Below are 121,896 nucleotides of genomic sequence, written 5' to 3'. Positions count from 1 at the left end.
GCATGTGGTGGGGGGGTTGGAGATTCATGATCCTTGAGGTCCCTTCCAACCCAGGCCATTCTGTGATTCTGTGATCCAGCAGTGGTGTAAAAGGAGGTGACCCGACGGGACAGCTGGCAGCAAAATGCTGCTCTCCAGCTTCACTGCTGGGCAGGTGTGAAGGCGCCCAGAGGAGCCACGGGGAGATAAAAAGATCAGGTGCTGAAGATCTTGATTTGGCATTTCTAATTGCTCTCCTGCCTGCAGTAGGAAAGAACGCTGAATATTCTCCGTTAAAAATGGTACATCCACTCCTAAAGCAAATTCGTGCTGCTGAAGAAGAAACAGGAGGGTAGAGCTGTGTCACTGCCTGGGATTATTGTGCACCGTGAGCCCGAGGGCGGCCCACTGCTGCTCACGGGGGTCAGGAGGAGGCAGCTCCCCGCGCTCTGCAGGGCGTCCTGCACGCCCCGTGTGCTGAATGGCAACGGCGCCCACCTCGCAGGCTGAGCTCTGCCAACATCTAACATTTTCAATACCTAAGTTTAATTAGAATAGTAAATACACTGCTATCTTGTATTATCAGGAGGAAACCTTTGCAGACGTGAATCTGGATTGCTGCCTGAGTGCGATCCTGCCCCACGAGGGGTGTCTCCCTATGAGGGCAGACACAGGAACCGTGTCCATCATTCTGCCTTATCTGCTCCGCTCCGCAGCGCACTTTGACATCAGGTCCGGCTCCTGAGAGCTGTGCGGGAGCCCGAGGGCAGCAGGGAATTGTCCTGGGAACCCCGACAGCACCGTGTGCTGCGCTGCTCCCGAGGGACGGGGCTCCTCTTTTTAACTTCTTATTATTAAGCGACATCACTGGGACAAAATTAACGGGTCTGGGGGCGCTGAAACGCTTCCACGGACACGAGAACAACGAGCCCCGGCGGCGCTGCTGCCCCCTAGCGCCGGCAGCCCGCAGCGCCGCCCCGCCGCCCGGAAGTCAGTGAACAGCAGCCCCGGAAGTAGCGGGCTCTGCCGCCTCGCAGCCGCTCTCTGTGCTGCAGCGCCGCCTTGCGGCGCGGCGGAGCTCTGTGCAGGAGCGTTGGGGGCGGCCCCGTTTCAGATCGGTGATTTCCAGCCGCAGCCCTGCGCCGTGTGTCGGCAGGCTGGGCGGGAGGGAGCGCTGCGGAGCGGCACGGCAGCGGCTTGCGGCTCCGTCAGGGCTGATCCTGATGGACTCTGCTTTTGGGAGTGACCGCTGATTTGAAAAAAATAAAAGCCCAACAACGAAACAGCTGTGCTCATACTGAAATTCGGTGTCGAAATTATGGACTAAAGTAAGACAAACAAATAAGTCATTTACATAAAGACCGTGGACTATTCCATTTCTTCTCTGGGTTATTATCACAAATAGGTTGAGTGAGTCAGACCGACAGCCACGCAGTTACGAAGGAAGTCATACGTGTAATTATATAATAAATCAGCTTTTAGGAATCTCCTGCCTTACCTGTCGGAGCTCCCTGGCTTCGCGTTCCTCCCGGTGCTCCCAGCGATGGGCAGCGCTGCTCCCTGCAGCCCGTGCTGCTGGGGCTCCAGGAACAGCAGGCGGCTCCTGTCATCCACCAGCAGGTCCGGATTTACACACCTGGCTCCAGTTCCCATGTGGCGAAGTACTGGTGGGACTCCCCTGGGGTTCTTCCTCCTCATCTGTTGCTATCGAAGATTCCCTCTCCTGGCTCCGAGCCCGGCCTCGGGCGCACGCTCTGCGTATCCGTGCCTGCGCTCCTCGTGCCACCTCCCACATCGGGATCAGGGATGGTGTGATTTCAGGTTCGCTCTTTCTCAAGTTGAACGTTTTAATGGACAGCGTTGGGCCTGTTAGCATCATTCAGGAATAGCAAGCTCCACATTAGCATGCCAGTTTTGTCATCGTGCTGCGCAGCATGGCCTACTGACAGCTCAGAGCCAAGTACAGTTTCATTACCTGAAGGGTTCAAACAGAGCTTCGCGTTTTTCCCCTAATCCTGGCCTGGTGGGGCAGTCAGCAAATTGGGCAGACCCCGTGCTGTGATGAAATGCCTGGAACACAACGCACTCTCGTAGTTCACGTTTATCCTTTCAGGAGTTATTCACCTGGAGCTCTCTCTATAAATTTCTTTCAAGACAGATTTGTAAATAACTATGAATCACAAATATAAATGACTGACATATAAAACGCGACATAGTCACTTCCACAGAGAAGCAATTCTCTACCTGCTTAGCAGGGAACTAAAATATATTCAGTGTATCTGAATTAGTATACTGCTCCTTAGGTAAAGCTGAGTTATCTCAAGCAGCAGAGCGAGGACCTCCGCTGAAAGTTATTCCAAGCAGCAGAGACAGGCTTGGGAGAAGCCCATAACTGTTAGCAGAGGCAGGGCTTTTTGGCTTTCTTCTTTGTCAGCTTAGTGCCAGCTTTTGAAAATGCATGGACAGAGGTTTCAGCGGTGCAGACCCCGCCTGTGCAGAAGTTCCCACACAGCCTGGTTCATCTTCAGTCTGAAAGGATCATAGGGTTCGCTCCTCCATCTCCAGCAGCAAAATACAAGATATATTTGGCTTTCTTGACGTTGCAATGTCTCTTTCTCTGTCTTGGCAACCAATGCCATCTTCCACTTAGTAACAGTAGAAGCAATTCCAGCTTCATCAGTAGGCTGAAACAAGAAAAATATATTAAAACATGGATCAAGGAAAAGAAAATCCATTCATAAATAACACACACAAAAATTCTGTAAGGTTCATATTTGCATATATCTGTTCGAATTGTACAACAAGTAAAAAAGCATTTGTGTCATATCCCATTGACTTCCGTGAGTAACAGAGACCGTTCCTTCCAAAGCTGCTCATGGCCAACGTGGCAATCTCTGCCACCTCTCCAGGCACAAATGGGTTGGCCTTTTTTCTCCTGTTTTCATGAGATAATGGGTAATCCCAGCAACACCTCGGGCACACGTTAATTTAAGGTGTGGGCAGCTCTAGAGAGTGCACAGACACAGCCAGGGCAGGTTGTGCAGCACTGGTGGGCTCTGTGCCACGTGGGAAGAGGAGGGGACCCAAGCAAGCCGAGTGCTTACCTTCTGCATTTGGCCTGGAGGGCTATGACCAAAGAATGAAAGCTAGAGAGAAAAATAAAAACAAAAATAAAAACTGAAAAGGGGAGGGAAAAGAGGAAAAAATGGAAGAGAAGAAAGAGAGTGAGATTTTACAGTGTGTTTAGCTGAGAATAAGCCACGGTTACAGACAGTGCAACAAATCTTTGTGTTGGGAAGCAATACCGACTGTGGGGTGACCCCCAGAGCCAGCTCTGCTCAGCTCAGGCAGTTACCTGCATCCCTTGGGGCATGGGGAAATACGGCCCAGCTGCAGCCTGGGCATGCAGGCAGGGAGAGCAGCAGCTGAGATCTTCTGATACTCCAGAAGTATGCACTGCTAAGGTTGGAGCTTGATTTTGGGCAAGAGTTCAGCTCAACAACTATTGTGCCTGCGGTAAGGGGAGACTTAGGCTGGGTATAAGAAAGAAGTGGGCAGTGAGGCACTGCGTGGGCTGCCCAGAGGGGGGGTGGTCCCTGCAGACAGCCCAGGGCAGGGGATGGGCTCTGAGCACTGATGGAGCTGTGGGTGTCCCTGTGCTTTGCAGGGGGGCTGGACTAGATGGTCCTTACAGGTCCTTTCCAGCTCAAATGATTCTAAAATTCTATGATTCTACAGTTCTGTGATTCTGCAAGTTCCCTCTTGGCAATTGCTCAAGGAATAGATGTTTCACACGAGGGTCACGTTAGGGCAGAACTTGAGTTATGGTCTGGCCAAAATTGAAGCTGTAGGAGGAGAAGTGGTGCTGGGACGTGGGAGCTGCTTCTGTGTGAGATTCAGGTGGGAGCTTTGGGCACAGGGAGAGAACTGCGAGAAGGTAATTTATGCACAGCGTCACTTCTTGTAAGATTATTTTCTTAGCAAAGATGGAATGAGGATACAGACATGCACACACCATGTATCAGCTCCTTCATCTGCATTCCCTTACCTTTTCCTCTAACTCTTTTATTTGTCTTTTTTGGCCTTCAATTCTTTCTTCTAGCTCTTTAATTCTCTGTTCAATTTGAAATTTAAGAAAAATATATTAACCAACCGAACACAAAGGTACCCAGAAGATGTATTATTTTCAGGGATGTGACTTGCATATATCTCTTCTAAAAAACAAATGCGTGCTTTAAGCCATAGACGAGTCCTCTGTCAGTGCAGCACCGCGCACGGCAAACCCACGAAAGCCAGGCTGCCATTTCAAGGGATGCTCTGTGCAAACCAAACCCGGCTCCAACACCAGGCACCCCGGTGCGGCCCTGCAGGGGTGGCATGGATCTCACCGTGCCCCTGCTCTGAGTGCTGCCTGCCCTCTGCAGCACATACCTGCTGGGCGTGCTGGACGAGCTCCATGCGCTCGCGCAGGATTTGGGCGTCCCTCTCCCGCAGCTCGCTCATCACCTGGCGCTTCCACTGCTCTACCGCGCTCTTCAGTTTCTCTTTCTCCTCTTCTGAAAGAAGTTCGGAAATTTTGGCTCCAGCTTCTTGCTGCAGGGCATCATAGAGCATGGCTTCTAATTCCAGAATTTGCTAATCAAAAATAATATATACGGCTGTCAGCTCAACATGGTCATGGGTGGTGGGAGGGTTTAGCGGGGAACTGGTCATCCTTCCTCTGTACGACAGGGGGAGGGCTGGGGGCAGCATCCTGCACAGGGCAGCACAGAGCTCAGCCACAGGCAGGGCGCTGGGAGCCCCGTGCTGCAGGGCTGTGGGCTGAGTGGCTGCTGGGAGGGCCCCGGTCCCCCCGTGTGCCACCCAAACACGGGGGGCTCAGCTCCTGCTTTCACGGAGTTGGCGGACGGTTGCGGAAAGGGAAAAGACGAAGTAGTGTGGTTGGAACCTCTGGGCTGATTGAAAATGTCGGAGATGTCTGCTGTGATAATTCAGCTGAATTCAAAACGAGCAATTTGCTCCATCTGAGGTGGCTGTTGCTGCTTTTTTATTATGACTTAGCAGAGTCGGGACGGAGTAACACTCGTATTTACAAGAAAACAAGGAATTGCACTTTGGAGCTGCAGACATGGGTGAGAGCAGCAGTAGCTGCTGTGCCTCTGCAAGGAGGTGGGATATACAAGAAGGTTCTCCTTCCACTTGTAGCAATAACCCCAGCAAGCGGGCTGACCATAGCTGCCCTAACAAAACCCCACTGCTGGGAACACGTTGGGCCCCACACCTTGATTAAACACCTTTATACCTCTCTGCTTAAATTGAGTTGCAAATGAAATGGGAAGAACTGAGAAATTCAGTGTCTTCGGGGCAGCTGTATCTGTGTGACAAAGCATTTCTTGGAACAAAATCCTCAGCAGCAATCAAGGGAGTGAAAGCTGTGCAAAAAGCGTGGCGGTTCCAGCTGGTAATCGGCTTGGCTGTGGCTGCAGGGGAGATTAGCAGCAGCTCGTCTTGGGGAGCACAAAGGGAACATGGATGTGAGACAAGTTACACAAATCAGAATGGCTTTTACCGTTGGAATTTCAGGGAAGAACAAAGCTTCCTGGCTGCTTTCAGCCCGCATTTGTGCGTGTGCAGAAACCCACTGCGCTGCCTGAGAATGTGGGGAAGTGCAGATAATCCTCAGCCAGTTCTGCACGGACGAAGGCTCACTTCATTGTGCTCCTTCCTTCTGCTCGAGTGGCAGACAAAGAGCGCCAAGCTGAGCGTTTTGCCAAACTAGGCTTAAGTCATCCACACAGCACTGAAAAGTGTACTGAAAGCTCTCCCAAGTGGTTTGACATCTGAGTAGATAATGGGCTCCCAAAAAAGAGGTGTAAAAACCCATTGCTTCTCAGGAAGCATAACTGTCCTCAGGATTTAAGGGAAACCCAAAGAATAGGCTAAATCTATAGGTCAAGGTGTGCATTTATGCCTATATTATGACTACAGAAGTACTTTAACTGGAGGAAGTAGAACGGCTGCAGGCTGAGGAGGTGGTTGAAATGGCATAGGATCCATTACTGCGTGCAATGAACCTCACCTAACAGCAGTTTCGTTTCAAGTGTGCAGAATCCCATAATATCTCCAGGTATTTTGGTGGCAGAGACCATAATCTAAGATCTAAGAGAAAGTCTAGGCAAAAATCTCTCTTTCATAAAGAAAAGCACTGTCATTAACTACAGCCTCTGCTAAATTTAAATCTGTGTTTAATAACTTTACATTTAGGTCCTAATCCTGCAGGGACCACGCACACCCCAGGACCACCATCCCCAAGGAGCTCACTATGAGATCAGGGCACAGAGGATTTGCTTAGCATTCCAGCCATGCAGTCCTTGGGTCACTCCATGAGCAGCAGTGGCAGAAGCAGAGAGCATTTCTGGAGACAGCACAGCACACACCTTACAGGGGGGAAATGGGTCCCTCTGGCACTGCCCGGTCCTCACCTTGTGTGCCTGGTCCAAGGACTGCTTCCTGAAGTCCAGCTCCTCATCCAGGTAGCCCTTCTGCTTGCTGAACAGCTCCTGGTGCACAGGGAGGTGCAGTCAGTGCTGTGCCTGCCCTCCCTGCCTTCCTGCAGTTCCCCCCCTCCCCGTTCCCATACCTTTTCATTCTCCAGATCCAGCATCTTCTGCTGCAGTGCGGACTCAGTCACCTCAATCTGCTGGAGCCACTGTGCACACAAAGAGAGCAGGGCTGGGGGCTGCTGGGGCACACAGCCACAGGCAGCAGTCAGCCCTCACTGGAAATTCAGAGTTTGCTTTGCAAACATGCAGTTAGCTTCACTGATTGACAGGGGAAGGATGGAACCTACTGTGACACCTTCACTTTTATAAGAATTGGTGATGGAAAAAAACATTAGTTCCAAGTTTGCCATTTGCCCTCCAACATTTCCCTAATTGAATAGCTTTTTAAACCAAACAGTTTGTGCACATGGCTCGAATTTTCTCTCTATTCTGACAAGAGCCCATTCAGGTATAGTGCCCTATAGGGAATCATGGCCTTTGGTGAACACCCTCCGGTTCATCCCCAGCACCTCCAGCAGCTGCTCTGAGCACCAGGGCTCATCGTGGGGCTCCGCAGCCGTTACCTTTTCAGCCAATGTGAGAACTGTCCTTGCTTGTATGACAACCACTTGCTCCTCGTTGGTCAGGTTCTGCACAAGATCAGAGCAGAATTACAACAAGTCCCGGCGCCTGGCATGTAACCCAGCACTGGGCCACTGCTGTGTGAGATAAATACGAAATTAAATCATTCGAGCAACAATAAACTAAGGCAAATAAAAACAGCATTGTAACGCAGCGTTGCTGTAGGAACAGCTGTAATTAACTCCTAATGCTGAATGGTGATCACACAGGTGGGGAGTTCTTCTAAAACTCTGGCATTAAGAAAGAAGATGCAGACACCAAATCTTGTTTTTGTCCAGCAGGGAATAAAAGCAGCTGCACCACACAGAACTGAGCCTTGTGGGACGTGCTGTTAGAGGAGAGGTGCAGTCCTTGGCCTTTCCTTGCATGCACAACAGGTGTGACTGCGGGCACAAGGCTGGAGCAGCAGGGTGGGAGGTGAGCCCTGGGTGTAGGACTGACCTGCCATCACCACTTCCAGTCCTGCATGGCCTGACATGAGCAAGGGCTCATCTTTCTGCCTTTCCCAGGGCCAGCCTCACTCACTGGTGCTTGGGTTTATGCACATGCTTTTATTCTCCACACCCCAAGGATTTTAGGATTTGTCACGCTTCTGCCAATACAAGCATCCTTAACTGCAGCAGCAGTAAATATTGCTAATTACTTCAGTATCTTCTGATTGCTCTGCTATCTCCTGGCTTCAGGGCTGTCTGGAGGGGCAGATGGAGGGTCTGAGCAGTGAGGTGCTGTTCTGACTGCTCCATGTGCCCCACGCACAGGGACACCCACCTGCAGCTGCAGTGCCTCTGCTACACAGGTGTGTGGGTGCAGGTAAGATGTGTATGTGCGCAATCACTCCTACTTGATACAAGTGAAACACTTTCAAACTTCTTACTATTTGTTTCTTCTTCTCCTACTGCTGTTGTAACTTGTTGCGTAACATCCTGCTTCCATTTAAACGTTTTTGGCATTGGACAAAACTAAAACACACAGCAGTTAAAACGGAAATGTAAAGCAAATGCAGAGAACAAACCATGTGTGAGCAGCAGCGAGAAAAAAAAAAACAGAAGCACGAAAATCCAAAATTTCCAAGTATTTTCTAAACCATTCATTGGCAATTTAGAAGCAATACTGTGGTATCGAGGTCCTGTGCAGCATTTGCAAGAAGGCACTCAACAAAAACCTTGACAAGCTGGAGAGCACGTAGCGTGCAGCTCAGTGCCTGCTCTGCAGACAGCTTTGGCCATTGCAACCCAAGCAGCTTTGCTACAATAAACGTGAGGACAACGCATACCAAAGCATGCACAATATATTAAAGGAACATACACTTACGGCGTTATCCCCTAAAATGTCCAATTTTTTCATCAGCTCTGCCACTACTATGTCCTAACAAGAGAGGAATGGAAAAAGCAGGAGTCAGAACAGAGTGTCGGATTTGATTTAGAGAAAGGAGAGCCAGACGTGGGGATCCTTACTGTGACACCTTCTGCCTCGCAGTAAACCTGGAGAGGGCTTTTCCCCTCCGTGAAGGGAACGTGGTGGAAGTTGATAGCAGGCGATCTTCTTTCTCTCTCCTGAAAGAAGGATTTTCTGATTACTGCACTGCTGTTGTTGCTACACGCACCAGGATTGCCTCCAGCAGCTGGCAGAGCAGCCCTGCTATGGGCATGGCGGCGGTGCTGGAAGTAACTTGGGGTACTTTTCCTCTCGTCAGCACCTTCACTGAGCGCTGTGTCTTACAACAAGGCAGTCGGGACGGGCCCAGCTGTGGTGCCCCAGCCCCAGTGACATGCAGTGCGGGGCAGCAGCACAGCCCTGAGGCAGGAGCTCACCTCCAGCTCCAGGATCCTGAACTCCAGGAGCTCGTTCTGGTCTTTGACATCCTGCACATCGTGCTTCAGGCGAGCCTCCTCTGCTTCCATTTGTTTGATCTGTACAGAAAGCAATACGCCTTGGTACCATTTTCTGCATTCCGTAAGCAATAGATGTTATTTGAATAATACCAGTAGAAGTGCTGGGCACCTTTTCCACAAGCTCTTGGTTCCTTCTGTACAGTGCTTGCTTCTCCTCAATCCACTTCATGTCCTGGGAAACACAAATGGTTGATTGCATGGGTGAAAACCGGCGGTGTTTGGCACAAGCACAGCAGCACATCGTTCATTAAGTCACACATACAGAGAGGAATGATCACAGAATCACAGAATCACAGAATGATGTTGCATAGGAAATTGCAACTCTGTTGTTTGCCTGTGATGCAGCAGAGCAACTCTTCCATCTTATTTGAGAAAGTCTGGAGCGTACAAATGGAATTTAAAAACTCTAATGACTAAAAAGAACTCAGGTTAAAAAATGTTTGCCTTCAGAGGGCTATGTCTCACCACCCAGTTGCTGTTAAATTTTGGTCACGTGGATGCAAGTCATATTGGTGGACATGGGGCAGGCAGCCAGCAGCCTGCACTGGGCACTGCCTCCCACCCCCAGCTCTGACAGCTTCCCCATCTTATCCCTCCTTCAACATAGCAAACTCTTACTGAGATACAAGGAAAGCTGGCAATGGAAGCTTACTGTAATGCATGCAAACCAAGCGTTTCGTTAGAGAACGGCCATCCTTCCCTCGCACTCCCCCTGCCCACCCTGCACTGCACTGCCCCTGGGATGGGGCAGGGGCTGAGGGCATTACCTGCCCCTGCTCCGCCAGGGCCTTTTCCAGGTCCTCTATCTGAGCCTGGGATCGGTGTATCTCTGCTTGGAGCTGCTCACGTGTCTGTAGGAGAGGAGGGAAAAACACCACAGAAATAAATAAGTAAATACGACTTTCCCTAAAAGCCGAAAGCTAACACAGATACGGAAAATGCTTAAAACATCAAATCCTTTTCACAAATAATTTTAACAGCTCTATGGCAGGGTAAATTCGGGGCTAAGCACGCAGCATTGGTCACTCACTGTAAAACGAAGCCTACAAGACGGCACGACAATTTTAAGATTTTAGATGAACATTCTTGTGTTAGGTACAAGAATGGGACACGACACATGGCGTCTTACAGCCGACCACAGGAGGTGCAGCTGGCAGCCCTCTGTGCTCCACAACGACGGGGGTGACACCAGCAGGCAATGCATGCATTCGTCTCGCCATGAAAACCAGTGCAAGGAGTGATGTGGGACTCAGCAGAGAGCACACTGTGTGAGCAGGGACACACTGACAGCACGCACTGCTCCCTGTGCACTCAGTGCCCTTCCTTCTGCTCCTACTGCACAGTATGCCATTCTCACCCACGCTTATAGCTTCCTTCTTAAATATCCAACGCCTCCCTGCATTTTTGCTGGAGAGTACATGGAACTGTCAGTAGCTGTTTTATTCATCAAATGCTATGTTGTTAGAACATTTTCTTTTCTCAAACCATTTGTCTGCTCTTTACCCTGTCATTTGCAAATGAAAATGATCCTTTTTTGATCGCTATGCCCGCATCGTTCTCTTAGGCTTCAGACTGCCAGCTGAGAGCACCCTTACTGGCTGTGTTCTCCCTTGCACTCTGTGCCCCAGCAGCTACACGACACACTGTGTCCTTGTAGCACAGAGCAGATTCCTCTTGACCAGAACGTCTTACATCTGATAAGACATCAGGTAAGGAAATGCCACTGGAGGCGATGAAGCTGCGTGGCCATGTGAGCCAGGCAGACAGGCAGAGCTGCACAGGGCACTTGGAAACCTCATTAAGAAGATGAATTTTGGGGCTATAATCCATATTATGAAGAATCAAATAATTAGAATCCAGAGGAACTGAATAACAGGCGTTATGCATTTAAGGTCAACCATAGTGGACTTTTATAGAAACAGAGCTTAATTTTAAGGATTTCCCATTAAAAATCTGGCTGAATTTCTCTTAATCTGATCACGAGGTGAAAACAGCAGAAGGAATTCACCTCGGCAAGCAGCGCAGGCTGCAGTGGGCTGGGCAGGAGGGAGGGAGTGGGGTGGGGATGGGGACGGGACCCCCCCATGGGACCCCAATCCCACAGCCCAGCCAGGTGCCAGAGGGCAGCTGACAGCTGCAGTGTGAAGAGGTACAACAGCACGGTGCACACAACAACAGCCCTTTAGTGCATGTAATATAAGCCATTTAGACCTTAACTTCTCGCTCTGCATCCAATGTTCCTCCGACCTGTTCCTGCAATAGGGCGTAAGCGCGCTGCAGAGCCTGGTACTCCATCGTCAGCTGCCGGAACCGCAGTTCTGTCTCTTCTTTGGCCATGCCCTGAAATTGTTCAAAACAAGAGGTAATAAGTTAAAATAATAACAGTAATAATAACAGATGAGTGGATAATTGCTTTCTCTGGAAGCACTTCTCTAGAAGTGCTGAAGTCACTACTATTAGAATGCAATTTGGGAAGTGCAGCACTGAAGACCTTGTTTGTGTGTCCTCACACTATTGCTCTTCTGTCCAGTAATCACCTCCTGCATACACCTTACTAAGATAAAATATACAATTATATAAAAGAAACAGAGAGAATTTCCCCCTCCTTGAGAAGATGAAGACTTCTATCTGAGTCATACACTAGCGACTGGATGACCCTATATTACTTTACTAGCAAAGCCATCACACTTGAAGGTGAAACCAAGCTTTCTTGCACCACGAATAGGTTTCCAGTCTGCAGATTGACTCACACCTAACATCTCAATTATTAAAACAGGAATCTGGAGATACCAGCTGCAGAAATGGTGACATCAACAGGAAGAGCACCTTTCGTCTTCTTTCCCCTCCTTACCACATCCAGCACTGCGTGCTTCCATGTCAGGCTGACCACAATATTTCACTCTACATGAGATGAAATGACACTGTGGGTGCATGCAGAAACTCAGAGCTATCTGCATGGGGGGGAAATGGCAATAGAAGAGTGAAAAACAAATAGGTTCCAAAAAATAGATTCAGCCTCCTGCAGTGCAGCTCGCACTTGGCAACCACTTGTGTATCTTTTAGGGTAGAAATATCATTGTTTAAGTTCCCTTTCAGAACCAAGAGATCTCATTACAACCTATGAAACAAAGTGACAGAAGAGAAACTGCAGCAATCACAGCCTGCAATGGCTGCTGTCACTGTTAGCAAGGGGTGTTTATTACAAGGCTCTTGTTAAGCTGAGGAACAGGGCTGGCATACACCAGGGAGTGCATCTGTAGGGAAGAGGTGCAGAATGCTGGAAACAATCCTTTCCCTTCATTAGACACACTCAGAGTCCCAGAAAGGCCATATCCTCAGAGCATTGCAGGGAGCCAGCTCTTCCCCAGCACTGTGCTGGCTGCAGAACCCAGGGCAGCAGGGTCATACTGCTCATGGCTGCACACATGCCAAGCTCCAGATGACAGAGGAGAAGCAGGGTGCAGGTTGAGTGTAGGAGAACCACGGGAGCAGGCCTTCCTCAGGGCACCTGGGACCTCCTCTCTCCAGACCCACTCTGGACCCAGTGTTCTTAGGATAACAGTATTTCCAGTTAGACTAAAAGCTGTGAAGTTACCGAAAACCTGAGACCCAGAAACATTACCCATCACACCCAATGTGACATCAGCACCAGTCTGTAATGCTGTGGTCAGAGCCGACCAGAAGTGGACAGACCAAGGGTTCCACTGCACAGTAACAGCAGGTTCAATGCCCAAAACACACCACGCAGCTCCGTGAATACCTCTTCCAGGTCATCATCAGGGGTGCACGGGGTCTGGTCCGTCCGATCCGTTTGATATGAGATAGAGGAACCATCAGACTCCAAGGAGGCTTCTTCATCGTAGCCGAAAAACGTCTCCACCACCGGCTTCTGGCCAGAGAGAGGTGTCAGCGTGTCCTCGTGCCGTGCCCCGCACTCAGCTGCTGGGCCTGGCTTGGGAGGGCTGTAGGAACGCTCTCCTACCATGCAGCTGGTGGGGTTTGTGCTCACACCCCCTTGGACACCACCCCCAGCCCTGCCCCCAAGCCGTGCCATGGGGGCAGCCTGCTTTGGCCCTGCACTCACACCCCGTTCCTCCCCCAGCCCTCACAGCCGCTCTGCCCACCGTGCCCATCACAAACCAACTTGTTTTTTTTTTTTTTTTTTGCTTTTTTCTTTTACCTTAGGAATTCTTGTCATTTTTTTTCTTTGCTTCCTATACCTTAACAGCTTATCACGTTCCTGGAACAGCAGATACAGAGCAGTTAATTAAGTTAACCACTGCAGTTTTCATAGTCACGAGGCAACCTAAGATAGCAGTGCTGGACTGGTTTTAATTTTGCTCCAATGTCTTCTGAGTTTACAGTAAATAACTGTCAAATGCTCTTTGTGGTCATGAAAATCCAAATAGCAAAACAAACGCAGGACAGCACAGGCACCGCTCTGCACCCTGCTCCATGCAGTGAGGCTCTGTGCTGGGACAAAAACAGAGCCCAGCCCTCTGACTGCTCTGTGCCACGCATGCATGTCATCGCCCAGATTGCACAGAATTCTGAGGCTGTTTGCAACAAGCACATCCAAAACCAACAACATTAACAGCAAGCCCAAGCCAAACCCGCTTGCATTCCCCAAGGATGTGCAGCTCTCAGAGACTCTGATGAAGGGGCTGAGCCTGTTCTGCTGCCAGCCAATTTTTCTCTTTGCTGGTAATTATGACTCTCTTCATAGAGTGCTATTAATTTTTTATTGTGCTGATTACTTTATTATTGTTATTCTGGATGGCACATCCAGGCAAACTCTGGAGCTGAAGAACCAGTGAATTCCTACAAGGATGCTCTCCCACTGCCTCACCTCAGCCCTTTGCTGGAGGGTGTGCTTATGCTGGGACACTCCTGCATTATCCGCAGTGACAGAGAAAAATCAAACACTTGTTTTTTGCTTGGCAACATAAGCTTGCTGCACACTTAGCAATGGAAAGCAAAATAAAGTACAGATGTTTGGTACATATCGGTGGCTAAACTTAATGAAATCTCCAGCACCAAGAGCAAAGGGATGAGCTGTGCAGGGCCCTGTAGGGGAGCTGCTGTGGGTACGATGAGGCAAGGCTGGGATATCCTTCCAAAAACACCCCAGTGATGTGGCAGAGCTGTCCCACAGATGGGCACCACGTGCTGTGCCACTGGGACGAGCCGGCCCTGCTGCCATCTGTGGTGTCCTTGGGACAGGGGAAAGCTTTCCTCCCCCAGCAGAGCTCTGCTCCACACTGGCATTGCATTGTTATCCAAAGAACAACTGCTGGTAGGGCCTTCAGTGGCAACGGCACTGGAACAGACACTGAGTTACTTTGCTGTCCAGAAAGGGAGGAAAGTGACAATAAGTGTCTCTTGTGTGCTTTTCATGACCTGCATTTAAAATATGTAAAAAGGTGAGGGTAAAGTTAGCCTCTCACGTACCATGACACTCTTCACATAGCCGGCAGTTTCCAGGGTCTAACAATAAAAAGAATGAAATAACTTCAGTAAAAGTGTATAAAAGAAACAACCCACAAATAAAACAAACACACTTTTCTCGAGGAGTGGTCTGGTCACAGTATGTGAAACACTTTCATCTGCTCTTTTCAAAGAGTGAGCACAAGTTAGCAAAGAAGAGAAAACCAGAGCACAGTGCTGCAGAATGTGTCCCTTGTTCATGCAGCAGCTGCCCCCAGGCCCGGTGCTGCTCTGGCTGAAGGAGTCTGGGCAGTTTGCTTTGCTGGTGCAGGATCTGGCTGCTGGCGTGTATGTGCTGGGAGCACTGCAGTGGTCGTGCTGTGCGAGCACTACATGGGATGAAGGATTCTGTCCAGATGCTGTCCCACATATAACCTAGATTCAGGTCAGTGACTGCTGATCACAGACACCAGCTGTGCTCTCTCTGCTGCTGTGCCCTCCCTTGGGCTTCCCCTCCTCTGTGTGTCCTCAGATGGCCTCCTGTCAGTGGGGCACTGTTCCACCTTACCTTAGAGAGCTCATCAATGATATTCTGCTGTTCGATAATTTGTAGTCTCAGCAGATCCACTTCTCTTTCTTCCTGGCTGTGGTCGAGGTCGTTTAAGGAGCTCGGTCTCCGCATTGCTCCTGCTCTTTGCCTCTGAAAAAAACCCATGTGGCAAAAGAGGAAACGATCCAGAGGCTTTGCTGAAGAGCTGCATTCAGCCTTTCCCGTTCCCAGCTATTAATGCACTCATCTAGCAGCTGTGCTCACAGCTGCCCCTTGGTTCTGTGGTTCTGCCCACATCCCAGGCCATTCTCCTGCTGGACAAGGCACTCAGGGGGCTGTGGCCACCAGCTCTGCCTGCTGTGCTGTGCACTCGTGTCCACCTGCAGCAGCCCGGGTTGCCGTGCTCTGGGATGATGAGGGGCTGAGGTTGGCCCCGTGGTGATGGCATCTATGAGTGTCACCACCAACAGCTGTTGCTCGTGGCTGCCAGCAGTGCTGGAGGTAATGCTGGAGGGGAAGGGAGGGCACAGCAGGTGCGGGCTCCCTTGGGTGATGGGGTGACTGTGGTACAAAAGGCAAAGCTGAAGTGAACTGCTTTGTGTTTGTGCTGTAACAGCGCTCTGTGACCGAGCAGCCATCTAATCGACATCCACAATGCTCACACAGTTCCTTTTCTTCACAACTATTGTTCTGTCAGGCCAAAATAAAGCACGCTATGCAAAAGAAAACAAGTTGAAGCCACAAACCACTCAGGACATCACAGCAAACAGCAAAAAGGAGAAGGAGTTCCCAACCACCTCACAAGCTGTGGTGCTGCTGCCGCGTTGCCCTGTGGGCACGGGTTGCCTGTTCTGGGATGGCTCTCATTCCCAAACTTACCATTGCTATGTTTTCCTGCGTTACAAATTTTAATTTATTTTCCATTCGACGTAAGGCATGTGACAGCTCTTCATTCTTCCTGCTGAGGCGTTTGTTTTTGTCCAGGATGGGCTTGTACTGACTTTCAGCTTCTCTGAGGCGTTTTAACTGAAAAATTAAGAGAGAATTGGCACCTCAGGAACAATTATGTTTTATCAAATAAATTAATCATTTTCTTTCTCTACCATAGTAGCAGTACTTTCTCTTAATACGTAGCAGAATATATCAGGAAATTCTTGGTATAGCTCACTGGGGAGTGGGTTGTTCCTCACTTGTGAGGTTTGCAACAAATATAGCATGTAGGGAATGTATTTATTGAAAATAATTATAATCACAGAATCACTGAGTGGTTTGGGTAGGAAGGGACCTCATGAATCTCCAACCCCCTGCCACAGGCAGGGCCACCAACCTGCACATTTCATAACAGCCCAGGCTGCCCAGGGCCCCATCCAACCTGGCCTTGAACACCTCCAGGGATGGACGGGGCATCCACAGCCTCTCTGGGCAGCTGCTCCAGCACCTCACCACTCTCATAGTAAAGAACTTCCCCCTGACATCCAACCTCAATCTGCCCTCCCTCAACTCCAAACCATTTCCCCTTGTCCTGTTGTTATCTGCCCTTTCCAGGAGTTGTTTCCCCTCCTGTTTGTAGGCTCCCTTTAGGTACTGCAGGCTGCACTGAGGTCACCCCACACCTCCTCTTCTCCAGGCTGAACAAGCCCAGCTCCCTCAGCCTGTCTTTGTAGGGGAGCTGACGACTCTTGCCAGTCCCTTCTTAAAACAGACACCGTTTTATAAGCAAAAATCAGTGTGATCAGTGCTGTAGCAGCACAGTGCCCATCCCAGCGGCTCACCAGCTCGTTCCTCTCCTCCGACAGCAGCGCATTGCGGTCCTCCAGCTTCCTGATGATGGCGCTCAGCTCGGCGATTTTCAGTTGGAAGCGCCGGGCATCCTTTTCATCCAACTGCTGTTCCTAAAACAAAGATCAACTGCAAATAACTGCTCCTAAGTGCACAGGGAATAGCAGTGTTATGCAAAGCTCAGCCTCCTTTTTATCCCAAATCCAAATATTTCAAAGCTATCAGATGGAAGAGTGTAAGGTACGCCTTAGTGGAGCTGACCACTGAGAGCTGCAAGATGGGACCGATGGAAAGGCAAGAGTGAAAATGTAACAAAGTATGCAAATGCAAAGTATGTATATGCAAATACAAGGTGGCAAATGCTAAACTTGGAAATAGAAAAGAAAACATAAAAAAACAAGGCAGTGTTTCCAATGTATGCCACTGTTGAACTGAGTGTTTCAGACACGTCACCCACTCCGAGGACTTTGTTATAAGATGGTATCAGAAGTACTGACATACAAATGGGGAAAATCCATGCAATTATACCATTGCATAAGCTCTCTTCCATAAAGCTGTGGCCCTTATTGGGTAGAGTCACTCGTAAAGCAAATGGGGCAGCAGTTTAACTGAGTGAAAATGCTTAAATCAATTCATAAATGAAGAGAAATACAGGTAGGTGCTCTCATTCAGAATCAGAGAAAAGTTACATCTATTTACAGGTGTGACGTGCTATTTTTTCCTCCTCTGTACTTATTCTGATGTTTGGCAGAAGTTGAGCACAAATCAAAAGAAGCAAATTAGTGCTCTCAGTCCCGGTGGCACTTTCAGGAGGTCTATGATTCCTCATTCAACAGGTGCAGGAGAGGCTTGGGATAAAGAACAAAATAGATTGCTTTGCTCATGTGTGACTATTTACACTTCTACTGAGAAAATTAAGGCTGTTGCAAAGGAAATCTTGATGAGAATCAGCAATGGAGAAAATTGGCAAATGTGAGACATACAAGGTTAGTTAACTGAAGCTTTCTGCTGTTAGCAAATTAAGGCAAAAGCAGAAAGGTGCTGTTGTTACAATTAAAAAAAAACAACAAACAACATCGTGAAAAGATGACTAAGATTTAATGTTTTGGATATTGTGTTGTAGAAAAGAGATAGGAAAGAAGAGGTTAACAGGCTTCTAATTGACCTTCTGGCCTACTGAAAGCAATTGCAGCACGAGGATGGAGGAGCAGGGAGTGCGGCACGCGGGCTTCCAGCGCTTGTGCACCGGGCACCTTCACCCGCCTCCCTCTGTAAAGCAGCCTTGCACATCTGCTTGCACAGTACATTGTCAGCAGTTCCAACAGCTAGCACACACACATTACTTGGTTAGAAAAGCATTTGCATCATTTGTTGGCAAGAATTGTGTCAGACGGTCAAATTAAGGCAGGTGGTAGAAGAATGGTACGGTAAGGAAAGGAAAGAAGAGAGAGAGGAAAATTTTCACCCTGGTATCAAAAACAAACAAAGGAAACCAGAAAACAAAACGACAAACAAGCAAAAGCTCTCCCATAATTTGGTTCGGTTTGAAATGTTCAACATCCAGCTAATGAACGAGAGCGAGAAATTAACGCCTCTCCGTTTCCCCTGAGTCACTATGGGAAAGCTGTTGCTCACAGGGCACTCATCAAGATCCTGTCATTTGGTGTCATTTGGTCATTCTGCTCGTTCGTTTGTTTAGGTGAAACCACGTGAAAGTGCTTACGGGGCTTCCCGAATGATCTGAAGCGTCTCCTGCACCACTTGCATAAGGAAGTTCCCGCTTGGGGCTGCCCAGGTGCCGGTCAGACTCTTTGATCTGGGACAGTTGTTCATCTAAAGCCTCCTTTTGGAGCTGCAGTCTCTGGGCATGCCCGGCTTGAACCCCTAACTCTCTTTCCAGCACGTAGACTGCTCTGTCTTTAAACTTAATCTCCTCCATCTATAAGGAGAACAGAACACAATCACACACACATGCAGCAGCTTGGCCGTACGAAGCGCCCTACAGCCCAACCATTGCCACAGAGCCAACCCCTGGACATGAAGACAAACCCTCCTCTTGCAAACACAACAGCAAGGAAAAATGGACAACGAACAAACCCAGCATTGCTTCAGTAACTCATGAGCATTGTGCATGCACGTGTGGCCGACCGACAGCTTCTAGAGACCACCCCAACTTTTCAGTTTTTCTTTAAAGCAGTTAGGAGACAACCCGCAGTTTCAGTACCACTTCAGAACACCCCCCTTCACTTCAGTGAACAACAAAAGTAAAAGGGATAAAAAAAATAATAACTTTGAGAGAAAGAAGTTAAAAGTTGAACACTGTCAATGCTCGAAAGGTTTTTCTTCCCAAAAGTTTCCCTGTTGAGTGATTTCCTTGATGATCTCCGCAGCAGGGCAGCTCTGGGCTCCTCGGGGCAGTGCAGACAGGATGGGGCCAGGGCTGCCAAGGGCAAGCAGTTGTGCACTGGGCATTTGCCTGCAGATGTGTGCAGTGCTGCAGCACGACCTCAGGCCCTTCACAGCTGCATTGTGCTCATACACACAATGTGTGAACGTGAAGCATTAAGTGCACGCACACACCTCTGGGTGGCCAGCTGTGCTTACAGGGAGTGGATCTGGGAAGCTCGAGATTGCTAAAGCACACCCACTGAAGCGCCTGTGCTCTCCAGGCACAACACGTGCATCCTGGGCAAGTGAGGCTTTAAGCAGTTCTGAAGCTGGACACATTTCGTTTAAAGGGACGCTTTTAAAACATGGCCTGCTCAAATAAGAATGCTTTGCCATGCGAGGACTGGATTTGACACGTTTATCTCTTTGTGATAGCTTTGTCTGTGACCTGGAAAACAGTGTGAAAACTTGGGGAAGAATGGCACAGCACATGGACACGTCTCTCCAAGGATGTTGTCCCTGCCTCCTGGGAACAAGTGCAGGTTCTCTTTGTAAAATGCTGAAAACAGGAGCTGCTCAGCTGCACATTAGTATGGGTGCTCTCAGGAATTCCATTAAGGCAATGATCTGCTGACTGTGACTCAGACATGTCTGTAGAGGCCCTTCTGCTAAATATCTAAATAGTTAGAATCATAGGCTGGTTTGAATTGGAAGGGACCCTAAAGATCATCCAGTTCCGACCCCCTGCTGCAGGCAGGGACACCTCCCATAGCCCGGGTTGCTCACAGCCCCATCCAGCCTGGCCTTGAATGCTTCCAGGGAGGAGGCATCTGCAGCTTCATTGAGCAAAGAGATCGATAGAAATCAATATGGATCCATAAAGGAAAAGATAATGCACCATCAAATGATTATTTGCTTAAAATAGGTAGAATGTTGGTGGTTATCTCTATTTTTGTGAAAGCAGAGTCGTGGTACTACACAAACAGCACTTTAAAAGGAATGAAGATACAGCAGAAAATGCAAAGGATTTGTAACACAGTGCCTCAGCAGTGGTCTACGTTTTAGAAAAAAACCTAAAAGTACATGTGGTGAACAGCTGAGGAAGCATCAGTGGTCACATTTCCTTTCTTAGGATGAAATTCACATTCGTGAAGCACATAAAACAATTTGATGCTGCCATCTCACTATTAAAGTGAAATGGTGTGGAAGCAGTACCAAAGGAAGGAAGCATTTCACTACAGTTGTTATCCAGCACATTTCTTCCTTGCATCACAGACATCAAGAGGAGGGGAAGATGAGGTCCTGGCAGCAGTGCCAGCCATGAGCACAGCTGAGACCAGTTATGCAAACCTAATTGCAAGCAGAACACAACGTGTTGTCCTCTCCTTGTGCTCTCCAGTGCAGTTCCTAGCACGGTTTTCACACTCAGCTGGTCTTAAGCCTTGTGGCTCTTTTAAAATGCATTATTTCCACAATGATTTTAAAACCTACATGTAAAACCTACATTTCCCTGCTTGGGAAATTTCTACTTGTGATGTTCTTGGGGCTTTGCAAATTCTGCAGACACCTGCATTTGAGGCAAGTGAAAGAAAGGCAGCCCTCCATGGGCAGCAGCTGAGACGTCAGTGAGAGCAGCCCTTTGCAGCAGAGCCATTCCCTAACAACCTCCCTGCCTGCATCGTGTCCCAGACAGCAGCCAGGGTGTGCAAGGGGACAGCCAGCAGGTAGGGAATGTGAGGGGACAACACTGGCCAGAGAAGGACTCTGTCTGCAGGCTGACTGAACTCCAGCCAAATGTTTGTGACGTGCCCAGGGAAAGCAGCATGCCCAGCAACGCCCCTGCATGGACACTGGACACGGACACTGGAACAGGCTGCCCAAAGAGGCTGTGGATGCCCCATCCCTGCAGGCATTCAAGGCCAGGCTGGATGTGGCTCTGGGCAGCCTGGGCTGCTGGTTGGTGACCTGCACACAGCAGGGGGTTGAAACTGGATGAGCACTGTGCTCCTTTGCAACCCAGGCCATTCTATGATTCTATGGATGGTGATGGGCTGGGTCAGATCCAGCCCTGCAAAGCATTCCTGAGTGGGGTGGCATCAGATGGAGGCCATATGAATGCATCTGAATTCATGTATCTGCTGCTTTACATTGTTTTGAAATGTACAAATTAAAAATTGAAGTTTACTGAAACCAGAAGGGACGTTGCCATATGGACTTGTTACTGTCTGCAATATGACTCTTGTCTCTTATGTTAACATCTTGGAAGCATCTGAGCCAGGAGAACTTGGTTTTCAGCAATAGTTTGAGGGTTTTGAGAAGTGCTTCCCTTTCATAAAGAACAGAGTTTTCCACGGAGCACCACAGCAGCTTGGAACATCATGGCCCTCCCCCGTGAGGTGCCAGCGGCTCCATTGAAACCAACTGTGGCCAAGTCAGTGGAACAGAGAGAGCTTGATGTCATTCAGGAAGCACTTAGGGCCTGGTAAAGCGATGGCATCGTGTAATTTAATTAGTACGGTTAGATAATCTGATTCATTGAAGCAGGAATAAAAAAAGTTTGGTTTCCAAAGGCAATTTAGAAAACATGACATTCAGTCGCTCTATTCTTGATAACTAAGGACATATTTATTTTATAACTTCTACATTAGAGGCCATTAGCGTGGATTTTATTGTAATGCCTTAAGTTTATTTAGGATGTACATTAGCCATCCTTTCACTGTGATGTATTAAATCAATGCATCCAGCAGTGTATGTTTAGAGAAGAATTACTTACACTGCAGGATATTTGAACAGCACTGACAGATCAGTTGGTTGTAAATTGTTTTAACATCCTCGTCTTAAAAGAAAATAACATATGAGGGGAAGAAGCAATGTGAATTGTGAGAGAGCGGGTGGCAGAGTACAGGGAGAGCAGTGCTGCAGGGCGTTCCATGGAGAGACCACACTGTACTGCCTTCACATGGGGCCATTTTATTCCTGGTGCTGGTCTAGTTGGCTTTGATTTAGCTTTCTTAATACTCAAGTGAGAATGGGTTAGAAGAGACATTTATGAGTTTATCCTGAGACACTGCATACCTTTAAAAACATGGCAGACCCCAAAAGATGGTAGCATCAAATAAATACTGAAAGAAAACCCAAAATACACCACACTGGAGTATGGGTGTTAAATGTGTTCCTGTGTTCTTGGGAATGGTAGCAAGGTTAGGAGAGTCCTGCAGATGAGCTGTGCTGCACTCAGAGGCTGTGGGGGAATGGCAAGGCAAGCAGCCAGCTGCCAGTGCAGGAGGAGCTGTTCCAAACTCCAGAAAGTGCAGGTGGCTACCAGGTTTTGCTTGCAAAGACTTCCCTTCCATGGGGAATTCTCCTGTTTTTCTTTAAGTGGCACATTCTAACATCCCCAACTAGCTTCCAAGTCCATTCGATTTATATTCTGAAGCTGTTGGTGTGTAGATTTTGAGATCCAATCTGTTGTAGCTGAAACTCAAATGGTCTGATGAGCTGATTGAAACACACAGATGCAGCAAGGCTCAGATGGGTCCACGGAGAGGGACTGTCACTGTCTGCCCTGGGGGAAAGCCACTGAGGGGGGAAGCAGAGGGGAGAATTCCTCCTGAGCACCCTGCAGAGTGGTGGGGTCATCACCTCCAGGCTGCAGGGCTCAGGACTCTAGGATGGGAGAAAACAGCATGTTGGGATTGCATACAGCTTGTTATGGAATGTTTACAGGAACCAGCAATGGGGAGGGATGGAAGTTGGTCAGTGAGGAGCAAAGGGTGGGGAAAGAGAGGGGGGAAAAGGATGAAAGGCTGCAGGAGGCCAAAAGCATGGCTATTTTGTGGGATTCCCTTCACACAGCTGGCAACAAAAGGCCTGTTCCTCACATCTGAAACACGGCTTGTACCAATAAACACTGACAGAGGTAAAAAGGAAGCTCCATACAAAATCATCCCAAAGCAGGTTTAAAAAAAGACATTTGGACATCACTATTAGCAATCAGAAAATGGGTCTGGAGTAAGCTCCAAAAGTTTGGTTGCCCATCCTCATGCATCTAAGCAGCCCAGCACTCTCATTGAACCGCTATCAATAACAAAAGCGTTAGTAAAAGCACTGGTACAGACAGCAACACATACCAGCCTGCGGATTTCCCTCTCACACTCCCTCTTAATCCTGGTGATTTCCTCTTGGTGCAGGTGATACACGCTCCTTATCTCAGCGGCTTTAATTTTGTCAGCTTGGATGACCATAGTCAGAGCCTCCTCCACTTGTTTCTTAGCCCCCTTAAGTTCCGAAATTTCCTGCTGCATTTTAATTTTCTCTACCTCGAAGCCCCTCTTGGCCTCCTCCTTGGCCTCTGTGAGCAGCACGGTTTTCACCTTGTCGGGAGCCCCGTCGCGCACAGCAGTCAGCAGGGCCTGGAGTCTCTGGATTTCGTTATCTTTAATTTTTATTACTCTGAGCAGTTCGGCCTCGTGCTGTCTCAGAAGTGCTTCCCGAACAGCTTGGAGCTCCTTCATTTTCTCTTCGTGAAGTTTGACTTTGAGCTCTGTGACCACCACTGTGCTTTTGTGCTGCTCGTGCTCTTTGATTTGCTTCACCTCCTGATTCTTCTCTCTCTCCAACTTGCTGACCTGCGTGGAAAACCAAACAAGAGCAGCATTTTTACGAACAAAATGATTACCAGAAATTCTGACATAATCTAGGACAGATATGGATCACATTATTGTATATCAGACCTAATGTTTTACATCTGTGCCTGGGAGAGCTGGTGCTACTGATGCAGGAGTACAAATGTCCTTTATCTCAGGTGCTTTAGGAACCCTCTTCAGAAGAGCTTTTGGGTACCAAAGGGATCAGCAGGCACTGCCTTGGCTGCTCTGGCATCAGATCCATCCCTTAGCAGACCTCACTGCTCCCCCTGCCTTCATGCTGTATGCTTCAAAAAGAGAAATTTCCTCTCTTGAGGCATTTCATTTGAACAAAATGCACAATACAAAACCCTTTTCCTCAAGGAGAAGGCCTTTATGATTTGTGGGAAAGGTTCTTTGTGCTTCCCACCTGCAGTGCTGCTGGACTCCAGGTCTGGGGCTCTGATGGGGCCCTCGAGAGCTGCCCCCCAGTGCAGCCAGGGGTCTCAGGGCTGTATGTGATTCCAGGCACACCAGTAACACCAGGATCACATTTGTCACAGCCCTAACAGGATCCGTCCCCTCCCACGGAAGCACCAAATGTTCACCATGTAGCTACCAGAGCCAGTGTAGCTCCACATAACCAAAACTGGCGGTGGCAATGGATAAAACTCTTCAAATGCAACTGGTCCTCTGTGTGCTGTGGCTATGAACCAGTGCACTTCAGTGAGGCACTAAGTCAGAGATCCTTTCCTTTAATTCTGACCACAATAGCAGTGAATGCAGCTGTGTGCGTGGGGGGTTACACTTGCACACGCACCGGGAGAGCTGGTACTGCTGGCAGCAGCCACCAGTGGTGTCCTGGGGTACCAGTGTGCCACAGGTCCTAAGGGACAATATCCACCTCAGTGGGAGCAGGTTTGGCTCAGTGGCAGGCGTTGCAGTGCAGTGTATTCCAGCATGTATCTGCTGTAGCACTTGTGGCGTTTGCATACGTCACCACCTCCTTGAGCAGGTTTGCTCAGGGGCAGGGAGCGCAATTCCATTCGCTCTCTTTTCTGCTCCACGTTGTTTATCAGATCAGTCTGTGCATATATTCAAATGCCAAGATTAGGAAATGAATATTCGGTACTTTATAATTATTTACTTACTGGGAAAAAAAAGGTCAGGTCAATTCTTTTTAGCGAAGCTGCGTTTGTCTTCCTATGGTGACACAATAAGGCTTCCTTGCTAAGAATATGTCTAAGTCTGTCTCCCAAATGAGAGCACTCTATAGAACTAAACACTGCGGCTGCAAAGGAAAAACTGCAACGTTACAGAGAACTGGAAGAAAGTAATTTGTGAATAGGGGAAAAGGAATCCTGGCAGCTCGATAGAAAAGACTTTGTCAAGAAGTCAGCCTCAGTGGTAATATCTGTATATTTTAATAATCCCTTGCGGTCTCAGAGACTTCAATTTGCCTGATTTAGTGCCTGAGAAGCATTAAGTGTAATAAATTTCTGCAAGAAACACAAAACCCAAGTGAACTAAGCATTAATATCCAAACACCACATGAGGCAAATGCTCAGAAACTGGACTAACATGTCTGTGATACAAGCTATGGACAGAATTATGTTTCATATACACCTAAGAATTAGCCAGCACCTTCCAGAGAAGTCTGAGCCCTTTACTTTCTGGCTGTGTCTCTGAAGAAGCCCTCCTGCCACATCCCATGGGGCTGCTCAGGCACAGACCTGAATGCAGCTGTCTGCACATGCAGGGAGGTACAGAAAACCTGGCGACAGGTGCTGCGAAGCCCCAAACAGCAGAATTTCATCAGGTGCTTTTTCAGAGATGAATTCTGCATTGCAAATAACAAAACGCACCCGGCCACAGAAGGGTCAAATGATATTTCAGTTCAGAACTGCAGCAGGATCTCAATAGAAGCTACGATGAGAAGCCTTGTATCAAAAAGGGGATGGCAGTGGGATGGAAAGCAGCGTCCTTGTTCTTAAAGCTGCAGACCCTGCTTCACCACGGAATTATTGGTTGCCGCCCTATTGAAATGTATGTGCGTGTGCTGCCTTGGCCAACTTCCTTAAAAATTAGAATCGTAGCCCCCAGCGTCAGATCACGGGGCCGATTGATGCAGGGCACAGCGCTGCACTCGCGGGCACTGCGTGTCTCTAGCGGGGCTGCGTCCCGGCGGCCACGCAGGGCTGATGGCTGCCGCGGGGCCGCGGCTCCGGCTTGGGAGCGGGGCGCCTTGTGCTGCAGCACGGGGGAACCGCTTCCGAGCTGGATGGGAACGGGCCAGCTCGCTTCACACAGGCTCGATCCCCGCTGGCCACGTGTTTCCCAAGGCACGGCAACGGGCTGCGCGCGAGGCAGAGGGCCGAGAGGGATGGGAAGGAAGCGCACCTTGCTCTTCTCCTGCTGGAGCTCGATCTGGATGTCGGTGAGCTTGGCCCGCAGCTCCTCGTTGGCGGCCTGCAGGGCGGCCAAGGCGTCGGGCCTGGCGCGGCTGCTGCCCCTCCTCGACATGGTGCGGCCCCGCGTCCCCCTGCGGTGCTGCTCCTCCGGCGCTACATCTTCTCAGCCGCCTGCAGGGAGGGAAGCAGACGTGTGAGTGCAGGGCTGGGCAGCGCTGCCGGGCGCCGGTGTCCCCTGTGGGCACTGCGGGGCTCTGCCCGGGCTGCGCACCACCGCCCTGTGCCCATCCACAGCCAGGTTTATGGTCAATAAACATGTCTGATAAATACGGGTTTGCCGCCACGAGGCGTCAAAAGACGGGCAGTGTGCCGGCATCTCGTCCCATGATGTCCGAGCGGTGCTTCAAAGGCACGGAAAGCCATCCGTGCCACGAGCTGCTGCGGCCTTTCTCACTGCTCCGCCCGTCTCCCGTTGCAGGGAGGAGCGCAGAGCTGGGAGCTGGGATTCGGGAACTCGAAGCTCGCACCTCTCAGGTGCTCCGCCTTGGAGCTCAGCCTGCACTGCTGGGTGCACAGCACACCGTTTACACCACTGGCTGACATTGAAACGTTTCTCACCGTTCATCTCATCATTCACCTGCACTTTGCATTCACACAGCACAGAGGATGTGGACTGTGCTCTGTTGGACTCAATGACCCCGGATGCCATTCCTAGCCTTAGCAATGCCTGGCCTTCCACCTCCAGTCTCAAGGCACCCTCACGGCTCTGGCTGGGAAATCTGCTTCCAGTACGGGCAGAAAAATGTCTCACATAAAAAAGTTTCCTCTCCTCCAAATAACTTTAAGAAAGCAATGGTAAACATAATAAAAGTGATAGAAATAGCAAGAAGCTGTAGGAACAAGCAGGGGTTGCACAAAGCCCCAGAAGCTCTCTGTGCCAGCACACGTTTTGTTGTTTGGGAGCAAAGAGCAGAAAGGATGGTGCTTCAGAACACAATTGAAGGTTGAAGAATAACAAAAAATCTGATGAAAAATGCTTTGCTGGAGAAGTAAGTTGCTAAGATAAAGCCAAACTGCAGACAGATTGCATGCATTCATCAGTTCCAAAATCCATTGGAATGCATTTTTTAACTGTCACCACACTTCTGTTTTGAAATAACGCTTTGTTTCCAAATTTTGGTGAATTCATACAATAAAACATACACAGAAAGCTCTCATTTGGAAAAGTATTCCCAGACTCCTTAACACTAACCTTATTAATGCAGATAAAAATGCTTTTAGACAATGACTTTGAATGCACTGAGATATTCATCTTGATTCATAATGAAAAGCACAGTAGAGCAGCCCTAGTCCTGTCCAAGTGCTAGGAAGGAGGCTAAGCATTGCAGACAGCTGCAATAGCAGAATAATAATAAATTAAAATAACATCATAATGAAAGAAATCCAATTTATGTTCTAAGAGCAAACACCTGCATCCATGAGAAGAGCAGATAGGGGCAGCCACCTGTGGTGCTATTTAACCGAGATGAGAAGCTAGAACAGGGCTGAGAGCACCTGGGGGAGGTGGCCAAGTTTGGGAACAAATGGACAGAGCTGCTGGGTGATGGGGAGCACGGATGTGGAGGGGTGGAGGGAAAGAGCTGCACTGCTGCCAGGGGACCAAAGCAGGGCAGTGCGAGCAGCCTTAGCTCTGCTGTTTCCTGTGGTGGTGCTTGACTGCAGCCTCCATTTTTCTACAGAAAAAAAACAACATGTTTTTAGTAATTCAAAGAAATTAAAATGAAAAAAATGTTGGATACACGCTACAAAATCTCTAAAGAGGTGGTGTAGATATCCTTAGTGTTTGAAATTCCTGCTTGCTTCTGTAAGAAGATACACTGCGTCAGTGACTGCTCGAGAACAGAGGTATCTTCAAGCAGAAAATGGGGCAGTCCATAGCCCATGGCACTGAATTCCACCTTCTGAGATGAATGAGGCATTTATGCGTATGACAACGACTTTCTTAAACAATATGTTGCAGTGATGGCTGCGGTCAGTGGAGTCTGGCTGCTCCACAACCCTGGGAAATGAGAAGCAGCGTAATCCAATTTTAACTGCTTATATGTGAATGTCAGAGAAATAACAGATTTAATGACACGGTGATTTGTCAGAATAACTTACATCAGAACCTCTACTTCTGAAGGGCAAAAACTACAAGAACGTTTGCTTGTTTACAGAAAGCAAACTGAAGAAACTGGAACAAGAAAGCAAAGGGCAAAACTGTTAATAGAGGCACAGTAGAAGGAGCACGAGCCCAGCAGCTGCTTTGGGGGACAGCACACGGTCACAGCACAGAGCTGTCTGGCACCCCCAGGGTGACAGCGTGAGCTACGATTAGCCTGTTCTGCTCTGTCCCATAGGAGCCTGGAAAGCTGGGTGCTGCCCTGAGCCCACGGGTGGCCACTTTTGGCCCAGATGGGGCTGCCCACTTCTGGCATCCATTCCCCCAGGAATCAGAGTGAGAAGTTGGCTGCCAGCTCAGCTCTGGTCGCACAACACATCCCGTAACACAAGGGAGGTGGCAATGGATGGGCACAGAACGGCGTGCAGATCCCACAGGCTCCCATCAGATCAGTGCAGGCATGGAGCTGCCATCGGGAGCTTCCAATCTGGAATGCAAAGGCTTTAACAAGATTTCCCCGAGAAAAAACTGCTGCCTCACCACTACTTACTGTAATAAGACTGGTTCTGAAAAACTACGCAGAAATTGACGACTCTTTTTCTCTTTTAATTAAATCTTCAAGGCTGAAGCTCCAAATCCATTGCCACATGCAGGGACACCAACCTCCACATTTCATAGCAGCCCAGGCTGCCCAGAGCCCCATCCAACCTGGCCTTGAAAACCTCCAGGGATGGACGGGGCATCACAGCCTCTCTGGGCAGCTGCTCCAGCACCTCACCACTCTCTCTGTAAAGAGTTTCCCCTCCTGTCATGGAAGATGTGGACCCTGGAGCACACAGAGAAGGAGGTGCTCCCTGCCCTGAGTCTGTGTCCTTCCCTGAGAAGGAGGAGAGAGGGAAGGAAAATCAGCCTGGGACCGAGGACTGGGCATGTCAGCATTGCTAAATGCTCCCCTGTATGGTTTCACTTTAGTTTTGCCTCATTTTGTTCAAATCAATGAATGGTTAGTGAATGGTAGACAGATTTTAGATAATATACATTCATGGAACTCCACTGGATTCAGAGACACTCATTTCAAAGACAAGAAACAGTCAGGCTCCCGAGCTTCTAACTACAAAAAAATTAAAATGCAGTATGAGCAATATACGCAATTACTGACCAGATTCGTTCAGCTCTGTCAAAGTAAGGGACATAACCTGAGCTGCTGTTCACCTGCGAGGACATTGATTCAGAGAGCAAAGCAGCAAAAACCCTGCTGGAATTTACAGCAGAGACTTTGTGTGAGACAGAGCAGAGGCACCACAACGTTACAAAAACCCATTCCCTTGTTGCTGCTTATCCATGAAGACAGCGGCAGGGAGGGCAAACGAAGACACACAGCACCAACCACGGACCTGCCCACTTGTGGGCTTCTCAGGCTGACACACAGCAGTGTAAGGGATTAAAGGGAAAACCCCAAAGCAGTGTCATTATGGGCTGCTCTACACACAGAGCAGCCCTGCAGCGTTTGCCGTTCCAGCGATCAGGAAGGGATCACACAGCTCAGAACGGGGCGCTCAGGAAAAGCAGCCCTGCTTTCCCTGGAGATATAATGGGAAACTGGTCTGAACAGAGTGTGGCAGCTTTCTAGTGACAGCCCTGAGCTTCTGCGCCTGCTGGGGAACAAGCATCATTGTTGCAGAGTATGAAAGTGGTTATTTGTGTTTCAAAACGTTGTGGCCTTGTAACACTGAGACAGCGGTGCCGGCTGGTGCGTGCCTGCCTGCACATCAGCCATCTGCAGGCTGCTGGGACAGGGCCAGGCGTGGGGGCATATTGCTCCCAAATACTGGGAGAAAAAGAACCCATAAAAATATTTCCAAGGTAACAGCATCATCCGTACAATGATATCATCACAGAATCACAGAACGGCCTGGGTTGCAAAAGAGCACAGTGCTCATCCAGCTCCAACCCCCTGCTGTGTGCAGGTCACCAACCAGCAGCCCAGGCTGCCCAGAGCCACATCCAGCCTGGCCTTGAATGCCTGCAGGGATGGGGCATCCACAGCCTCCTTGGGCAACCTGTGCCAGTGCCTCACCACCCTCTGGCTGAAAAACTTCCTCCTCATATCCAACCTAAACCTCTCCTGTCTCAGTTTAAAACCAGCAGAGAGTTTTCCTATTTGGAGAAGGAATGCAAACCAGTCATTCCCTGCTGGCTCTGTTCTGCTCTGACAGCTGCAGGTGAGCAGTGCTCCAAGGGGCTGAGCTGGGGTGTGCACAGCTGGAACAGCAGGCAGCATGGCAGGACATGGAGCTTGTGGTCCTGGGAAAGAATGGGCAGGAAGCACTGCCTGTGACAGAGCCATGTCACATGGGTAGATTTCCTTTTTCTTCCAGCAAGTTCTGTAGCAAGGCATCTTTAAGATCTATCAGCAATAAGGCCTTCGTATTTTTGATGCTGGGAGAATATAGCATGTGTATGATTCCTGACATGTTTGATATTGAAAATAGCATTAATAATGCATCATACGCTGCCTCCAGCAAGGGCTCATCATTCTTTTGGCTCCTGACTTGGAATCCAGACATCAAGGCTAATTGGATAGCATGTTTTCTAGATGATAACAGTTTCTGAAATCAAGGTTTCACCACAACTTAAAATAAATGAGTAAATTGCAACCCAGCGTATCACGGAATCATAGAATGGCCCGGGTTGGAAGGGACCCCAGTGATCATGAATTTCCAACCCCCCCCACCACAGGCAGGGCCACCAACCTCCACATTTCACAGCAGCCCAGGCTGCCCAGGGCCCCATCCAACCTGGCCTTGAACACCTCCAGGGATGGACGGGGCATCACAGCCTCTCTGGGCAGCTGCTCCAGCACCTCACCACTCTCATGTCAAAGAACTTCCCCCTGACATCCAACCTCAATCTGCCCTCCTTCAACTCCAAACCATATTTGTACCAATATTTTAAGCAAAACGAACTTCTGCACTCTGCCTATAGGCTCTCATGATAAAGAGGCTCTTTTGCTCTTTTAATCTCTTCCCAGCTTGGAGCAGCCTCCACACCTGACAGAGGATGCCAACTATCAGCTCACACAGCCCAGCACTGTAAACCCAGGCTCTCATTTTCTGGACTCTGCAACAGAAACTTCCAAGGATGTTACCATGAATTTTTCCTAATTTTCATGAAGACTTAAATTTTAGCCCTAATCTGTCTGATAAATTCAGCACAGTTTTGCCACCCAAAACCTATGTTTTCAGTGCATAAATGTTTGTCACAACAAGCATGTGGCTTACGTGAAACTTGAGGAGAAGAAGAGCTGTTGGAAATGCCATGGTAAAGCACAGCGAGCAGGCAGTGAGCCTTCAAAGCCCTGAGATCAACAATTGCCAAGACACAAATTGTCATGCACACAGAGTTATGCTGGTATTTAGCTCATGCATGCTATGAGGATCTTTGTCTTTATGCTGTTGATATCATTGCTTAACTGAGCTGAGCTTGATTTTAAATATGTATACATATTTATATATATGTTTAACAAGATCAAATGCAGGTAACCCAAACTTCCAAAGGAGTGTATCTGTCTTAATCACAATTCTGCTGAGAAAATGTTAGGTTTAAAACCAAATCTCATGTGAATTTGGGTAGAAGACAGCAGAGCAGGGAGAAGCCTTGCAGGCAGGACAGGAGTTCAGGGCGCAGGAGCCTTGTGCTCAGCACCCTCCTTCCAGACAAGTGCCACGTGAGTGGGAAACTGCATCTCGTCTTGGAGATTTCAGCTCCAAAAAGAGGTGGTGCCCTCTAATTTGTGCCAACAAATCCCTGATGGTCTACCTGATTTATCAACAGGAGGCTGTTCCAGAGCACATCTCAGTCCCCACCATGAAAAACAAGCAAACAGCCGTCTAGGCTGTGCCTTTGAAGAAAGAGCATCCAGTAAGAAAGGAAACAAAGCCACAAAACCCCACAGCAGTGGGTTCCTGCAGCCGGAAGTCCATCCTGGCTGCTGCTCAGGATTAGACCAGTGCCAGCTACAGCTTTAACAGACACATGTCAAATCCTGCCGGCCGCAGTCTGTCCCCAAAGATTAATCCTCAGCCATCGTTAGCTTCCACTCACTGATGGCCAGGCCAAGGTCACAAAGTCCACAGCAAAATCCTGGCCCCTGTTAGCTGCACATCCATAGCTTACATACATGCACACATAGCCTGTGTGTAATTATGTAATTACCTGTCTGCTTCACATCCGTACTGACTTTTCATCTTACATGTTACAGCTATTTGTGGGGTTTCTTTTCGTGTGCTTGTGTTTTTTAAATGCAAAACGTAACTGGGAGTCACATCTGTGAGCAGCATGGTTTACAGTTACATTCATAGCATGTAAGGACCAGAAGGCATAGTTGTTCCCAAATCCCAGCACACAGAACTGCCATTTTAACACAAGTTTGACATTGCCTGAGCAGGACACCTTTTTTGCTCTTATATCTCCTACGGCTAAATTGTTAAAGAAATTAACAAAACGTAGAGGCGGTAGCTGATAGGTGGGAAGTTAATTTTCCTTTTTTCCTTGGATACTCTGCAGTACTTTGTGTACACAGATCCATCGGGGTGTTACAACAGCAGTGCAATGTACACCCACCCGAATGCCCAGCTGAACTAGAGCAGCTCGCAGTAATTTCACAGATCTCCCTGGGATTATTACTGAGGGATGCATTTCAAGCTTAATTCTCTCAGCTTAATGCTGTGTCATTGCATTATCTCGATCACAAGCAGTCTGCACAACCCATCCACTTCCCCGAGGAATTCATTCCTGTGTGATGAACCACAGGCAACTGCAACACAGACGGCATCGCGTGACCCGAAAGCACTTCATGGCAGTGTTTTGAGCACGTCATTAATATCGCCAAATAATTATTTAATGGCACTTCTCCAACCCTCTTCTGTGCGAACACACAACACAGCTGGACTGCGGAGCATCAGGTGGCATTTCACTGCAGTGCTATCAGAAAAAGATTCCAGTTCTTGCAGCTATTCAGTTGATGAATGAGATTGGAAATAGCAGGCTGTACCGTGGCAACAAACAGCACTGCACTTCAGATTTCAGAAACACGACCGATTTCCAGAGTGACTCATCCTCAGCCAATGTGCCATCGAGGATCAGGCAGCATGGCAGGATGCTGGTGGCAGGTGGAACCTTTCCTCAGCCTGACTCTGGTTTTCCGAGAGAAAAAATGGATTTTTAGTTGGAGAATTTGTTTCATTTGTAACCAGATATGTGCCCAGTTCTATGCTAATAGAAAGACGTTTAACAGCAGCAAACAAGAACTTGCTAGGAAGTCGACTACAAGTTGTTAGATGCCCATAAGCTCTAATGCTGCCTGCTCATGTCCCAGAAGCTTATTCTTTGAGGGTCAGATTATTTCAAACCTGTTTTTTTCATCGGTTTAAATTGCCACATCTTGGCAATTGCTGAGGTCCCCTCCCCAGTCTCAGCCCACCTCTGTCCCCTCGTTTAGCAGGCAGCACGTTGCTTGGCCCATAAGCTGGTTAAGAAAGCAAAAATTGGATCAAAGCACGAGCGCTGCTGGCGGTGTGTCCTGGGGGTGTCGGTGTGGGATGGGGGTGCACACTGTGGGCCCCACTGCACTGTATGGAGCTCAGCACTGATCCTCTGCCACGAGCACCTGGAAGGGTCCCAGGGAAGGCTGGGGGTCCCAGTGCCCACGGAATCAGGTCTGGGCCTGCTGGTGGGGATGGGGGGGAGATGGGGAAGACCTTGGGAAAGACCTTGGGAAGGACCAAGAGAGCTTTGGATGAATTCTGGTAAAAGGGAGATGTTCTCTATTGCAGTCACTGAAGACAGAGGGCTGCCCTTCACACCATGCAGGCTACTAGCAGGAACACTGCTGGAAAGGATGGAACCTAGAGTGATATCCAATTTAGTAATGATCTGTGAGTTCAGAAAGGAGAAGCTGTTTGAATGTCACATTACTGCGAGTGCAGATTTGTCACCGAGCATCACAGCACGGGGCTTCTTAGCGCTGGAAGTGGGCAGCACCCAGCTGATCTCAGCACAGGAACTGGAACTGGGGCAGCAAAACTATAACAAGCACAGCTGTATTGATATGCATTGTTACCCAATTAGCTGGGATAATTGTAGGTACACAGGTTTCTGACACATTACAACATAATAGCATATGGCTGGCAGTAGATGAAAGCTGTTGCTGGAAATTGTGTGCTCTGGGCTATTCGCATCCTGAATCTCACCGACGATCTCACATGAACCCAAAGGAACTGAGATTAAGAACTGCTGTAATCTGAAATAGCTGGGGGCAGATCTAAGTGAAAACCAGAAATCCTTCGGATCTTCAAACTTGAGAAGGGAGACTGAACCTACCATGGGTGTCCCTGGGGACAGCAGGCACCGCCTGCACCCATCTGCTGCAGCACCTGCCCTGGGAGCTGCCCTGGGCTGTGTGATCTCAGTGCTGCTGAGTGCTGTGGACAACCAGAGCACACTGCTCCATAACATGGCATGTTTTAATGGTGCAGAGCACCTGCCAGGAGGACAGAGAGATGCTCAGCAAACAGAAAACGATTAATGCAAAAAGGAAAAGGAGCTTGCGGGGAGAATGGGGCAGCAGGATGAGCGCTGCACTTTGACAAACCTTTCTGTTTTTGTGTCTGCTTCTGGCACCTAAAGGCCCCTTTCAGGCAATTGCTTTCTGGCAAATGAACCGCTGCCCTGGGAGCAGAATGCTGGCCTCCTCCAAACAGCACCCATGGGTGCTCAGTCTGCAGGGCTCTGAGCTCATCTGTGCTCCCAAGCTAAGCCATGAACCTGTGCGTGCTGTGATCCATGTGAGGTAATTGTTATCTGCCTGACATTTCCAGCTACAAGGAAACAAAATGAGTGCTTTAAATTAAATTTGAAGAAATGAATAAGGTTTAAACAACAGCAACAAAACCAGAAAAACCCTGAGTCATTCCAGGCCTCAGAAGATGACTGAACAACGTCTTGAAGGCAAAATGCCCTCCCAGGGAATGGAATGGGGAGAATACCAAACCCTGCAGCAATGGAGTGTGTGGTCCTGAGCACAGAGCACAGCAGCTGTGGGGCAGGGGCTGCTGTGGGGCTCCCTCACTGCAGCTGACCATGGCGACGTGACTTCTGCTCGGAGGGGGTTCTGGGTTCTGCTTTAAGCAGATGCACATGGCAAGGAATTTTTAAGCTGTAAACTGATTTTTTTCTTTAAAGCTGACTTGATCCATGATGCCGCATCAATCATTCTGGTCAATTTTGTTAGCTTGCGGGTATCCATTTCTCTGCAGTTTCATGGAACAGAACAGTCAGGAAGTTGAGACTTCCATTCAGCAGGGCAGAACCAGCCCACCTAAAGCAGGGCCAGGAATCCATTCCTTTAGGGAAATGTTTTTTTCAGCACAGGAGCTCTGTCATCTTTTAAATGTTTTCTTTAACCAAGACTAGCTGCCAGAAATGGGCTGATTTCAATGGAGAATCACATGCATTTTGTGCACGTTGCCATATTCAAGATACAACTGCAGAGTTACAAAGAAGGATGATGTAAATCAGAATCATAGAATCACAGAATCCTAAGAGTTGGAAGGGGGCTCTGCAGGCTATCTAGTGCAACCCCCTGCCCTGAACAGCGACACCAAAGCTGGATCAGTTTGCCCAGAGTCTGATCCAGCCTGGCCCTGAAAGTCTCCAGGGAAACTGCATCCACCACATCTCTGTGCAGCCTGTTCCAGTGCCTCACTGCCCTCACTGTACAAGAGGGCCACGTTTTACAACTGAGTCTTCTAATGCTTCACTAAATGTAAGAAGCAATAAACGTACAAATAAACTCAGAAGGCAGTTCATCCAAAAAAAATGAGTGCTGTACAGCCTCCTGCAAGCAGGACCAGTGACAAACATGCGTTAAGGTTTACAGCTCCAACAGCACCAGGAGGCTCACACGCCTTCCACCTGCCTTCAAGAGACATCCGATATTCAAAGGCAAGAAGTAAAATCAACCACATCAGTGTATCTGCTGCCACACTGCATGCAACAGACTAGAACTGAACAGCAGCTTGGAAATGTGCTCTGTGTCAGCAGTGAGCTCCCAGTGGCACAACGGCACCAACAGTGGCTGCCTGCTGCAGAGCTGAGGGTTGGCTTAACCGAGCCAGGAACACAAAACCCCACACTTCAACACAGGGTGCTAACGTAATTAATGGGGTGTAAGCAGAATGTTGGCTGTTCTTCTACAGCTGAATCCTAAAATGCAAAGTGAAATGTGCCACCCCCACCCCGATGAGATTATTTCAATGAAAAGCCCCCTACAGATCATCTGCAAGGAAATGCATGTTGCTAAGCACGTTCCTATAACAGACCAACTTTTCTTCTACATCAGGTTCCCAGTATTTCCATTTAGAAACCAGTGGTGTAACGTGACAGCTCCAAGTATCTGATGCTATGACAAACAATGAGAAAGACCTCATCTCTCAGCTAGGACAAACATGGCTTCAAAATACAATACCAGCAACCCCAAACCTTACAGCCTGTCCCCAGGTGAGCTCTGGTCCCAAACACCCTTTTGTAGTCTTGGACTTCTGCGGTTCATCCAATAGAGAAGAATAGATTTAGCACCAATGCTTGACCTCTGAGTGCTGCTCAAGCATGGGAATTGTCCAGATTTGCAGGACTGTCCAAAGGAAAGAAAACAGAGATAAAAGAAGACACACAAATAAAATACAAAATGGATGTTTCCAGTTTCTAAAGTCAAATGTCGAGAAGGGACAGACCGGAGCCCAGTGTCAGCTGGTGCATCCACTGCCCAGCATCACTGCGTGGGTCTGTCATGTCTGTTTCTGATAGCTTAGTTTCCCAACTTGCTTTTAATTTCCCACAAGAACATGCACATCTATAGAACATGCCCTTTTCTTTCCAATAGCTGCTAACCCTTAGATGTTTAATTATTGGTTACAGATTGTGTTGAAACTGTTTTGTTGCACTCGAGGAGTACCTGGGTACCAGAAGTTATAGGAACTATAGGAACTATGAGTCTGCCTTGCTTAAAGGCTGCCACTCACTCTCCCTTTCTATCACTGGAGCTCATTTACCCATCCCAAGGACCTGTCCCACACCAGTGCCGTGGCCTTTTTTAGCCTGCACAACACCAAGTGCCAAAATGCTCCACCAAAAGGAAACCTGCAGCACCGCATGGGCTCTTCTGGCCCATAAACACCACGAACGAAGTCGCCCATTCCCAAATGGAATCTCCTGGGAGCAACGCCAGCCAGTGTCCCTCCCAGAGACTTGTTCAGGCTGGAAATAGCGCTGGCCTTGCTTTTCAGTGTGAAAAATGCAGTATCACCAAGTGGTGGAACCCTCTCACAAAACTCTGCCTACAGACAGGGCGCAGCTACAGAAGAGCTCTTTCCTTGTTATTTGTTCAGTGTTGCATCTGGGTAATGGCAGAATCCCAGCATGATGGGTTGGAAGGGACCTCAGAGCTGCACAGCCTGCCATGGGCTGAGTGCCCCCTGGTTCTGGCTGCCCCGGCCCGGCTGTGACCTGGGGCTCCTCCAGGGACGGGGCACCCACAGCTCTGGGCAGCAGTGCCAGGGCTTCACCATACTGAATAGTACTTAAATTCGGCATTTTCCATCTGGCAGCCCTCTGCACTCACTCCTTCACAGAATATTGTTTCTCACAAGCCTGTGCTGCACCACTCCTAGTTAGGAGGATGCACCCTCCTGGCTCCCGACCTCCTGGCTGACCCTCGCCCTTGGCAGTGAGCAGCAGCCTGTGCTCAGTGAAACCTTGCAGGTAAACACACGTGTACAGCATGAGAGTGCAAATCTGAGTCTCAGTTCCATGGTGTATGCTTAAGGGCTGGGTGCTAAGCAATTAGCTGCTTAAGAAGATTTGGTAAGACGAAGCTTAAGCAACTCATCATGTACAGGGCACAGAATCAGAGGGGGAACAGCCACTGGGATGGACAGCCCCAGCAAAAGGGCTGCCTGGACTGGAGGTGGGCTGGCAAAGTTTGGGACCCTGCTGGCAACCTGTGGAAAGAGTGGACAGGCTATCACAACCTGCTGATAACAGGATTATCTAGGTCAGTCGAGATGAGGGAGGGATATAAAGCAAGAAGAAGGAAGAAAAATTTAAAACAATAAGCACAGAAAATTAGGTAACTAAGCAACGCAAGATTCAATATGAAAAGTACAAGATAATCTATATTTAAAAATACAATTTGGCATACCCTGCAGACAGAGGTTTAGAAGGAAAGATCAAGTCATCACTGGGGACATCTGTTGTGTAGCAGCAAGGTAAACAAGGTATTAGACTGTAATAGCAGGAGATAGGAAATAAGATGGAAAGCATTGCAATGTTGCAGGAAGGCAGTCATTATCACACCAACACTCATCTGAAACAAAAAGTGCAGCCAGGAGATGAATTACCAGGATCCGTGATTTGTGCAAGAGACATTAAGCAGGCAGTTACAAATTATTGATGTTATGAGAGTGAGAACAACTGTTCTGATTTTTTTCCACAATACTGCAAGGACAAGAAACTACCCAACATTATTAAGGGACACTGGCAGGGGACTGTTATGGGTTTTGCAGAGGAAAGCTGCACCTTCCCTTTTGCGCTGTGCTCTGCAGGCAACAGCAGCACGCCCTGCCCTGCTGCTCCCATCAGCCAGGCAGCACCAGCACGATGCCACGCTGCTCCAAGGCTCTGCAGCCCTGTGGCACCTGCAGGGCACAGCTTCCAGCCCTGCACACCTGTCTGAGCCTCCATAGGGTGCTGTTTGACTGCTCTGTGCTGCCTCCGTGAACCTCAGCATTGCTGGGTTGGTGAGCAGTGAGTAACAGAGCCCCAGCAGCACTGGTAGGAGAACAGCCTGCAACAGCACGGTGTGGGGTGGCCTTCTGCAATGGCACAGCAGTGTGGAAGAGGACTGTCCCAGTGCACAGAAGTGCACCTGCAGCAGCTGAGGAGCACTGCAGCGAGCGCCCTGCTCCGCTCCAGCCGTTACGTCTCCATCAGCAGATACTGAAAGGAACACAGGAAATATCAGTATAATTATGCAGCCTTTGTATTGCACTGCTCACTGCTGTGATTGGGTTCTGGTGTTTTTTTGTGGCTGTTTTGAAGGGGCTCGCAGCACAATCACTGCAGTTTCTCTTCCCCTGCAGCAGTGGGCCCCGTGGTGAGCTGCCCCAGCACTCAGCTCTAGGCATACAACCCCTCTTGCTGCTCTTTTATTTCTTTAAAACATTCTTCCCACAGAACCCAGATTCCTCCAGAAAATAGTGGAACCCAAAGCTCACCACAGGGCTCCAGCTGCATCCTCACTTGTTCCAACGAGATCATTGTTCTGATTCCTTCTTGCAGCTTCCCTGAGCACACATGGTGCAGGGAAGCACCCAGCCCTGCTGCCCAACCACAGCACAACCAGAAGGAAGGAGATCAGCCCCATCGCTGGGAATGTCTCACTCCAACCCCAGCTCACATCAAATGAGGATCACGGACTGAATCTATGTCTAGATTTAAATTTCCTGACTGGAAAAACGTCACTTTTATGTCAGATCAGCATGGGAACAGCCCAGGGCAGCCAGGGCTGTAAGCAGCCTCTCTGGGTCAGGCACCAACTCCAAGCCCATGGCCGGAGCCGCACACATATCATCACTCAGTGCCTGCAATAAGCCCTGTGGCAGACCAGCAGGCTGGGTCAGCTGTGTGGTTCAGGCTGCGGAGCTCCCATGGCTGCAGGCAGAGCATGACAGGAACGCAGTTGGCCTGTGCTGGAAGCCCACCTTGCTGTGATGGAGAGGACGTGGCGCAGAGCCAGGCTCAGCACTGCCCCGAATCACGCCAGTTAGGAAAGCATGCAGTACTCAGATGACCATGAAGAACACATGGCCTCAGCTTCCAGCCCTGGGGAGCCTCAGTGGTTATCATTCAGCCTCCACATGCCATTTTGCTTTCTCTTTGGGAGAAAAAATAGCCAAAACGTATCTGCTGCTCAGAACCAAAAGTGGAATAGAACACCAAGAACTTTGTTTTGGCAGTAAGACACATAAAATACTGTCTTCAGTGAATCTGCAGAAACATTTATAGCTCCCAGCACAACTGTGTTGCCCCCAGCCCCACGTCAGAGCTCCTAGGCTGGGACCAGACCTCCCTCGTACAACACTCCAGGCATCAGGGCTGAGACAGCAATGTCTCTTGGTCCTTCAATGTAGCAAGACCTTTTCCCTCACCCTTTCAGTTCACTTTGTCTGTTTCAGTATTAAAATAGGAATGGACAGGAGTGAGGGAGTGGGGCCTGAGCGAGGAGCAGGAGCACAAGGGTTCAAGGGTGGTGGAGAATAAGTGGGGTGGGAGGGCAGCCTTGGGGGCTGGGCAGTTCTGCACCAACCACAGCCCCTCGGGACACCAGTTCTTGCTTTTTAAAATCTATAGAAAAGCACATAGAAAACACATATTTACCCATGATATCTTAACTTTAATATTTACGTTGGAAGTGGTTTTGTTCATAAAACACAAATCTGCAACCTACAAGCGACTGCCAATTAAATTTCCGTGTCTGTATCTGAGATTATAGACAGAGATTATTTTTCCATCTAAATAATCTATATCTTAGCAACACAAACAGGGCTACTTTCCAAAGCCAAACGCTGTGTTTTAACGGTGGTCAGGGGATGCTGCTGTGCAGCTCTGCTGGTTGGCTCCCAGCACCGCCAGCCCCCTCTCCCATCCCCCCATGCACACTCACACTCTGGATTTCACCCCAGTTCTGTAGATTTAGGAGGACAGAAAAGCTTCAGAAAGCAAACAGCCTTTAGCTGTGCGTCTGAACCGCTGGAACGCGCCATAAAAACGAGTCTAAATAAAGCTGTTGCTTCCAGCCGGCGGGGGAGCGATGCGCCCGGCGCCCCCAAATTCAGTAGGATTGCACTGCGGGGGCACAAGAGGGGCTGTGCTGTGCCTCAGGCCGGGCCGGGGGCACGGGGCTGCTCCTGCCATGGGGCGCGGGGGGCTGCCATCAGGGCTGGCACCGCGTATGCCTCGGAAAAGCCACGCAGCCGCGAGACAGAAACGCGACAGAACCCTTCTGCAGACAGAATCACACCTGCAATGCACTGTAAGGAGGTGATCAAATGGGATCAGCTGAGAAACGCGCTCAGCAGGGATTCCGAGCGGCGCTGCCTCACCTGCGCGCTGCCTCCGGCGCCGAGGGGCTGTGACTCAGCACAGGGAACAGCTTTTGATTTTTCAGATGGAACTTACCAAACCGTGCCAGCATTACGGGGAGGATCTGCTTCCTGCATCCGCCTCTCTGCCGGCCTCTCCGGAGGTATTTTCACTAAGCCCTCCCCATCTGGTTGTGTTATGATGACGGGAGTCGGTTTATTTGGGGAAAATCAATTGCAAGCCTGCATGGGAATCAAGTGGAGCAAGACAGAAAAACATCCTCAACCTCTATCTCTGCTGCGTGTAAGAGCAGATGCAGCATCTTATCATTAGCCATGGAGCTGTGTGACTAGGAGCAGCAACCTCCACTCTGAGCATCCCTTCACCACAGCCCCCTACACATGGGGAACACCTCACGGAGGGGCAGGAGGGCCGGGGGCTCAGAGACAGCAAAAAGGAGCAAGCACCCGGCGAGCTGCAGGCACGGCTCTCTGCAGCTCAGGGCACAACCTGTGGCTGCCACTTCCACCTCCACCAGGTGCCACCTGGTGCCACCTTCACCTGCCACCTCCAGCAGGTGAAGAAGAAAACAGGTTGGCCTGTTCCAGTGCAAAATCCAGCCTCTCCATCTAATGCCAGCAGCCTGTCTTGTCAGGCAACACACAGCAAGACGTCATATCCAGGTACATCGAGCTGCCCACTGAGGGGCCACAGCCCCAGGCCAGCTCCTGTGCTCCTTCCACTGCTAGCACAACTGACTCGCAGCCACACTGCACATCTGCATGGATTCAGCACAGGTCTCTGCAGCCATTTATTCATAGAAACACATCATGGCTGGCTAGAAGGGCCCCTAGAGCCCCCCAGCCCCACCCCTGCTATGGGCTGGGTGCCCCCCAGTTCAGCCTGCCCAGGGCCTGGGGCTCCTCCAGGGATGGGGCACCCACAGCTCTGGGCAGCAGTGCCAGGGCCACACCACCCTCAGCAAAGAATTTCCAACTAGCATTGCATTGAAATCTCTCCTCTCTTGGTTTAAAGCTGTTCCCTTTTGTATCAGACCATGTAAAAAGTCACTCTCCCTCCTGTTTATATGCTCCCTTCAATACTGGAGGGCAGCAACGAGGTCTCCCCAGAGCTCTCCCTTCTCTGTGTTGAACACCCCCAGCTCCCTCAGCCTCTGTTTATTTAATGGCTTGTTCAAACCACTGAAATATTGAAGACCATCAGCTACAGCTGGGCAGTTGTTTATCACTGAGAGCTCTGAATACAGCGCTGCTTGGGGCCGACAGGCAGCTCCAGCAGCATCCCCAGCACCTGCTGACAGCCACAGCATGTCCCAGTGCTCCTGGCAGCAGTGCTGCTGGGTTTGGGCACCACACGGACACAAACACTGGCCCCGCTGGTTGCAATGGGAGAATAGCACAACTGAGAGATTTAGAATGGATTCAATGTGTGAATTAGTAAGAAAATAAAGAAATGAATATTTCATGGCACCTGGGAGACTGTAAGGTGAATGAATACCTGGGGGGGGAAAGGTTTTTTTACTAACCTGAAGTGCTATAAAACCAGAATTTAAAGTAGTGGCTCTCCCAGAAGCTGTGCCCATGCAGCAGGAGGGAACACTGTGACTGCACAGCCACTGCTGTGTCCTGCAGCAGGGGTGGGAGAGATGAGGAGAAACTGCACTGTGTCCATTTCTCCCGCAATGATTTCGTGCATAGCCCAGCTCCTGACTGCACTGCTTTGTGTTAGACCCTCCAGGTGGAAATAAAGCATCTTGGTGTGAGTTAAATAGACATTTCCTTTGATCAAATTTTGCCTCGCCTTCCTCCCTTTCTGCTTCTCTTTATAGCACGCTTTAAGGAGGAAAAACTATTTTGGTTTGATGCATGCTTCTGGACAAATTTTTAGCACGTGTGCACGTCACTGAGAATAGAAAGCAGGTTTTGTGAGAAAAGAAGAGCCCACGTCTCATCGCCACGGGCAATCAGTCCCTGCCTGCCTCAATCCTGCTGCCAGGCACCACGGCCCTCATGCAGGAGGGGCTGCCTGTGCCGTGCTCGGCCCCTGCTCAGGAAGTCATGGCCACTGCAGCCTGTGGGGCTCCTCCTGCCCCAGCAAAGCTGAGCCGTGGGGGGGCAGGAAGGCTCCTCACCGACCAGGAAGCAGGAATGCTGTGCCCTGCTGCTGTCAAAGCAGATGTTGTCCCTTGGTGTCAACTTAGCATCAGACAACATGGCAAAGTGCAAGGTTTTGCATTTGGGCCAGAAGAACCCCAGGCACCTGTACAGGCTGGGAGGAGTGGTCCTTGAGAGCAGCTCGGCAGAGAAGGACCTGGGGGTCCTGATGGACGAGAGACTTAACATGAGCCAGCAGTGCGCTCTGGCAGCTCGAAAGGCAAATGGGATCCTGGGCTCCATCAGGAGAGGGGTGGTCAGCAGGGACAGGGAGGTGATTGTCCCTCTCTACTCGGCTCTTGTGAGGCCCCATCTGGAGTGCTGTGTCCAGGTGTGGAGCCCTCAGTATGAGAAAGACATGGAGATTTTGGAAAGGGTCCAGAGGAGGGCGACTAAGATGATCAGGGGGCTGGAGCAGCTCCCCTATGAGGACAGGCTGAGGGAGTTGGGCTTGTTCAGCCTGGAGAAGAGAAGGCTGCGGGGCGACCTCATTGCAGCCTATCAATACCTGAAGGGAACCTACACCCAGGAGGGGAGTCAACTCTTCAAAAGGGCTGACAATAGCAGGACTAGGGGAAATGGATCCAAGTTGAAGGAGGGAAGATTGAGGTTGGATGTTAGGGGGAAGTTCTTTACAAGGAGAGTGGTTAGGCCCTGGAACGGGCTGCCCAGGGAGGTTGTGGATGCCCCGTCCTTGGACGTGTTCAAGGCCAGGTTGGACGGGGTCCTGGGCAACCTGATCTAAATGTGGATGTTTGGTGGCCCTGCTAGGCAGGGGGGTTGGAACTACATGATCCTTGAGGTCCCTTCCAACCCAGGTGATTCTGTGATTCTGTGATTCTGTGATTCTGTGTGCCTCTTGCTTCTGAAGTAGATATGGTAGAAAGCAGAACAAAACCCCTGTGTCTGAGATCAGAACTACAAATATTTCGGAGTCCAAGCAGAGCGCAGCACCGCACGGCTCTGCTTTCCAGCCCTCGTCTCACAGATGAATCATCACAACAGCCAGGCACACGTTTCTGAAAAGCAGCCTAACGCAAGGTGCCTAGGAGTTACTCCACAGAGGCATTTTTGGAAGAAAATGGCCTGAACTGAGGCACCGTGGAGGCAATTCAGCAATGCTGTGACCCCCAGGCGGTCCCGCTGCCTTCGCAGTGACTTGAAGGCGCAGAGCACATCCAAATCCCTGCTTTCCACTTCCACATGAAAATGGCAGCAATAAAATGATTGCATGCTTATCACAAGTGCTTGCTGTTGATCTCACCCGAATGGCTGACACCCAAGGTTTTGCAGTAATAAAGCAGGGACTTCAGTGGTCATAACATGAAGTGTTTGGACTCGGACAAGTCAAGCCAGTGCTTGGAACTTTGAGAAAACTTCAGAGACCTGAGTTTGCACATTTGCTAATTTAAATAGTGAGTCACATCAACGTGAATTGGGCATCTGCAAAATGATTTCTTACTGACGGCCCTCAGCCAGAAAACCAAAGCTAAGTTTAATGAGAAGTTACTGCTATCCAGAGTTGCCTTTTTTAAATGGCATCTGAAGTTTTGCAGGTTCTCACCCACTGCTCTCCAAGCTGTCAGTGGGAAGTGGCCTGTTGTGTGTTAGCATTCTGTGTTCCTGTCTGTAAGGGAACGGCCCCATCTACATCAGTGCAAACGCCTGGGTCCTTTGGGCAAAATAGTAATCATTGCTGTTACTGAGATAGAACATTTCATGCATATGGTGCTGATCTCAGTGGTCAAATAAATAAATACATAAATTGTAAATAATAATAATTCTTAGAGGAGTGCTGAGATATCCTGAGTTACCAATGAGAGCTGTGAGAACGCCTGGGCTGTGGAACAGACAGATCTGTGTGCTCCAGGATGTGCCTGGAGCTGAGAGCAGCACAGGGACTGCAACAGCAGCTCTCAAAATGAAAAGCAGAGCAGGAGACATTTCCAGTGTGCTTAAATCACAGCCCAGAGTTAGCAAACCGGTTCCTATAGACAGCAATGTGTAAAGTAATGATAAAGGATGCTAAAGAAAACACAAAGATGAGGCAATGAGCCCAAGGGCTGGCTGGGGGCAGGAGCAATGCAGCTCATAGTTTCCAGGGCAGGCTTTATCAGCTGAATTACTTGGCTTCATTAAGTGCTGATATTCAGTTATACCTTCAAACTCTGATCCATAGATATGCCTGTTGTTTTAACAAACCCTTGCATTTCTCACTCCCTGCCTTTCTGTCTTTCACTCCTGATCTGGAGATCTCCATGCACATCTATTTCTGTGCAGACATCCCTTCCCAGGAGGTATGTCTACTCCTGAGCCGACTAATGCTACCTGATATCACTGCTGGTGGATTGACATCGAAATGTAAGGAGAAGGAAAAATATTCATGTCTGTATGATACCATCAGTGTCAAATGCAGCTGTTGAGTGACTCATCTGTAACTGACAGCAAAGATATTTCTTAGCAGGAGCACCTATTTTCCTTCAGTTTCACACATTTATTCTCAATCCTGAGTTAATCAGCTACTTTCCCCCCTCACATACTGTTACTGCTCATAAATACAACCAAACATCCCTGATGGCATCCGAACAGAAGGCTGGCAAGCAGAGCTGCCACGTTCAGATGGACACCCGACCCACTTCTGCTATGGAGAGCTGCCCCTTGATGGCAAAGTAAAGGGGCTGGTGCCAATAGCAAGCATCCTGCTTGTGGAGGCCATTCCAGATTTCCCCACAGCACTCAGTGCTGGTGCTAAGCCACTCCTGCTGAGCATCTCAGCTCTCCAGATGATGGAAGAAACTGCTTACATCTTTTACATCTTTTTCTTTCCCATGAACTCTGCACAAATGGAAAACCCCCCAACACACATTACTTCTTATCAAGAAAAGGGAACGCACTGCAGGCTGTAAGGATCATCTGCCCCCCACTCCTCACAGTGCTCCTCCTAGGAGGCTGCCAGTGACTGCAGAGTGAGCACAAGCCGTGCTGTAAGCCCAGTCCCCATCCCAAAGCCTGCTTTGTTTCCTTGCCATGCACACCTCTCCTAACACTACAAAGCCGGGCACCTTGTGGTATCCTTCTCCTGAGCTTTCCATCCACACTATGGGGTGACATTGGGTTTACCCAAATAGGACCCCAGCCCCAGAGATGCTGCCCAGCATAGAATCATAGAATCATAGAATCATAGAATCACTAAGGTTGGAAAAGACCTAAAAGATCATCCAGTCCAACCGTTCACCTATTCCCAATAGCTCCTACTAAACCATGTCCCTCAACGCAACATCCAGTCTTTCCTTGAACACCCCCAGGCTCGGTGATTCCACCACCTCCCTGGGCATCCATTCCAGTGCCTGACCACCCTTTCTGAAAAGTAATACTTCCTCATGTCCAGCCTGAATTTCCCCTGGCGTAGCTTGAAACCATTCCCTCTGGTCCTATCACTAATGACACGAGAGAAGAGGCCGACCCCCAGCTCACTACAACCTCCCTTCAGGAAGTTATAGAGAGCAATAAGGTCTCCCCTGAGCCTCCTCTTCTCCAGGCTGAACATTCCCAGCTCCTTCAGCCTCTCCTCATATGGCCTGTGTTCCAGACCCCTCACCAGCTTCCAGGTCCAGGTACTGGGTCACCAGCAGCCAGGTACTGCACTGACCCAGCCCTTCCCTTGTGGGACAGCCCCAGCACATGCCAGCTGCTCCTCTTTTTTTTCATCCTGCACATCTATAATACTTTCCACTTACTTCTCCACTATGCTTTAATTTGGTTTGCGATACCCAGACCTCATCAGGCCAGGCCCCCACCAACCAAAGAGATCTGCAGCACCACCCTGTTCATAAGAGCTGCCCAGACCAACCCAGCCAGGCTGTGCTGAGCACCAAGTCAGCAGCTCCGTGCTTGCTGGGTAACTGACAGCCAAGGACGGACACCTGTGGGCAACCAACCTCTGTGCTGACAGCTGCTAAGCCAGGATGCAGCCTGGGGTGGCTGTGCACAATGAGATGTGTGCAGCGAGCCAGCCGAGTGCGCAGCTTCACAGCCCCACCAGTGGGTCTGAATGGTGGGAGCAGTGCTGTGAGCATGGCTGAGCCCAAACAGCACCACGTCCTTTTCCTGTACCTCCTCTGACTTTACCTCGGATGCAAACAAGCTAGAAGCAAACTTCCCATCCAACGCAAAAGCATTTCCCAGGAACCAGCGAGGCCATCTGGCCTCACCTAACATGCAGGAAGGAGTTTCAATATCAGCAAGTGAAGAAATAATGCACTGTGAGCAACCATTTCACTTTGCTACCAACATAAGAGGCAAGTAACGTAGAAGCACCAGTGAGCACCCCATGATCACCGTGGGGATCTGCTGTGTGGGCCAAAGGCCTCTTGTGCCTTGGGACCAGTTGGAAGCACAGATATCACAGCACGCCGTCACTGCAGCCCTGCACAGAGAAAAGGCTGTGACTGAAAATCGCTGCCTGCCCGACACGCAAACGTGGCACCAAGGATGTGTGCAGAATTTTTTCCTATATGTAGAGGAAAAGCTGAAGCTTTGCCTTTAAGGCAGAGAAAGAGATCTGTGCTTTGGGCTGTTACATTACATTTCCAGTGTGCCTTCACATTTCTCAAGAGCTGCCTTTGCTGATATTTGTTTTCAGATGGAGTAAGAAAATATCGCACACGAGAATGAGCCCCGAGTCTATAAAAAGCCAACGCTATGGAAGCAGCTGTGCCAGATTTAGAAGGAATGTAGAGAAGACATCTTATGAGCCACAAGAATAAAGAACTGGGTCAGTTCAGTGCTCTAGTTTATGTGAGCTCCCACATAAAAACATGCAAGCCATTAATATTCAGGTTTTATTTCTTAGGATGGGATTGGATGAGAGGTTTTCTCTAATTGTAAAACACCTCACTTGTGTTAGTGTTGCACAAGCACCAGGATCAGTAGTGCTTTGTAATGCCATTAGTTCTTCTGACACATAAATAGATACAAATTATTGCCTTCAAATAAGAGAAAACAAATTGGAATGCATCACGTTACAGAATTTTCTCCATTTCCAGAACTCAGCCCCTCTTGTCTCTCTTTCGTCTGTATCTGCCATCCTCCCTGAATCTGTGCTCTGTGTGACGAGTAGAGATCAATCCTGTATAATATAGGAAATATTGCATTCACAGTTCCCACGTCATCTTCATCTGCTTCCGCTGGAGTTACCTTGTGATCCGACTGCATTAAGCTCACTTTGCCCTGACTGAGTGCCATGAAGCCCATTTAGAAAATGTCATTCTGATGTGCTGCCATAAACTTCCAGAAGTACGCAAACAAAAGAAGGGAAAAAAAAGAGATTATTTTTCACATTCGCATCTCAGCCACTCTAAAGGGAAAAACAACAACTATGAAATAATCATGCAGTCATGAAGCTGTTTGATAATGTTTAAACTGGAGGATTTCAAACGTTCTGCACGCGGTCCTGAAGATGCAGCATCCATGGCTTGGACTGTGGGTCAGTTCTAGGGTGCTGCTGCCATGCGCTGAAGTTGCTGAGGCTATAATTGGGGTGGGAATTCCTATTTGTATATGAATCACACTGACATTGGTTTCTCTGCTATCTATCATAATACCAGAAAAGTCCTGGCTTGAGAGCAGCCCTGAGGAGAAGGATTTGGGAGTGCCGACTGATTACAATGCAACACAGCCAGCAGTTGCTCTCACAGCCCAGAAGGCCAACTGCATCCCGGGCTGCATCAAGAGAAGGGTGACCAGCAGGGCGAGGGAGGTGATTCTGCCCCTCTGCTCTGCTCTCGGGAGACCCCACCTGGAGCACTGCGTCCAGTTCTGGGCCCCCAACACAAGGAGGACTGGAGCTGCTGGAGCGGGTCCAGAGGAGGACCACGAAGATGATCCGAGGGCTGCAGCACCTGCCTGCAAGGCCGGGCTGAGAGACATGGGGCTCTTCAGGCTGCAGAAGAGAAGGCAGCAGGGAGACCTTCTAGCGGCCCAAAAGGTGCCTACGGAAAAGCTAGGGAGGGATTTAGTGTAGGAGCATATAGCAACAGGACAAGGGGAAGTGGCTTTCAACTGGAAGAGGGTCGATTTAGACCAAAGGTTAGAAGGAATTCTTCACTGTGAGGCTGGTGATGCACTGGAACAGGTTGCCCAGTGAGGCTGCGGATGCCTCCTCCCTGGAAGCATTCAAGGCCAGGCTGGATGGGGCTGTGAGCAACCCGGGCTACGGGAGGTGTCCCTGCCTGCAGCAGGGGGTTGGAACTGGATGATCTTTAGGGTCCCTTCCAACTCAAACCAGCCTATGAGTCAATGAAACGTGTGCCTGTCCTACCCAAACATCCACGCTGCCTGTCACGAACTGGGATGATGCTGTTGCTCACTGCCCGACCCAGTCCTCATTAGAGACGCTCCAGTACAACACCAGCTGTCATCCCACAGATGGATGTGTCCCTCTTCTGAGGCGCAGCTCGAGCTGATCTCCTTCAGAAGTTACCAGCTGATGGTGGCTCCCTGCAGGCTGCCTGGGGCAGGCAGGGCAACGCGTGCTGCATGGTGACAGAAGTGGTGCTGAGGTCCTGACCTTCACGTTATCCATGTTTTAATGGGACTTCAATCTTGAGTTCTCCTGTGTGTGAGAATGAGCTGCTGGTTGGAGGATAGCTTCTGATTTACTTTTATCCAAAGGGAATCCAGACTGTGGATGCTGAGGCAATGCATAGCAAAGCACAAATGGATATGGACAAGAGATTTGCTCTAAGAGTGCTGTCCTCTCCCCAGCTGGACACACCTTATCTCAAAGCATGGCTCATTTCCTATGGAGGCAACTGGAAAAGTAACCCGCTACGAAATGAATCAAAGAGCAATTTTAATGTAAAAGCAGTTAGAGCGCAAAGTATAGCAAAAAAAATTCTAAGTAGAGCCATAGGAATTTGAGTGTCAGAGCTCTATTAACAGCTAGTGCAAATCTGTGCATCTTCAGACACTTGTTCTCCCTCTGGCACATCCTGAGTCTCCTGGAGTCAATAACGCTTCTGACACTGATTTGGTGGCATCAGAATCAGGCTCTTTGCATGCAATGTCTTTTTAATTGAGTGCCACTAATACAGGATTTGTTTCAGATTTACATCCCAGTGAAATACAGCATGTGCCACCTGGGGTTGGTTAATGCTGCCCTGCACTGACAGTACGTGCCAGGGGACACATCGCTCTGCATCAGGGATGAGCACGACAGAACCGAGCAGTCCTCCAAAGAGAATCACAGAATCAGGGTAGGCCGAGTTGGATCACCGAGTCCAGCTCCCAGAGAAGCACTTTTGTTATCGAAAGCCCAGCTTTGAATCAGTTCCACCTGTACCAGAAGTGCTGACACAGAGGAGACGGGGTTGCCACAGGCTGAGGGTCTGCGCAGCACCTCCTGCTGCACTCTGCACAGCTGAGCTCTCTGCAATCAGCACCCGGCCTCTTGCAGCACTCAGCTCTGGCTGTTGCTGCTGCACAATCAGCATGTGCAAAGCACAGCATCACCCCTGGGTTCTGGGTAGCGTGGGGATGCCCAGGGCTCAGCCTGGCAGCTTGGGGCCAAGGCGTGGCTGCACCATGCTGAGATGGAGCTGAGCCCTGGGGCCAACCAAAGGAGAAAGCAGGAGACCAGACACTGTGCTTACGAGGACAGAAAACGCACATTCTGTGTCTTGAACTGACTGCTTTTCTCTTGAGCAGGAAGAAACACGAGGTTCCCATCCAGTTGCACTTGACCTTGCCAAGGTCAGATGACCACACGGCAGAACTGCCTGCAGAGCAGCGCAGCAGGAGCCCCCTGGGCTGACAGCAAACCAACGCGTTGCCAGGAGCCGCCGTGCCCAGCTGGGAGCCGTGCTGATGGGTGATGGACCAACTCCCTCCCCACGGTCACCTCTGCCAGCAGACCCTGGCCATGTGCTCCTGGAATAACGAGCAGTGGGCTGCTGTGGAGCTGAAGGAGTGGAGGGGTTTTATTAAAAGAATGATGAGGACATCAGTCTCCTTTAGAGTATTTTCTGCTGAACTACATTGCATTCCTGAGATCTTTGGGATTTGGCCTATCTTCAGAAGACCTGACTGTAAGGAGACAAAGGAAAACAGGGGATTACCTTCCCAGGTCAGAGCCCTAAGAGTCTGTGTGCTGTTCAACCACTGATAACAGCCAGCACTTAAAGCTCCGGGGACAAGTAAGCTCCCCTTTTCCTCAGCGTGAAGATCAATGCTATTAGCCTAGTCTGGAGAAATAAAGATGGGATTAAAGGAATGATTTAATTTGGAAGCCTGAAGCACAGCCCAATATCCAGCTGCTTTCCCACCACCTGTGTAGGTGCTGCTGTCTTCTGTCACAGCCCCACAGCTGAGGCAGAGGGATGGAACCCACCTGTGCCCCAATCTAGGAGCTCCATCAATCAATCTACATAAGGATTCAGAACCTGCTTTTGCCTTGTTGCTCCTCTGCTGTTACACAAGGAGAGCTGCACCTGACACAAGGTAGGAGAAGAAATGTTTTAAAAAGAAAGCACTGTGAAGTAAGATCATTATTTAAAAGCCTCCACTGGTCGTAGAATGGATTAGGTTGGAAGAAACCTTTAAAGGTCATTGAGCTCCAACCCAAAGCCATGGCCTGGCTGCTCCCTACCAGCTCAGGCTGCCCCATCAGGCCTGGCCTTGGGCACCTCCAGGGATGGGGCATGCACAGCTTCTCTGGGCAGTTCCAGCACCTCAACGCCCTCTGAGTAAAGAATTTCTTCCTAACATCCAACCTGAATCTTTCCTCTTTACTTTAAAGCCATTCTCCCTCGGTCCTATCTCCATTAGAGCACACAAAAGATGGGATACATGAGAGATACGGTTGGAAGAACAGCGAAATAAAAGTCGTATTCTTTGGGTCAGTTGACTGCAGTTGGGAACTTCGTAGAGATTCGTAGAGTAGGAGATGTCAGCAGCCACCGCTTCCAGGACGTGTAAGAGGCAATGCTCCATAGGCGCACGGCTCCCCACACATCGCAGAGCAGAGATCTCCTAACAGCCCCCTCAAAACGGCTGCTAACTTTTCCATCAGGCCCTCACGGCAGCTGCAGCTCCCCCTGCTGCAGGCACTCCTGTCCCCCACCCCCATTTCACTTGCCTTTGGGCCCACATCCCCGCTACCAAACGTTCCATTCCTGAGCGCTCTTTAGCACCGGCTGTGCTGACCAGGAACAGCAGAGGTGAAAGAGGCACTGTGTTAAAGCCACCGCAGGCCTGGCAGCAGGGAACTCCTGCCTGCACACTGCTGTGCTGCAGTGCCTGCACTCCTCTGGAGGTGTCACCAGCTGAGAAACAGCACGCCAAAGCCACTCTGGCTCCGGTGCATGTGATCTATCATTTCTGCCTGTTTCAGTAAAGGCACCACCGTGTTACTCGAGAGGGACAGAAATGGCAATGAGATGATGGGACTGACACCACGGGGGGAGCGGGCAGCTGGGAAAAACCAAGTGCTTTCTCCAAAAAAAAAAAAAGAAATCTGACAAGCAGCCCACAAGGTACGCAGTACGCGCAGTACAGTTCAGAGAACAGGATGTATCCAAATCAACAGTTTAATGATCCCAGGAGCCAGTTTCCCTCACGACAGCAATCCGTCACAGCCTTCATTACCCTGAAGCACCAACGCTGCCGGCACCAGAGATGTCCCTGCAGTCCCAGCGGCTCCGTCACACGCTACAGGGACGGCCGGGTCTGACAAACGCCGCAGCCGGGAGGTGCAGCCCCGGAGCTGAGCGCAGAGCCGCTCTGCAAAGGCTTTTCTGACACCCAAACCCGCGGCTGCTGCAGAGCAGGGCTGCGTTACCCACAGCAAACAGAAAGTGGTTGGTCAGGGAGGGGAATAAACGGCACCGAGTGGAAAACAGGGCGTTTGAAAACGGGTTCTACGAGGCCCGTAGGTAGCACGCGAGTCAGACATCACATATATATGAAACCCATCAGGCACACACTTCCATACAGACACGGATAGGAACTGACCTTGCAGGCACGCTCCATCATGGTGCACGCTGCCCGCCGGCGCTACCTGAGGACACTGCCATTCCTCCGCACTCCGGGTTAAAACCTGTGGGCTGTTCCTAGCGGGCAGATTTAAAGGGATTTTTTACCATAAAACTGCGGAAGGCAAAACCCAATAATCCATCCCCGCTGCGTAAGATTAAATTTTCCATCTGCGTCCTCTTGAACCGCGGAATCAGACGAGAAACCGTTCATCGGTGCGTCCGGGGGAGCATTTGGAGGACGGGGAAGGAAAGGGGAAAAAAAAGCAGCAGCATCACCAGGCGCTGAGAGCCGCGCGATGTGCGCGCAGCGGGGCGGGGCGGTGCGGGGGGTTGCGGGGGGGCTCGGAGCGCGGCGCCGCCCGCAGCCATTGCGGTGCTGCTGCGCATCGCAGCTCCCGGCGCCGGGAGCGGCATTTGGAGCTGAACCGCGGAGCTCGAGGCTCGGATCTCACGCAGGACGGGTCCCGTCCGAGCTCCTCTCGCAGCACGGCTCGAGTTGCCGAGAAGATCCGGAAGGTGCGCGGGGCTGGAAGCAGCCGGCAGCCCGTGCGGCGTGCTGGGGGTGCGCAGGAACGCACGGCTGTGCGGAGCAAAGTGGGAATCGCGGCACAGTAGAATAAGTATCGTTTGAGTGGGAGAGGACCTGTAACGGCCGCCCGGTGCCACCCCTGCAGTGAGCAGGGACACCCACAGCTCCACCAGTGCTCAAAGCCCGTCCCCTGCTCTAGGCTGTCTGCAGCGACCGCCCCCACCTCTCTGGGCAGCCCATGCAGTGCCTCGCTGTAACACACTTCTTCCTTATAGCCCTCTTCTAGTTTGAAACCAGTTCCCCCTCTCCTTCACAACAGCCCCAGCTCAACAGTCCGTCCCCTTCTTTTTTACAGCCCCTCAGATGCCGACAGGCTGCTCCCAGCTCTCCTAGAGCCTTTCCCTCTCCAGCTGCACAGCCCCAGCTCTCAGCCTGTCCCCTCACAAGGTGTTTCACCCCTCTGCTCATTTGGGCAGGATCACCTCCCTCATCCTGCTGGCTGTACTGCTTTGGTTGCAGCCCTGGATACAGCTGGTTTTAGGGCTGTGAGAGCACACTGCTGGCTCGTGTCCATCCAGTACCCAGGTCCTTTTCAGCAGGGCTGTGCTCTATCTTTACATTTCCCAGCTTGTACTGGTAGTGGGGCTTGCCATGACCCCTGTGCAGATCTTACACTTGGACTTGAACCTCATGAACTTCATCCACTGCTCAAGCCTGCCTAGGTGCCTCTGTTGGCATCCCATCTCTTGGGTATGTTGGCCGTACCACACAGCTTGGTGTCACCCACAAACTGCTGATGGTGCACTTGATCCCACTTATATCCCAGTATTAAAGAGCACTGGTCCCAGTGGTGATCCCTGAGGGACACCACTCATCACTGATCTCCATCTGGACACTGAGCCATTGACTGCCAGTGTCTGGGTACAGTCTTGCAAACCAGTGCTTCATCCATCAAACAGACACCTATCAAATCCACTTCTCTCCATTTTGGAGAAAAGGATGTTATGGGGGACCATGTCAGAGGCCTTACTGAACTCCAGATAGGTGACATCAGTGGCTCTTTCCCTGTCCATTGATGCAGAGATTTGATCGCAGAAAGCCATAAGTTGGTCAGGCAGGATTTGCCCTCGGTGAAGCCATGCTTGTTCTCCTGTACCATAACCCTGCCTTCTGTGTGCCTTAGCATAGCTTCCAGGAGGATCTGCTCCATGATGTTCCCCAGCAGAGATGTGACACTGACAGGCAGGTGCAGCCTGCCTCAGCCCCCAGCTGGCTGGCAGTTTCTATTCACCCAGCTGCATCCATCACAGGTTTGCTCAGAGCACCCTGCTGCATGCTGTTTTATCAAGAGGAACAGATATCATAGCATTATAGAACCACAGAATGGCCTGGGTTGCAAAGGAGCACAGTGCTCACCCAGCTCCAACCCCCTGCTGTGTGCAGGTCACCAACCAGCAGCCCAGGCTGCCCAGAGCCACATCCAGCCTGGCCTTGAATGCCTGCAGGGATGGGGCATCCACAGCCTCCTTGGGCAACCTGTGCCAGTGCCTCACCACCCTCTGGCTGAAAAACTTCCTCCTCATATCCAACCTCAACTTCCCCTGTGTCTCAGTTTAAAACCATTTCTCCTTGTCCTATCGCCATCCACCCCCACAAACAGCTGCTCTCCCTCCTGTTTATACGCTCCATTCAAATACTGAAAGGTTGCAATGAGGGCTCCCTGCAGCCTTCTCTTTTCCACGCACACTGCTGCACGTAGCACTGCCTTTGTTTGTCCATAAGAGCACCAAAGGCACAGCACAACTCTGGCCCACGGTTTGCAGAATTCGTTGTCAAAGTCAGGGAATTGTTGGCACACAAAGAAACGGCAGCCTTTCCCAAAGCTTGATCTTAAACTTCAGGATTTGATAAGATACCTGACCCACAACTTGAGATACTTTTTTCCCGATTGTAATTGAATTTAATATCAAAGCACTCCTCCGCCCTGTTGAGCCAGCCGTTGTAGCACAGCGAATCAGAAAGGTGCAGAGGTCAAACGTAGCTTCTGGCCGGGAAGCAGCTTTGCAACATTCTAACAGCTGTGTTCACTTCGCTGCCGAATGAAGTTGCTGCGGTTCCCCACGAGGTGGAGGGAGCGCACTCCTGTGCCCCAGGCCGGGCGGAGCGGCGCAGAGCTGTGCAGGAGCAGAACGGCCCTCGGCCCATGCTCACAGCGTGCTGAGAGCCGCGGGGCTACCGCTGCTTCCAGAGCAGAGCGCTACAGAGGCTGGCAACCCCCCGTCCTGCAGATTTGCTGTGGCCGTGAGCGGCGGCAGCACGGAGATGGCAGCTGCCTCCTCCGCAGCTCCGCGCTCGGGCTGCCGGCGTTCCGCTCCGCAGAGCAGCGGCAGAGCTGCGCGCAGCCATCGGACGCGACGCCTCAGCGGCACCGCGTGCAGCGGCCGCTCTTCTGTTCGATGGCCCCGCCGTCTGCTCGGATGGTGCCACGCCTCGGGCACCCCTCAAAATGAAGGAATTCATGCCCGTAATTAATTAATCGCCACCTGTAGGCTCCGTGCCGCCGGTCTGGGAGCTGCCAGGGTCGGTTCTGATACCAGCCTCCGCCATTCTGCGGTCAGAAACGTTTCCGTTACAAACGCCAGCGCAGCCGCTCGCCCCGCACCGCGGCCCCCTACCGCCCGCACCCCGCCATCATGGCGGCGCTCCGCCTCCCCCTGCCCTCCCCCCCCACGGCCGTTCGCGGAGGGCGGGAGCGCGGCGGCGCCCAATGGGAGCGGGGCGGCCGTGACGGCAGCGCGGAGCCGCACCGAGCGCCGGGCACTGCGCGTCCCCAGCTCCGCGCCGCCATGTCGCGGCTCAGCCCGCCGGAGGAGAACCTGCAGGGTAAGTAAGGGCCGCGGGGCGGGGCGGTGGGAGCCGCGCGGTTTCCCTCCATCTCCGCCTTCGCTTCTCCCCGTCCGCTCGCCCTTGCCGCTGCGCTCCTTGTTCGCTGTGCCTCCGGCACCGCATCTCCGCTGCTCCGGCTTTGCTGCGCTCACGGAAAGCCGGCAGATTTTGCCCGGCAGGTTTTGCCCCGCACGTTTTTCCTTGCGGCGCATCCCGTCACTGCGCCGCGACGGGCAGAACTCGGCTCTCTGCTCACGCTGTTGTGTCAGCGCGGTGGACAGCCTGAATCCCCCGACGGTCGCGTGGCTCAGCGCTGTCTGCCCCGTGAGCTGCTTTGTAAGCGACAGGCTGGCTCCGGGTCCTGCCGTGTGTTGGTTGCCACTAGCGCAGGGCTGCAGCTCGGAGCCCTCTTCGAAACGGCAGAGCCGCGTGTGACCTCCCGCATGAAACAACGCCGCGGGCGGCCGCACGTGATGGGGCATCGCTGCGTGCCTGCTGCTCGACGGAAAGCGCCGCGCAGCGCGGCTACGGCGGGCTGCAGCCTGGAACGCTTTCGGTAATCAGTAAACAAACTGGCGCAGGAAGTCTTAGAGGTTGTTGTTGTTGTGTTGGGCTCTTTTTGGACGTTGCCTGCGTTGAGCAATACGAACGACGTGCGGCTCTGAACGAAAATAAAAGCCCTCGTTTGCAGAAGGAGACACAATGTACCGCCTGGCTTCTGCTCGGCTCCCTGGGGCTGCAGCTCTTGCAGCACACCCCCGTGTTTTGGCACTGCGCGGTGCTCGCCGAGCTGCAGATGCTGGCACTAAAGCCTGTCCTGCCGTGTCATGGGGAGGATCAGCAGTCTCATGTTCTGCATGCCTTTGTGCAGAGCAGCTGGCCTTATTCTGGTCGTGTTTTCCATTGTGCCCAACAGGTTCCTGGGTTGAACTTCACTTCAGCAGCAATGGAAATGGCAATGGAAACAGCACGGCAGCGACCAGCCAAGAACAAGTACCAGCTTCTATCTCCATTCACAATGGTGACATGGAGAAAATACTCCTTGATGCACAGCATGAGTCTGGAAGAAGCAGTTCCAGAGAAAGTTCCCATTGTGACAGGTAAACAAAATGCTTTACTGTAAGTATGGCTACTATGGGGAATGGTTTTACACTGAGACAGGGGAGGTTGAGGTTGGATATGAGGAGGAAGTTTTTCAGCCAGAGGGTGGTGAGGCACTGGCACAGGTTGCCCAAGGAGGCTGTGGATGCCCCATCCCTGCAGGCATTCAAGGCCAGGCTGGATGTGGCTCTGGGCAGCCTGGGCTGCTGGTTGGTGACCTGCACACAGCAGGGGGTTGGAGCTGGGTGAGCACTGTGCTCCTTTGCAACCCAGGCCATTCTATGATTCTATGAAGTAAAGCAGAGCTCACTCTTGCACAAAGCCATGTTTATGCACAGTGCACATCCTGCTTGTGCACAGGCAGCACTCTTGTTCTGGTGAAGGTACCACACAGCAGCGATGTCAGAGAAAGGTGATAACAAGCAGTGTGTGCTTTGTCATGGGCTAAAACAGTCAAGAGTGCTCAGGCAACTGCTGAAAGGAATTGTTCCGTATCTAGTTTACAAAACATACAGATTTCTAGGTATATAATAATAAAATAGAAAAATACATTTGAGACTGATGGTCAGTTTTGTCAATTCATGCATTTGATTTGGATGGATTGCAACGTCTGCAGCCTGAAGTTTATCCAGCAAAAGGAACTGAGGGACTTAAAACAGCAGGATGCAGAACCTCCTTGTGTCACCTGCCTTGCTAGAGTTGAACCCCCCAGCCATCACTGCTGCCCAGGTTGGTTAGTGAGCAGTGGGAGCCCAGCAGCGCAGCCTCACGGCTGCTGAGAGGATCTCAGCACAGCGCTGTGCTTGGCAGGTTGTTGGAGCATCAGAGATGGACTGGGGGAGGTGGCAGCTGTGTATCACCCGGGGACAGATGGGTCTCTTCGGTTGCGGTCAGGGCGCTGCAGCTCTTCAGGACAGCCGTGCATACAGGCTTTGTTTGTTACTTTTTGGTCGTCCCAAAAATGATGTCATAAAGGACTGACTGAGCTCCTTCTCACTTGTTCTTCTCTTTGTTCAAGCCCTCCCCGTTCCCAGACACCTCTGGACAGCCACAGAGCTCTGGAAATAGAGAGCCATAGCAGTGGGGAAAAAAACAGCTTTCAGGTAAAAGTCTCATTTTGCTTTGGAGAGCAAATTTGTCACTGTTTGACACCCGGCAGTAGGAAACCAGCAGCTTCACCTTCTGTGTAGGGACTTCAGCAAATTGCTCTTAGGATAATGGCAGCAGAATCGCTCAGCATAGCAGATTCTCTCAGCCTCCTCTTGTCCAGAACTGACAGCCCAGGTTTTACCAATGTAGCTTTAATCGGTTCTCAAAATGGCATAAAACGTGCTTGGTCCTGTAGGCCCTCCCTTTATCCCAAACTCACTGTCTCTACAACTCCTTCAGGAATCTGTCTGAAGGAATTGCCCACCTTGGGTTAATTAAATACATTACTGCAAATGAATTGTTCTTAGATTACGTTTCCAGAAAACCTTTCATGTGTTTGAAGATGTTTGTTTAGATTTTGAGATCCAATAATCTCAAGTTAGAATACCATCAGAAATAGCTGCCTGGACAATCTTATTTCATTGTTAAGTGTGTGTGCAGCTGCTTAACTTTTATAATCAGATCCTGCTCTTATTGCACGACCTCTGCCTCATTCAGTATGTATGAAAGCAGCAGGAAATTGTATTCCCGTGTAGCAAAGCTGCTCTTTTGCTTGTGTGCACACATCTGTGCAGCAGAAAACAAGACCTGGGATCACCCCTCCTGCTGCCAACACTGTCCCAAAAGTGGTGTAGCTTTTCTAAACTGAACTGGTTTCACTTGGTGCGTGTTAGCTGGATTAAGGTTCTGCAGGTGGATGTAACATCCAGCCAGATCTGAACACAGGCAGACTTGAGAAGCGCGTTCTGCTGAGTGTCTTTAGATTTGTGAACGTGGGATATTTTCAGATCACACGTGAGGATGGAATACAGGGCGCCTGGCATTTCATTTCCAGGTCAGTCTCTACTTACACAAATAAGAAATACGAATGTGGGATGCGACCCTTTTCCATTCCCATCCTGCTCTGAGGCCATCCCCTCTGCCCACGTTTATCCAGGATGCGAATGCTTGGGGTGATGAGGACGGTGCACAGCAGGGAGAAGTGAGCTGCAGGTGCAGCCTTGGGTGCAGCACAGATCTGCTTTAGAGGACCGATTGCTACCTCTGGCAGTCACGTGTTCTGTTTGGTCGTGGCTCTGTGTTTCAGTCCGAAGAGGACTTCCTTGAGAGGAGGAAAGAGGTAGAAAGGCTGCTGAAGAAAAATGCGGACTGGATATGGGATTGGTCCAGCAGGCCGGAGAACATCCCCCCAAAGTGAGTGCCCTCAGGGCTTCTGGAAGAGCTCTGTTATAACACAGCTGTTATTGCCACCAGTAGAAAGGTGTGCGTTAGTGTTCTGACTGCATTTGGTGTGTGTGTGAATGTTCTGACTGCTCTCTTCCTCAAAATTAGGGAGTTCCTGTTCAAACACCCCAGGCGCACAGCTACGCTCAGCATGAGGAACACCAGTGTCATGAAGAAAGGGGGGATATTTTCAGCAGAATTTTTGAAGGTTTTCCTCCCATCTCTGCTTCTTTCTCATTTGCTTGCCATTGGACTGGGGTAAGTTTATTTTTTTTTGAGTGGCTTTTTTTCTTTACCTGTTTTCTCAGGTCTGACCGACTTCCTCCTTGTCTGCAGCTGAGCTGTGTGCTCTTCACCACGCAGCGATGGCAGTTGGTTGTTCAGGGTTTCCTATTTGCCTGTGGTACTGCTGAATGCACCCAGTTAACTTTAATGCTTTTCTTACCAGCTGAGAATTCTTCTAAGAATTAAAGAACAGTGAAATTAAGATTGTATGTACGTACTTCTCAGTTCCACAGGAGGTGTGAGCTTTAATCTCAAAAGGTAAAAATGTAGGGCAGCTGTGAAAGCACAGCAAGGTGGGAAATGGTGACTAGAGAAACACGAGTCCACAAGGATGACAGTAAAACCAATGGCTTACAAACACCAGGCGAAAGAAAAAGTGTAATCAGAATGTTTGACTTCAGGAAGGTCCCGAAGTGCTGCATTGTCGCTGACCCCGTGCTTATCTCTCACTCCTGCATTCCTGAAACTGAGCAGCTTGCTCAGAGAATTACTCACAGTTTGGGAAGCAGTTGTCAGAGAAGGGTTTGCACAAACAACCAAAGGCCGAGAGCTGCGGTGGGCACTGCTATAGCTGGTGCTGCTGCCCTGGCTGTAACTTAAATAACTTGTAACCTGATAATGAAAAACACTTTCTTTCGCAGGCTGTACGTCCCTCCTGAGCTGAAGCCAAATGCTTACTGACCCCATGTTCTTGATCCTCAGGATTTACATTGGAAGGCGCCTCACAACCACAGCTTCGAGCAGTTCTTTCTGAAGGCACCCGACGTGGTTTCAAAGCAAACATTGGTGTGGGAATACAGGAGGTGACCTGCAGGAGCACCTGTCCCAGCAGCGACTGCGCCATCGGCGTGCACTCGTTCTGTGAACGCTGTGTTCCTACTTTAGTAAGAGTGGGAAAAGACACTAAAGCTAATGTCTCGTGTCGTCTTCTGGAGCAATGCATAATGCATCTGAATCATGCTCTGGCAGCTGCTGCCTTGCTTTGTAGTGAAATATCTCTGAGAACTCCAATAAATGGGTGTATAAAACAGAAGCTTAGCTTTGAGTATCTCGCTGAGTCACGGTTGCAATATTAAAGGCTGCTTCCTTACACTTGGTAGATCTGGATGTTTGTCACTGCTCTGCAGTGGTGACGATGAGGGATTAGCCCAAAACGACGTGTGGCCTTATGTATCATAGACAGGATTCTCAGTAAGCTTTCACCTCGCTTGAAGCTGTTTCCTTTTAGACTTTGCTCAGCTCTCCTTCACTTTTGTGTGAGATGTGAAATGGGCACCTGGAAGAAATTGCTCTATTGGTGAAACTTTCATTCAGTTTTTACTACTTCAGTGTGACACGCAACAGCCTGAAATGAAATTTGGACTCTACTGCCTAATAATTTCTTCTGCAAAGGCAATTTAATTCCCCAGCTAATTGGATCTCCTTCTGCTGTATCTCAGACTGTTGCTTCTCAGTCTTTTTTACCTGTAAAATAAATTTGCATCTTCTATTTGCCTCATCCACGTATAAACTAAAAGATCTGCTTGCTTGCTTGTACTAACTGAATGCCTTTACCTACAGTAATTTTATCTTATTTAATGAGAAAAAAAGCAGATGTTTGCCAAATTGTTTTGTATATTTCAATAAAACAGTTCCTCACAGATTGCTTCTTTGTCTTCATGCTTAAGCATTGTTTCATACTTAAAGTGCATAATTGACAACTCAACAAGAGGTTTATATAGAAAATAGTTTAATCATTGGTTCTTGAATCTGAATACGGGTAAACTGTCTTTGGAAGTCACTGAATGAACAGAAACTCACTGAGCTTGCAGAGACACTTTCTGTTCTACCACGGTCATTTAGCAACAAATTAGCTTTCTACTTTTTGTCCTTATTTAGCAGTACTGATTCCTTCTGTGCTGAATCTCTCAGGGCAGAGCAGTGCTGCCTGTGGGCCCCAATCCAAACAAGGCACAATTCATTTTCCATGGGCTGATCCTGCTGAGGCCGCTGGAAATCCCCGCTCGCAGGGTTTGCTCAGGATGTCTGCTGGAGGAGCAGGCTCTGCTTGTTGGCTGAGTGTATGTCCATCTGCAGTGAAAAAAAATACTACATCATCAGTCTCTGAATAATAATTCTCATGAAATTGAGCTTTTTAAGAAATCTGACTACAGTCTGAGCTGAACCTCAGGGTTCCTCCTCAACAATAATAAAAGCAGTGACAGCAGAGCCATCATCAGAACAACTGCTTCCTCCCTTCGGAAGAAAAGATGGTTTAATAGTGCTGTATCTGAATTTAAGGTTTTCTTATAAATACAAAAAGAAAAACCAAAAAAAAACCAAGCCTAAACACGCATGCAGCAGTTCCTCACATTCACAAGGACCTTTACATGGCAGCAAGTGGAGCGGGGCGTTCTGCAGCCCCAGCACACCTTGTGCATTCATGCCTTATTCCACCAGGGCTCCTGGAACATCTGTAGTAGACAAGTAGAATGCCATGAGAAGTGAAGATACGCTGCATTGGAAGCTTCCTGTGCTCCAATAACTACTGGCATTTCAGAAAGGATTCGTGGAAGCTGCTAATGACACCTCAGCATTCCAGCAGTGCGGCCCCTGCGTTCCCCATCCATCCCTGCCCTCAGCCTGTGCCCACTCACAGCCTGCAAAGTGAGGAAAGCCCAAACCCACCCCAGGTGGCATTCGGTGATGCAGAAATAATCTCAGATGTAGGAAAACACTGCTTACCCTGCTCAGTAAGGCCAGGACAGGGAAGTTGCATGGGAGTCTTGAAGTGCTCGCCGGGCAGCAGAGAGGTCACTGTTTGGAGACACGGCCTTCGGAGGAGGACCTCTGGTGAAAGCTGGGCAGAAACCACTTCTCTGACTCCTAAGCCTACCAACAGAGCTTCCTGGAACGACAGGACATGGCAACCTTCTGTGGTGAGACACACGCAGCCCTTAAGGCTTTAGAGGTAGGGACAGGAACTGAAAGATATCCCCGTTTCTGATAAGCAATAAGCTTACCCTATTGAAAAGGAAATCAACATCTGTCCTTACCTCTTCTTGCTCCTGGAGCTGAATACAACTCCTTACCTCCTGCTGCTGGATCAGGGCACACCTTCCAGCACAGGGTGCCCCTGGAGCCGGTAGGACTGCCCTCAGCTCTGGAGACTCAAGAAACATTGTGGCACATAAGACACAAAGCAGAAAGGCTCTGTGTGACAGCCGTGCCCCAGGAGGGGTCACAGAGCACAGCGTGCACAGAAGGCAGCAGCACTCAGCCACGCAGAGCTCAGGGCACAGCTCTGGGCCAGGCTCTGTCCAGGGGCTCCCAGCGCAGCTCCTGCCACATCCCACAGCTACCAGTGCTGTTTTTGATGAGCCCTTTTCACCCAGCCCCTAAGTAACAGAGCACCAAGGATTCACCGTGTCGAAATGAGCAGTTGTTTACAACAGCCTTCAATAATCTGACCCACAATTCACGCACAGCCCATTTCTCTTGTTCTGTTTATCCCCCCAGAACCAACCGAGGACAGAAGTTATTTCATTTCAGGACACATCTGCAAAGCTGTGGATTCGTACATTGCTTAAAGTTGCCTGTGTGCGCTGAGACCTTTCACACACCAGCCTCAAACTCTCTGCACTCAACGCCAAGGCAGCAGCCTCGTTTTTAAGCAGATGAATCATCAGAGGCTATTTAACTGACAGAGGTACGAAATAAGACTTCATCATATCCTCTTTATACTGACATTCCACTTACAGCTGCTGAAAAAACAGATCAGAAATAGACAGCACAAAAGTATTCACTGTGTGCAGACGGCCAGCCACAGGCCCAGCCTGCAGGTCCCACACAGCACAGGGCTCAGTTGGTTAGCACGGCCAACCATCTCACAAAAGGAAGAAAAAGCTGTCGAAATACACAGAGCACATCCAGGTAAACATTTAAAATTTATTAAACTTTTTGGTCAAAATAATTGAACAAGTATGTACAATCCCATTGTATTAGCTCTATTATGCATTTCAGGAACAAGGTCAAATTGAACCCTTTCATGACCCAGCAGTTCCATAGTTCAAGATTTGCAAATAGTGTCACAACCAATATACAGTAGAAGGTTTTTTCTTTTTTTTTTTCTTTTTTTTTTCTTTTTTAATTTAAACTTTATTTGCAGAACCTCAAAGTTAGCCGTACTTACTAGCTTACCGTGAACAAGAGTGGCACTCTATGAACAATAATTGAGGGTAAGAACAGACACTCTCACGTTTGCATACGCGGATCTGATTTAGTAATCATAACACACCTTCATTCCAATACAAGTGGAGTGTAAACCACGCTTCTTGTGTTTGCTCTGGGAAGCTGAAGGGATCTCTGAGAACATCTAACTTGCAGGCACCTTTCCCAGAGCGCGACGCCCAGCCGCCTGGCACTACCAGATGTGCTGAGCAGCTTCAGGAGCAATCTCTCACCCACGTTAGCTCAGGGTGAAGAAGAGGTTGATGCATTTTAGGCCCCTTTGGAACAAAAAAAAAGTACCTAAGGCTTTAAAAACCAAAACCAAAACAACTAGCAAGAACAGTTATAACATAGTAACACCAGCTAGCAGCCTCAGTATTTTCTGACAGCCTGATGTCAGAACGTACTAAAATGTATTAAGCTGTGTTGCTGCTTGGCATAAAGAAACTTTTTATTGCTGGTTTCGACTGCAATGTGAAATACAAGATATTATGCCAAACATTTAAAATAAAGTGTATCCTCATGACAAGTACTAAAAAGGTTAAAAAACATAATGCACATAAGGTATGTCTCTACCTAACATTGAGAGGCATCAGATAAACTTAGATTTTATTTTATTTATCTTCAAAGAAGAAAATTTGTTTTCCCTTCTGTGCAAGGTGGTCGCTTTCTATTAAGGCTGCAGACTTCTTTACGCTGACCTCTTCCATCTCCTACTCTGCATACAAAAGCTGTTTTACAAGAAAACCAGTGCAACTTAAACTAAATGACACTTCCAAGGAAACTCGAAATCTAGAATTCGAAATACTACACAAAAAAGTTTGTATTAGTCTGCAAGAAATCAGTGTGTTGGGACAAACGTCGTGAAAAAGCCATCCTGATGGGCAGACCTGACAATCTCAGTACATGCAATAAAAAAAAATAAAAAAGACTGAATACATACCTTCAGATTTAAAAACACTTGTTTTAGTTTGTTATTTTATTAAGTGGTTTACACCAGAAGGTGTGGCAATAGATACAACTGGTGAGTAAATACCCATGGAAACCTGTCTAGCAACCCAACTCAAGACCTACCTAAGTGCTCCAAGGTAAAAACACCTAAGCCTAGATACAGGCCAGAGGAGGAATGTTTACAGGCATTAAGCACAATATATGTCTTGAAAGGCCCAAATATTACAGCAGAGAAAGAGCGCAGAAGATAGAAATTACGTTTCTATGACTTTTTTGTTTTCTTCTCGGGTGTTAAATTTTTGGTCTATAAACTGGAAAGGAAGGCTCAGACTTCAATAAATACATTTGTGTTGAGTATTGGCCCGATTGAGCACTGTCCATCAGCTCTGCCTCCAGAGGGTTTCCCTCAGAAAACTGCAACTGACGCTCCCTACCCTCGGCGAAGGCAGAACCGCACCGTGAAAGCAAAAACCAGGCCAGATCCTCTCCTTTACCTAAAGGGAAGTAAGTGCATCAATGTTCTTCACTGGTAGGACAACAAGGCCTTCTCTTTTACAGATAAACAACTGAGCTTAACTATGCAAGAAGACAACTCTGTCCTCAGGTCAGTCACCTTTAGTTAATTTTGTCCTGGAATATATACAAATTATTGGTGGCAGCTACAGCAATGATGTTCTCCATGGGGTGCCATGCTGTATGAAGAATCTTCTTGTTGAAGTCCAGACTGTCAACATTGATTTCATCTTTCTTCCTTTTACCACCCGTACACACTTTGCGTGGCTTTAGGATGGCACGAGGCTTGCTGCTCTCCCTGGACGCCTCCAAGGTGACGTCCCGCCGCGTGCTGCGGTCAAACATCCTGAAGAAGTTGTTGTACGACCCGGTCATGATAGCGCTGCCGAAAACAGACAGGAAACGTCAGGCTCCCAGCAGGGGAGCTCGATCCCTGCCTTCCTCTCCAAGGCAGCCCTGGCCCTTGTTCACCTTAATGGAAGCAAAGCAGCTCTTCCTGTTCCTACTGCATCCCTCCACCCTTCAGCACCAGGAGCGACAGAGGAAGCACATGCACTGCAAGCTACTTAATTTCAGACCGTCACAAACAAGAGCCTTCCTCTGCACTGCGCTCATGTTCATTATTAATTACCAAAAGTTACTCTGAAGCAATAGCATTAACCCCTCATGCGCGTCTCTGATGCAGCTCTTCAGGAACTCTTTGCATAAAGTATTGAATTAGTTTTTAAAAACACCTAACTTTCAATTACCAGCTTGCTTGTAGCTCTCAAGAAACACGCTTGAAACTGAAGGTAAGCAGCTCATTTTTTTCTATGTTAAACACTAATCTCTAGCACTTGAAATAGGAAAAGCTGCCTGCAGTCCCACATGTTTAAGATCTCAGTCACCTTAGCAAAACACTGTCAGCTTATTTATCAGCACAACTGTCTTCATGGTATTGCAAAATCCATGAGTAAGAGCAGGATGAGATGCTATTAACAGAAAATACATCAGACTGCATGAAGGACTGCAAAGAGGGTTTTTTCCTTTTTCAATGGGAGGCAAGCAGAGACTGGGTGAAATTACTTGAAAAATGCAGGAACAAGCATAGGTTCTTGGCATTTTAGTTCAGTGAGAAACACCATTTCTTCTATGCATTTTCCACTAAATTGGAAATGCAGGATTTTTTTGGTAAGCCATTTGATGTATTTTTCTCTCCCCCTGAATAACTCAAAGCCACTTGCAAGTGGATATTGACAGCAATGTTCTATTCAATCTATTCAATGTTCAATTCAATGTTCTAATGTTCTATTTACTTAGAAAATTAATTCCTAAGTGGTGTGCAGCATTCCATGCACTCTCTACAGGACTCCAATAGCAATGTAGGTTGGTTTTACTTCCTTCACTGATGCCCATACACACAGAGCACTAAGTTTGACTTCTGTGGCCACTGCTCCCTTACAAATTACATGGTGGATGTTTCAGTATTAGGCCCAGGCTTGCTTCCAAGCATGGCTCCTGTTATCACCAAACCTAAACAGGTACACCTTCTCACTGAGCAGCTTGAAAGCACTTCAGAGAAGGACACAGGTTGGTAGGAACATAAAAAGCTCATCTGCTGCCAATGTCTCTTAGCAGACAAGTCACCATTAGAGGCATTTCAGAAATACACAATCCTGCAATAAAAAGAAGAATCCCAAAGGCAAGCCAACAAAAAGCATCCAGATTTGCCATGCTCCTACCCACGGCTACTGAAAACATTTGAGAACGTAGCCAGTGACAGGAAGCGTGCACAAGAAGTGCTTTGGTATTTGATGACAATGCTTCCACAATTTGCAGGCAAGATAAGCATTCCTGCTCTCTGCAACAAATGGAAATCATTACCTAACAGTTTGATCTTCTTTAGCCTACAGAAAATACTGAAAGATGTTTTAATTTGGAAAATAATGCATGGATGTTCTTGTAAACGCTTGGAAAATAAAGCAAGGCTTGAACTGACCAGTTTTAACTGTACTGACAAACACAAACTTATTCCTGCAACTGGAGGATGAAAGATTGAAGTCTTCGGGGGAAATACAAAACCACCAACACAACCACCACCAAAAGCAATCAGAAAAAGCAACCAAAAAACCAACCCCACTGCAACAGACACACCGTCACCCCTTCCCCACCAAGGGCTGACCTGAATGTCACTCACTGATCCTTACAGCTGAGCACCACTCACTGGTCTGAGGACAAAACTACATTTCTAAGCTGAGAGAAAAGCAATCCAAATCAGGACAACTCACCCGTCAGAACCGTTCCAGCAGCACTCAAATTTGTCAAAGATGCAGTCATTTTCATACAGGGAACAAAGCTTGCTTCGAAGGTACTCATGAACCTTTTGGAAATATTTAGGTTGATGTCAGAGATTTAAAGAAGAAAAAACAAGAGATGATATTTAAGAAAACTTGAACATCATACTTGATATGTCTCTACAGGCCTGTTCTCCATATTGAGATCCCAGACTTTGACAGACAGGTAGTCTCTTGTCATCATGTAGCGCCCGCTGTGGCTGAATTTTACATCAGATATTGATGATATTATTTCTGAAAAAAATGATCTGCTGCTAGGATCTTCAGGTTCTTCAAAAACTGCAGACAGAAGACAATTACAAATGAAACCAACACCAAGTTCTACAGCTTCCAGCATTTCCCAGAACTTCAACAACCAGCCAAGGAACTAGCTTCTTTTATCACGTGTTACTGTTCAGTTACTTTCTAAATAGTCTCTTTGAAATAACGTTACAACGGCTGGCACCTGCCTGATGACCATCTCCAGCATTCCCAACTGGAGCCCAGCATCAGCAGCCCAGACTCCCAGGACTTTGGGATGAATCCGGAAAAAAAGTTAAAAGCAGAACAACAAAAAAACCTCACAAAACCAACCGAAACACAGCTGTGGTGCAGTAAAAATACTGCAACTGAGCTACAAGCTCTGCTGAAGAACAGACCTGCATGCATGACCCAAGTGTTCTGGGCTGTTATACAACAAGCTTTTATCTAAATCTGAGTTGTACAACTACTGAGAGGAAATAATGGTATCTACACTCGAAATGCAGCAGGTTTCAGGAAGCAACGAAAGAAACGTGACTTAAACTTCAAGTCAATATTGAAGTCTGTGATTCAGGACACAAGCTTTCCAGCATTATTTTTTCCATTTTTGAATAGATCATTTTAACAGGATGTTATTCAGTTAAAAAAAAAAAGAAGTGCTAGCATGTCTTAATGCAGCACTAAGGCAAACAGATGAGTTGGCATAGCATTCTACATGGCACACTGCAGAAGTATTTCCTTTCCCCAGTAAATCCTTATCTTCACTGCAGAAAGCTTACCTGCAAGGATCAGTAGGGTAGGACACCCCATGAAAAGCAATGCTAATAAACAGTGGTAATAACCAATGCTAATAAACTCCCCCTGCTACTGAAGTACTGAAGCAGAAGCAAGGGGCTGGGAGCTAAGCACCAACAGCGCTCATTCTGACCTCAACAGAAAAGCCTTCCTCACCTGCCAGGCTTACACGTGTCAGCAAACTAAAAACCATTCACCTGTCATCCTTGGAAACTCACCTTCAAACTCAGTGCATATCTTTAATATCCTCTACCCTATGTGCTGCAAATGGTCAGCAGCAGCAGCCCAGTTACAAAGGTGAATAAGCTGCCCTGAACTGGCATTCAATAAGCAGATACCTTTGAGAAGCACCAAGACTGAGTCTGGACAGAAGACAGGTCTCACTGGTGCCAAAAGCACTCGTTCCCATCAGTTTATGATGCAAAATGGGTAAACGGGAGCAGAGTCAGATGGTCAATTGGCTCATGCTCCACTTCAGCTTGCTGATGGCCTAGAACAAGACAATTAAAACGTTCCATTCTACAAAACTACCACTCCTTACCTTGCGTGGTCTTTGCTGACAGGCCGAACTCGGTTAGATCACATATAAGGGCCCACCTACACCTTCTATCTGAGCAAGAAACCCCGAAGGGAAGAGTAGAGCTGCTTACATTTGGAATGCCTGTCGCAGAGGGCTGAGGAGCGCATGTCGCAGAGCCGAATGGTGCCTTTGCTGCTGCTGTACACAAACACGTGGCAGTGGTGGGGGTGGAACTCTGCAGCTGTGATCACTTCAGTCAGCTCCTCCATGTTGGCAGGCTTAATATCTACAATATCTGGGGAGGTTTTGGTAAAGGCATGCAACGTCTCGCACCTGAATCATTTCTAATACGTAACCATCTTTAAAGATGTTAAAGACGCAGCAGGGACAACTGGGGCAAATATATTAGCTGCTACTGTCAGCAACCTACAGAGTGGCTTTTTATTTACGTAACAATTTTTAAAAGGAAAAAAAAGAGGAGTAAGAGACTGCCCAACAACGAAACTAGCCTCCACACGCCAGCATCAGCACCCAAGACGACTTGAACTCACACAGACTAAATCAAGCTCACAGATGGAAGTTTCAGCTTCCTCTCAAAACTCCTTTTCAACACATCTCATTGAACACTGTACTTTAATTACTCAAACAAAGCCTTAGAAAACTTGTCTATCATTTTTTTTTTAATACATAACATCTCTGTAACATCAGTTTTGTTGCAGATTTGCCAATACAGGACGTACTATTGCAGTTTTGGTCCAGCCTGCTAAAAGATCCAGAAATTATTTCTACAGTTAGCAATACCATTTGGTATGGAAAAGTAACTGTTTTCAAGAGAAATGTTATTTTAGACAGTTTAGAGACCCTAAGCTTTGGAAAGAAGTATCTACTTCTCAACTCTTTTTGCTCATATTTGAAGTATAGGCTAAACTAAATAAATAAAGGGTGCTTCCAAAATTCAAACCATCTATGGAATTCCTGCTGGCAGTTTTCCAATGAAAGAATGCTTGCACTTGAAGATGACTGAGGCCATTCTGCAAGCTGCTTGCACTGCATTAAACCTCCACGTTTTTAAATCCTGTACTTTAATCCCTGGATTCAAACTCTACTATAATTAGTAAAATTAAGATAATTCTCTTCAGCAACTTACATGTGCACAAGTGTTCACAGAAGATTTTAAAAAAGGATACTAAAACTTCTATCTGTGATTTCTAAATGCCATAGGTTAATTCTTAGGTCATCTGCTGAAAGGTACGTTTCATGATCACTATTTACTGAAATAGAGTTTATATGGTAAGTATGTGCATTTGCAAATATCCTTCTGGGACTTGCTTCTACCATTAGGTCCATGGGTTTCAGTATTGGCACCTGAAACATAAAAGAACAGTCAACTTGGGCACAACATTGATTTCTGATTCAAAATATGTTAATTACTTGCACCCCACCTATTTCTGTTTTAATTTACTGACATCCTCCCCCTGGTTCTCCAGTAGGAATATCAATTCCCACACCCACCCCATACTGTGAAGTTAACAACCTGGGGTTGCAGCCCCGTGGGCTGTGAGATGTGCAACAGAACACTGTCTAACGACAAACACCAAGAGCAGAACTTAGATTTCCTGTTTTGTAAAAATCAATGAAGTTCTAAACACTTTTCAATCTGTGGAACAAGAATTGTACTAAAACAGGCCATGAATGCAGACCTGTCCCTCTGCCTTCCACAGAAGTTACCTGGCACAAACAGGAGCTCTGTACTTCACCCATCAGGGCAGTGGTGCATGTTTATAATGAAGGCCATCACTGAAACAAGTGCTTAAAAGTGACCACTGTATCTTTAGGACTGCTCAGGACAGCTTGAGAACAGAAGCTTACAAAGGAAATGCCCAAGGTGTTCATTGAGCAGCCAGTGCCACTTCAGGATCAGAAACGCTCTGTTGCCACAACTAGTTGATATAAAACATAAGTTTATCACAGGTAAGGGGATCGAGCTTCTCTCTGGCTCCTTCAGCAGCCTGCTCTGCCACTGATCAGCAAGCAAACAGGTTAAGGTTGCCTGGGGCTGCCCTGCGCTTTTGCTGGACTGTGAGTACTGGAACATTACCTTACATCACCCAACCAAGGAAGAAGTTACGGCACTGGTTCAGGTAATTTCTCTTCCTTCGACAAGAAATAAATCAAACCAAAAGCACTGTAGTTGTTTTCACTATATCTGTATCTCAGTCTGCTTAGATCATAAATGGTCATTATCAAAATTAATTCCTTGCTGCTCATCATCTAGGCAATCATTCTAACTGACCACGAGTGTCCTGGCCCTTCAGTTGTGAAACCAAGAATGCTTTCCTGTGAATCAGCAGGACCTGTGTTAGAAATGACTGCATCTGCACACAGGATGCAGCTCCTAAGTGCTGCCTCTCCTACTGGTGCACCTCATTAGCAACACACGGAGGTGCTTCTGTAATGAGGTATGGAAACAATCCCCCTAAGAGGCCAAGGTACGCACGCTCCAGATCTCCAAGTTGGTCATTCCAACACGGAGCTGTAGCTCTCTGGGAGGTTTTCCTCCTTTAGACCATCTTTTCTCACATCGTTCATTCCATCACGTTTTCTTTTGAGATGCCAAATGTCTGGTTTGCTGGAAGGTTTGCTGCCTGCCTCTCCCAAAAAGGCAACAGAACTAGGAAGATAGCTTTTAAAGGAGAGGTTCTTGCTTTTTCTTGCTCTCCCTCATTCAGCCTGATGATTCCTAAATACACTGTGCATTTGAAACAGACACCAATGTACTCATTGAGCGATGTAGCCAACAGAACTGCCCCAGCTGTGCTCTGGACTTTCTGTGCTCCTACATAGGTTGTCTACTTCTACATAAATGCAGGGCTGGAGAAGCCCAAATTTCATCTCTACTTACTTCCAGCCAAGGCATTTTATAATTGGTTTCCTTGGCTTTAGACATCTTAGTTGGAACACTCCATCACAGTGGCCCAAACAGGCTAAAAGATACTTCCCAAAAGGAGTGGGTAATCCCAGTTACACTGGTGAATACCTGCATCTTCACTTCATCAGTTTAAGAAAAGGAAGAAAAACAAAAAACCAACACAAAACCACAACAGTACGGATCCTAAAGGTGTCAAGAGAGGCAGTAGAGAGCCTTGGCTCAATGCCTACTTCTAGCAACAACAACAGAGATCGAAAATCCCCTGCCCCTGTACAACTGCTTTTCTTGAGCTCCTGCTTTAAATGGCCTCACATCTGGAGCACCAGCCTTGCCGTCACATCGCCATGAAACTGGAACAACACCAAGGCTGCAGAAGCATTCATTAGGCTTTCCTACTGCCCCAAACTGACCTCTGGCTAAAACACCTCCTGCACACTACCCAGCACCCTGCTTAAATATATCAGTCCTGCTCTTGAAATAAAAAGCCATTATGAATATGAGCACAATATAAGCATTAAGTTACCAACACAAAGGCGCTCCTCCTAAATTCACAATGGCACACGCCTTAAGCCAAACAGGAGATCCTCACCTGCCAGCTTCACAGGGAACTGCTAATAAATCTCTTTTTCTACACTTGAGTTACCCTGAGTTGGATAATTGCCGTCTCCAAGATGATATTTTAATTTGAGGATTTTTGATTTCAAGTCTATTTAAAGTACAGTAAGTTTCCAAAACAGGAAGAAAAACAAAACAAGAATCAACCTACTGCAAGGAAACATCGTAGTTATGGACCAAAATATTTCTATCTTCACATTTCAGTTGACAACCTGGGTAATATAAAGGCAAAGAAGTACATGCAAAAAGATATTTGAAGTCAAAGAGCAGAAACATACCCGTAGTGCTGTGATTTTGAAAGGATCCCTAAGTCTTCCATCTTCATCTTTTAAATTATAACCTTCGGCTCTTTTATCCCTTTCACTTATTTTCCATAATTTAATAGTTTTATCTAAAAATCAACAAAAATTCACATCCTTGAGAACGAATCAAATTCCAAAATTAAATCCCTAAGACTGGGGCTGAGCAGAGCGCGTTACTCATCTCCCTACATTTCTACTGCTTGCAACAGAAAGGACCCCACTGGAGTCCTTCAAACAGCGTAACACAAACTACAGAGCTCTCAGCACAGATGTGAAGAGCTCTGCCTTTGGCTACATTAGTTAGCAGAATTAGTGCATAAAAAAAAAAAGAAGCATGCACTTATGGGGCGTGAATGGGAAATACACCAAAGTACCAGTAAAAAGAAGGGAAAGGATCAGCAGGTTTCATTTTAACTCTAATGTAACATTCAGTTTAACAAAACCCACAGGTCTCTGCCTGACCAACACAGCAGACAGCTTAGCATCCAGCTATGCCCCTCTGCAAGGGACATGCTGATCACCACAACTCGCAGTGAGCCCTGCACTGCTACTTAAGTGATTTTAAGCAGACAAACGCTAAGGAAAGAAAACAATCATTTCAGATGACACAGCTGAAAGGCTGCTTTGAGTCTAGCAAGACTTAGATCAAAGCAGATTAACTTAATTTCCCAGTCCAGTAGACAGAAGTCATTCCTGCTTTGAAGTTTTGTATAGCAGCACTATGTAAGAGCATTTAAGAACAAGGCTAAAGGAGATCCAAAACCTCAGGAACAGGTGCATGTGTCAACAAAAGCCAGGTGTGGTTTCTTCATGCCCAGCTCTGCACTCAATTTACAACTTGCTCCACAGTGCATCAGAATGAAACATCCTAATGATCGTGGCACTGATCATCTCAGTAACACGTGTAAGCACTAATCAAATAATGGAAGAAAAAAAATAAAGGGAATGAAAATTGTACAAACGTGCTGCTCCGTGACTGCTGACATTTAAGCCATCAGCTGCTCAAAAGCACACGTGATGTTTTGGAACCAGAGAGGCAAGAAGAGTATTGAAACCACAGCGTTTCAATTTCAATTTCTATTATTCAAAGTTGATCTGGCATCATCAAAAATTGAATTTCAAAATTAGGATGATCAGGTTAAGACAAATTCAGACTTTTGCTATGGTTCTGCATACTGGCAGCCCCATTATAGAGAATCCACACTAAAAAGCAGAGCAGCAGTGTGCAGACTGATGGCATGGGCAGCACACCCCAGAACACAGCTGTGCAATGACATCTGCTCTGTTGCTGCTAGGTTACCTCAGTTTGTAAATCACTAATTGACAGGGAAAAATAAGCAAAACAGTGCTGCACACAACTGAAAAAGACAAGAGAACCACCCCAAAACACTCCAGAAAAACCCCACAAGTGGATCATTGGTGAGACAAAGTTCAAGTGACAGCAGTAAGGACTTTTTGCAAAAATAAAGTGTTCTTACCATTCGTAGACAGCAGGAAATGAGCAGCATTCTGTTGTGGTAACCACCTAATTTTATTAATTTTTTCCTCGATTTCTAGACTTTTCAAGTAGTCAAACTCAGGTTCATGACTCTGGAAGGTACTGTAAACATTATATTCTCCCCTAGAATGAGGACGGCTTTTGTTCTGTAAGGAAACATAATATTTCTTGAAGCTGATGTTACCCAGTTCATTAGGAGTTGTACATACAGAATAAGCACTACAAACTGTCAATTAGAAAGTAACCCTGTTACAGTGGTCTTGCTGAATTTGATACGTTTGCTGTACAATATCTGCCATAATTACGTGCAGGCTTCCTTTTTAAAAACATGCCTTTCAATGCACATATTTGTCGAGTCTTTTGAGAGCACCTGGAAGAGGCATCTGCCTGCACTGCTGCTCCCAGGCACCTTCAACACAACTGGAGCAGAAATCAGTTACATCCTACATCCTAAGCCACAAAAGCCAGGCGTTTATTTTCTGCACCTCACCAAACTTGTTCCCCTAATTAACACAATATGGACATGGTGCAGAGTTTTCAGAGTGGCGAAGAAATGTTGGAGGATGCAGTACATGGTGTAATTAGGTATGATTTTATACAAACATGACTACACAAAGTCACTCTGTCACATAAGCGTTAGATCTAGCTCCTCTCTGGCTCATTTTAAGATGTGCTGTATCCAGGAGTGCCATCAAGGCTTATCATTAAGCTTTGACAACATTTTTCATTATAAAAATCCACAGGCTGAAATGTCAGTATTTTCATCTCAGGCTTCCCGTGCTGCACATCACAACTCAGCACAGAGTTGTAAGTGCTCAAAAATCTCTTCCCCTCACAGAGCCAGGGGACAACTCTGCACCATCCTCATCTGTAGGTGCAATACCAAGGAACAGAGACCAAAGTCACGAGTATCTGTGGGTACATCCTATCAGATTTGTGAAGCTGTTGTGGGGCTCTTTAAATAAGTCAGCATCGGATAGAGATTCCTGTTTGGATTTCACTTGAAGAGCTGCAGAGCCCCAAACTTCTGACAATACAAACTCCCAAAACACAAAGAGAAATCGCTCACGTTAGAGGAAGCAACTCACTTGTTCCCAAAGGCAGCTAAGAAATCAATTGCCCAGGAGAAGTCTGCAAAGGCAACCTTCTTGGTCTGATGCTCCCTTCCATTTCCATGCTCCACCGTGCAACTTTCAGAAGGTTTTCAGTTGTTTTTTTCTCCCTCCCCCTCAATATCTAACAAGTATGAAGTTAGTTAATTCTGAGACCCGATTTTTCTCCCTGTCACTTAACTTTTATGCATGTTAGATAGGATCCTCTCTACTTTTAGTTATCTCCATTACTTACCCAACCACCCATGTCTTGGTCAGGCTGTCCTGTCTGGTACAAGGCACTGGTCTCACTACGTGTGAGTAACATCAACCAAGTGTGTGAGTAACATCAGTTTCTTGGAACTGATGTAATGCCCTGTGAGTTCAGGGCACAATGCCCAACATTTCAGCCTGCATTCCCAACATGAGGCCTATGTGAAATCTCACAACTATCTTTAGTTGTTATTACACAGTCAAAAAAATTACATGGTTTAAAAAAACAGTTGTGAAATTTCATTAAGTTTGCAGCATTATATACCTATTTGGTTTAGATCTGCCCTCCTCCTCTCCAGGAATTGTGCAGTTTTCTACTGGCAAGAGAATGAATGGAGTGTCACGGCCATCTCCTCCCTGCAACCCACGTTCTCCCAAACATTGCTGTGTGAGAAGTGTGCCTGGTGTAATGCTAAGAGGAAGTGATGTGACAGCTGGGTTCTGACTTACAGAACAACTGAGCACAAAACCAACAACAGTTCCCCTCCAAACATGTGTCAAAAAGATAGAGATCCTGAGCAGGTGGCCACTCCTGACCTTGGTCTCTGTGCCTTACTTAAGTCTATCCAGCAGACTAAATGATAGATGAGCAATGAGCCATCCAGGTGTAGCAGTGTAACATTTCAGCAGCTTTTTCAGCAATAGGATTTTCATTTCACCACCTCTCAAAACCCTACAGTCAAACTGACAAACCATCCTTGATACAATGCTTTATGAACAGCATCACAGCCAGGATGAAGCATGAAATACTGGACCGTTCATTAATTAAGCATTATTCAAATCATACAATGAAAAGTGGAAGCACCTCGAGGTCAGTACACTTTGTGCACAAACTGAATCAAAACTCCACAATCAATTCCAGCATTTCTCAAGCAGGAAAAGGCTCAAATTCTCATCAGCTCTCCCAAGCAGGGGATAAACACACTGCTTGGTGGTGGAATGCCCATGTAAGATTTCTATGAGACACGACAGGGCATGAAAGCTGTTTGGCAGCAAAGGCTTCATTTGTCAGGATCCAGCATTTCCAGTGCAAGCCTTTTTGCAGGATGTGAATAGCCTGGTAAACACCTGCATTGGTGAATGGTCAGAGCACAGCATCAGCACACCAGTGAGCAGCGCTGCACCGCTGTCTGAAGACGTGCAGCCAGGAGGGAGGGCTCTTCCAACCCCAGGACCAGAAATGCCCACATCTTCCCACTGACACCAGATGCTTAATTCTTCAACTTTTGAACTCTCACATCCTGACGGCCTTGAAGCTTAACATGTACTTTTTCCTTACTAGCTCATTTTCTTATATTAATCTCAAAAGAAATAGAACGCATCTTAGATCAACCTACATGTAAGGCTCAGGAGAATGCCCAATGGCAACTCAACATTTACAGCAGAGAATAACAGTTACATATGAGGAATTCGCTGTATTTTTGGGGTGTTCTTTTTTCAAAGCAGTGAGGGACTGAAACCACCACCAAGCTGACCTCCCAAATCCAGCACGGGGTAGACAGACAGATAGATGGCTGACATTGGGTTTCCTGAGCAACCCATCCAGTCACATAACCCTTGCAGCATGAGCAGATGAAGTGAGATGTGCAACACAAGAGCAGTGTAGTAACAGCACTTTTGTTTTTCATGTCACTGACCTCTTGTTCCCTTTGAAATATAACCACTCTGCCACCTTTGTCTCCTGTTGCAAGAAGATCACCAGAGTAATTAAATTCAACTGTTGAAATAATATCAGCTGTAAACAGAACAGAAATAAAATAGCACTGTAATGTGTAAAGCAAATCAAGATGTTTCAAGACTCTAAAACAAAACAAAATTACAATTTGCATTAACACAACAGCCCAAATAATTGATTTACATCATTAGCATCCAGAAATTGTTTCAAACCCCATCAAAATCTTAAATATTCATTTACTGCTTAAAACATTCTCTCATTTCTCCATGTTCTGAGCTTGAGAGCCTTCAATCACAAGAGAGGCAGCTTTTAAGAACCCAGGCTGTATTCTACCCATCTCCAGTTAGCACAGGCACACATAAGGGAGCTGTGCCTGCACAGAGCTTCCCAAAGCGAGACCTGTGCCCAAAGTGGTCCAGCTCAGCGTCAGTTCAGAGCAGCACTGCAGCTTACACTGGTCAAAGCCATGCCCTTCCCCGAGCTCACCTCTGATGCACTTTGTTCAGGAGCCAAAGGAAAAATATAACAAAAAAAAAACCTGTGCCAATTAACCCTACTGAACCAACATCAGCATTTATACAACAAGAGGCAAAGATGACAGCAGCTGAAGGAACAGACAGCAAAAGAAAGGACTGCAGGATCTCCGGGTGAGAGTGCCTTAAGCTCCCTTAGAACCAAACCTGAGAAAGCAAGCAGTATTTACCACTTCAGGCCACAACCTCTGAAGGAGGCAGTAAATGAATAACTGCCATTAAAGGACCTCGAATGGACCTACAAACATCTGTCACAGGTTTTAGGCATACAGGAAAAGCTGCTCACCATAAGGACAGTACATGAGCACCGGAGCCGTGCTGGTGCTTACCAGCCATGTAAGAGCTCTGTAGCATTATGCAGGTAGAAAAAACAGTAAGACTTGAAATACCTGCCGCCAATCAGTTCAGAGTTGCACTCGGAGACTGATGGAAACCACATCCCTGCATTGATTCTGGTGTGCCAACTTTTAAGTTCCTTAGAATAATGCCCACCCTTATGAGGAAGGTGACTAGGAAATCTGATCAGTTTTCTCAGCTTATCATTCATATTTCTGCTTTAATTAACAGATCCTAGAGACAGGTTGTTTTTCTAGTGCACAGAGATCTTTGTTTACTTGCTTTGAAAACAGCAAGACATAATCTTTCTACAGATTTATTCCAGCCTTCAAAAAAAAATCACTCTACTACCTTGCTCCAGATATGCCTACTTTCCTATATTCACCTTTAAAACATAAAGATTTGATTTGGTTAGAGCCTGTATGGTGGCTAGTGCCATGTCCTCGGCCCCAAGACAAGAGAACAAACCCCACACAGCCATACTTCACCCCCCAGTTTCCCTCAATTCATCTTGCTACCCTTGATAAAACTGATTATAAAGCTATTTCTGAGCAGTCTCCCTATAACAACTTCTCCACTCGGGATCCTCACCTGCCGTGTGCGGCCTGGATGTGAGCTGGCGGTCACTAACAAGCCTGCAGAGCAGCCACAGCTCTTTGCTAACCTGGCCCTGCACCGATGGCCAATCCCTGGTACGTGGCCATTCACCTTCCTAACAGACTGCACTGAAATAAAGCCTTAAGCAATCTGTCCCCTGAATTTAGAGCAATAAATAATTTCAGAAAACAGCATACAGCTAAAGGTTTATTAGCACTGCCTGACCTTACCTCAGAAACTGCCTCGCGATTGCAAGCTCCTAGTAGCACCTATTGATAAACACTTAAGATATGCACACGCACCAGTGAATATATGTGCAATACACACATATGCACAGCTTAGACCTTATTTAGTAGCACAATATGTTCAATTCAAAAGTGACTTATTGCTGTAAAGTGCATCACAAAGATGTACTCTGTCATATCATACCCACAAGCTGGGCACAGCAGTAACAATTTACATGCACTCCTCAGCACTAAAACAGGGACTAAAACGCCTGGAATTCAAACAATCACACAGAATCTGTCAATTCACACACAGTCTCTCTCTGTTCCTCTCCTTGAAGGGAAGAGGACTCACTATGGGCACCCAGAGCCTTGGCAGTCTGCTGGCCCTGCCCTCCCTGCACTGCACACCTCCCCGCCAGCCCCGGCTCCAGTTAGTCACCATAACGCACACATTACCTTGTGTCATTGTAATTCCTTAATTTACTTTGTCACCACTCCAACAAGGCCATGCTGTCAGCCTGATGCACCACTTTCCTTTTCCAAAGCTTGCCACCTTTTCAGATGCACCACGTAGCGCAGCAGGCTGCACACAGCTGGGCCACGCTCAGCTCTCTGGTCATTTGGAACTTCTCTCTTTCTTGAGAAGAAAACAACCTTAAGCAAGGCCCTTCCATAACAATGAGCATCATGGATGCACATGGCAATTATGAAAATATTTTGAAGTCAACCTATTCTTCCTGCATGAAAACTGGGGGGAAATGATGGGCACAAAGATGCTGATTCAACGTCAAAAAAAAAAAAAAAACAAACAAACAACAACCAACTCAAAATTCACAATCAAACAAACCCCAAACCAGCAAAAACCCACAAACAAAAGACTCCTCTTCGCATACGTTGCTAATATTACCATTGGCCACTAATGCTGATCTGTGTTAATTATTTCCACAATTACATGTTTGCTTTGCACCCAATGGATGTTTGATTGTCTGAATGTATAAATTACAAGCTATTATAGGCTGGTTGGCTGTGAGGCTTTCTAGTTACAAATACCAAATATCACAACACAGCAAAGAGCTCTGTGCTAAGATGGCAAAGCCAGCATGTGCTGAACCAGCTGCAAGCGTAGTCCTAAACTCTACACCAAGACTGACAGCAGTGCAGAATAGCAATGCCACGGCATTTTCAGCTCTCTAAAGTAGCCCTAAAGTAACACTGCACTACCACAGCACCTGAAAGCCACTCTAGCACAGATTGCTTTTACCCTTTCAGACATCTACCCTAGCAGAAACAAATCACAGAACGGCCTGGGTTGCAAAGGCCTACAGTGCTCATCCAGTTCCAACCCCCTGCTGTGTGCAGGTCACCAACCAGCAGCCCAGGCTGCCCAGAGCCACATCCAGCCTGGCTTTGAATGCCTGCAGGGATGGGGCATCCACAGCCTCCTTGGGCAGCCTGTTCCAAGCACTCCTTAACACATCCAATTACTTCAAAGTTGTGCAAAACACTTTTCTTTATGGTTTTGGAAAAGAAATAAACTACCATTAGCTTCTCCCACGTATACTATCAAGGGGCATTCTAAGCTGCTTGCTCAAAATACACTGTGCACTATTTTTTACTATAACATGCATAACAAGTCAACAAAATTAGTCTGACAGCAATTATTTGCTTGATGTGTTACCTATCCCAATGTAACCTTGAGTTCCTTTACATTAAGCACTGTGGAAACATGATGAAGCAAACTGGAACAGTGTGGCTTTTGGTAAAGGACAAGGAGAAGAGGGTAAACTAGACAGCTCAGAGAACGACAATGCCAGTGCAGAATGCCACATTATGGCAAACTGGGAAATTAGTCTGAAACCTTAAATCCTCACTGAAACAGTATGGAACAAATCTACTGCAAAGATGCTTGACAAACACAAGGGGAGGAGCAAAGCTGTACTCCTGTGAGCCACGAAGAAAAGCAAGATGTGCAGCTTTACCAGGACATCTGTCCAGGAAAACTTCCTCACACCATGAAAAACTAACGTTTGCTTTCACTTCTGGGAAGAAGTTCTAACTTAGCTACGGTCTGCAGAGCAGGAAACTCCCAGTTGTTTCCAAAGCCAGGATGTTAAAAGGAGTGTGGGGTGAGAACTGCTGGCAACTGCAGTCTGATTCCGTCAAATCCTCACATCTAAAAGCACTGAGCACTTCCATGGGCGCTGCACGACCTCCAAACATGCTAGAAGGCTAAAAATACCCGTCTATAATAACACAGTGGGAACCATTCTCAGTGGATCAGATGACTGTATCACAGGCCTTAACAGAAGTTCCAAACTTCAGTATAAATGCTCCACGCTTTTTACCTTCACTGCTTAAAATTGACCTCTATCACAACCCCCTGCCTTAAGTCTGCTGCAGTTCTATAAAATTAGGCCTCCAAATCTTGGGCTGCTACACAGGGAGCAAAGGTGGATGGGATGTCAGAGGGCAGCTTTTGTTACACTTCTGAGAGGAGAGCAAGCTTGGGCTCACAAACTAATTTAATCCTACAAAGGAATCACACTGTGTATTTCCGACACCGATACCAACGCCTGGGCTGCTTAGACATCTAAACTGGATGTCTAAAATTAGCCACCCTGAACTTCTCTAAGCTGGCTGCACAGTGCTGCTCCTGTTAAAAACAAAACTTCTACTGCTCCTAAAACTGAAAACCAAGACAGATAGGTTATAGCCTGTGGTATATGGATGGCGGTACAGCAGGAGACCTTGCTTGGCACTAACACTAGTGAGGCACAAGCAGCATCAACTTCTCCCATTCTTAAAAGCTATTCAAAGACTCTTGGCAAAATCCTGCTCCTGGCACTTAATGGACAATCACAGAATCATAGTGTGGTGTAGGCTGGAGAGGACCTTAGAGTCACCCACTTCCAACCCCCGGCCATGGCAGGGCTGCCAGCCACTGCACCAGGCTCCCAGAGCCACATCCAGCCTGGCCTGATTGCCTCCAGGATGGGGCACCCACAACTTCTCTGGGCAACCTGTTAAAGCCACCCTGTGTCCTGCCACTATCAGATCATGCAAAAAGTCCCTCTCCCTCTTGTTTATATGCTCCCTTCAAGGCCACAATGAGGTCTCACCAGTGCCTTCTCTTCTCCAAGCTAAACAATCCCAGTTCCCTCAACCTTTCTTCATAGGAGAGATGCTCCAGCCCTCTGATCATCTTTGTGGTCCTTCTCTGGTCCTGCTCCAACAGCTCCACATCCCTCCTGTACCAAAGGCTTGGAAAAGTACTTCAGATAGGGCCTCAGAAGGAAGTGAAACCGTTCTATTTTCAGTCATCACCTAAAAAGGAGGCTGATTCACTTTCTAAGGGATCTTAATCATTATTTTTTGGGAAAATTTAAGTAACACAGCTTCAAATTCAACTAAGAGAGTGACAGAAATGGCAGCAGATCTGCATCCTGTCCTCCTCCTCCTGAAAAATGTTATACTACAAATCCTTGTCCACGATCTGTTCTGAGATCCAAAGAATCAACTGTTGTAAGGGACTGCAACACTGAAAAGGCTCAGGCTCTGAGAGGAAGTGACTGGACCTGGACCAAAGCCAGACAGCTGGCATGAACCATAAAGGAGATTGTAAGAGGAAACGAAACATAGGCAGAACACTTCTGTGCTTGAAATCAAGACCAAGGTGACAAACCTGCTGCTGCCCCCGGGCCCATTATTCCAGAGAGCCTTCAGTGCAACAGCTGAAGGGAGTTGCTGGAGACATCACATGGCCTCTCACAGCTGATGGGAATGAAATGGAGAGCACAGAAGGGGATAAGTACAGGCTACGTGCTCCTAAACAACTTGGAATCAGAAGGTGGGATGTCCCAGTGATGTGCTGAACTGTAAAAGGAGCAGAAAGAGCAGGAATTTCTTCTGTAACAGGCAGCGACAACACACCGAGATATAACTGCTGAAAGATACAGCCAGCCAGGGCTAGGCTGAGAGCAGCTACACGAAGAATTAAGCAGATCAGCACAGGAAACAAAACGCATGGAGATGCTCCAGAGGGAACAATAATTAATTGGGAAAAAAAAAAAGAGTGAATGCAGACACTAGTGCTCGTTAAACTGTTAGAAAAAATAGTTAGAAAACAAAATTCTATCCGAACTTAACAAGTTACAGGTGCACAGTGCCTGTGTAAGGTTTACCACTTTTTCACCTTCAGATGGTTACAGGTATCCCAAAGGAAAAGCACAGATCTGCCAGCAAGGCTCTAACCAGCCTGTCCTCCATCTGCTGAGGCAGCCAAGCGCCAGCAGAGCTTTGGCCGCTGCAGGTTTCTGGTCACTGGCTTCTACCCTCAGCATCACCTCTTTCTGCCTGTACCTTTAACTGATTTGCTTCTGGCTGCATAGAAATCCTTCGTGCTACGGCTGTAAGAAAAGTCAGTGAAAAAGACTGCTATCACTGAGCAGTTAGGATGGCCCAGGACTGGTACAGCTGTTACTGTAATGCCTGAGTTCTCATAACATGTTCCCCAGTGTTGTTCCTTAGTTTAGGATTTGATAGAAATCAGATCTCTCTCTCTGAATTACATGGGAAGGAAAGCCAAGCCTTGCAGCTATCGACACTCATTTGAAACACACGGAGTTACTAAAAATAACCCATGTTTCAGAATATGCTGTTTTTAGGCTCTGTGTTCAGACTTCCACTTCTGCGATTGATTTGAGAGCACACAGAAGTGAGATGCATTGGGGTCAGCACAACACCACAGGGCTGGCACCGTTTTGCTCACACCGAGTTTCTTCCAGCTTACTCTGTGCCGTCCTCCTGTGCCCACCAGGCTTAACCACTTTTTTTTTGGTAATTAACAACTTGCAAAATGGCTTGAATTGCCCTTACATAGCAAGCAGAATTTCACTTAGTTCACAGGCAGTCTCCTTTCTGAACTAATTTACATCATTGAACGATGATCAAGAGCATGAGCAGGGCACCCAGGCTGCTGCAGTGGCTTGGCAGCAAGCAGTCTGTAGCTTCTTGTCAGGGAACCTGGCTGCCAATGGACACTGCGGGTCACAGCTGGGTTACGGTGCGTGTGGTCGCCTCCAAGTGAGAGCACAAAGCAAGGGTGAAGCAGCAGCACGATCAAGCTGGAGTAAAGCTGAAGTTCAGTAAGATGGAAGTGAACTTTACCGTTGTGCTTGCCAAGGCCTACTGTGCTTTTTCTTACAAAGGAATGAAAACTCAGGCAGACACACGTATATGCCTGCAGCATGAGACAAATTTTGATAACACAGTAAAGATAAGAGTCAGATTCATCGTTAAACACGTTAGTTGGCAGGATAGATTCTCTTCTCCACACACACACACAGAACATTACTTGACGAGATCACTTTAATGAAGACTGAAGATTGAATGGAACTTGTTTTCTCCATTATTTTTATTTCTTCAATATCGTTACTCACTTGCAAATCTAGGCACCCTCACTATAAGCAGTCACACTGCAAAGCCTGTGAGAGAGAAGTGAATGATTCAGGTAACTGGAAGCCTCCAGAAGTTCTGTGACGTGCCGCTTCTCACACAACTCCTCAGCGCATTCATTACTTACACAACAAGACAGTGCAACTGACTTTCTGGTGGCTTAATGCCTTGTGTTTATGGTTGGCTGATAGAGCTGGAATTCAAAAGAGTGCTTATTATTAAATAGTACTGTCTGATAACAACATTTTTAGGGAACAGCGTATTGTGGAATAAAGAGAGAAGATAAATTCTTGGTCCCTGGGCTGTATGAAAGAACATGAGATAGAAGTGTTCCACCCGACACGCTCAGACTGCCTTCTCCAGAAGAAGCTGCTCTATTGTAAGAGCTCAGGTCAGAACTGGCAACAAAAGTTGAGCGTGGACAGAGAAAATAAACAACCCACCACCAAAGCACTTCCCAAAGCTGATTTCAGGTAACTGCATACAGAGCACCCTGCACAACGCAGCAAGGGGGAAAGGACAAAACCTTTGGTGTCCACAGTGCTCAGTGCAGTGCTTCTGGGAGCAGACACACAGCAAAGCAGAGAGGATCAAGGCAAGAGCACTACTGCGTGCCAGTGCTAACCAGGCAGAAGTGCTTAATGCCCTGGGCAGAGCAGAAGAGCAGGCATGGGAAGCTGCCTCTGCACCTCATGGCAAAACATCTTTTCAAGGAAAAAAAAAAACAACCTAACAACACACAAACAGCTGAAACAGAGCCAACTTCCTGCCCCATTCCAGCAGTAAGTGACCTCCTCCGGCAGAAGCAATTATTTAGGATTAAAGGAAACAATACAGATGGCTTAATGACAACTCCCTATTGGATTTTCCAGTTCTTACAGAAAATGGGCCTTAGAGATAATAACCAAATTTGTCATTTATTCTGTGCAATTTTATCCAGATGTCAATCAGATGAAGCTCTTTTGGAATATATAAAAAATAAAGTGCAAAACCGTTGGAGTTAGCTTTACAAACATCAACAACAGGCCAGTTAAACTCCTGGACATTTTAAAACCATCATCTGCGAAGACAACTGAAGACCAAGACTGTTCTGAGAACACTCCCATCAGGACTCGAGAGCTGTGCCTGAGCTCTGCAACGAGGCTCAGGAGAAGCACAGCGTGTGCTGAAGGCAGGGTAAAAAGCAGCGTCAGTTGCTACCTGGGTCATTTCAAACCAGCGTTTTAATTTGATCTTTAGATGCAGATATGAAAGTTTTCAGTGAGCAGAAAATCCTGGCATGCGTTATTCTGTTGTACTGGAAGTCAATGGTGATTCTTAGGTCAAACGACAACTTTTGTTTTTTGGAAGAACTGAAGTTCTGCTCACGTGAAATACCCTGTAAAGGTTCATCCCCAAGTTAATAACAGAGCTGCGGTCCATTACAAAAGGGCACTGCGTACAGCATTTATCTGCACAACTCAGTGCTGTGCTCAGCTCCTTCCAATGACATTTCCAGTAGAACAGAACAGATGAAGACTTCAGCTAATGAGACTCCAACAGGAAGGCATGAGCACTGCTCCCTGTGAGCAGCCGCACCTCAATGCTGCCTACATCAAAAAGCAGGAATACACACACATCTTACCGGCCCAAACTAAAGTGGCATTTACAGAAGGAGAGAGCTCCTCACAACCCAGAAAACCATACAGACTGATCCGGGGGGATGAAGAGGGGCAGGAGCTAAAAGCAAAACTCCAAGAAATCCCAGTGCCGATAACAGGAAACCCAAGGCCTCCACAGCACACAGGTTCCCATTCCGTCACAGACACTTCAAGTGCTTCCAGCCTGTCACCAGCACAGGTCAATTAGGAAGACTTACAGTGACACCATAAATACACGTGTATATATATATATATATATATATACACTCTGCTAATTACATCCAGAAGCAGCCACTACTTATATGCTGCACATCTGTCCCAATGGAATTTGGGAATATCTGAACATTGTTTAAATAACCATTTCATATTTTGCTTAACAAAAAAAAAAAAAAGCAAAAAACCAACCTAAGCCCCCAAATCCACCCACAATATTCCTGAGCATGCAGAACAAATTACACCCTGACATCTCAAAATCAGTTAGGCCTTGATCAGCATAAAGTAAATACCTGAAGCCTACATTAAGAAAGCTGATTTCTACCACAAGAGGTAACCCAAGAAGACAAAGTCCCACAGGCAGTCAGTATGGCTTTACAGCCACATGTTGTTACACTAACAACCAGATTACAAACGCAGTTTTAGACTCTTCAGCAGAAAGACTGCGTGGCCACCCTCAGCACCAACCCCTCACTTCAGAATCTGCTTTTGATCCAACCCTCCTTCCAGAATCAAATCAAACTTTCCTACTTTAGAAAATTCATATTTCCAAACCCAGTATGTCTTCCTGATCTCTCCATATGCCCTATCTGACCATTTCAAACACTGCTCTCCTACTGCATTTACACAGAGCACTGCACAGATTTCAGAGATCACTCACTGAAGAAACTGCTTCCATACACAGAAGGCATAGGAGAATGATTTTCTACACTAATGACTTAGAAAAAAATCTTGTGAATAGAGATGGCACAGCACAGCAAAGTGCCATCCCAGTACTTTCATTAAGGCAATACATTCGAGACAACTCTTCAGTATAAAATGTATTCTAGAATTGCACTTCAGAACGAAGCAAGATTCTAGTTAAGTTGCTTGACTATCAGGCACCTGAATTTCTACTACTGAATGAGCTGTTTGCAAGAACAGCTTGCAAAGAAGCCTGCATTTACTGCATCAGACAGCTGCTTCATGCTGTTACGTTCAGATCTCCTTCACAGAGATAACTTTCCACAAAACGGGGCAGAATGACAAAAGAAGTTCAGTTTCCCCATGACAAACACTTCCACAGAACTCACAGTGGTTACGTGCAGTGCTTGCAGTGAGGCTATCCCAGGTCAGCCAGAGCACACCCAATGCATTCAGATGTGAGTTTGGTAAAAGACGCTAGAAAAAAATGAGCAATTAATAGGTATTCCTATAGCTGTGATGAACTATTTAGCAATCGAATTCAATTCTCAAACTCAATTGTCTTCAGTCAAATTCAGGCAATTATTGGCGAATAAACTGCACGCTGCACTTAATTCCAATTTCAGGACAAAATCCAACACGAAACTAAACCAGAGCACAAAACAAAATATGGACTTTAAGCCACAAAATCTTTATGGAGTTCTCATATTCCAGTTGGAAAACAGAACTGACACCAATTCTGATAAAAACAGTAAAGAATGATTACTTATATTTAATTGTCCTATGAAGAAGATCAAAGCTCCTTATAAATGATAGTGTCACACAACCTGCAGTCCTCAGTCCAGGAAAAGATGCATAAATAAGGGAAAAATTTGGGAAAATTTGGAACAGAAGCATGATCATTAGCATCCCTTCTTGCTCTCTGCATTTCCAGTCACTCAAAACAGAGCTCTCTCTTCTTACAAAGAGCTCAGCCTTGGTGAGATGTCTCATCGCTAACGTTCAGTTCCTCTTTGAAGAATCCTGTTATGCATTTAAATAATTAACTGGGTTTAAGGCATCCTGGTATTTCAAAACCCAGAGCTCTCCAGCTCTGCACAAACTCGCACTGCTCAGTTGCAGGCTGGGAAGCCAGGTGCTCAGAGCTGCTTCACTCAACAGGAAGAAGTGACTTTTAGTTGCACAGATTGATGCTAAGAAAATCGAGACCCATTCGGGAAGTTTGTAAAAGCCACTCAGAGTACATTTTGAAAAGAACTCAGGGAACTTTAGAGTGATACTACATGGTGAAAGTAGGCTTAGTACAACAAAAACAACTGCCTGAGCTGACCGTGAGCTCCTTGAGCAGCTTAAGCCTATCCCTCCCAAAGCTGCTATTTGAATGGAATGCCCAAACAAGTGGCATGATAACAAAAACATTGTCTGCTTTATTGCCCTGTAGCAGACAGTAAGAGAAAACATTTACTGCACTCAGAAGACTCCGAAGCCAAAGAAGACAACGCTTTGGGACTGCAAGCTTTCCACTTAATACAGACATTTCAACGCACACAGTAACAGTCATAATAACAGCCCAGAATGATGTTTCACACACCTTACACACCCTTTTCAGAAAAGGGAGCGTCCCCAACCACAGCAGTTCCAGCACAGAAAATTTAGGGGGGAAAAAAGGAAACCAAAGAAACAACAACCAACACTTTCCCACTGAACCTCAGCAACACCTCACGTCATTTCCACACAACGCTCCTTGAGTACAGAAGGCTTTTTATTTCTTCCTCATCACCAGCCACGTTTTGCACAGGTCTGGGAGCCACCAGGCCGGGTCCTTTCCTCTCTTCTTTTCCTCTCTTCTCTTCCTCTCCTCCTCTCTTTTCCTCTCATTTCCACCTGTGCTGGGGCTGCCTGGCGGGCAGAGACACGGCCGCAGGCGGCAGGGAGCAGCAGCTCCGCTCGGCGATCCCGCTGTGAGCGCAGAGCCGCACGGCCCCGCCGCTCCTCCCGGCCCCACCTGCGGTTCCGCCCGCCCCGGTTCTCCCGTTCCCCGACGCACAGCGGACGCCGCCCCGCCCGCCCCGCCATGCCGCGCCGTTCCGCAGCAAGGAGCGCTCCGCCGGCCGCCCCGCCGCTTCCTCACCTTCCGCCACGTCCTCGTCCACGGCTCCCTTCACCTGCGAGAAGCACCACTGGAAGTCGTTGCCGTTACCGCCGCCTCCTGCCACCCCTGCGGAGGGAACGGAGCGCGCCGTGAAGAGACGGCGGCGGCCCGCCCGGCACCGGCACCGGGCCTCGCCCCGCGCCGCCCCCCTCGGCGCCGGAGCGCTGCCCCCCCCCCCCGCCTCCGGAGCCCGGCCCGGCCCGCGGCACGGAGCCCGCCCGGGATCCGCCTCACCTGCCATGTCGCGCGGTGGCGGCGGGGGAGGCGCCGTCCGGGAGCGGGCGGGAACGAACCGCCACAGCGAGCTGCCGCCGCGGGAGGGCTCGGGGTTTCAAAATGGCGCCCATTGCCGGTCGGCCTCAGCCGGTGACGTCAGCAGCCGGCTGGCCTCGGGGAGGAGCGGCGGGAGGAGGAGCGGAGGGCGGGGAGGAGGAGGATATCCATATCCATATCCATATCCATATCCATATCCATATCCATATCCATATCCATATCCATATCCATATCCATATCCTTCAGTATCTTTAGTGCTGACCCAGATGAGGGCATTGAGCGCGCCCTCAGCAAGTTTGTGGATGACACCAAGTAGGCTGGAAGTGTGGATCTGCCTGGGGGCAGCGAGGCCCTGCAGAGGGATCTGGACAGGCTGGATGTCTGGGCTGAAGCCAGTGGGGTGAGGTTCAACAAGGCCAAATGCCGGGTCCTGCACTTTGGCTACAACAACCCCAGGCAACACTGCAGGCTTGGGGCGGTGTGGCTGGAGGACTGCGTAGAGGAAACGGACCTGGGGGTATTGACTGATGCTCGGCTGAACATGAGCCAGCAGTGTGCCCAGGTGGCCAAGAAGGCCAATGGCATCCTGGCTTCTGTGAGGAACGGTGCTGCCAGCAGGAGCAGGGCAGTGATTGTCCCCTGTGCTCAGCTCTGGTGAGGCTGCATCTTGAGTACTGTGTTCAGTTTTGGGCCCCTCACTGCAAGAAAGACATTGAAGCTCTGGAACATGTTCAAAGAAGGGCAACAAAGCTGGTGAGGGGTCAGGAGCACAGGCCTTATGAGGAGCAGCTGAGGGAGCTGGGAATGTTCAGTGTGGAGAAGGGGAGCTCAGGGGAGACCTCATTACTCTCTATAACTACCTGAAGGGAGGTTGTGGTGAGCTGGGGGTTGGCCTCTTCTCTCGTGTAACAGCGATAGAACTAGAGGGAATGGCCTCCAAATGCACTGGGGAGGTTCAGGCTGGACGTTAGGAAATACCACTTCTCTGAAAGAGTGGCCAGGCGCTGGAATGGGCTGCACAGGGAGATGGGGAGTCACCGACCCTGGGGGTGTTCAAGGAACGTTTGGATTTTGTGTTGAGGGACGTGGTTTAGTGAGAGCTATTGGTGATAAGTGGATGGCTGGGCTGGGTGATCTTGTCAGTCTTTTCCAACCTTGGTGATTCTGTGATTCTGTGAGGAAGACGATGGCTGGTGCTGCAGCCCCCAGCTGACCCCCCTGGTGCACCATGAGGCCATCCATCTCACTCTATTGCCATTACCTGGGGCAGAGGCTGACCTGCTGCAACTTCATTTTAGGGACTAGTAGAGAAATTGGTGCGTGGCTGTTTTTTTTTTCTCTTTTTTTTTTCTTCTCTCTTTTTTGTGCATGGATGTGCTTTCGGGATGAATTAGATGCCTTTATATGCTATAAATCAATGGGTGTATGTAATTTGGGTAAATTGAAATCACAATAGCTAATAATTCAGTTAGCCTTCTGAAATAGGTGTGTGTGTCTGTTCATTTCCTAATGAGCAAGGAGTCAGCCTCTGCCCCAGGTAACAGCAGTAGGATGAGAGGTCATGGCCTCACGTTGCACCAGGGAGGGTCAGATTGGGTATCGGAGCAATGTCTGCTCCAATGTCTGCTTGTTCCCCATTACATTCAAAGAGCTGTTTAATTAAAATCAAGGAACTAATTACTGTTTATAACCTCTCTAAAGTTTTGAGCTCAAATTCATAAGAGTGTGTTGACAGAAGGAGATTCAGACAGCTGTGATCTATTTGCTGTGATGTTTGTTTTGCAGCCAATAAACCTGCTTAAAGCTGTTGTACACTTGCATGGGCTTATCACAGGATGACAGAATGGCCTGGGTTGGGAGGGACCTCAAGGATCACGAAGCTCCAACCCCCCTGCCACAGGCAGGGCCACCAACCTCCACATTTCATAGCAGCCCAGGCTGCCCAGAGCCCCATCCAACCTGGCCTTGAACACCTCCAGGGATGGACGGGGCATCACAGCCTCTCTGGGCAGCTGTTCCAGCTCTCATAGGAAAGAACTTCCTCCTACTTTTCTCAAACCATTTCTCTGTTCACTTGGAAGCTTTCAGTGTTAAAGCCAAACGTGTTTTGTAGTGAGGTGGGGGCTGCGTCACGCTGGGAGCCTTTCCAGAATGCAGAGTTCTAGTGCCTGTCACTTGTGCTGGGCACCAGGACGGTCCCAGTGCTACGCACTGTCCCACAGGATAGCAGTGCTGTGCAAACTGCGGGGCAGGCACTCACACCCTGCTGTGTGCTTCTCAGAATCAAGGCACAGCCTGTCTGCAGCAGCTGCTTCCAGTTTAAAGGCTCAGCGCCATGTATTTGAGCTGCACTGGGAAGAGAGTGACGCTTTGCTCTTGCCACGCTTTGCAAGGAAAGCTCCTGACGGCGATGTTTCCAAATGTTCTCCCAAAATAGCACCCTGCCCAGGCAGCTGCTCCGTGCCCCCTGACGTACGCAGTGCGAGTTATGCTCAAAGCGTGTTCGTATTAAAAAAAATGCAGTGTGAGCCACAGAAATGGCATTTATTGTAGAGGGATATGCAACTAATTGGCATGGAATCAGTTTTCAGTAATAGATGTATGTTATATGCTAATTGACATAATAACATCTGATTAATCGTAGGTGAGAAGAGCAACAGATTTTCCCCATGAGACTTTTGTCTGTCTTCCAAACTCCAGAGGAAACCTGTGGTTCAGAAGCTGCAAAGTTACTGTACAGTGATCCTTTTAGCTTTACTGCCTGCATTTCTTACCCTCTGGTTGTCAGTATGGCACAGAAACATATGCTGAAGTTCAGTCCTCATGCTTCCTTACACCCTTATGACTTTGCTCAACTTCTGTTCCCTAAGGGCCGTGCTGAGGGCAGTGCATCGTGTCCCCTTGCTGCCACCAACCTGTGTGCCCTGCAGGACCCTGCCATGCCAGGGACAGCTCTTTCAGGAAGCAGCAGCCCGACCTTTCCTCTTGGCTCTCGCTTGGCTGCTGCTGCGTGTTTCCTTTCTGTGTTATGGATAGCTTCTGTATGAGGGAGCGGAAGGAGTGATGGCACACTGTTTGCTCTCTGTTTACACCTGCAAAGGCCCTGGTTGGTCACAGCTTCTGGTCCCGCACCCCCCCTCAGTGAGCCTGACCTCAACTGAACCTCACGTAAAGAAGGAGCAGAAGGGGAGAATGGCAAGTGTGGTGTGTGCCTGTGGTGCAGGGGCAGCTGGGATGGGAACTGCACACAGCTAAAAGCAGAGATTTTCTCCTCAAATAGAAAAAGAAAAAGATACTCTCTGATAGCTAAATCAGCCCTGAGAGAAGAAACTCTTCTATTGTGTTTGTCATGCTGTGATCCTGTGATTGCTCTCTGGCACTGTAAGAAAGGAACTTGAGCTCAACCAAAACTTCAGGCAGCTTCTCAGCACTGCGTGAGCGCTTCTGTACAAAGCATTGCTTTAGTAATGCCAAAACCATTGCTTAATGGAGGGCGTCTTGGTTGCTTTGCAGCCTGGTCGAGGAGGAACAAGAATTTCCCACTAAATTACATCAGTGCAGATTTGACAGTTGTTCTGCATAAGAGATGTTGTCTTATTTCCCCTCCCTGCATGGATCAGCTCCTGCCTGTGAATGTGAGCAATGCCAAGCATTCTTCCTCGCAGGCGTCACTGAGTGCTGGGTCTGTGAGCATAGCCATGCTAACAGGTTGTTAGTGTTGAAAGAAAGGATGGTAGTATTTGCTGTGCTATAAATTGTAATTGAACTGCCTCTGCTTCCTCACTCCCTTTCCTTTTTGGCCTGCCTTAGTGCATTTTGTGTTTATTCCTCAGGGATTTGGTCAATTCTTATTGTCTTAATTGGGATTTTGCATGAGCAGTCTGAAGATACTGCCTTGTCTTTGCTGTGTCCTGTACCAGCACTCCTGCCTCTCTCCAGGCCCCTTTAAGAGATGGTGGCAGTGGGCTGAAGATGCTCTGGATGGAGCTAATAGCCTCCATGCCATATGTAAGGATTTAATTATCTTAGTTGCCTTACAGTCTACGTATAACAAGCTTCCTTGTTTTCTTTAGTTGGTCTTTCTCAAGCTGATCACAGCTTTTAATATATTTTAAATCTTTGCTTGTAGGGAAACTAAGCAGTGTTAGAGTTAGAGCACACAGCTCTTTCAGCTGTAAAAGTTGGATAACTTGGATGTTACTCAGGAGCAAGGCAGGGATGTCATCTCGCTTTGAGCATCACCTTGCTGTCCCACAAAACAGTGGTTGGCAGTAGCCAGTATCAAGTTTGGAGATTATCTCCTATTTTGTTCTTTATGGCCCAGTCTGTATAGATTGGGAAAATGTCCTTAGCTTTGTTTTGCCTGCCCTCTTCCCCTCTTGGATAGCCTTTAGCATAGCACAGTGTGCCTGCCTGGCAGAATGGCAGCAATTTTGACCAGTGCCATAACCTTCATGTCTTGTCGTGTCAGTCCACACGGCCTCATGGTTGGTAGTTGCCTTCTTCATCCAGCAGTGTGGCCTAATCTGTCTTTGCTGTATGTTTTTCCTTCTGGACTTGGACCATTCCTCAAAGTCTCTGATGGCATCTAAAGAGTTCACGCTGTTGTTTGAGAGCCCAGTGCCCCACTCTCTCCAGGTGCCCCTGGCAGCAGATGTGCAAACGCTGCCCATTGGCCGCAGTCACTGCTCTGCTGGGTGCTGGGTGCCCTTTGGCCAGCACTCATGGGAGCCGTGATGCTCAGCTTCATTCTTCAGATGTAAAGTCCTTCCTCTGGATCCTCCTTCCTGTCTTCTGTCAGTGGTACCAGTGGTGGAAGGAATGTTGGTGGTAATGGCTAATGTTGGCTTGCAGATCTACTTGGAGGTAGGTTACTTCCTCAACCATGAATCTTTGCACTTGTAGCAAAAAAAAAAAAACAAAACTCTTGCAGCAACTCTGTGTTTTTGCATCTGTTTGCATTCTTTCTTCTGCCTCACTTGGCTCAGAGAAATAACTTTAAAGCATGAAGGACATAAAGGGTGAAATGCCTGGAGAACAGAAGGAATGGCTGTGGACTCAGGCTTTTTGAATATATCTAGATTGTGACAGCTTGGATCAGAGCCACCCTTAATTTTGAGTTCAGATTGTATGTTCTGTGAAGATGTAAATCTGTTTCCGTGTTTCAGTTATCTTCAATCAAGGTAGAAGAGTGCCAACAAGCCCTGAGTGTTGTTCCCTGGGTGTGTTGGCCCCACCTGCAGCTGGCTTCGGTGTCCTCAGAAGTCCTTTCCTACGTGCCCTCTCCATGCACAGCTGTCCTTGTTACCCGCGTGGTGTGTGGGTTATTTGCATCAAATCCAGTCTTGCTGCACATTTGATTCCTCTCGGTTCTCTTTGAGGCTGTGGCTCCCTCTGACAGAAGCTCTGTGCTGCCCATTGCCCCCAGGCTGCGCTTCCAGTCGCTCAGCATTGCAGAGGTGCTGCCCTGTCCCAGCGGGGGGAACTGAGCGTCCTGTTGCATTTCTGCAGTTTAAGCCAAATATTTGCAACTTTGTTCATGTAATGAGGAACAAATAAACCTCTCTGTTGTCACTGGCTGTGTTCTCCAATTTTGTTTTCTGTTGGTGGGTTAGAGGAGCACACGGCCATCTCTCTCTTGCTCAGGTAAGGCTTTGTTTTGGGGGCAGTGGGTGCCGCTTACCTGTGACATGCCAGCCGTCCAGAGATGAGCACCTTCCTGGTATTTTGATGTGAACTTATCATTTGGTTTGAGTGGAATTGCTCATAGAATGGAATCATAAAACCATAGAATGGCCTGGGTTGCAAAGGAGCACAGTGCTCATCCAGCTCCAACCCCCTGCTGTGTGCAGGTCACCAACCAGCAGCCCAGGCTGCCCAGAGCCACATCCAGCCTGGCCTTGAATGCCTGCAGGGATGGGGCATCCACAGCCTCCTTGGGCAACCTGTGCCAGTGCCTCACCACCCTCTGGCTGAAAAACTTCCTCCTAATATCCAACCTCAACCTCCCCCGTCTCAGTTTAAAACCATTCCCTTTTGTCCTGCCTCATCTCTGCTCTCAGATTGAAATAGAAAGGATCTCGATTTCACAGCTCGGAGAAGACGGATGTCAGACACAGAAGTGAATCACTCATCTCTGTGAGAGTGAGACTTCAGTTCTGTGACACTTTGCTAAATGTCAGTGTCACATTCCCACCCAGCTGCAGCTGCTTCGTTCTGTGCAAATGCTATTAAGGCTTCAGAACACCTTCAGACATCTCAGGGTTTGCCCGGCCTCACCCAGGTTCTAATTGCAACTTGTGCATTTTCCAGCGGAGAAGGAAAGTTATAAAGCTGTCACAGGTGAGCCGTGAGTCACTGCTTCAGGCAGGTGTGGCTGCACGACTCCGAGCCTTCGCTTTGAGACTGAGAAGTCATTGCCTGCCTTCCAACAGCAGGGCATGTTCAGTGTGATACAGGATTTAGTCAACCTCAAAATATTCCCTCCTGCATCAAGCTCCTGTGGCTGCTTCATGGGGCGGAGGTGAAGAGAGGAGAAACACTTTGGTTTGAAGAAAACAGTGTTTGAATTCTACCGTAAACACTTCAGTAAGAGGAACGCCTGTTTTATTTGAGCACAGCAATATCCAGCCAAAAGCAGTATTTCAAGGACTGATATGTAATGATGAATGAAGGAAACAGAATTTTTTTCTTGCTGCAGCTTTGCTATATTAAGGTGAAGAAGACCAGAATGAAGACAATGGCTTTTTTTCCTTTTTCCTCTGCTGATTGCTGGGGAGGATTTCCGCAGGGGCAAAAGACCAAAGGGCTGCATGGAGCAAGTTGGTGTCTGAATTACAAACAAGATGAAGGAGCCCTTCCACTTCCATTGATGTCTGCTGCAGGACATGCGTGCTGTGGCAGCATGGTGTGGTCTGCCTGCTCTCCAGCCTTTGATTGGGGGAAAAGTGTGAAGTGAAACTCATAAATGTTTGACCTTTTCATTATTTTTTTAAGAGTTGGGACTAGACGAAGCGTTGAAATCCTTTCATGGGTAGACAAGCACGCTGCCTGCTCTTTGTCCAATGGAGCGATGTTGAGGTTGGTTGGCTTCCAGACTAATCATCCTTTTAAGATGTTTGACAGTAAGAATTAAAACTGTACCGAAACCAACGTAAGAATGTTTAAGCCGTGGTGACACAGTGGAACAAATGCGGTGTTGAAATTAATGAGGCTGATGGTGCTAGAGCCACGGCTGGTTGGAAGGCTCAGAAAGTGTGCTTGAGGTGGCAGTGGATGGTGCTGACAGAACACATGTCGTCATACAGGCTCTATCTGCTGCAATTTTAAGTATCATCACAGAATCACAGCATGGCCTGGGTTGCAAAGGAGCACAGTGCTCATCCAGTTCCAACCCCTGCTGTGTGCAGGGTCACCAACCAGCAGCCCAGGCTGCCCAGAGCCGCATCCAGCCTGGCCTTATCAGAGCTCTGTGAGTCTCTCTGCTGGGAGCTGGGTGAGCACCCAGTGCTGCTGGCAATGCAGGAGATGGTTGCACGCCTGCAGAGATGTACTGTACTGTACTCCCACTGGTGCTGGGGAGGATGGGGCCATGCCTGGGTGTGCTGGTGTGCTCCTTCAAAGTCCTTACTGACCAAAACGTTATGAAATTTACACACGTCTGAGGTCCTCCAGAATGGTAAAATACATTTCTGTCAAAGAAGAGTAAAGAAACGCCATTGATTATTTATGATCGTTACTGTTTGATCTCTAAAACTTGGCAGGGAATTGATCTCCAAGCCTTTAGGCAGGGCTGGGGCTCTACCCACGGCTCAACCTTCCTGCTCATACTGATACTGAAAGGAAGAACCTTTGCCTTCCGTCCTCCAGTGCTGAATGAAGCACTGCTGCTAAGCATGGGTTTACCTTGGGAAGGAGCCATGGCAAACAGTGGGCTGGAGAAAAGCAACACGGGCATCATGCTTATTTCAACTATTTAACTACCCTATATTCTTACCACAAGCTGATAAAAAGTTTACTGCCACTTCTTGAAGTTTACTGACGGAGATGGAGTATTCTAGCTGTGCTGTTCTCCTTGGTGGCGGTGCTCCCAGCTGCATGTTTGTTCAGATGATCACCATCTTGCTGCTGATGTCAATTCCAATCAGCGTTGCCCAAGCTCGTTAGTGGTCCTCCTGCTTCCAGCACATCAGCAGCTGCTGTTGTCCTTGTACAAATCCTGCATCTCAAAGCCTGATGTCACCTTGTGTGTACAATAAATACCCGCTGTTGAAGAGTTCCAGGGAAACCCCAAATCCCTCTCGAGCGCCGCAGTCCCAAGAATGATCCCAGGGCCCTCATGGCAGCATCTCTTCAGCCTCCCCACACCAGAAGAAGCAATTACAGCCCAAGTAATTCCTCTGTCTCTTTCTGAGCTCACAGAGAAACTTGTTTCCATTTCAGATTGGGATGCACTGCCCCGAGCAGCACGCTGAGTCCTGCCTGCCAGGCCAGCCTTGCTCAGGGTTGCTCTGTTCTCAATCTGATATAAACCTCGCAGTTATTTGCCTTCCAGATACTGGGTCCCTATCCCACATCCAGCGCCAGGCTTCAGGCAATCTGACAGGAGCTGAAGAAGTAGGCGTTTCTCCTCTAATCAAAGCAGTCTCTTCTCTTTGGAGGTGCTGAAGATGTGGGAAGCAGCAGGGAGAGCTGGGCTTGCTCTGGAGTTACTGGAAATTCTCTTTATGGAAGCCTTTTTTTTTTTTTTTTTTTCTTTCTGGAATTTGAGCTGCTTAGAATTCAGAGGAGCAAAATTTACTTTGAAGCGCAGAGCCACGTGCTGCATTCAGAATAGGCTCTGAACTGGGGAAGAAGGTGCTTGTGTGGATGTGTGTGGAAAGAGCCATGGCAACGAGGCAGGTTTCAGTGCTCTCCTGCCTGTGGAATGAAAGGAGAATTCTTGATCCTGCAAGCGGAGCAAACTGGTAGGGCTGAGAAAGCTGCCACCTCCCAGTGAGGCTGTGAAAAGCTCGTTGCTTCTGAGGAACGGGGCAAGATTCTCTGTCACAGAGTCACAGGATGTTGGGAAATACATCTGAGGTCAAGTTCAACCCTTCAGAAGATCCCTGCCTGAAAATGGCATTGCAGCTTCCATGGAGGCGGTCGCTTTCTGCCGACTCTGCATTCCCCTCCACCCCGTGGCCGTTCTGCTGAGCATCAGCAGATGTTGCTGAGATGTGGAGAGGGCAGAGCACGGAACAACACACACACCAGCAGCTGGAAGCGGCCTGAGGGATTGCCTGGGGCTGGGATGGATGGACCTGAGGGCTGAGAAATCCCATCTGTAGGGGGCTGTGCAGAATTATCCCAGTGCCTGGAACAGCCTGAGCGTGGCCCAGGGCGTGGGATGGGGAGGAGGTGGTTGGTTGGTTTAGGTTTGCTCATCATCACTGTTCTTAGAGCTGAGATGATGTGGACTCCTGGTTTTTTGTTCAGCGCGGTGACCTTGCCTTTGTGCCTTACCTGTTCTGCCATGGACACTGAGCTTTTATCCTAGCCTTTCCAGTGATGCTGATGGAGATTTATGTTTGTCCTTGTGTTCAGAATTCAGGCTGTGCTAAGTGTGCTCGGAGTGCTGTGTATCCTGGCAGCGACGTGGATGGATGCTGCACCCTGACACCTGTGCAGCCGGACAGAAAATGAAGCTGGCTGCTGGCAATCAGGATGTCATGCTAATGCATTCCTCACTGAGCACCGTTTGGGTCGTTTGTATCAATTTAACACTGTTTAATCTAAATAAATTACCAACTGTGCGTTCCAGAATGTTATCTCTCAGTACCCAGTGGTGAGAACATTGCCAGCTGGAATGACTGCGTGGTTCACGGGCTGTATATTTACACTGATAAGGGAAATTTGGCTGAGCACTGTGGAGATCTGAAAGGTAGCACAGGGTTTTATCTGCAGCTGTGACCGTAGAGTTTCAAATATTGATTGAGGCTATAAGTGCTATATTTTGATTTCATTTCAGCTTGCTGGTAGGCTGCAGTGGAGAATACAAATACGCTGTAATCCATCAGACGCATACAGCGTTAACAAGGATTTTTGTAAGAGTAAGACTTTGCAGTCAGATTTAGACCTTGGATTATTAGATATTGAAATACCGCGTTGTTAAAGTAGCATCTTTTTCTGCATAGCAATTTCTCTTTTTCTTTAAAGTGGTTTACCTGACACTGGCGCTGAACCATCGCGTTCAATTTGCTCTTTTGCTCGTAGGAGAAACCCGTTTGCGGTGGAACTTCTGTGCTCAGGGTACGCGGCGCAAATCGTGCTGCTTTCTGCGTGTAATGGTGCCCTCTGCTGTCCTAAGGGCGGAACTGCAGCAGGGAAATGCAACCCTGCGGAGCGATCCTCCTCTGCCGCTGGGCTCGAGGCTCTGCCCGCTCTGCTGCTCATTTCCTACCCCTCCTCTGAGATGCTGACCGTCAGCGAATCTAACGTTGTTCCAAAGAGCAAAATAAACGCTTTGCAATTCACAGGGGTTCGTGCTTCGTCTCTGTGTCTCTGCTTGGGTGCTGAGGTGGTGTTCCATTTGGCAGAGGTAGGTGAGAGTCTGAGTGCATTTCCTGGACTTGGAGGTAGTTTGTGGGTAACAGAGAAGCGCATCCTGTTCACTGCTCAAGCAGTAGCACTGTGTGCTTACATGCTTCAGTTTTCATGGCATTCTGCTTGCAGGTGAGGACAGTTGCACCATCCATGAGATGTGGAAAGTTTTTAGGGACTAAAATTTGCTTCTGAAATGATTTTGCCTCACTTGGCAGAGAGAAGGAATGGAATGGGGTTTTCCCAGCAAAGCTGCAGCAGCTGTGTGGGACAGCTGGATGTGGAAATGGCTCCTGTCTGCCCTGTTCCCCACCACCTGGGGGATATAGGGCATTCAGAGGGCAGAGCTCTGTGCTGTCACCCTGCCACTCATGGTTATACTTTGCTTTGACTTCTGCATGCTGATATTTGCAGCCTCATCACAGGATCAAGTGGAGACAAGGGAACTCAATCGGCTCTAAACCAGTCACTGAAATCTGGAGCAGGAACTTTTCTGCAGCTCCCACCAAAGCACAGGACCGAGAAGCAAGAAAACAAATGGCCTTCTCAAATAAGGGCTTGCTTGGAACTCATGAAGCAGTGGATTTGGGTTGTTTGCATGCAGTTATGTGGAAGGACAAAGGTGCAAGGAGCGGCGAGGCTCTGCGGTTCGTTCCATAGCACAGCGGGCTGAGGAAAGGCCTCCTGGCGGCCCTGCAGCTCGTCGGAGCGCCGCCCGGCCCTGCAGAGCGGTGCTGGAGCCGCAGGGCTGCAGCACGGAGCTTTGCTTTGGTTTTCTTTCCCTTCTGTGGTGTTTTTGTTCTTGGAGGTCTAACACGTTTACATCCTGAAACGCGCAAATCCTTGGCGTTCAGTGAATTTCCTTTGTAGAAGCCAACGGGAAACGCTTAAAATGGGAAAGTCGCTTCCAGCTTTTTGATTTTCAACCTTTCGCTTAAGAATCGAAGCACCGAACGGCGCTCGCTGGGAGCGAAGGGAAGCGCGGAGCGGCGGGCGGCCGCAGGGGGGCGCCATTGCACCTCCCCAGCGGGGCTCGGCGGCGCGCGGCGCGGGAGCGCGCGGGGCTGATTTGAGCGAGCGCGGCGCGGCGCGGCGGGGTTTGCCGTTAAGGAGGGCCGCTCCCCCGGGTCGGGGTTCTTCATCCTTCTGTAAAGCGAAAAACGTGCGCGACACAGGCAGGTGCATCTGAATCCATTTCCAAGCATTTGCACGGAGTTTGTGGGCAGAATGTTGACGGGGGAGGCGTTCTGCGCGGGGACGTTGCGTTACGAGGGGAAGGTTGAGCATCCCTCGTTATCCTCTGCAGGGATGGACGCGTGATTGCTGTCTGTAATTCAGAACAACGAGTGATGGATTGATAACTACGAGCCCAGAAGGCGCGGTAGAGAAGGTGGATGGCACGGCTGGTACAAATACACGGGTCTCTCCGAAAGTAATGCCTCCTATTGATTTCCACGGGAACTGCACCAGAAGCAAAGAGCGCCACAACGCGATTTGACAGAGCAAATTCTCAGCCACAAAACGCTGCTTTTCAACGCAGCCATCACCATCAGCTGAGCATTTTCAGCTGCGATGAACGGAGCTGCTTGCTGTGCTCGTACAGATCTGCACCTGTGGATGTGAGCACTGTTGCACTGCTGAAATGCACCGCCTGCTGCCTCACTGTGCTGCACCCGCATGGAAAATCATAGCAGCCCCACTTTAATCTTACTTACACTGCACCAGTTCAGTATTACTTTTCCAGGCGAGCTGGACTCGATGGGCGCTTGCTCTGGTAATTAAGTATTGAATGGGAAGTGCCTGATCCTCAGAGACAGGCAGTACCTGTTGCTCCCAGTGAAGCTGAATGATGAGGTTAGCACTGGGCTAATGCTCACATGAGAGCAGCCGTGCACTGTGATTGACCCCTCAGCTGCACTTATTGACCTCGGGAATCAATTGGCTGTGAGCAGCTCGTAAAAGATGTTTGTCCAGTCAGCACCAGGATGCTGCAGAGCCTTCTGCACGCTGTGTGCAGAACTGTACCTGGATAATGCACTCACATTGCAGCTGGAAGCAGCAGGCCCCACTGCAGTGCCCAGCAGCTGTGCCCAGGTGCCTTCTGCTCCATTTGCCACCTTTCTGTTGAGATGCATTCAAGGCCAGGCTGGATGTGGCTCTGGGCAGCCTGGGCTGCTGGTTGGTGACCCTGCACGTAGCAGGGGGTTGGAACTAGATGAGCACTGTGCTCCTTTGCAACCCAGGCCATTCTGTCATTCTATGACTTCTACATGGGCCTCAGCATGCTGCCCTGCAGAATAAATGAACACACAGGGGCTGTCTCGAGTCTTCCCTGCTGGCAGCGTCTTTTAACAGAGTAACTTTCTAGCAGGGTATATTTGCAGTAATTTTTTACTTCTGCGATTTTGCATAGTTGAGAAAAATGTACCCAGCTCCTCTTACAGCAGTGTTCAGAGGTGTCCACGTTCCCACTGTGCGTCTTGTTCAGCGCATGGCTATATTCTTCAGTTTAAAAAGAAACGAAAAATGAAATCGCTCTGTGTCCCCTGGCTGGAATGGCACTGCATGGGCTGCCCAGAGGGATCCCTGCAGACAGCCCAGGGCAGGGATGGGCTCTGAGCACTGATGGAGCTGTGGGTGTCCCTGCTCACTGCAGGGGGTGACACCGAGTGGCCTTTGGATGTCCCTTCCAACTCAAACCGGGTGGCCCTTACAGGTCCCTTCCAACTCAAACCGTTCTATACCATGACTCCTCTCAGGCTGTGATCGGATCTCCCCGTTTGTAGCACGGCTGGAAGACCATCCCGTGCCTGGAGCTCGGCGTCTCGTTAACCCGGATCCAGGCACGCAGCCCGGATAGGGCAGTTGCGGATCTCTCCCGTTTGGCCCTCGGAGGCGCCGCTTTGCGGAGAGCACCGCGTGCAGCCGCGACCCGCAGCCCCCGTTGCTGGCAGCGGGAAGGGGGCGGTGGGGCTGCGGGCCGAGCAGCTCCGGGAAGAGCCGGGACAGCGCGGGGCTCCGGCGGCTGCGGTCCCTGATCCGCCCGGGGCGCCTTCGTAGCACCGCGCTGCGGCTCCGCGGGCACTAAACGGGAAAGCCTTTGAGGAGGGGCTGTGCGTTCCTCGTCCCCTAAGGGAACTCGGCCATCCGTCACCTCTGCTCCAGACTTGGAAGCGCGGCTCCGGGCGGCTGTGCGGAGTCGGGCTGCTCGGCTCCGGGCTGCCCCGAGGGCTGCGCTCCGCTGCTGAGCATCCTGCCGAGGAGAGTGTTTGTAACAGTTGTTCGCGAGGCCGTAAAAAAGCAATGAGAGCAGCGATCCAATCGAGGAAAAACGGCCGTTTCCTTAAATTATTTTTCTCATTAGCAATTTACAAAGATATTTCTTATTAAAAAGTGGAATTTTAAGCCTCTACAAACTGGTTCTGGCTTTTAGAGCGGAGCAGCTGAGGGCTGATTAGTCTCTGCCATGCATCCGTAATGAAATATTAATTTGATAAAAGCTTTAATATAGATTTTTACAGCAGCATTTTTTTTCCTTTTTTTTTTTTTTTTCCCCCGTTTAACGTTTTAGAACTGGAAACGGCTCCCATCTGTAGGAGCAGATCAGAGCCCGGCTTCCTGCTGCCACGGCTGCACTCTGCCCGTTCTTCGGTCTGCATTTACAGCAGGAACTGGAAAGGCTCGGGGACAGAGAGGGAGAGGAAATGCGAAAGGTGAATTGAAGGAGAGAGCGCGGGGCGTTGGGTGAGATGGAGCAGAGGTCCCACACCGAGGAAATGGGCTCAGACTGGGAAAACTTCATCCCCTGTGTTCTACATAGAAAAATGACACATTGCCTCCACTGTATTATTACTATTTCATTTTCAGCACAGAGGCAGATGAGAGTCATCCCTGGGATTCACAGACAGGTGGAACTCTTAACCCTGGCTTTGCCTCTTCAGCTTCTCCGTGCCACATAAGGCTGCCGAGCGGCAAGCAGTGCTGGGAGCCTGTGTGCAGATCCTGCAGAGGTGTGTGTGTCCTACTGCCATTACTGGGAGAGCTTTATCACAGGGATCTGTGTCGGAAGGAGAACAGCAGCACGGCTTGCCCCAGTGCAATCTGCTTTGGAGCATCCCATGGGGCAAATAGGGGGCGTTTTGGTGTCTGGCACAGTGGCAACCCATGACTGTGCTTACTTTTTTGCCACATCATAGTTAACCATTAATTAGTACGCCTCTGAGAGGGATGGGAAAATAAACCCAAGCAATTAGCTTGGGGGAGAGAAGGCTTCGGAGAGACCTCAGTGCGGCCTTCCAGTACTTGAAGGGAGCGGATAAACAGGAGGGTGGATGGTGGTGGGACAAGGGGGAATGGTTTTAAACTGAGACAGGGGAGGTTGAGGTTGGATATGAGGAGGAAGTTTTTCAGCCAGAGGGTGGTGAGGCACTGGCACAGGTTGCCCAAGGAGGCTGTGGATGCCCCATCCCTGCAGGCATTCAAGGCCAGGCTGGATGTGGCTCTGGGCAGCCTGGGCTGCTGGTTGGTGACCTGCACACAGCAGGGGGTTGGAGCTGGATGAGCACTGTGCTCCTTTTCAATCCAAGCCATTCTAGGATGCTATGATTCAATTAGATTTCCCCAGCAATCTGAGCGAGGATGAGCCTCCAGCTCTGAGTTTTGGTGTCTGGCTGTGTGAACTCCAGCAGCACCAGACTGCGATGCCCTGAAAGCAGAGCTGAGGAGGTCATCGGTGTTCTGTGATTTTCAGTCTTCTGTGAGACTTCAGAAAGGAATCTCGCTGAAAGTGTTTGTGTTTCTTTTCCCTCAGTTGTTTGCTCTCTTTCTGGTGTTCTTTTCTATATTTGTATTTAAAGGCAGCTCAGTTTTGGGCAGGAGGAGGGCACTGCAGCTGGAGGAGCACTGCTCAGCTCAGGAGCCTGGTGCTGCTCGGGCAGCACAGCTGAGATCCATTAGCAGAGCCCTTCCAGCAGGGCTGTGGTGGTGTTGGCTCTGCAGAGGAGAGATTCCAGTGCAGCAGCAGAGAAAGCTGCCAAATTATGAGTGGGGAGCAGGGAAGAAGGATGGGTGGTGATTGCCGTCACAGGCTGCGCATCTGGAGTTCTGCATTTCTTCCATTTACTGTAGTAAACGTTAAATGTACTTTGCTGGTCACTGACAAACACTGTAGCGTTAACTGCTTAACACACACATCTCCTGATCTGTGCTAAGCACCCGGTGCTCCTTGCTGCAGTGCTCATGGCGAGGAAGCGAATGCATAAGAAGCCCTGCGTTATGGAGAGAGCAATAATACACAGAAAGTTTAAATGAACGTGAACTTTGTGGTCAGCAGCTGAGCAGGATGGGAGTCCGGTCCTCTTTTTCTTTGATTTTCCTCGATGGCAAATTGAACCCTGTGAAAGTTAATGACAGATGTGCTGGCTGTTGTGCCTCCAGCTGGGCCGATGGTGGGCACGGCTCTGCCACTGGGCAGGGTGAAATTTCAGTGCTGGTATCTGTGCGTTCCCCTGTGAAACACGACTTGTGTTCGTGAGGATGGCAGTGGTGACGAAGTCAGACGTGCTCTGTGATAGCATGATGTCTGTAGGAAATATTTCTGCTCCGGAGAGCGGCCAGGCGCTGGCACAGCTGCCCAGGGTGGGCAGTCCCCGTCCATGGAGGCATTCAGAGCTGCGGGGATGTGGCACTGAGGGATGTGGGCTGTGGGACTGTGGGTGGTGGGGTTGGGGGTCTCAGAGAGTTTTTCCAGCCTGAATGGTTCCGTGATCGGCTCTATGGTCCTGCCATCAGTTCGCAGGAGCAGAGCCTGGCACCTCGCTCTGCTTCCCCTCCACAGGGAGCTGCAGCGAGCAATGAGGTCACCTCTCAGCCTCCTGTCTCATGGACTCACAGAATCATACACCCGTGGAATGACTTGGGCTGGATGGGACATTAAAGACCATCTATTTCCAACCCCTTACGGTTCATCTAGATTCCAGCCTTCTCTCCTTCAAGGAGAGGTTGAGGACGTTGGGCTGTTTAGCCTGGATGGGAGCTGATGCCATTGTAGTGAAGCAGCTGGCTCAGCTCAGCTCAGCTCCTGCAGAGCCTGGCACTGCCGGGTGATTGGCTGTGAAATGCACCCCTCTGTTGCACAGAGCAGCACACCGAGCACTGCTCTGCTCGGCACATGGACTCAGAGTGCATTCCCTCTTGTCAAATTAACGTCCACAGATGCCCCGAGGAAGTGGAGGTTTGGTGCTTGGTTGATCTGGTCTGTTGTTACGGTAGATTCATTCACACAGGAAAGGTTTTAAAGTGTATTTGTATTCGTTATTTCCAGCTGCACGCTGCTTGAGGGAGGAAAGCAGAGGAGCTGATGGGGGTGGGAGGTGAAGGAGGTGGGGCGGGCCCCCCCTGCCCCATGGCACTGCCCAGCTCTGTGCTGTGATGTGTGGCCATCAGGCTGTCCCACCAGGGAGCACCACATATTTTTCTTTTGCTTGGATATTTCATGTCCTGTTTGTCATTCATCAGCTTGCCCGTGCATTTTGCTGGAATATGTGCAAGAAAACAGAGAAAAGAGGCACTGGCTCTGCTTTCACCTGTGCCAGGTCCGGCTGCTGTGAGCGCAGCTCAAAGCCTCCTGTCAGCTCCCAGCTCTGTGGTTCTGTGGCTAATGGATGTGTGCAGACAGCTGTCTTGTTCACTTCCACTCGTGCTCTTCAGGCTGCAGCCCGTGGCCTTTCTGGGAAAGGATGTGCACAGAAATGTGATTCCCGTCTCCCTCCTTGGCTCTCTCTCAGTGACCTTCGCTAACTCAGGAGCTGCTGTATCAGATAACCGTCAGTTCTCAATAAGGTCTGTGAAGGACGTTTTTGTCTCTCCAGCAGCAGTGGTTGCTTCTTTATTAATGTTTCACGTTGGGAATTTCCTCCTTTGAACTCAGCTGTTAGAGAAAAGCTCGTCTTATTGCGTTCATCCACAGTGTTCTCCTGAAGTGGCAGCATGCAGCTGGCGCTCAGTTTTACCTGGTGACGGCGCAGTGGGGATGTGAGGCTTTGGTCAGACACTTGTGTGGGCACTTAGCATTTATTCTGACTGGAACATCTCCTGCAGGAAGGCATATCTGAACCTTCTTTGCCCTCAGTGTCATGGAGGCTGCAAGGCTGTCCCAGCAGCTGCAGAGCACACAGCTGCAAGCCAGCAGTGATGGGTGTGCAAAACGGAGCAGAACGGGGCAGTCCCATACAGCATCAGCAACACAACAGGAGGTGCTGAGGTGTGACAGGACGTGCCTGCAGTGTGAGCAGTGCCCGATGCACTTGGCTGGGCTGCGCCTTCCCACAGTCTTTCAAGGAATAGAGCTGGGAACTGGCTTTCCAAACGGTCATTCTGGTGTTTCTTCCCATATACCACATCTAAGAGAGTCGGATAAATGTGGGATTTCTTTTGTTCAAGAGGCCACAGCTGTGCGATACCTCGTGCTACTAAGCTTCACTTACTGATGGAAATGTAATAAGAAATCAAAGGCTGCTACTCTCCATTCAGAAATCTGCCGTTTTCCAAATATTTGTATTTTCTTTCCTTACTTGCAGACTGACTTTTCTCTTCTCCAGTATGTTGAGCCCTTTCTTGTTTTGCCAGAAACCTTCAATTTCTGGATATGAGCATGAAGAGGTTCCTGGATCTTGTCTTATGAAGAGGCTTCCTAAGGCCTGATGGTTGACTGGGGGCGCTGGGGACAGGAGGGAATGGCCTCGAGCTGCACCAGGGGAGCTTTGGGGTGGATGTCAGAAGAATTTCATCAAGAGAGTGGGTGGGCACTGGAAGAGGCTTCATAGGGAGCGGAGGAGCCCCCATCCCTGGGGGTGTCTGGGAGCTGTGTGGCTGTGGTGCTTCGGGACGTGGGTTAGTGGTGGGTGTGGGTTAGGTTGGGTATGATGATGCTTTTTAAAGGGTCCTTTCCAGCCTGAATGATTCTGTGGTTCTATGATTTCTTCCCCTGCCCGCATTGCAATACCTTTGGAAAGCTGTGTCTGATCCCCTTCTAACACTGCAGAACATTGCCAGAAACCACTCTCATTTCGTTTAAGTTTTGTCTGCAATGTGAACAAACGGGGCGATGCCCCAGAGCTGCGCTGCCTGAGGCTGTGGATGGGCTTCACAGCACTGTGCTGTGCTGGAAAAGGCAATTCTGTGCTACATCTGCTCACACACAGCCCAGAGAGGACGTCCCCACGTCCATTTCCAGCCGTGAGAGCGGAGCAGAGCGCACTGGTGCTGCTGTCCCCTGGCTCTCTGTGCTGTGCTGTGCTCCTCGCTCTGCTCTCTGTGTGCTCACGCTGTGTTCGTGCCTTCTGCAGAAGCACCTGAATGTTTCTGCTTACTTTTTTCCGAGACAAAATCAATATTTGTTAGATACAATTATGAGGAATGATGGATGTGCTGCTGGCGGGATGAGAGCACGAAAGATCATACTAAGGCACAGGCCTGTTGTTAGTGAAAGAGAGGAGGCAGAAAGCGGCCTGAAAAATCCCCCCTCGGATCAGAATGCTGTAACAAACAGGATGCATTTTGAGTGCTGGTGTGATGTGGAGTTGAAACCTCGCTCAGGGGCACGGGTGGACAAGGGGAGTAAATGGGAGCCGAGAGCATCCTGCTGCTGCTGCAGCATGCACGTCTCTCTGATGCTCAAATATGGTTTTGTTGGTGCGAGCTCAAGGTTAAACCTTCCGCTACACAGAATTAGCTGGTAAGAGACAAAGGGCATTGATCAGCAGGGATTGGGGATGATACATTTCACAAAGCGCTTTCAGTTGCAGTACCTGGAGATAGATCAATATTTTCTATTTGCCTTTGCTCTAAGCTTATTTTCCTTCGTCGCTGAAGAGATGCTCACTTGTGTCTTCTACCAGAACATTAAGCTGCTCTGTCCTGATAAACTGCAATACAAACACCGGTGCTTTCCAGGAGCTGCTCCATCATGCAGGAGCACATCTGATAAACAGAGAAACCCCGTCGATGTCACAGCTCATCACAGAACTGACCGTGGAAAGGTTGGGCTGGAAGGGGCCCTATGGACCACCTACTCCCACCCTCTGCCCAGGGCTGGGTGTCCCACGGCCGTAGGTTTGATATTCCCCACTGAGATGTATTGATGGGTTGGAGAGTTATAGCCCTATGTTGGTTTTTTTTTGCTTTTTCCTTTTGAGAGATGAGATGGTAGATCTGGCACTGCGGGACGTGTCGGTGGGCATGGGGCTGGGCTTTTCCAGCCTTAATGACTCTGATTCTATGATATTTGGGCATCCTTTCAGTAAAAACTACGCATAAATACCACAGTAAGTACCCTGTGAGGTGTAAGACAGGAAGTCAGAAGAAGACATGAGCTGATGATGTTTTGGGTGCAGGAGTGCCACCCGTCTATTCCTCCCATGGCACTCAGCCCACAGCACCTTTGTTCTAATTAGTAACAATCATGATTTAGCATCGTGCTGCTCCATGATGGTGCAGTGCCTGGCTTTGGGCAGCTGGCACACAGGGCCCAGGTCCTGTGCTTGCCTGTTCCCAGGGCTGCTTGGAGTTCCATCAGTGTGGTACAGCAGCATCCGAGGTGTATTTGTATGTAAACTGGGTTTCCAGCTCTCATATCAGCAAGCACTGCAATTTCTTACTCAACTGTGTACATGTTTAGTGAGTTAAAGACAAATCTATTCACAGTTGTGTTTCTGTTCAGCTTCACGGCCTCAGCATATGTAAGCCTTGCAGAACGCTGTTTAAAAGTTTTTGCAAAGGAATTTTTTCCTGTATTTTCTCTTTTCTGTTCAGATGATGGCTTCTACTGAACAAGAGAAAGGATGTAAGTGCTTTCTGGTGATGTTTGTCTCTTCAAGCCTGATTTCATGCCCTTTGGGTGCACAAATACCAGCGTTGGCCATGTGCTGGCTGTGGGCCGGGTGCTGCTGGGGGTCACTGCCTTATGGGAGGTCTGCTGAGGCATTCTTTGCTGTATATTTGTACCAGCATGTATTATTTCGTTTGCTTGGGAAGTCGGTTTCCTTCTTAACACAGATCTTTCAGTATTTTGAGAAGAAAAATCTTTATGAACTGCATTTGTTAGAGCTAAGGTACACTAATGTGACTTCTCAACAAGCTTTATGCTACTAATAAGGCATCAATAACCAAACAGAAATAAACCTCTTTCAGTATATATTAATGGCAAAGGAAGGAAGAGATGAAACACCTGGCACGAGGCTGGGGCCAGAATCTCCATGAGCTGCCCTCCCTGCTGTCCACATGGCCACGTAGGCACGGTGGGATGGGGGATGTAAAGGCAGTGCAGACATAGATGGAAACGATCTGCTCCTGATGTCTTCCCTCTCCTCTGGAGTAATGCATCCCCTTCTCTCCGTGCCTCAATTTGAATGCTGTCACACACAGTGGGCAGCAATAGGCTGTGTATAGGCTGATGCCCTCACTGCTGCTCATTGGCACCTCTGGGGGCTTCAGCAGGCTGCACTCTGTCCAGGGGAAGGTGGAGGACCACATAACCAAAGGGGGATTATTTTCAGAGAAGCTCTGATGACACAGGCAGAGTCAGCAGGCTGTGATGCTCTATCTCTGTTTTTGGTCTCAGCTTTTTACTTGGCCACCATCTCTATGTGTGTGCACCTGTGGCAAAGCCCGTGGGTGCAGGTTAGAACAGAAAGATGCAGTGAGCTCTGAGGCCAACAACACTGAAACCATCAGCTGAGGATCTCTGCTGGTGTTGGAAGGACGGTGGCACTGTGTGTAGGGGACTCATGGCTTCAGCTTGAGCTGACAGTGATGTCCATTAAGGACTTGGGCATGCATGAAATGAAAATGTCAAGAGCTCAACGCTGTGCTGTAAAGCCATGGGAGCCTGGCTGTTCTCCAGAGGAGCAAAGTGAGCAGCGGTGGCTCTGATGCTTCCCTTCCAATTAAAAGCATTTTCTGCCAGCCGTGGCCCGGGAAGTAAAACTCTGTGAGAGCTGAGAGCTGCTCCAGAAAACATTGTGCTTTGTAAAGCTGTAGAGTTGAGTGCAAACTACAACAGAGAGAGCAAACTGAATAATGCAAACAGAAAGATGGCATTTCCCCACAGGGATGGGAAGCAGATGGAGCCTACGCGACTCATGAAAACAGAAAGATGCACACGCCGAGTTCGATCCAGCTCTGCTGATGTCACCCAGAGTTTCCTTTTGACTTCAGAAGTGGCAGATCTGGTCCTTCCAAGGCTTCTCCTGTTTGTTTGGGTTTAGAAGAAAACATCTCCTCTGCCAACCAGTCTGTATTATTTGAGCAGAGTCTGACTGTGGTGTGTGATGGATATGTTATGTCCAGGTAGATCTTGCTCTTCTATCATGAGCAATTCTTTGATTTTAAAGTGGTAACACTCGCAGCCCAGGGGCCCAACGTACCTCAAGCTTCTGGGATAGCCTCTTGTCATGCAGTGTTGTGTGGAGCTCTCTTAACTCTTAAAAAGGAGAGAAAGGTACAAATGCATGCAAGGGAAAACTGATTGGAAGTGTCATGAAAAACTAAGAGAAGTAGGGGAGTGTGTGGAATGGAGAAACCAACTTCTAGGCACTGCTTCCATCCTTGGTGCTTTGTATGGGCAGCCTGGATGGCCATCAGCTCCGGGTGAAGCCTTAAATCCTCTCCTTTCCTTGCTTGCTTCCTTGTTCTCCCTTTTTTCCCCCACTCTTTTGTTCTCTTTTCTCTCTTTTCCACTCTTTCTTCAAGCAGAGATGGTACAGAGAAATCAAGAAATAAGCACAACTTCTGTGTTATTGCGTTCAGAGTGTTGGCTCCAAAGAAATTGGCTTTATAGGAAAGTTATTTTTAAAAACTATTTATTTCGGTTGTTATTGTGGATGTTCTTTTGCACATCCAATTAAAAACCACGCTTCGTGTAATTTATAACCCCCAAAATCAATTTCATCTGCGAGCGTTTTGTGTTTGGTGTTTTAGCATTAGGTGTGAGACTTGGCAGGCGAGGTGAAGGGAAGCCATGGCAGCAGTGCTGGTGTTTTCTGAGGGGCTGGGGTGTTTTTTTTCTAACCAGCAGCTCAGGCTGCCCAGAGCCACATCCAGCCTGGCCTTGAATGCCTGCAGGGATGGGGCATCCACAGCCTCCTTGGGCAACCTGTGCCAGTGCCTCACCGCCCTCTGGCTGAAAAACTTCCTCCTAATATCCAACCTAAACCTCCCCTGTCTCAGTTTAAAACCATTCCCCCTTGTCCTATCACTATCCATCCTCACAAACAGCCGTTCCCCCTCCTGTTCATACACTTCCTTCAAATACTGGAAGGCCACAATGAGGTCTCCCTGGAGTCTTCTCTTCTCCAAGCAGAGAAGACATGGGAGCATTTCTGATGGAGAAGGCAGCACTGTGGCACTGTGGTGCTCAGCTGCTCCCTCCCACCTCCGTGAGGAAGGTTCACCACCTCCTGCTGCCAGTTCCATAGCACCAGCAGTTTCTCTGGGCCAGCACCCGAACAGAGCTGTGCATGCTGTGGTCCCACAGCTGTGTCTGTGCAGGATCCCAGCAGTGTTTTCGCATCTCAGACTGCTGGGCATTGCTGAGTGGCAAAGAAAGAAAGGGAGCTGTGTGCAGCTGGAATTGGGAGCCTATAGTGATGCTGAACAGTGTGCAAGGAACGTGGAGCATGGGCAGCCCTGCCTCAGTGCAGATCTGGCCAAGCTCTGGGCTGTGAGGTGCTGGTGAGCTGGCAAGAGGTGGCACAGCCCCACTGTAGTGTTCATCCATCATCGTCCTGAGAGGTCTTAGAGTCTGCTGTCAGCCCAGGCCAGCTTGGCCCCTTTTCCATCAACTTAACAGGCAGAAAAGTCCCAGCACTTCTGGTTTGCCCTCTCTTGCCCGATCTCTTTTTCCCATCCAAGCAAAAAAGAGTTTCTCCCAAATGCAGGCTGCACCTCGCTGTGACTGCTCTCCCTGCACAGAGCTCTCCTCTGCAGCCCCTGCTCAGCAGTGCCATGCAGATGACAGCTCCATCCTGCTCCTTCCCCACCCTCTGCTGATTAGAGAAGACACAGAGACCTCTATCACATGGAGGAGGAAAAGCAACAAGGCGATTGCAAGAGGAGCACAGCACATTTTCTGCCTTGGTTCGAGCACAAACTTTTATCTTCTCTGTGCATAAATGATGCCTCCCTGCCCATCCAGTTTGCACCTCCGGAGCTGCTTTTACATCCTGATGGTAAAAATAGCTGAGAACCTCTTGCTGATAAAAGACCTAAAAAAGAGCGGCAGTGGGAGTGCAACTGCCCTATTTTTGGTTAATTAAAATGGGAACGTTTCCACTGTTTCCAGCCCTTTGTGGTTTTTCTTCTTTCCTTCCAAAATACCAAACTTCCAGCATTAGAAGCACAACTTAAGAAGCACACGTCCCAGCTGCTCCCATGAGGGAGATGTGCCCAGCACTGAGCACCCCAGGGCACTGCCCCACTCCCACCTGCCCCTCTGCTGGTGGAGGCAGAGCTTTTCTCTAAGAGCCCAAACTGTCCCTTGGTTATAAAGCTGATTTTCCCCCAGAGGGTGGTGAGGCACTGGCACAGGTTGCCCAAGGAGGCTGTGGATGCCCCATCCCTGCAGGCATTCAAGGCCAGGCTGGATGTGGCTCTGGGCAGCCTGGGCTGCTGGTTGGTGACCTGCACACAGCAGGGGGTTGGGACTGATGAGCATTGTGGGCCTTTGCAACCCGGGCTGTTCTATGGTTCTGTGATTCACCTTGTAATCTGGCACCTGACCCCAAATCAGCCGACCCCCCCATCAGCACAGGGCTGGGGAGCCTCACAGCAAGTGATCCTAACAGTAGGCAGCACTTGGCGGTCTGTTGGAGGAGTGCTGCAAATTTGCTGTCACAATAGCGGACTGCAGCGCTCCTCGCCAGCATCTTGCTACCCAGATGGTCTTTCAGCTGTGGTTGCATCAAAATGGGAGCCCAGATGGCTGCAAAGCAGCTTGGAGCAGTGGGGCTGTGAGGCTGAAGGTCTGCATGGTGTGCCCAGTGCTGGGCTGGCCTGGCACTCCATCAGCTGCCCGGAGATTTGGGCTGATGCACACACACACCAGCGCTGTTTTGGCAGTTTAAATAGGTTTGCACTTATCTGGGTTTTTTTTGCCCCCTCCCCCCCCCCCCCCCCTTTTTTTCCCCTGAAAGTAAACAAAGCAAAGAAGGAAGGCATTGCTCGATAAGGAACAGTCCCTTCTGTAGAGTGAGATGTGAATGGTGCTCACTCAAGCATTGGATCCCATGTCAGACTTCAGCACGCTTCAGCAGCGGGGTGGGCAATAAAACTGTTCAGCCACAGAGAAATTAGTAATACAGTAATGAGAAGGAATGAGGCGCGAGGCTTCAAAGGGAAAAACCTGTGCTTCAAGTTGGAAACCCAAGTCTGGATAATAGGACTGAAGAGGGAGTTTTAAGGTTTCCGTTCTCCTCTACCCACACTCTCCTGCAGAGTGCTGGTGCTGAGCTGCTGGGCAGGGGATGTGCTTTTAAGGAGGTGGGATTTCTGTCTTCTGTACGTTTTCAGTCGGCAGCTTCAGAGGAGTCACTTTCTTATGACAAACTGCAATCCTATTAGCGACATTTGTCAGAGTAGAACAGGAACCGTTGGTCCTCATTGTGTTCAGGGAGGAGGAAAATGAGTCCTTACGGTGCAACAGGAGGGAACATCTGGGTGTGTGTAGCACAGGGCTGCAGGGCACTGCTGCCACGGCAGAGCTGGGATGCATGCTGTCACACGTGGCTCTAATGGTAGCATCAACTCGAGCATCGCTGCAAAGAGAGACGGTCGCATCTCTCAGACAATTCCTTTGGAAGAAAATTGCCAGTGTCAGCCTGGGAACTGATGAATGAAATCAAATGGCTTGACTGGAAATTCAGAAAACACACATTATGAACAGAAATGCTATCAAAGTGTTGAAAATATTGTAGTTTTTTTACAACAACAGAGAAGTTTCCTCCGCCATTTACGTGTAAGGACATCAATGGAATTTTTATGCCTTGGGCCTCCTGCTGGATCTGCAGTCTGGAAGAAAGTCTTTCATGCCACCATGCAGTGACCTTTCCCTCTTCACTCAGGTTTTTTCCTCTGGTTTACACAAGTTTGGCTGGTTAGACATTTTTCTACACAATATGATAATTGTGTGAATACACGCACGGTGCCAGTGATTATCCTAACATCATTTACTTTTGAAGATGGCCAAATGTTCACTTCTTTGGCGTTCTACAACTAATTTTGAAAGAAAACTAAGGATGGCTCTATGGAAGGAGATAGACTGAGCACCCTTCTAGCAAGATGCATTAGATCAGAATTGAATATTGTCTTTATTCTCCAGTATCTTGTATGACAAAGCCTTCTCTCTGCTGCTCCCGAGAGAACAGGCATTCATTCCAGTCAGGTCTTCCTCATGCTCTCTCCAGCCCAATATATTATAAGAGTTCCAAAAATAATGAGGGGAGACTCTTATATCTGCAGAGAAAGACAACGCAGCAGGGAGAAATGGCCATAGAAGATTTGTCAGAAGGGCAATTTCCAGCTAAGGAACACAGCCATATTAATCTGTGATCTGACATCCAAGCGCAGTTGCTGCTTTCTCACTGTTCAGCACTGCGTGTCCCGAGGCTGTTATGGATTTAATGCTCGTGTCTTTGAAAAACCAAAGGGAAACACGGTAAGTGTAGAGATGACACAGACGTAGGGCCTTTGTGAAGGCACATCCACACATCCCTGCTCTGGGATCTCCCCGGCGTGCACGCAGCCCTTGTGCAGATTCAGCCCCAATGCTTCGTGAGCTCCCCTCTCTCAGGTACACCAACAGTAACAGCACAACCCGAGAGGGACCGACTCTGTTTATTCAGATGTTAAACTCATCTGCCTCATCAGCAGTGAACATTTGGACAAAAATTAATTCCTAGAAATCATTTCCTATGTGAAAGCATTTGTTTAAACCCGGAGACTGAGCCAAGCCAAGCATGGCGGTGACTGATTTGGACTAATGTTAGTTTTCAAAGCTGAGAAACATTTTGAGCCTAATCCTCCCAGTATTTACTCTGCATCCCACAGGGCTGTTGGCCCTGGGGAAGGCTTAACCCTGCAGGACTTTGTGCAGTGCTCAGAGAATAACTCTCCTGTTCACACTCTCCTTAATAACGCGGGCAGCGATGCAGAAGAGTAGGATTATTCCAGACAGCTCCCAAGAAAATGCTGGTACATGCTAATGAGGAAAAGCTGAAGCGGTGGCGTTGCTCAGTCTGGAGGCAAGAATTCCAAGAAGAGACACGAGAAGCCTTTGATTATGTAGAAGCAAATGGCACAGAGCAAAGCGCTGCACCACGACCCACATCCACTCAGGGCAGGGCAAACTCAGATAGACTGACATCTCTGAGAAGGAGGATTCTGAAGTTATTAACACATGTTTTCTGCCATATTTAAGGCACTCGGGCACTGGCACATGTTGCCCGTGAGGCTGCAGCTCTGTGTCACTGCCTGCTGTGCCTGGGCTGGGAAACACAGATCAACCCCAGTGTGGGTATGGGGTTTTGGGGATGGAGGTCCCTTTTATCCCTTGTCCTACTGATATCTGACAAGTTTCTCCTCATTTTTGCTATATGGTTAGTAATTAAACCTGATCTGAGATGAAAAGATCCTTAAGTCATGTCAGTCTTAACTAATGGAGATATGGGACAACCCCACCAGGCTGCCATTCCTGCTGCACAGACGGGGACGCAGGCACAGCAGATCAAATGCTCAGAGCACACAGGGCTGACTGCTCTGCTTTTCCCTACAACCACTCACATCTATTTTCCTTCTCCTACCTCTGCAGACCAGTCTCTCACTCACTACCCAGGAAGGGCCTTCATCCTCCTCCCAAACAGAGGAGTAAATGAACACAACAGGAAGGAGCAAACAAAGCTTACAGCAAGCAGAGGATAATTTCTTGTGAATGGTAGCAAAGGAAAACATACAGAAGAGCCCAGAAAGCAGGCAGCACTGCTGTTAGTGGGGTATCCTCTGAAGTACAGTCTTGGGAGATTGGTATACGGAGTATTTTTTGGTCATGACAATAACACACCAATAACAGTTGCAAATGTTACATTCTTAAGACTTCATTTTTGCAGACATCCTCTCAGCTTTAACTGCTTGTTTTATTTGGCTTCCTTTCTTGAAAGCACATGAGGTAAATTGGTGCTTTATGCCTTTCTGGAATGGCTGCCCCAGGAACAACCATCTCCCCTCGGTGCTTGAGCCATACCTGAGAATGATGGTGAAATGATGATGATGATAATGATGAGAATAACAGTAAAACAATACAAATGGAATTATTCTGCTAAATGTCTTACAGGGAACAGGTTTGAGGTATGCCCCAGAGTTCTGCAGCACCTGGAGAAAGGCAGCAGCTGTGCTGAGCATCTCTTATACAGATTTGGCTGGCTGATAGGAAGAAGATGAAGTGTGTAAGAAAAACACCCAAAACTGCAGGAGAAGCACTTTGCAATTCCTGAAGGTCTGAGCTGAGCGGCGCTGCCGCCCTCTCCGCTTTGCTGAGTGCTGTGCTGTGTGTTTCTGCTTTGTGCAGCCCCGGTGGAAGAGCAGACTGAGCAAAACTCTCTGTCCACTCCACCTAGTGCTTTCTTCCACTTTTCGTGATGCACGGATTTCCTCAGCTGATGCTCAGCACCCATTTCTTGCACTTTCCCATGGAGCTGTGAGTAAGGAAGAAGAAAGCTGATGGAAGAGATGCCCATGCACAAGCGTGTGCCCGTGGTTTGATTTAGAAGCTCAGCAGAGCAGAATCTGTTAATGCAGCTCTGTTACAGGCTCACTCCCCGTAACAGCTGCTGTGAAAGGTTAATTGGTATAGAAAGGAGGTGATGTCACATCACCATTGCAGGCAGTGCAATCGGATCAGTGCAGCTGTGAGTGCCAACGCCTGCACTCAGTGCAGGAGTGCAGAGTGCAGCCATCTCCATTGGAAGTGCTCACACTCCTGCAGAGGCTCTAAAAACTGCCCTGGCCAATCTCCGAGTTGATGAAAGAGACACCACGGTAACTTCAGATCCAGCTCTTGAACAAGACTGTGGGGTTAGGAGTGGGCAGTGGGCATGGCCCCGAGCTGCCAGAGCTCAGCGAGTGCTGTGCCATGCCGTGCTCAGCCATAGGGTCCGGGGTTGGGTGCTGCTGTGTGGGACAGGAGCTGGACTCGGTGCCCCCTGGTGGGTCCTTCCATCTCGATTCTATGATTCTACAGCTCTTAGTAAAGTAAGCAAGGCAAAAGGATCAGCACACGTACATCTAAACTGCCTCCGAAACTGCTGAACTCACTGCAATAATTGGACATGCTCCAACAGTCAGCGGTCGTGATGGAGGGAATTTGTATAGCACAGCTCATGCAAAGCTTCTTCATCTGAAACGAAGTAAATCTCTGTGGTTAGCACAGCACAGCCCTGGTTGCAAAAAAGGCTGCAGCAGCGATGGGCTGCAATCAGCCGTTTATCCCCAAAGAGCCCTCATTACGTGCTGTCATCTATTTGCTGACAGAGCACACAGCTTGAGAGCCATACGTGTGTGACAGCCTCTGAGATCCCGCTGAGACCTTCATGTCACTGGGATACACTTGAGGTAAGGGACCTCCATTCAGTTAATCTTCTGTTCCTGTGCGAGTTTTTTTGTAAGTTTCTGTTAAAGGGACAAAATAGGTTTTCTGATTGAATTTCCTCCATCCTTGCCTCCTCCGGTTCACCAATCAGCCAACCTACGAATCCATCCTGTATGGATTAGAAGCAAACTGACAGCAGTAAATGCATCAAAGACACAACAGCACCCGGCGGGTCTGTGATGCGTGCGATGCGGTGATCTGATGTTACTGGGAGATTAATTTCATTGTATTAAAATAAGAATTCGTTACATGGGGTCACTTTGTGGAAGTGGCCCTGCGGATTAGTGGCAGACTGCACTCAGTTATTTGGAACTTAATTTGGTGTTTTATTCCCTACCACAGACACAGTATCACTAATGGAGGACTTTATGGATAAAGATACATTTCCAACAAATGCAAAGACCTCCTTTATCCTTGTGCTGATCTTTCCTGGAGGAGCTGCACTCCGATGTTGGTGTCCATGTCAGAAAACGCTGCCTCTCCCCCACTCACTGCCCCCTCCCCACCCAGTGCCCCAAAGATGGCTTTGGGGCTGTGAGCCGTGCTGGACTTTTCCTGCAGCTCACAGAGAACCTCTGCTGCTGCTGCATTCCCCACTTTTTGGCTGGAGGTCCAGCAGGTGATGCAGAGCCCAGTGCTGTGCCATGGGCAGCCAGAAAGCCACTCACCTCATCCTGAAGTTACATTTCTTTCTTTCTTTTTTTTTTTTAATTAAATGATTGTTGTCAACCTGTCACTTTGGATGTATGATTTTTATGGCCTATAAACTAATAACAAGTCAATAATTCCTTGATATACTCCTCGTTTGCACTGCAGCTACCATGCCCACCACAAAGCCAGACCTGGTGAAGCTGGTGCATTCCTCAGGCCCCAGAACCTGCCCCAGCTGCAGTGCCTTGGAGCAGGCTGAGCATGGAGAGATGGAGCAGTGCTGCAAGGAGACCTCACTGCAAACAGGTGGGCTGAGAGATGGAGGTGTGGGTGGAGAGTAGGGATGAAGGAGGGCCGTGGGCAGGTGGCTCGCAGATTGGGGTTGGTATGGTGAGGTTCAGTGGGGTGTGTTTGGCTGAGTACTGTAGGTTTTATTCTGTATGAAGTCTTGAACAAGATGGAGCTGAAGCTGTTTGCTTTGTCTGTGCTCAGCCTGCAGGAGCAGGTAAGCCTTGGTCACAGCCCTTCATCCTCATCACCCAATCTGAGACTTCTTACTACTGATTAAGCACTGCTACTGAGGGTTAAGAGCTGTTTGAGCTGCTCTGCTTGTTTGTTGCTGGGCTGGTAACTTCCAAAATGCTTAATGCAGTTAAGAATATGGATGCATGGGCAGCAGATTTCCAACACAACAAAATCTATTTCAATAAAGGCTTTTCCTTGTTACTGTTAGCATTTCATATGTTTCTCAGTAGGACATAAGTGTCTAAGAGCACCCTGAGGTTCTGCACCAAACCTGCAGTCGTTTCCCTTGTTGTGAGCTTGGCAGCACGTTTACCTCAGCTGATTCTGCCTGTCCTCTGCCAACAGTGCTTGAGGGGCTGTGGGTTCAGTGCTTGGCTCCATCCTGGGGCTGCTCAGCCCATGGTGCTCAACCAC

The 121,896-nt window shown here is 48.7% G+C and overlaps 3 protein-coding genes across 17 annotated transcripts; 1 reads left to right on the top strand and 2 right to left on the bottom strand.

Annotated features, from left to right (window-relative positions):
* Positions 1–3,105: 3,105 nt before the first annotated feature.
* Positions 3,106–26,347, bottom strand: JAKMIP3 (Janus kinase and microtubule interacting protein 3; the record flags this gene model as incomplete). 15 transcript variants are annotated; one of them, XM_079536411.1, is made up of 21 exons in its annotated part: positions 3,106–3,156; positions 4,028–4,093; positions 4,411–4,614; positions 6,462–6,539; positions 6,620–6,688; positions 7,106–7,171; positions 8,469–8,528; positions 8,618–8,716; positions 8,975–9,073; positions 9,165–9,227; positions 9,823–9,906; positions 11,267–11,395; positions 12,816–12,944; positions 13,236–13,295; positions 14,507–14,542; positions 15,051–15,182; positions 15,912–16,058; positions 16,805–16,924; positions 18,535–18,750; positions 23,330–23,827; positions 26,225–26,347. In XM_079536411.1, the coding sequence occupies 21 exons, from the start codon at positions 26,345–26,347 to the stop codon at positions 3,106–3,108; spliced, it is 2,529 nt and encodes an 842-aa protein (XP_079392537.1). The 15 variants fall into 15 exon arrangements, with proteins under 15 accessions (XP_079392537.1, XP_079392544.1, XP_079392546.1 ...); XM_079536418.1 differs by having other exon boundaries at positions 8,475–8,528; XM_079536420.1 differs by having other exon boundaries at positions 11,273–11,395.
* A 30,832-nt stretch (positions 26,348–57,179) lies between these two features.
* On the top strand, positions 57,180–61,732 carry BNIP3 (BCL2 interacting protein 3; the record flags this gene model as incomplete). The annotated part of the gene is made up of 6 exons (XM_079535557.1): positions 57,180–57,216; positions 58,136–58,319; positions 59,339–59,423; positions 60,557–60,663; positions 60,802–60,951; positions 61,681–61,732. 6 exons carry the CDS (start codon positions 57,180–57,182, stop codon positions 61,730–61,732), a joined length of 615 nt encoding a protein of 204 aa, XP_079391683.1.
* A 5,021-nt stretch (positions 61,733–66,753) lies between these two features.
* PPP2R2D (protein phosphatase 2 regulatory subunit Bdelta) lies at positions 66,754–71,886 on the bottom strand (the record flags this gene model as incomplete). Its single annotated transcript, XM_079536379.1, has 5 exons — positions 66,754–67,033; positions 68,919–69,010; positions 69,094–69,263; positions 70,670–70,834; positions 71,727–71,886. The coding sequence occupies 5 exons, from the start codon at positions 71,884–71,886 to the stop codon at positions 66,754–66,756; spliced, it is 867 nt and encodes a 288-aa protein (XP_079392505.1).
* Positions 71,887–121,896: the final 50,010 nt, after the last annotated feature.

Source organism: Tetrao urogallus (assembly GCF_951394365.1).
Source record: "Tetrao urogallus genome assembly, chromosome: 5".
In the NCBI taxonomy this organism is placed as follows: domain Eukaryota; kingdom Metazoa; phylum Chordata; class Aves; order Galliformes; family Phasianidae; genus Tetrao; species Tetrao urogallus.
Note: the sequence above shows the minus strand (reverse complement) of the source record. Positions and strands in the feature narration are given on the sequence as shown.